This window comes from Amphibalanus amphitrite, unplaced genomic scaffold (assembly GCF_019059575.1).
Source record: "Amphibalanus amphitrite isolate SeventyFive unplaced genomic scaffold, NRLGWU_Aamphi_draft 000448F_arrow, whole genome shotgun sequence".
NCBI classification, from domain to species: domain Eukaryota; kingdom Metazoa; phylum Arthropoda; class Thecostraca; order Balanomorpha; family Balanidae; genus Amphibalanus; species Amphibalanus amphitrite.
The window spans coordinates 54,291-198,469 of NW_024881942.1; the positions used below are offsets into that span (position 1 = coordinate 54,291).

Genomic DNA, 144,179 nt, shown 5'->3' on the forward strand with positions numbered 1-144,179 from the left:
TGCCGTGTGCCATCTGCTAGCATCTGGCAGTGGTCTGGCCATGTGGCGCTGCGGCCACCGGCCCTCAGCACCGTGGTTTGCCATGCGCCAATGAAGACAATTTATTGCGGGGAGCTGGTGAAATATTTCGCATGACCTTGCAGGGTCAGGGGGTGCGTTGCCCTCGGTCAGATAGCTGAAGGTCTGGCATGGCATCCGGCATGTTCTCAACTTGGTGTTTGGAGTTTGCATTAATGATTCAGGTGGTGGCTGCATCATTCCCCGCACTTTGTATATTCTCTGCAAGGCGAAGAAGCGGTGTACATAATAACTTACAAACTGACCAGATTAGCTCAGTCTTCTGCCTTTGAGCAGATCCGACCGTTGCACAGCAGCGGCTGAGTTTATTCCGTGGGGATGGGAGTGCCCTGGTCCGACAGACCACCCAACCGCTCAAATGATCACCCCGAATGGGTGTGTTCCTGTAAATAGAAGCAGCCCTCGCCCCGCTTGTATGGGTGGGATGACCGCCAGTCCGGAGGGGGTAGATGAATTATCAATAGTGAGGATCGGCTAGCCCTCAGTAGGTATGAAAAGAGGATCGCGCCACTCGACTCGACTGCTTTTAGCGTTCAGAATCCACTTTATTTCTTTTATGTCAGGCAGCCCTTAGACGCTGTTTAATTCACTCAGCCTGCCTTTCCGATACCGATGTGTCTCCGTCGTCTGTTGACGTGCGCCCTTGGAGATCAAATCAGCCGCCTCGGACGTTTACAGCGGTGGCCAATGTTGTCACGGATAAACGTGATGTGACACGCTTGTTTATGGCCAGATGGTCGCTCGCGATCCAGTTGTGTTCGCCTGTATGGCAGCCCGGCCCAGCACGGACACGAGCGCGGAGCTGTAAAGGGACCCGATCCTGCAGCCTGTCCGTCGTTAACTTTAGGACGCTCAGGACGGCAGCTGAGGCACGGTGTTTGGTTAATTCGCACGCGCGAGGCGCCCAGTTTGTGTTATTTTATCGAGACGCTTATGTTGCCCAGTTTATATAGTTAGTTCACTGGAGCATCTTTGAACATCCGACATCAGTATGCAATAAGCAATGTGCATGAGATCTGGGTAGAAAAAGCCGACGATTGCCGCTTTGGCTTGTCTGACTTCATAGGTGGTCTCTGCGAGTGGCCATCGACGCTAAATTCTGCGCTATTTCCAGAGCTAATTTTCCAAATTAATTAAATGCTAGAACCAACGATACATTCACGGCTCAATATCTTCCGACTGGACTGTGAGCACTGAGCAGCTTTCCCCAATCACGCCGCATTAGCCACCTTAACCCGCGCCCCACTGGGGGGGGGGCTATTCATAGCCCCCCCTCCCGTTTTTCTGCAATAACTTCCAAACCACTTGACATATCGACGCCAAACTTTCAGTACCTTCGGCTGCATCAATTTGACACCTTGTGTCAAAATTTGAACTTCGTAGCTACCATAGGTCGGCCGGAAATGACGTCAGAGTGACGTCATGTTCGGCCGATTTCGACACAAAACATTGAACCACGGCAATCGCTCCCAAGAGCTCAGTTTTTGAGCTAGATCCAATTTCTTTGCATGAAAGCACTCAGAATTGACTGCGCTATCAAACTGCTATCTCGGATTTTCAAAATTTTGAAAATTTTGATTTAAAAAAGTAATAGGTATTCAAAATTTATGTTTTTATATTTTTTTCAAAATGTTTTTGACTTTTCGAAAAAAAACGGAATATATGTGACAGAACGCATGCTTACCTATGACTCTCGCTAGCAAGTTTTAGCTAAATATCTTCAAAAATGGCCAAGTTATGCGCATTATTGCAAAAAATCACAATTATTAATTTTTAAAATCAATTTTTCAGTACGAATTTGACATCGTACACCAATATAAATAGCACCATCGTGTTCCTGAGCTCAAACTGCATCCAATAGACACCTTTTTTGTTGAATTTTAACTTCAAAATTTGACCTTTTTTGACCTGAAAGTGACCTGACCTAAGCTAAATTCGACTCAAAATGACCTCAAATGACACAAACGACATCAAATTCGAAATCTATGGCCTAAATGGACCGTAAAACATGTGTCACGTGACCGACGCGTGATATACTATTTCCGTGACATGTGATGACCTGACCCTGACCTGAAAATCAAAGTACAAGTTTGGTACCCTCAAGGTATCTAGAGCATCTGTTCACGAGTGTGTAAACCAAAAATGAGCCCGGTCTGCCCGATTCAAAATTTATATTTTTTCCAAAATGTTTTTGACTTTTCGAAAAAACCGGAATATATGTGACCGAACGCATGCTTATGACTCTCGCTAGCAAGTTTTAGCTAAATATCTTCAAAAATGGCCAAGTTATACGCATTATTGCAAAAAATCACAATTATTAATTTTTCAAATCAATTTTTTCAGTACGAATTTGACATCGTACACCAATATAAATAGCACCATCGTGTTCCTGAGCTCAAACTGCATCCAATAGACACATTTTTTGTTGAAAAATTTAAACTTCAAAATTTGACCTTTTTTGACCTGAAAGTGACCTGACCTAAGCTAAATTCGACTCAAAATGACCTCGAATGACACAAACGACATCAAATTCGAAATCTATGGCCTAAATGGACCATAAAACATGTGTCACGTGACCGACGCATGATATAATATTTCCGTGACCTGTGATGACCTGACCCTGACCTGAAAATCAAAGTACAAGTTTGGTACCCTCAAGGTATCTAGAGCATCTCTTCACGAGTGTGTAAACCAAAAATGAGCCCGATCTGACTTGTAAGACGGCGGCCAGAGCCCAAAATGTGAACAAGCCGAAATGCTAATAATTTTTACTTTGACCTGACCTGTGACGTCATCGGTGACCTCGAGGTCAATGAAATTAGGTTTCGCTCGACAGTTTTTCCGGGGCTATCAGACGCCGTTTGAATTTTGACGATCGGCCTAGTAGTTTCGGAGTTAGGAGGGGGGCTATGGAGAGCCCCCCCCCCCCCCCAGTAGGGCGTGTTATACGCAGACCCCAGTGGGGCGCGGGTTAACGTCACAAAAGGAACATGAGGTGGTGCTTTGGCACCGGTAGTACCCCTATTACCGGTGAACAGAGAGCCTATGCGACGGTAACTCAATATACCCACCCGTCCGTCACAAGCACATCAGTTCTTGGAAGGACCGCACGCGCAGCCTGAGTCTCCCTGGGGATGTCTTCCTGGAAAAAGAAAACGTTGTTATGGTTCGTGTTCCTCATAAGTGGTAGGGCTAATAGGTATCATGAGGATGCCGTCGGTAATTTGCTCATTCGACCACGTTCATTGACTGGCGATAGACACCAGAACACGATCCTTACCAAGTCCTCCTTTTAGCAATGCAGAACTCGCGTGGCCCATCACCTCCATGAAAACCTCGAGTCGTTTCGCTCCTGTTGCGCTCGTGTCATTGTAATTCTGACGGACTGACGCACGATCTGCCACAGAGCCGATTGTTGCCATGAATTCCCGGCCGTTGTGATCGGAGCCGTATGACACAGGCTCACTTTACGACATTGGCTTCCATAACGTGTCGCCGGCGAAATGGGAGAGATCGGGAAAAGTCGACAGCTTCAGCCGGGTCCGCGGTTCGAAAGCCGGCCCGCTCGTGGCCAAGTTGACACGTCGGTCGTCGCACTGGTGTACAGAGGAGCCGAGGGAGCGCTCGACGAAATCGACACTGCCAGCCGGGTCGTCGGCGGCGACGAAGCCCCCTGACGGGTCCCCCCCCCCCCACGGGTCACGGGAGCGAGGCGACGTAGGACGATCCGCCAAAGACGGCCGTGTGGGCAGGATAAAGTCCTGTGCATTGATGCAAGGCTTCCGATGACGCAAGATGCGCTCAGCTTTTCATGGAAGCGTATCTGTTGTAAGGCGTCTAGCTATACGTGTTGAATTAGATTTGGAGCCGTGTGCGGTTGATGACGTTAGATGCATCATGGGCTGATGAAAGCAGCCATAATCTGCTGTCTATGCGCTGATGAGGGATTTCTGCCACTGTGAATGTATTTTTAAGCGTCGTGAGAAGCATCACGTGTTGGGCGGTTATAGCTATATAAGTGTGGAATCCAGGGCTTGAATACCATGTCAGACGGCGTATCATATTACGGTTTCCTAGAAACTCTGTCCATCATCATAATTCATGAGCACTGCGCAACGTGATTATTTAGAAACAAAAATGACAAACTGTGCTGACTAGTAGATACATACATTCAGTTTATTTACAAACACATCGTGCACATGGGGCAGCTCAATGTCTCGGCGCCAACATCGGTTATCACAGTTTGCACATCTATCAGTCCCCGGCCGGCCCGCGCAGAGTCGGTCACACTGAGTTGGACTGCCTGCCCGATGGCCCGTGGCCGCCAGAGGTCTTTGGCACGGGCACGGGTGCCCCAGGAACTCACGCACACGCGAGACGGCGACATCGAACAAAGATACCATATAAACACTGCACTGTAGCTACACATACACAGCGATTTCGGGCGACATGGTCCGCCCAGCATACACAACAGTATCCGGCTTGTACTGGTCAAATACGGGGCAGATAGAGGTAATCTGCAGACAATAGCGGGAGATTGTTTTCCTTTGCCCGCTGCCGCGCACAACACTGCGGCGCGCCGGTTCACGGTCATTGCACGTTACGATATAGAAGCTCGATTGGTCCGGTCGAACAGTAAACGAACCTGGGGAGTAAACCCAGTCACAATAAAGGCGGTCCATACCATCAGCAATATCCTCACCACTTTGAGGAACGGCCATTTACTGCTCTCTCGAAGCCATCACCGTCACTATTCCATAATTCCCACTCTAGTGGGAGGTGCGGGTCCGATCACTCCAAAAGGTCCTTCTTTCTTAGATGCTGCCTCAGCCGTTTTCAGTCCTCCTCGCGCTCTCCTGTGACACCTCTGTTGACGGGTGAGAGACACGTTCGAGGTCCACGCGGACCTTTTAGTTCGGCTCCCTCTGAGTTCAGAGATGCTGACTCTCCACACAGACGCACTCAGTTTCTAATTGATCGCTCGCCGATCGACCACCGCGCCCGGTCGGGTGACTGGTGAGAGCGTGTGTCCGAAGAGACCGGATAAAGACGGTACAGAACGACGCTGCAGACTTGATACTTTTGCGGAAGAGCGGAGATCTTTGCGTTTGTTCAGCCAACTGTTCGGAAATGAACTCCGCAATGCCATCACGGATAAATCAGGGAGCTGAAACACATTTTTTGAACCGCGCACTAGGTTCTTCACCAAGTCAAGTGCTCGGATAATGCCTCTCGGGGCCGCGCACAGCTTGCCACAAGCTCTTAGAATACAGCGAGCTGAGCCCCTTCTGGACGCACTGAAGAGGCAATAAATACGCGTATGCTCGCCGCGTGACACGCAGGCTCTCTGTTCCGATCGGTCCGCGGAAGGGCGCTGTGTCAAGAGTGCTCGAACGGCTGGAGTTCCTCCGGAAGTGGGTCTATTGTTTGAACTCCTGGAGAGCCGGTGGTGGGTGGTGGTGCTCTCGGGTCTCTGTTTCAGAACTGAGTCGAGAGGCGCGCTTCGGCCATATTGATGACCGTCTCCTGGCTGGCGGAGCAGGACGTTCGGCTCATAAAGGTCTCCATGTCCGAGGAGTCCTGGAACGGAACAGGTACCGGTCAGGTCAGCCACAGCCCTCAGGACACGGGTATCGTATCGCGAGGTTAAAACGGGTGACACCACAACTAAAAATTAATCTAACTAAATCCGGTATTATTTTTTAGGTAGGCTTCATATACCTAAGGGTAAAATGCTCAAGGAACTTAAATCGCTACATCGTAATCGTAAGCTGAAAGTCTTAAAGAGGCAAATCTAATTAGATGACCTCCTCCTTATGCTTACTTGGCCATACCGCCATGCTCGCTTTATATTTTCTGTATGATGTATCGCTATGAGAATTTAGAAAGCATATAAGGAACGCTGTATCAAATAAAATTTTATCTTATATAATTTAATACATATAATGTAGATATAAAAGCACAATACAGACAAGAAATACGGTGCAACGATTTCATTGAGAAAAAAGAAGCGCAATCATAAATATTTTGCATAAAATGTTAACTTGCTGCGATCTTGCATGAGTAAGAAGTAAGATCAAGCAGTAAGTCTCATCGCCCGGAAGGCGCACATACGCATTCAAGAGATGCACACACACAAACATACGCACACCACGCATTCCACTCAGAAAACAGCTCACTCATCGCCCGCTGACCGCTCATGAGATCTGTAGTGGGCATGAGAAACAGCTCATCCATCCCCATCTCACATTCATCACACTCAGACCACACGTCATGCAAATGAAACCCGTTACATTCCGGCCACCACGCAGTTTTGAGCGGGGCGTGAGGGCGCTCTACTCTACCTCCTAGCATGCTGGTGGCAGGCATCACTTATACCGAGCTCTCCCGGTGCTCCAGGTGGGGCAGAAACGGCGAGATTTCGTCGTGCGCCGGCATGGCCGGCAGCGCGCCGGGTTGGCCGCAGTTGGCCAGTTTCTGCGTCAGGCATGGCACAGATGTGTACTGCGCGTCTCCCCGTAGTTGCTGTAATGTTCGTATCAGCGAGTCAGTGGCAGCGAATAGTGTTAAAACGGACCGTTTCTCAGAGCATGGGACAGGCGTGGCGTAACGACCGTTCGGCGCAGCCGTCCGTGGCTTATGCGGCCGCGGGCTGCGCACTCGACGCAGTAGAGCGTTCAATGTTTATACCCAAAAGTGTCCATCTACCTCATCGTTTAGGTGATATCTCATGCGCCTCGGACACCTCAAGATCATTACCAGTGAAATTATCACCACGGTCAGCTCGAAACGTGCATGTCTGGTCAGCATAAACACCAATTTCACGGACACGCGCGGCGGAGCCTGCTGTGTGAAGACTTCACTCTCACAGCTCTCCTCAGAGCTTACCATTCTAATTTCACCACCCTTCTTACCACTTATCTCACAGTTCTACTCACCATATCATCTGGAGGCCGGCGAGTGTACTGCGGCTGGCTCTTTAGGCTGCCGAGGGTGCTGCACGGAGAGTGATAACCGCTGGAGTATCCACGAGACTGCGAGCGCAGCGTGCGAGGCGTCGGGTTACTAAGACGCTCGATCATGTGCTTCTCCTCGGGATCCATGAACTCTGAAAATAGCACACGGTCGTTGTCAGGTTAAATGGGCCCACAGGGATGCCGTTTAGTGTGTGTAGAACGCTTATTGCTGCCATTAAGAGTAACTTATGTTCGCAGTGAATTTGGTTTTAATCTAGTGGACTTCGAATGTAGATGAAAAGAACACAAAATAACTGTTCAAACGTGCCTCATTCTCGATGTCTAGGAGATTGCATTTTTTTCATTTTCTTTAAAGCATTTCATTTGCCGCGGGCCATTAGCCCGGCTCGTCTGGCCCACTGTAATTCCAGCGTGCGATTTCCGGCCGCGACCTCTCTCACCCAACTCAGGTTTCTCGGCCAGACAATTTCAGGAGCCGGCCACTCTGGGTCGCTCTGCATGCACGGGACTTCACGGCGCCGGAGGCTTTTCGGCCGGTCGGGTGGCTCCGCGCGCCGCACAATGGACCCAATCCCGTAAATCATGTCACAAAGTCGTAGAGCGCTCGCGGACGAGCGGCCCGAAATGCCGAGATCACGTCACGACCTCCGGATGGCGGCACGAGACTCGACCGATCGACGGAGCTGAGGATCTTGTTCTCCCCTCCCCCTCCGATTCTCCCGTGCCCGTGAACTCACCAGTAGGGACGATGTCGGGATTTTGCTGTTTCTCCTTGAGATCCAAACTCTGTGAGCCGCTCAGGCCGGTGTTGAGTTGAGTTACCGACGGGCAACTCTTCTGGAAAGATAGGGTATTTGTGAGCCACGTGGTGGAGCGATAGGGCTTCTTCCAAGACGCTGGACTCAGTAGGCTGAAGCATGATGAGCTGATGATAAGCCACTCAGGATGGGTGTCGGATATTTTGATCGCAAATTGCATTACACATCAGAGAAGGCAGAAGCTTTCAACAAAATCAGGCTTCTGGCTTTTCTCTATACCTATACCTATTGCATTTATAAACTCATAACCTGATTGTCGGACTTCACACTCTGATCTGGGAGCCTGATTCAGGGGCGTAGGCAGGGGGGGGCCACTGGGCCATGGCCCCCCCCTTGGGCGCCGAAGGCGCCCTTTGCGATTGGAGGGCGCCGAAGGCGCCCTCCAATCGCAAATGCAATTGTGATATAATCGAATCGAAAAACAATCGCGACTGGAGGGCGCCCTCCAATCGCGAATGTGTTTACAGGGAAAATACGGATGGAGGGCGCCCTCGGAGGACGCCCATTCCAAATACGCCCTCCAAATACGGTTGGAGGGCTCCCTCGGGCGCCCTCCAACCACATTTGTAGGCTGTAGCTCTCTAAGCGTAACGGTGGTCGCCTATGTAAGCCGCTGTCCCGTAAATAAGCGCCCTCTCACCCGAAGGCGCCCTCCTGTAGGTCGCCACCCTGCTACATATTGCCGCCCTTCTGCTGATCGGCGTCCTCATAATTATTGGCGCTCTCCTACCTATTGCGCCCTCATGTGAAATTTTCAAGGCCGCCTTTCTCCTTTTTGGCACCCTATTGTTCAGTGCCGCCCTCCTACCTATTGGTTCCCTAGTCCTTCCTGTTGAATGTTAATCGGGGCCCTTCTCTTATTGGCGCCCTCGTGTTGATCGCCGCCCTCCTAACCACTGGCACCCTCCTGTTGATCACCGCCCTCCTATCCACTGGTACCTTCCTGTTGACCAGCGCCCTCCGCACAGACGCCCTCCTGTTCGTGTCATCCTCTTGAGCAAAGGCGCCCTCCTCACCATTGCCACCCCCATTTTAATCGTCACCCTTCCACTCATTAACGACTTCCAGTTGATGACCGCCCTCCCACCTATTGGCGACCTCTTGTTGATCGCCACCCTCCTATTGGTGCTCTCCTGTTCCTCGCCACCCTCTTACCTGGTGGCGCCCTCCTGTTGATTGTTGATCGGGGCCCTCCTACCTATTGGTGCCCTCCTGTTGATCGCTGCCCTTCTATCCATTGGCGCCCTCCTGCTGCTCGCCAACTTCCTACCTATCGGTGCCCTACTATCGAAACTCGGGATGTTGATCGGGGCTCTCCTACCTATTAGCGCCCTCCTGTGGATCGCAGCCCTTCTACCTATTGGCAACATCCGTTGATCGCTGCCCTCTTATCATTTATTTACTCCTTTGGCATGTTTTTCAACTTAGTCGTTCTATTGCACATAGTTGATGTCTTGCCTGTGAAAACTGCCACAAATGAACGTGCATTCAGCACAATGAATGAAGTACCTATACCTACCAAAACTATCTACGCTCTACGATGCATAAAACACGTCTTTGGTCTTAACGGATTGATCCTACTTTACGTGCATCATGGCATCTATATGGATTACGATTAAGTATTGTCAACAGGTTCGGCCGCAACAGCAGGCATCTGAAGTTTCGGTGATTGAAACTGGTTATGTGGGTACACTGTATGCATCTGTGAGAAGGCTATGAAGGCTGGTCTGAGGTAATTTGGATGATGTTTACGCATCTCGCGCTCCGGTATCAATCCGATACGGTGATCTGGTGCGTAGATATGCCACCGCCAATAAACTTTTATACATCGACACCCATGAGCCAAGCTTTCTATACAGTTTGTGTGGCAGCGGCCCGACCAAACCTTTGGTATTTTTTACACCTTCAAATTTGGTAAAAGAGCGAGAGGAGCTTTGAACGGTGATCGTATAAAAGGCGTGCCTAAAAAGCGGAGGAAAAGGTTGTTTTCAAAAATTTCGCGCGCCTTCGGCGCAGCATTTCAAGAACACTTGACCTTTTGTGACCTGGAGTATAAAGAATACACACGATGCAAAATCAATGCAGCACGACCTATACGAGGTTACGCAAAAAAAAAAAAACTGGTGGCATGGTAAAAAACGCCTCCCAACCCCCTCCCCCTCCACCCCGCTGAGCGATTTTTTATCTCGCGACCGTATGGCGCCCTCCTTGGGTGAGGTGGCGCCCTCCAAACCCTTGGCCCCCCCCTTCGCGATTTTCTAAATACGCCGCTGGCCTGATTGTCGGAGCGCAAACCATCAGTAAAACAATACCTGCGTCCTACAGCATGCGCAACTCTCACAGGACTTTGTAATGCTCATGCTCTTGCAAACGTTCATGGATTTCAACTCTAGCGAGCAAGTTGATATAACGTTAACTTAGGCTGAAAATAGCCAACAGCTGCTCTTTTTTGGTCACCACGACCGTTTTCTATCCCCCACGAATTTAATGACACAGCTTCCACCAATCCACCATACCATGACCTGGGACAAACGAGCTCATCTCCCCCATTCTCCCAATCCGGTGACTATTACTCCAGCGCCCACGGCGGCTGCGGTCCCGCTCTGATGGCTCTCCGGAGACCCCAGCTCGGTGACCAATTTCGCACGGGGCCACGAAAGGGAGCTTCGTCAGCGGGCAGAAGGCGCACCTCCCAAACGAGGCCCCGGGGATGGGGAGGGGCGCGCGCCGACAGCAGAATCACGTTAGCTGATGAGGGCGGGCAGCGGTGGGGGTGAGGGGCAGTGCGGGGGGTGGGTCCATTCCGGCCGCAGTTGGGGGCTGGCCTAATTTACCCGGCTCCATGGGGAACGGCCGTACCGGGCCAGGCCGGCGCGGTGGTGTGCCAGCGAGAGACAATGGTGCAGAATGAACAGACACAGTGTGCTATGTGGCATACTTCCGTATACATATTTCCGTTTGTTTGCCTGCTATACATATTCTAGATCTCGTGACTGCAACGATCATATTGCCCCGTCGTAAATTCTCAGCTCATGCCTCAGCCGATTAAAGGATGAGCAAGACGGCATGTCCCAATGTTCACGAAAGCTTACTTTAACAGCCTGCTGTGCTCTAACCCGACCGCCTGTCTCTTCTGAATGTAGTGCACTCGCCGTCATCGTCATCCGTCACTCTCATCCTCACCTTTCGCCGGGAGCCGGTGCACGTGCGGATGACGACCACGATGACGATGGCACTGAGTACGAGCACACCGACGATGCCGATCAGGATGCCCAGGATGGGCGTCATCCGGAACCCGGACGGCTCCTCCGGGTCCGCTGAAACGGAGCGGAGGGCACAGGGTCAGAAAAATTGTAAAAGAATCAGAAATCAGAATGCTGTTTTGGAGGAGGTTAACTGAGGAATCTGATTTGCACTTGAATCCTTCGCATGTCGGAATACGGACCTCTCGCAGTTTATATGAACGAGCTGACCTCCTTGATTGGGTTTTTCGCATGTGTTTTCGGACCTTGAATCCTTTGGAGCTAAGCTCGGCTTCTTCGGATAAAAGCTCGGATTCGTTAGCTGTGTTGAAGGCGGCCGAGCTCATAGACTGAATTATTTTATTGGTTTACTCCTTGTCTGGTGATCGACGTCTTAGTATCGGCTATTTTGACGTGAATCACCACATCATTTACCACTGAAACCGATTGTGCTGCAATTGACAGCTCCCGATTGATTTAATGAACATACAGAAGTCACGCTATCGTCATCGCACCAGCAACAAACGGTTTAACGATGTCCATAACAAACCACCGCACGTATTGCACTGTTGGTGCCTGCACGTCTGGCGAGTGAATACCGATACCATCGTACGTATTATTCATCGTAACTAGTTCGTGATAGCTATTACTGGCAGTAATGGGTACTGCAGGTGTTGGCCGATGCTGAGCCATCACAGCGCCGTAAATGATGGCTCATGACTCCCATCTGGTTGGCGTTCGCAGACGATACGATGGGCAAAACATCCTGGTTCGGCAGCCAGTGCGGCGCCAACAGTAACACCTCTGACCCGGCTCTGAGAGTCTTGACGGGCCGGACCGGCTCTGACCCAGCCCTGAGAGTTTTAACAGGCCGGGCCGGCTCGGCCGACACCTCTGACCCAGCCCTGAAAGTCCTGATGGGCCGGTCGGTCCGCCCGAGCGGTCTCTTGGTGATCAACCCTCCCTTCGCTCTCCGCCCCCGCTCTCTGTGCCTTGGAACCCATCTCGGGACACCCCAGGTCCGACTCATACCTGTGTCGGGAGCAGTGATGCCCTGCGCCACTTCCTCCGGTGTCTGAGCGTAGGAGATGTACCGGTCCGAGCGGCCCTTGGCGTTAGACGCGAACACGGTAAGGCGGTACCGAGAGCCCGGCTTCAGTCCCGTCAGAGAGAAACTGAAACAAACAGCCCCCGTCAGAGACACGCGGAAATATAAAACGCCTTCAGCGAGGGGCGAGAAGTCAGTGGAAGTCGATTGATGCGTTGCGCACAGTCTGCCGTTGAAAAAATTGAAATGAGGTATAGCGTCGCGGAGAAGTGAAACGTAAGGCTTTTCCCGTCCTTCAGGAATCGTTGTGGCACCACGACGCATTGTTAGGGGGGGGGGGGATATACATTTCTGTGGAGACCTTACTTTGAATGATGAAAGACTAAGATTATTCTGTCAAACGATCGCACATTTTATCTTTCCTGAATTGTATGGCTGTAAGATGTAGGCATTGTGAGTGTAACCGTAACAAGACCTAATTATTTAGGCAATTATCGGTCACTCAATCAGTCTGACAATCAGGCTACTCCGAAGAGCTAACAGACAACAATAACGAGCCGGGCAATGAAGTGTGGACTAAGGTATGCTAAACATTTGTTTGTCTCCCCATATCTCACATATCTTGTATTCCCGGGTAAATAACAAGCGTTTCACTCGTACAAGCCATGTGTCGCTGAAAACGATGAAATAAAGACGCCATTAATCACCCCTGATTGCAGCCCCAGCGCGCCTCGTTATAGAGACAAAAGGCGTATGTCTGTTATGCATACCACAATAGCCACCTAACAAGCTACTGTTTGCGGGTGTTACACGGTAATTCTGCGCTGCCCACGCATTCCCAGACAAGGGAAGGGTGTATGAAGCTAGGAGAACACTAGGCGACACCGCCAGTCTATTCAGCTTCAGACAACGGCATGTGTGCCATTAATCTCGCCTTTGTAGTTGAAGCACACCGACACGCCATTATGGTCACTTAATCACTGCGTGGGCAACGTGGTTAAATGCCTTCTCAGATGTCAATGAACCAAGTACCTAGTCATGTTAACCAATAAATGAAAACAAGTGATAGATAGTGGACTCAGACCATCACCACAGTCTTGAGTCTGCCATGGAGCGACGCTCTATCCAATAACAACAACAGGAGCAGCAACAGCAGCAGCAGCAGCAACAACAACATAACCACATCCATACCTGGGCCGGTCGGAGTCGCTGACGCCGGTGACTCGCTCCTCCGTGACGGCATCCTGTACCTCCAGTGAGAAGGCCTGCCGCAGACCGCCGTCTTTGCCGGGCGCACAGTGGACCTGCAGGCTCTGAGAGGTGCTGTTCACCACCGAACAGTTGCTCAGACCCTCCGGACGCTCTGTGGGGAGAGGGGAGCGCAGGGAGGTTAGGGGAGGGTTGAGATGGGTTAGTGAGAACGGAGGAGATAGGTCAGGGACAGAGCTTTGAAGACGCAGTTCACTGTTCAGTGTTCGATGAGACAAGAGACAAGAGAAGTAGGCAAGTGAGCTTCGTAAAGACTGAAAAGCGACTCAAAATAAAAATGATCGTTACGTAGCAATGCTCAAATAGGAAGAAGTGTTAACATATCACAGCGAACAGCTCACCCTAGATATTTCACCATGTATGTATGTAAATGATAAAATAATTTAACAAGGAGGTGATGTAAATGTCGATGCAATAATTCCCATATTGTAGATGTTAATGTGCGAGATAGGTCAGATCGATTGTCGAACAACTCAGAACAATAACAAATGGCACTCCATTAACACATTGCACTGTTTTGTAGCACATTCACCTTGAATTAAACCATTTAGAGTTAGCGGCGCCAGCGTAACTCTGAATTCTCAACGGCACACGAATTTCACATATGCATAATGCGCACTTTGTTTGCGAATAATGGCGAGCACTCAGGACTAGGTCACGCATTCGCTCTTTCGATTGGAGTCTGCAGGTCGGGCCCCCGGTCGGCGGGTGAGGTCCATTTGTTTGGCCACTCGCCCGAGCGTGACAGCAGCGGTCACAGGGCGTGCCATCTGCGGGTACCGACCGGACTTCAATTAGAGCCCGGCCAGCTCCCCAGAGAAAGCAGCCAACCGCATTTCTCGGCTGAAAACTGCGCAGGAAAACGTACCCGGCGACCGCCATTACTGGGGAGAAGGGGTGATTGCATGCAATGCCATCGAAATGGAATTCTCATTGCTAGTTACGGTGTTTTGATCTCATGGTACAAGAAAGAATGAAATTTGGGAACTCTGATTCTGAAAAATTGATTGCATTAATAACTGCGGGATTGAACAGTCAGATCTACGGACTCGACCTCCATGACCCGCCGGTATTGCTGTCTTGTGGGCTATGACTCTGAACTAAGGTGGCCTTGGCGAGGTATATGTGACCTCTTTGACCTAGAACGTGACTGAACTACCTATACTTGACCTTTCTTACCACCTTATGCCTGAAACAGACTCTTTCCGCAGTCAGTAAATCGCATGCGAGAGCCTATTCAAATACATGGAAGCACGCTCGCATCAATCGCACGCACCTCCCGGATGCGATTGATGAATGATGCGGGAAGAATTATAATGTATTTGAGTAGGCTCTCGCATGCGATTTCCTGAACGCTGAAAGAGTCTGTTTCAGCCTTTACAGGTATGACCCAGATCTGCGGTTATGACCTCTGATCTGCGAGTGTGACCTCGCAGGTCGCAGGTCAACCTAGGATGTGACCCCTCTGACATCCAATGTGACCTCCCTGACCTGCGTATGTAACCTCTCTGACCTCTGTGACCTATTCGAGCTGCTTGACCACTCTGACCTCCGTGACCTCTCTGACATGTGATGTGATCTTCCTGACCTGCGTAAGTGACTTCTTTGATCTCTCTGACCCCTCTGAGCTGCATGACGACCTAACCTCTGGTTGCGACATCTCTGACCTCCGTGACCTCTCTGACCCCCATGACCTCTCTGACCTGCCGGTGTGATGTTGAAGACGCAGGGCCGACTCTGCATGGCCAGGTCGTTCTCCGCCCAGCACAGCAGCTGCCCGTAGTCCAGCCGCGTTCGAGGTGTGTAGCGACATACACTCCAGTGGCCGTCACTTGACCAGCTCGACTCCGGGATGTCAATCATGCTACCTGAGAGGGAAGAAAGGTCGTCAGAGGATGAATGTCATGGGTGGGTCGGAGTCTAACGGGAAACGGGCTGATATCCCGTCTTACGTAGGTGAGATGGGATGGGTCAGTGTGTGAAGGGGCAGGTCTTCGAGAGCAGGTAGGGGTTAGGTTGACCTTGAAGGGGGTTGTAAGGGGATCGTGGGTAGTCTGTTGTCACACCGGGTCTGCTGATGCAGATTGGCATCAAAAGGGCTGGGCTGGCCATCGTAAAAGGGCAGGGTTTTTGTCATTCATCTTGATAATAAGAAAATAGCGCTCTAGTTACTGCAGACATCTGAGCTAACTAACTACAACATAAAACAGCAGTGAAAGTGGGCGAGGTCTGTCCGCAGTCCGCACCGCGTCAGCTCCATAATAAACCCCAGCCCCCCTCTCTCCTCCCCGACCAATTCATTCCCCTCGTCTAGAGGCCGCCTCTAATTGCAATACACGAACTGGCTCATGTCCAATGGCCCATCTAGCAAATTACAGGGCCGGGAATTATCCGGGACCGACGGGTCGATCCCGCCTGGATCCCGCGTCCTTCGGCGGGCTGACTCATTCTTCTTCTGATCTGTCGCCCCATTCTGCCGGCTCTATCTCCACTCTCTTTGAGCGACCTTTCTCAAAACACTCGGCGGAGCGGAACGGGACGAGCGGAGAGGTCCAATAAAGACAGTGCCCCGACGGACCGAACCCACCTGTTGAGGTGTTGAACGCCCAAACGAACCGAAACGGGGCCGGTTCTGACGTCACACGACACGTGATATTGACCGTCTCGCCGCGGGAGACCGGGTAATGAGTCACGTGGTCCGGCTGACAGGCAGGGGCATCTGAGGGAGAGAAGTCACGTGGGGTTAGCTCATGTGCAATACAGTGCATTAGGGCTTTTTGATCGGACATGTATTGAGCGATGTGGCGGAGACGATTGTTGATTGCATTCTGCAATCGATAAATGACAACATTGGCTACATGTAAGAACAAATTTATGAGAACTGCACAGATCAGTACGTCTCAAGACGACCAGCTGATGACATTTATGATAAATGGACTTGCAGAGATAAATGACATCATCGTCCCTATCATTATTCATTTGTAGCTGATGTCATGTTCGAAAAGCACAAATGTTGCAGACAATAGGCTATGCAATAATTTTTCCGGGCACATTTGTCATTTTCAGCTTGTTGATTGATGTTTTTCTCCGTTCAAGCGAGAAGTTGTTAGTGCGAAGGTGGAATTAAGCATTATCGGATCGCCCACATCGGATCTGCTATACCCCGATGTTCTGGCTTCTCGGATCGTGGGAGGAAAAAAAACTTAAAAACAAGCCCAGTGGCAGAGCTGCTGCGATGTTGCGATGGATACTGGCTTTGCATAGAGATATACATAAGTTTTGCATAGAACAGACATGTTCGTAGAATGGTTAATAATAAAATGTGGAATTTTTGTTCGATAGGTTTGACGACATATATTTGAAGGCGCTTGCTTATTTGTAAGCTCTCTCTTATGTGGTCAAGTATCCAATACCTTATACCTAACCTATTCCAGATAGCATGATTGCGCTTATTCTTATGTAACCAAATACTTGCACCATGTGCAGTCCCTCTTTCAAATAAATATTGCACTCTCTAGTTTTACGACGTCTGCATTTTTTCTTGCAATGCCGCTTCCTAGCTATTGCCTGGCATCTGCTAAAGCAACATGCGGATGTACGAGTATGTAGGTGCCGTTATCATTTGCATAAAAATTCGCTGGGCCGGCAGCGTTTCGATGTCAATGCAATCCATTATCCATATCAACATCATCAGCTGCCTTCATTACAACATTAGTGCTAATAATTACCTCTTTAAACAAATAAGCATACAAAAACTCATGTCCGTTTGGGTAGAAGACACATCTCGCATCCACAGAACATGTCTTGACCGCGATCCACTGCAGCGTATTCTGAGCATCAATAACGGCGAGTTTTATTCCAAGAACAAACCACACTAATGCATAATCGCATAGAGATCAGCATCACTGTGATCGGATATTAGCCCTAAGCTGACGCGCCAAGTTTCCTCGATGACAGTCACATCCTGTCAGAACTCGACATAGCTGGCATGCGTCTTGACATATCAATTAGATTTTCTGTCGCCGTCCCATCGGCCAGTCGGTTTCAATTGCATTCTCTTGTCGACTGCGCCAGAGCCTTTCCTATTCAGCGTGGGGCACGGATACTAGCATGTCATCGCCAGAGAACCCTGGCGCATTCCGAATACTATACAATACAGATGGAGCGGCTAGACTTGATTGTTGTAGGTTAGGCAATAGACGGCATTTTCGATGACCCAGCTACGGGATAAGGGATCGCAAACTGCAGGTATCGAGCGACGACTCGACTGTCGACACTGCACATGGCTGGCATTGCACACGCTGTGCAGCAATTAGAGTTCCTCCTGTCCTTGTCTGCTTCCTTTTCAATCAGCGTCCTCCGTCCAACATCAAAGTTCGATACTAAACCAGACCCCAAAACCTTTATTGACCTTTGGGCTTATTCTGACCTCGACACGTCTGCCCTGCCCATGGACCATGGACCGAACAAATGTCCTTGAAGCACGCGTCGTAACTCGTGCGGGGCCCTCCGAATCAGGACTTGGAGCCACTCCGGGTCGACTGATTGCCTCAAATGGTCGCCGACGGCACATAATGTCCGCCGACCTGTTGGGGTGTGTCGGCGCCGCGGCGACCGGTGCCCCCCAGCTCAGTGGACCGCGCCGCGACCGGCGCAAAGTTGGGCACAAGTTGCGGCCGCTAAGTAGCCGACAGAGTTTGGTAGTGGGGCAGGAGGATGACAGACAGCAGCTGGGGTATTCCCGTGGGACTGGAACTCAGTTAAACAGGTCAACAGGGCGACAATTTCGGCCTGACAAGCGAAATCGGAAATGGGACTTCTGGTACGCTAAAGAGATTAACCTGGTGGATAAGCGTCTATCGTCACAAATAATTTATACCTAGCTTGTAAATTGTAAAAGCGTATCGAAAATTAATTGAATATCTCTCTCGATTAAACGTGTTGGTGTCATTTGATGGCGAGACGAACACGGATGCTGTTAGCGTTTCGTTTAACAGGTGCTCGTCGTAATATTCAACGCCTGGTGCTAACTCACTGCCTTTTGTGTGTGTGTTTATATGTCGACGAAAGACAAATCAGGATTGTCAGTACTCACATTGTACTCGGAGCGGCATCTGGACACTGGTGCCGGTACCCTCGTCGTTGAACGCCTCACACGAGTAGTTGCCCGACTCGGCTCGTGTGACGTCATACAACGTCAGAGAGCTGTTGTCCAGGTTGATGTTTCGACGGGGGTCGCTGACGAGCGCCAGACCCTGTGAGAAAGAAGGAGCGGTCAGGTCACAGGTCACGGGGTAGGATACATGAGGTCAGTTGAGCCTACAGAGGGTTATCGTGAGTTAGTCACGGCGATGTCAACAAAAGGCAAACCCGAGTTGAGCGTTTCGGTGACTTTAGGCTGGCTGTGCACTGTGTAGTGTGTAGCCAATCAGTAGCGGCGGAACACCTTCAATTAAGGGGGGGGGGGGAGGGGCACTGCCAACTTTTGGTCCCATTATTTCCATGCAACGCCCATAGGGCTAATATTAAAATGTCAAAATCAAAGGAGGGGGGGGGGGCACGGTGCCCCGGTGCCCTCCCCGTTCCGCCGCCTATGCAGCCAATTAGCTGACGAATAAGACATATAGCTCATGGGCCTAGGTATAGGTATGGAACAGTCCATGGGCTAGACATCACAAAGCCTGCTTCTATCATTTGGTACGCAGTCCACCCAGCCCCAGTCAGATGGTCTGGTCCCCGAGCCGTAACAATCGTCTCCGCTGTTTGGGTCATGTCAGCACCTCTGCTCGCTCAGAGCGCTGATCCAGACATCACGCTGAGCTGACAATCGTGACCGGACCGGTGTCACTGTCAGCGCCTGAGCCCCGTACAGACAACACCGCCGCATCGCTCGCCGGCCGCATTAGGGAATCGAGCCTGTCCAAGCCTCGTAAATGTTCGATCGCCGTGTCGAGTTGATCATTACAATCACAGACGATCTTTGGATGTTTGCTCGCGTCACAAAGGGCGCCATTGTGTAGTGTATTGTCGGCGGCATCGATCAGAAGAAGGCGTGGGTTTGGTCGAGCGTTACACCATCAAACATTGCAGAACAATGACAAAACAGGGTTCAAAGAAAACGGTTCTTGTACCAAAACGTGGAGCGTGCGGCAAGTGGCATCGCAAAAATAAAATGATGTAATCCCCAGCCAAGACATTGGATAACATTTGATGAACCTCAAGCAATGTCCCATTAGTAACACGTCGCAAGAGTCACAGAGTGTCATGGTGACAGAATTTCACTTACGTCGCGTTTCCAGACGACTCGAAGGGGTGGTGGGTTGGCCTTCACGCTGCACTCCATGGAGACCTGGTCACCCTCGCGGACACCCACGTCGTGAGGTCGTGAGGGCCGTACAGTTAGCTGTACCTGCGGCGCGTCTGGGGAGCGACAGAACGGGTCAGGTCAGGTCGTATCATATTGGGACCGTGAAGACCACGGACTTCACTTCACTTCACTCGGCTCATTAAGTTGCTTTGCACTTCAATACCTTATGCAACGATATTTTCAGAAACATAGCTAAACGCGAATCTAACATAACCCTCGCCGGCCGAGGGGGGGGGGGCGGGTGCCGCCCCCCCATAGGGTTTTTTCGCGATAGCTCCGAACACGCTGGCGATAGAGAGCTGAAACTTGGCATACCTGACCTTTGATCCAAGCCGGATCTTTTGACACCAACCGCATTTTTGGGTCAGGTCAGGTCACTGACCTATGACGTCATAAGTGAACCTCTGCACGGTCTTCAGATGTCGCAACTTCGCAACGCCCTCACTGCCAGAGGAGATGTCACAGGGAAATGAAACTTGCAGGATCTAGTATCCATTATGAGTCCCACAACTTGTATATCTCGGATTTTTCCTAAAGGTCATATGAGGTCAGGTCATTTTCGTGACCTCACCATTATAAGTCAATGGGGAAAAATTCAAACTGCTATTCTGGCGCCGGGAACGATCTCCAACTATCTTAAGCACACAGAATCGTGATTTGATGCACTCTTTGCAAGGTTTGATGCGTCACTTTTGCAATGTTGACCTTGCGTGACGTCATTTATGACGTCATCAAGGTCAAATTAGTTTTTCGTCAATAACTCTTGATCAAATTGAGCTAGCGAGTTGGGAAAGGCACCAATGGACTCAGGAAGGCCTGCCGAATCGAATGATATGCGACATGAACTCTTTCGACCAACTTCGTGACCTGGGGGTGCTAACCTGACCTTGACCTGAGGTCAACACCCCAAGTTGACCTGACCCGGACAAAAAGTATATCATTCGACGCGCCTGAGCGAGGCAAACACGATGCTGCCAAAATCGGCGCTCTGCGGCCGTTTTTTGCGAAGTTATTCACCAAAAACTGAACCGTACCCTGGGGCACTTGACCTGACCTCAGAGGTCACCGGTTGACCTAGGACCTTAAAATCGGGTACCAATCTCTGCGTCTCGTAACGGCGCACACGCTCGTTTTTTTCCGCGACGCGCTAGCTCCACCAGGGGCGAAACGGCGAGGGGGGGGGGTCGTACCCGCCCCCCCCCCCCTCGGCCGGCGCGTATGTAGAAAACCAATAGGTCCGGCGAGGGATAATTGCGGTACAACCAATGATTTTGGATAAGATATGCAATGTGCATCTTTTATGTCGTATGTTTTTCTTCTATTATTTGATGTGATTACAAGAATAAACTTTAGGTATTTTATTTACCGCATAAAAATGGAGAATAAAACTTTTATGAAGAATACCATTATATGACATTGTGCATTTATGGAAATGGGGTCACTGTGTTGTGCATCCCATAAACGACAGGTCATTGACCGGACGCCCTGACCCCATGCTCCCTCCCCAATCCGGGTCCGACCAGACGCAGTTCCATGAATACCGACCCCATGGGCACACACTTTCCTACATCTATTATCACCCGCAACCTCCTCAATACAGGATCCCTCCCTGAGCCCCGGGGGCGGGGGAGAACGGGCAGTGTTTGTACTCGCCCATTTGTGGGCCATGCCCGCTCTATCGGACTCCCCGTAATGACGGTTTAAACGCCCGTCAACTCCTGAGAATACACGCGTCTTATCGAGCCTCTATCGCGGCGGCGTCTACTCTGAGGCGTGTTTTCAGCGAGTCAACACAATGAAAACGTCCCCGTGTATGTTCCTCTGGTTGTAAATCTCCGCGGGCACACGCCCTGCCTAACGGCCTCCTCCCTCCCTCCCTCCCTCCCTCCCCTCCCCGGTCCGTCCGTCGCCCTCCCCGGCCCACTCGGCTCTATTCGCGCCCTGCGTCTGACGTATTTACGGCCGCGACGAGCAGCGGCGCGAGATTGTCATCTACAAAACGGCGCACGGCGCGACTGTCTCCGGCGCGGCGGCGCGGTGACAATGGTGGCGTAGGCCGTCTCACGCACTGGGCCAACGCGGCGTCTCCGGCACACCGGGGACAAAGCGTTTCACATGCCGGCAACCGACGCAGACCGTGTGCGACGCCGGTGAATGGCTGCAATTTGGCGACGGTCGACAGAACCGACGCTGTCGCGACAAAGAACGACGCGCCGCACCGGGCTCATCCGCTCCGCGAACGCCACCGGGCTTCAACGGCCGATGATATGATTTCTTATCCGGGGGTGGGACGAAACCGGGCTGCGATGGGACAGGATAGGATAGAATGGGGTTGGGTGGAACGGCGGAAATGGTCTCATCCGCGAGCCGGCATGGGACGGGCTCCATAGGTGTTCCATTAAAAGCGGTAATGAATGGAAATGAACGCCCACGCCAGATTTTTTTTCAGCGTGTTGAGAACCCTGAGTTTGTCTTTACATTCAACAGCTTTTTCGCTGTTTCATCCAACGCCGAACAAAATCGTGTTCCCTAAAGACACGTTTCTAGAATTCTGCAGCATGTTGTGGCAGACGGGATACCATTCTACGCATCCAACATTGCATGCATAGCGTCTTGCACTGGGAAGCGGCATGATCTCACTCCCATTGTGATATCGCCAATCAAGATCAACGGTCTCTCAAATGACGTCATTTGTAAATTCCCATAATCATTAACGACGTGAAACGCCTCCATCAAGCGTCAGGCTACGACAGACGCACTGGCGCCCGTGGTCGTTCGCGGGAGTATAAACCTCCACAGGCTAACAGATCACCCAAAACGGCCATCCCGGGGACATACTGCACCGCTAACGACAGTGCACACGGCGCACTGAACACTGTCGGCACTTACAGCGTATCTTCAATCTCCACAGGTCCTCGATGGAGTTCCTCAGCAGCGGGTTGCTCGCCTGGCAGCGGATCAGCTGTCCGCTGTCCTCGATGCGCGGGGTCAGGGTCACTTTAGAGGTCGTCACGTTGCCGTCGTGGCTGCTGGTCTGAAACGACACAGCCGCTTTCAGTATGACGTTACATAAAACCGGATGGAGCACATTTCCGACGGTTTGCCGTCAAAGCTTGCCGGAGCTGCTAAAATCTCGCTTACATTTTTAGCAGGATCACTCGCCGTATATGACGATGCCTTCTGAAGAACTGACGGCGAAATTCGTAATCTGTGAGACATTTTTGACAGCACTACTTTCAGCTAATTACATGATGCTCTCAACAAGGTCGGCTGTGGGGTATTACTGTACTTTTAATACCAGAAGAGCATTCCAATGATAACATTTTTTTGTGGTTTGTAGGTTCCTTAAACATTTCTCAAGGACATCTGAAAGCACATTGCCCGACTGCTCCCTAAATCCTCACATCGAGCTATACAACAAAAACGTTTAGCTCCTAACAATGGCTAACCAAACAAACCAGTGTCCACGAAAACAAAACATTATTTAACGTCTTCGTGGCTACAACAACGGCATTCTTAGACACCAGTCCGCCAACCCCATAACATCCAACTGCCCCAGCTCCACAAGCTTGTAAGTTCTACAAGTTTGAAGCTCCGCCATCTCGCAGCTCCGACAGCTCCTCGCTGGGTATCTGTGTCACTGACCTGGTTGGTGAGTCGGAGCTTCTGGCCTCCCATCCACCAGGTGATGGTCGCGGCGGGTCGGGAGCCGACGCTCTGACAGGTCAGCTGGTAGGTCACCCCCGCAGAGAGCGGGTTGTTGGTGCCCAGGAGGTTGACCGTCAGAGGCCGCACTGAAGACACAGCGGGAAAACGGGCGTCACGAGGGCATGCAAGGGTGAGACACATGCCAATACACGTACCGCACACTGCGGGAAAATGCTCAAGGACTGATGAAGTGTTGATGTGTTTGGATCATTTGAGCTTATCCCTAAACCATCATGCAGACGATGAGAAATCACAAACATGACATTAAAATAACAAAAACTTGTCATGACGCAAGCATACCCGATATTCCCTAAAACATTTAACATTTTTAACAAAATACGAAGTGTCACAAAGACAGACAGTGCTTTGTTGTGAAAGCGCATCTCTTCTTCCACGAAGCCTTATGAACACAGTCAACAATCTCAGTCAGCCGTCGCACGGCCTCTAAACTTCAGCGGCCGGGTGTATAAATGGCGCGTGCTCGGCGGCCCCACATCCGGGGACGGGGTGCTCCGGCACGGCCGCGGCCGTGCCGGCCGGCCGGCGGCGCTCAAACTCAGCCGGAGACTTAGCGACTCGGGAATTTACTGGCTCCACAAGCCCCGTCGGTAATGCTGGCCATTAGTGGTCGCCTAGAAGGAAGCGCTAGAACGGGTATTTTGAACGCTCTTCAGATTTTAGCTCACCAGGCTGCATCACCATTTCTCTCTTAATTGATTTCTCATTTATGTTTTCGTTGACTTCTTCATGTTTTTTCTTGAATGATGACTCATAGGTTCCATTAAAAATAAAAATAAAAACACCTGAAGCCTAAAAATACCCACTCCTCGAACGAACTTCGTCCTTCAATACAGCCGTCATTCCTGAGAAGAATCGCTACCAAAACTCCCTATACGTCAAAAGTCTGTTTCTGATTTATCGTGCTACTATACTCACGCAGCATGTCGATGGCGACTTTGGTGGCCTTGGGCAGGCTCCGTTTGTGATTGGCCGCCCAGCAGGTGTAGGAGGCGTCCAGGTCATCACGGGAGAGAGGGCCGGCGGTCAGCTGGTTCACCACCGTGCCGTTCCCCTCTTCCTCCCAGCTACTATCCACCAGGGTGCTGCCCCGCCACCAGGTCACGTTCGGCAACGGCGAGCCTGCCAGAGGTCAGAGGAGGTCAGATTTGGCAGTGGGGAGCATGAGGCAGGTCAGGCCAGGCCAGTTTCGGCCATTGCTTGAGGCAGGTCAGGTCTGATAATTGGGAGCTTGTTGCTGCTAAGGTTAGGTCAGGTCAGGTCATATCAGGTCGAGTAGGCTAGTAGAGAGTCGGGAGGCTAGGCTGGGTTGAGCTTGGTAATTAAATCAGAGCACGTGCCGAGGTAGGTCAGGTTAAGATTTGGTCTCAAATTTAGGGGTATAGCCTTAGAAGGTCAGGTCAGGTCAGGTCGGTCACATTCCACAAAGTTGGTGAAACCAGATAGATTGCATGAAGCGAAGAAACATCTCCAGTTTTCCTACGTGGTCCACCGAGCTGAGGACAAACTTTGGTGGCCGAAGTTTGTTCAGCATTGACCGGCAGTCCAGCTTTCGATAAGGTTTCTTGCTAGCGCTGCCGGCCCAGTCCGGCGGGCAGATCCGCCTCCGGGCCGGGCAGCTCGGCCGCCGACACGTGCAGTTTAATAAGTCAATATGGCGTCGTGTTTGAGCGCCACTCGGCTCTGTTGGCTCGTGGAGAGCATCCGAGCCAAAGGTTTAAACTTCCATTAGCGCAGGGCGCCATCAAACGTGTACCAGCAAATAATATGGCGATCGCCGATGGAAGGATATTACCGCGACATTTCCGTGACCTCTATGACCTGACAGTGACCTCTGTGACCTTTCAGTGATCCTGTAAACCCTCTTTGTGACTCTTGAGTAACATTCCTGTGACTTGTCATGACTTATGATGATTTCTTTAAGAATAGCTTTTCTGGAAGCGCACTCGAGCAAATGTTCTTATTGATTATGTGAACTGCGACGTATTCAACGTTTCTGCTGCGACGTATTTAACGTTTCTGCAAAGGCACTAGCCACCGAAGTCACTTTTTAGAATGAATCCTATGCATAATCAACAGACTCCCGAAAATAGCTCACCCGACTATCAGGATAGCCGATAGGCTCATCTCCAAGGGATAGCTCACATCTCATGGATAGCTCACCTCCATGAATAGCTCACCTCCCAAGGATAGTTCACATCACATGGATAACTCACCTCCCATGGATAGCTCACCTCCCAGGGATAGCTCACCTCCCATGGATAGCTCATCTCCCAGGAATAGCTCACCTTCCAGGAAAAGCTCACCTCCCGATACATAGCTCACTTACCTCCCGAAGAGCGGCAGGTGAGGTGAAGCATCTGGCCCTCTCGATGGCGACGACTCTGACCTCGCTCCACCACTTGCCCCTTATCATCGGTGACCACCGGTGTGCCAGGAGGAACTGTAATGAAAGGCAGACAATCAGACACAAAGAAAGGCAGGGAGGCACGCAGACAGGATATAGATAGACAGACGCATACAGACAGACAGTCAGTCACACGGGCTGCCTTTGACAGAGAGGGGCAAACAGGAGAGGCAGATCAAGAGAGAGAGAGAGAGAGAGAGAGAGAGAGAGAGAGAGAGAGAGAGAGAGAGAGAGAGAGAGAGAGAGAGAGAGAGAGAGAGAGAGAGAGAGAGAGAGAGAGAGAGAGAGAGAGAGAGAGAGAGAGAGAGAGAGAGAGAGACAGAGAGAGAGAGACAGAGAGAGACAGAGGAGAGAGAGAGAGAGAGAGAGAGAGAGAGAGAGAGAGAGAGAGAGAGAGAGAGAGAGAGAGAGAGAGAGAGAGAGAGAGAGAGAGAGAGAGAGAGAGAGAGAGACAGAGAGAGAGACAGAGAGAGAGAGAGAGAGAGAGAGGGATAGAGACTGAGGGATTCGAAAAGGCGCCACAGGAACTGCGTTGAGGATAATCTCTCTGTCGGATGCCGGGCGGTGTATGCAATTGTTACATACGTGAGTTTGGAGCGACAGCGTGCAAACATGACGGGCATTTGGCGGCATCCTCTTACACCAAGACCGCCGCCGTGCTGTTTAGGGATGATCGATGCCGGGGCTTCGTGCTGCTATTCGAGAAATACGCAGAACAATGCGCATCACCGCCCGCCTTGTCAGACAGAAAGACATATGAAGCCACTACAAAGCCTGCGCGCCGGCTGCGAATAAAAACGTCACGCATCTTTCATCTCGATGCAACAAGACACCACGCAAATGCATGGCCCAATGATTTGAAATTCAGATCTGAACATCTATCAACTATCCGCCCGCAGCAAAACACGAAAACAATGCTCTTCAAAGCCAGACTACCGCCAGGACATGTTCTGGGCCGGTGAGAGCGTACCAAAGCCGCGCGTCATCCGCCGTGATTCACGGCGCGACAAGAAACAACGCCCATCATTTGTCATATGCCCTCCGGCGGCATCGTCGCGTTATGGAATCCAATATCGGAATCGGGCCCGGGGGCGGTAAATTCAGCGGGGAAATTTCCATATTTGGAGGCGCATCGCCGCCGCCAAGCGTCTCTACGTCAAGGCAATCTATTCATAATGAAAGGCATCAGCTAGGCTGGCTGTGCGAAATGTCACCGTAAATATCGCTAGAATGTAAATTTCTGCATCGCTGAAGAATGGGCTGCCGGAGTGGCAGTCGACGGACGAAAGAGTTGGTCTCCACTCTAGCTCTTCAACGCCTAGAAGGGATCCAGTTCGACCTCCGTCGTTCCCTTCGAGCGCCACGGAGTTTGCCGGAGTCGGCTACCGTACCCGTGGGCGCTCTGTCGATAGACGCCCGCGCTATCGGGGCGCCCATAGCGTGGACATCGCGCGACGCCCATCGCCGTATCGGTCCGCTGTTTGTAAAAGGTTTATGGTCCTTCTCTAACCATTGTAAGTGCTCACCGGCCGCCCCCAGTAGCCGCTATAAGGAGTTATTCTGTGTTAGGAACTCATCGATAGTCATGTTGGCTTTACGACACGTTATAATGTTGGTACCTATACTACTACATCAATGACTGGCATAGACACTATCGTCTAATGTAAGTTCCTATCATACATTTTCATCACTACGAATCTCTAATAAATCGATCTTTACACCCTTATAACCTGCATCTGGACGGGTGCGGACAACTCATTCGTCTGTTTCGATCCGGTATCGGGGTCTCGCCCCTCCCTCGAGGCTCGTCATACGCGACCGCTTTGATTTCTCGCCGTGAAAATTGCGACGGGGAGACCAAGAGGGGAGACACAGCCAATCAATACTGGGCGACGCACGGCGACCAAAATCCCCTTTGGCGACCGAAATCCCCTTATTTGTCCTGCACAGGGAGCTGCGGTGTCCGACTGGACTGCAGGGGGCCATCGCCCGGCGTCCGTGTCGAGACTAGAGGCGGTGCATCACCCACGGACACCGCCAGCCTGCGGCCGAACATTACGCAAATGACCTCTTTGTTCCCCCATGACAAGGAATAAGCAGGCAAAATGTGGAACATAGTGAAAAATATTGGCCAAAATTGGACAACTTTAATGGCGGCGAGTGCACTTTAATGCCAACTCATCAGAGAATAATGTTCCTTCTGTCACACCCGACCGATTCGATTTGCTAATGAAGCGCAGTTTATATGGGCATCGGGTTTGCAGAAGAATAAAACTGGCTTTATTGCAAAGTGCCCAAGAAACGGGTCTGAATACGTTGTTTAGAATGCAGCGATGAGCCAAGTTTTAGCGTCAAAGATTGGTAGGGTAGGGCCATCAATGTAAACTTATTTAGCTGGAGTTTTAGGACCACTAATTCAATTATAATGCTCATTGGAACTCTTTTAATGGATAAATCAAATTGCAATAGATTGACGTTTGTTGCGAAAAATAATCCGCTGCCGCTAAATGAATTGGCTTATAGTGCATTTTGAATGAGAGCTCCACGCGTACAAATAAAATTTCGATTCATCAATATCAAACATCCTCAGCCACCGCAATTCTCGATCCAAATGGGTGCCTAATGACCCTTAGCAAAACGTCTAATCTCTATGCGCGGGAATAATTGAACAGGGTCCATTACGCCCGCCCAGTAGCCGGCGCAGGGGATTCTCACGCCAGCAGGGCGTCGCCTCTCGAGCGCTCCGCTCGGTTGCGGGGTGTAATCTGGCTCTCAGAGGAGTATGCAAACACTGGCGCACCAGGCCCTCAGGATAGGCGAGCTACGATAGCGGCATCAGAGCAGGACTGAGTGCGGTCTGTCTATGACGGCATTGTCTCAGCACCTCATGGCCCGGCGCAAATGGTGTACTGTATGATGCCAGCACACCGCACAGAAGGGTGTGACTGATTATGAGTTGCAGAGGAAAAATACACAAATGATGGGGTGTGCCACTCAATGATGTTTACCAATGTACAGAAATGTCTGCAGAAAGCTTCGATAAATCCACGGTGCATTGAAGAACACCAGAGACTACAGGGAACTGATGTGTGGGTGCGGCACATCACATATCCGTTATCCATCAAAAGTTTACGCCTGAATCTATCCCCGATATTACACTTCCGCACCTACAGCAACCATCATCAGCGGAGCGTATCGCGGTGCAAATTTCATCTGCCGATCACTGGGCGGACCGTTCGCGTTGCAGCGAGCCGCATGGCAGAATGACTGATGACTCCAGCAGCGTCTCGCGAGGGGCGGCGTGAAACACCGATCAGTGAGTCACCGGGATGACTCGGAGGCATGAGCGGCCGTCATCGGGTCTGTCCGACATTAATCGCGCGTCGGCAGATAAATGATCGGCCGAGGGCCGGCCGGCAGCTGCTTCTCAGTGCACGGGCCCGGCTGCCAACACCAGCCGCAGTTATGAATGTGATGCCGGGAACCGTCCGTGGCGCCGAGATTCATTCGGGCCTGGCTGTGACGGCTCCGATTGGCGGGCTGGGCCGTAGCTCCCGGGCCGAGCTGCACCCCTGGTCCCGGCACATCGCCCCAGGCACTCCTATAGGAGAGTTAGAACTCTGGTGAGAGTTGAGAGTCCGAGTGAGAGTTAGAAGGGCGCCATTGAGAATGCTTTACCCGATGGTTACGCCAAACAATTGACCGTGAGCTCAGCCAAACGGAAGCTTTTTGTCTGACGGTGAAATTTACGGTGTACTGTCGTCCGCGAAGCCCTGAAAGCATTGAAAGCGCTTGGTATGATATAATGAGCACTAGCTGTTGCAGAAAACAGAGTGCCTCAAATAATTTCAATAAAAATTGGCTTATTATGCGGTATGCCAAATGGGATGCACTTGAAACCAAACAATGCATTTCAGCCGAACCTACATTTCACAGGCAACAAACCGCTTACGGATGAAAATGGTTATAAATGAACCTTTTTCTTGCAAATGTCTTTCAAATGTTCAGTTGAGTAGAGCACCAATTTTAAAGCAAATGATTTTTAGAGAAACTAATTATAATTTCAAAATAGAGCGCCGACACTTTGTAAGAAAAACGTCATGATGTAAACGCCTATGCGAATAGCCAGAGTGCATTGTGCCCTCTTCACTGTTTGCGACACCATCGCATGCGTTGGCATCTCTTAGGTATTATCGCTGGTCCAGTTCTCTCCTACTTGAACTCCTCTACTCACCGATGACGGTGAGGTTGACCCGTGAGTTTCTGGTGGGGGAGTGGAGGAAGTCGACCCGACACCGGTAGAGGCGCTGGTCGGCCCGCTGGACACCGGTCACACGCAGGTGGGCAGGTCGGGCGTCCGGCTGGAACTGGATTCGGTTTCGGTCCAGAGTGGAGTCGACCCAGTGTTCGCCAAGAATCTGGTTCCGGTTCCGTGAGTCGTATCTGAAATCAAAGCGCGATAGTAAGATGGGGATTGCCGATCATGAGGAAGCATGAAACTTGTGGCAGCTGGCTTGAGTTCCACGATTTCCAACACCCTCTTCAGTGAAGGATCGCAGATCGGTGAGCTGATGCTGATTTTCGGCTTGAGTGAACTAGTTAGGTTAGGGAAAAGTGGCTTGAAATAGTAAAAGGTAAGTTAGTTTCATTTACATTCTGATATATGATATCACAATCGCGGAACGAACACATTACGCTGTAGAAAGTAGAAGCCATTGCGATGCAACTGATATGATGTAACCGCACATGTAAAGGAAAAAACCCTCATATATGAATAGATATATAAAAATACAATCCTAAGCACATCTTTATTCAGCTAGAGCCTTGTTAAGCTGCTATTATTGACACGAACAGTTGAAATAAAACACCATGGGAAGTTATGTCAAGGTCTTTACATTAGCGTCCGGGGAATAAAAGTCACTACCACAAGCTGCTGGCCACACCTGCTTTTTTGGTTTGTGGTGCAAGTATAGCTCGGCAGTGAGTTAGCCGGCATGGCGCTGGTCATACCATCCGGTTAACAAGCTTACATTGCTCCAGGTTCTTGCATTTAGGGAAACGGGGTTGAGCATGTTTGGAGGGTTGCGCCTACGTTGACTAAAATTGTTCCTTGTTCAATGTTCTGACATTTTTTCACATATTATCTGACTGAGCTACTTAGAGCATTGCGACTGCATTCGTAACACGTAGTCTTAAGTTGACATATACCTACATACATACGTCTTCATTCTGACGCTGAGTACATACATACAGCGGACCATACTAGCGCTGTGCATCTTAGAAGATGGCCGCTCGAGGGGTGGGGTGGTAGGGTGCTAAGAAATGTCTCAAATTAGAAACAAATCTAAATGGGCATACGTATTTATGCGCTGCCGAAGAAATCCAAACATCTCCTTTCGTGTTTTGTCGATTTCGACACTGCGGTGGCCCCGAAGATGTCTGGCCCCCGTTCACCAATGAAATGGGTATATTTGATGTTATACCTACCGCATTGAAAGCTGACGTATAAAATAATGTTTAAATCCTCGCTCCTGCCTGCCTTCCTACAGCGTCCAACTGCACCAAAACATGTCATACCGGCTTGTCATCTAACTAGGAAGTGTCATTTGTGAAGATACTCAGCTTCGAAGCACTTATTGTTGAGTCAAACAAATTCAATAGTCAATATCACAGGCCTAGTACTCGATATTGCTACTTGGATACTGTCAAGCGCGCTCCCTTTGCGGTTATAATACCACGCAATGGCAAATGAGTCACCACACTAAGTTACTCCGGCAGGATTGATGGCGACACAAATCATAGCACATTAGGCTAATGTGAGCACTGTCGCTTATATAGCCCGTGCTGCCTCCATGGCGTGGCCCAGCTACTCAATCGGCACGAGCGACACTAAACCACGCCTTATATGGCCCGGGCCTAGGGGTTACGATGGATCCACATCCTTCGAACCATCACGCATCGTAACTTAGAGCAGTTGGAATCGATAGAATTTTCTCCCCGATGCTTGAAGCGAGGGAGATTAATGGCCATGCATCTTAGATATGCATCTGGTGCCCAAGAAGATCCTCAAAATATGACTGCATTTGGGTATTGATCCGCTTAGCGATGTCAATGCATTTGCTGATATCTTGCCACTTTTTCGGTTTAGTCGAACTTGATTGTGAGTAAGACTAATAATTTACTTTTAAATGCTTGCATACGTGTACATCGCTTTCGAAAGATAAAAATAACAACCCCTCCCCGTCTCCCCATGATTTTTTTTTTCTAAGGTTCCGAATTTCTCTATGGAAAATTGCGTTCCAAGTAATGCAAATATAATGAGTTATTGTGCCTGTTATTGGGTTTGTAGGTAAAACGCAGAATAAATTTATCTGCAAGCCATTTAAATGGTTTGACCACATGATCAAGCCGGTCTTTTGATAACAATAAGATAAGGCCTTGACAAAAAGCTTCCATTTAAAGATTCCAATACTGATTTCCCGGAAACTGCAATCAGCCAACAAAGTTTGCTGTCAGAGCTGGAAAGGTTACACCATAAGAAATTGAATCAGCCGGGGTAACAACGATTCCTAGATGATCTTATCGCTAATGTGTTAGTGCATTTGCTCCATTACATAACAGTGCATTGCGGCAGCCGGACGTGGAAAGCCTCCTCTCCCGGCTTGGATCATCCTGCGCGACGAAGGAGTTGCGTCACTGGCTATTCCGATCACATCACTCGACGGGCCGACAGTCAATATGTCTGGGAAGGCATGGGCTACCATTCCGGTGACATTAAGGTCCATATCCGACCGTGAGCCCCCGCGGCTGCCGGCACATATTGCACTTCACGTCCATAGCGCTGCCCGGAGAGCGTCCCTCTGCTGCACAATACTGAGGCCGAGCATCGGTGTCGGGAGAACGGCGGCTTCGCGGTGCACTCTGGGTGGTTCAGAGTGCTGTCCCTGTCCATATCAGAGGCTCCCCTGGCCGTATTAAGCCTGTAGCCGGCAGACGGGCTTTGAAGCCCGTCTGCCCAACATACCTATAGTAACTACTGTTACGTAGCGCTTTTAGATATTTACGAACTGTTGTACGCACATTTTCAGGATAAGTAAGACATTACGCATTCAGCAACAATACTCGAAACCACGTAAAAATAATGCATTTCTTGTTTCTGTTCTTTTTCTCGCAGCTGTTTTTGAGCAAGCTCTTTGTGATTGAAGAGGCCATCACGGACACTTACGTAACAGAGAGAAGTATGCCTTTGCATATGCAATTTGAATTATGCATTCACTTGTCCTTTGGAGCTCGCTTCACTTAAAATTTTAAGATTACTATAGTAACATTCATTATTATCCTTCGCTGCTCAATGCTTTAGGCTGGCTCACCCAACAAACATATACGATTCCAAGATTATTCCACTTTCCTGTCACCAAGATAATTGCTGTTTCTGTGGCGACAGACTGCCTATTACCTACATCAGGATGTGGAGACCCTTTCCTTTCCTCTTTATTTCCTTCCGCGCACCAAGGCCTAGTACCCTATGACCTTGGCCATGTGCTCAGCATTGAAAATATAGTGCAATCTCATCCGGTCCAACGTGCGGCGACTACATAATGCCGTAGATCCCCACACTAACAAGAGGCTGCGCTACTGCATCGGTTCGAGTTTGTTGATAACCACACCTTCATAATGCAGAGATAGAGCAAGGAGTGCGGGATGTGGTCTTCACTCCATCATCGCATCTGATGAGCTCGTCCCATGCATCATACAGCGCGACGCGCCCAGCTTGTGCCCAAAATGACCTCATGACTTTTCTGTTCATGCCTATTGGGTAGGAACAATATTAGCAACGCAAAACATATGACGATTAAATATCTAACAGGGATATTTGATTCGCCCAATTGCTCATTTTCTCGCCAAGTTTAGTACACTGCCCTAAAACAAAGCTAACATGGAAATGCTAAAGTTATTGCATACATCCAACAGGGTTCGTGGAGAAGTCATAGCGAAACTGCAGGAAACAACAGCTCTTATTGCCATTGAAGTGGATTTTCTGTCTGACGCGACGCTCATTAACGATAACGAGTTGGGCGGCCCCGTCTGATGAGGTGTTTTATGATGAACTAAAGATAAATGGAGCCATGCTCAAGTTGGGACGGCGCACTATGATGGACGCTAATTTTATTCAGCTTTGACCTAGCCAGAGACTTGGATTTTATCGACCCAGTCACACATAACATAACTCAGCCTAGCATTGAAGCGTCTCAAAGAAATATATGATATGTATTATGTAACGACGCATCCCGGAATCTACACAGGGACAAGCTATTACTGGAGCATATTGGGCAAATGCTCACATTTGTTTCAAAATCTCAGCATAGTCTATGGAACAACGGACCTTTTTTATTGCATTTACGACGTCATTCGCGGTCACCGCCACATTCCCATGGGTGCGATTTGCAACGGATTGCAGCGACTCTGAGCCCGCTGGGCAGGATCAGTTGAATCGTTGCAAGCTAAACCAAACTGCCATTGTCTGAACCGTTTTCCTCAAGGGGACGAAAAGGGAGGCCCTTCTAAGATAAACCTCATGGGAAAGTTCCCTCGAAACAAGCGCAACATGGGCTTACTACAATCACCAAAGTCTTATATGGAATTTGTCATGCAGATACTTACGTGTATATAGGCGTTCCTCCGGTTCCATAGTACCAGAGTACCAATCGCAGTTCGTCGCCGGCGACGGGAGGTGTGACGTCACAGGGCAGCTCAGCTGTCTCACCCTCGACGGCCGTCACTCGCGTCAGCTGGCCTGGAAGCGAACGGCGCGCGATGAGCCCGATCCATCATACACACGATGCCATCAGATCAGAGAGGAGGCTGCGCTCGGGGCGGTGGTCGACGGGGGCGGTGGTCGACGGAACAGGGCGGGAGCCTGGGCGGGAGCAGGGCGAGAGCAGGGCGGGAGCGGAGCCGCGCGCACGGAGCCCCGGGCCGGCTCGAGCTGATGGATGGACAGGGAAAACGGTGATTGATAGATGTCTGGGAATTTGCACCGGGTCTTCTCGGAGCCGCCGAGCCCGTCAGAACGGCGGACGTGGCTGGGGCGGCGGCGAAATGTGTTACAAAAGATAGGCGCTGTTTGGAGCTGCCGCAAAGACGGCAAACACGGCAAGACAAGGTAACAGCTCCAGTGGAAATCGAACTCAGGAAATGACATCGCCCTGCTTACAGCGCTCTGTTTGTACCAGATGTCACTACGTGAAAGCTGAGACCTAAAATGTCCCTGAATTTGACCAACTGTGTAAATGTTTGGGGAGGACTCATCGATGAAGCAAGGATACGGTCGATAAAAACTAGTCGGCTATCATGCATCACACATCTGATTCGCCTGCAACTTACATGCTAAACAGCGTTATGCATCAAAGACGGCTATCATTCGTTTCGGACAGCTACGGTGCTGCATGTTTAGTCTCTGGCGCTAGTCGATCACCGGAATCCTGGATAAGCTCACGCTTATCGATCGTCATCGATAAGCATGACGGTGTAATAACGGAATTGCTCCAAGGTATATCGACCCGCACGATAACCAATTAGGCGAATTGGTTGGTATTTTGCTAAATTGCGCGCCGCCTACTGATCTTTTCGATCCAGTTCCGTGATGGTAAGATGGTGGGACGCATCCGGGAGAGCCTGTTCGCACGCCTTGCGCTGAACCCAGCTGCCCGAGCCACTTTTTAATTAATTCTTGGCAAAAATTATCGTCCGTCTCTTAAAATGCGTGACTAGCGTTGAAATTTACAACAGAAGAGTCACAAAATTATACAGGCCCGCCCTTTATGCTGACCCTAATGTTAACAAATGACTTGCGTGATCCCGAGCAGTAAGCATAACTCTTCGAGCGCCCCCAGCTGGGAACAATACACATGGTTTTTGCACGAGATTACACACAAAGAGTTCCCGTAACAAAAGGGCACGTACTACGGCAGGTCGTTAATACACAATGACGCCATAATGCACCTCTGACGAGCATCGTTAACATGTGGTCAGGCTATCCGTTCAACACGGAACCGCACGCGCTGTGCAAGACGGCGCTCAGTGTCGGCGCCAATTCCAGCTCTCCTGCGCTGATCGACAACATGTAACTAGCACACCGTTTAAAAGCGCTGCTTTCTGCCGTAATGCACAGAACAGCTGGTCTGTTCCACGCCCTCGCTGACGACTGAGCTCTTTCGGCTCCGGTGAAGCCGTCGCGCGTGCGACGCCCAGGTCTATGTCGGGCTCGACGGGGCGAGGGGGCGGGGGGAGGAGAGGGGGCGGAGCGGGTGCACCGGTCCCCTAATGAGGCACGGAGCTTTTGTCGACTGCGACGTTTACACAGGGCGGCCGTCGATGGCGCGACGGCGTCGTAACGAGGCACCCCCGCCGCGCCGACAGCAGTCGTCGGAGCCGACGAGTGGGCTGAGTCGGAGTCGGCAGACCGTCGCCGGCGCGGCCCGGATGTCGTGGCGGGCTCAGAGGATGGGTTCGACGTCCCACAGAGCCAGGAGCGGGTACAGGAGTCGGGGTACAGAGCAGAGGTGCACTGCGGTGTGCAGATGCACCGCTGCTCGTTTGGCAGGCTCGACGGATTGTTTCCGATCGACGGCCGGAAGCGGGACCGGAAGTGGTTCCCACGCCGCCGGAACCGGCCACCGGGAGGCTGGTGTTGGGTGATCAGCGAGACAGGAAACGATGAGTTTGTCCACAAACACTGACTTGTTTGCATCCTTGTGTCAATGGCTGATTTCGGTCGAAGAAGCTCTGCATGCGGCGGTAACAGGCTGGATTATACGGCAGCCAGCCAGTCGGCCATGACAGATTTGACACTTCAAGCATGCCATGCGTTTGAGCCATTGCAGGGCTTCATTCGTTTAAAGTCAGCAGTGGCTGAAAACATTTGCAACGCTTTAATCATGCTAACGTATGCAGCATGCAAGGGCTTGCGCAAGGGTTCACAAAGTATAATAGATTCATGCGTACCAGTTTCCCGAACGACGAATCCAAAGCTGTGATCTCGGTTTCTGTGCTACCAAATTTGTGCAAAAGTGTTCAGAAGAGTTTCACATTTAACAGGACTGAATTTGTAACAAGCAAACCAAACCGAAGAGAGAAGTTTCAACTGCTTTGTTAATCTGTCAGACGAGAAGAACCGTTTAAGACGTTTTATTCGTCTTACCTTTTTCCTCATTAGCTCCGTAAAGACCTAATTAGAGACAATTTGCTTCGTTATATCATTCGCCTTTATGCTTTGTCAATATGATGATCAATCAGTCAAGCAACTGGCATAGCTTCGCAGTTCAAATTCCGAAGATTGTACATAACATTTTTATTGTTCGGTATGCAGGAGCCAATTTGTGCGAGTCAAAAACTTATAATTGTATTCTTGCAAAGAGAACACAAATGAAGAGAACCTTGTGCCTAATAACTACTTTTCTTCCAGATATCGGACCGTTATGCTCTCTCCTTTGCGCCATGGCCGTGGCAAGCCTGATTCCAAAGCCCTAGCCACATGTCGGTCATGAACTTCCAAGTCTGTTCCCTAATGCAGGCAGGCTTGTGGAATGAGCACTACCACCCAAGGTGCGTACTGGGTCATATCATATGCATGGAAAAGATGTCTTGATGCTTAACGAAGAAACTACGTAAGCACCTCTCACGAGGTTGGAACATCTCCTTATGCCTGTAATTCAATTACGTTTTAACCGTTACATATCCCATTTTGTAAATGAAATGCATTACGGCAAAGTACCGCACGAGTAGTGATAGCTCATTATTTTTAATTATAAAATGCGCCTTTTCGTTGATGGCTGTTAGATACTCTGACAAGCTTTCAGCCTTACACATAAAATATACATGGCATGTGGGTAAGGAATAGGGATGAATTACTTACCTATAATCTCTCCATGCTTCGTTATAACAATATAGGTTTTGTTTTGGGTTTATGGTGCTGCTGCACCCCGATTCTTGGCAGTAACCCAGCCAACTTCACCTCTTCGGTGCCAAGTGACAGCCTTCACAGCCTATGCGTCTTAATCTATCATACCAGTCAACGAATGTCCATTTCTGATTTACGGCCACAAGGAAACTTACCGGCCGTTAGATCAAGATGCCGGATTAATGAGTGGGTGAGTGAGTGCGTAAATGAGTGAGTGAGTGAGTGAGTAAATGGTTGAGTGTGAGAGAAAGGTGAAACAGACGGAAAATGAAAGCCCTCTGACTACCAAACGGGGCCATAGGACCGTCTATTTTGGCACTGCCGGCGGCTATCATCCAAAACAGCATTTGACTAAAGGCGTTTCCGTCGCTGAACGGCTGAGATGAAATCTTGAGCCGTGCAGAAATCGGCTTGGTTCGGCCAACATTTGTCACGGAGTTCCATTATCGACGGGGAGCATTCCGTGACGAAGCCATCTATCAAAACAAATCTACGCCAGAGCTATCGGCGTCACATTTTTCAAATAGATGAGGCACGAATCCACCGCTCGCTGGCCGTCACTTTGACCCGTGTAAATGCCATCAGAGGCGCTCTTGGCATTCAGAAGCGTGCTAAATGTGGCCGAGAATTGCCCCCTTGTGCGTTAATCAGCACGGATCATGACCTCAGCGCAACTGGTCTGATTTACGACCTTAATGGAGACGCCCAGATGGTCGCAGGTGCACAAAATAGAGTGAACCCGACAAACAGCTGCGGAGATTTACAAAATGAACGAGTCGCCCATTGTGTGGCTGCTGCAGCCTCGTGCCAAGCGATGAAGCCTGGAGCGCCCCGCAGCGCTCTAAGTGTTCTCTCCCATAAACCACTGGCGTTGAGTTGTCTGCAGAGCGTTTGCACGCTGACGGGATGGGATGAGCTTAACTGAGCAGGGCCTTTGTGGCGTCGAGAACTGTCACATCAAGTTTTGATGGCCGCGCGATTTAAAGATCTCTGCAAAAGCCTAAGATGCAACTTTACAGAGTGAATGAAACAAAGGAAGTAAGTAAAGCCGTTTGCATTGCTTTTTTCAGAAGCTGCTGTGTAAAAATTGGATGCACGAGCAGCCGCAGAACAGCACAAAATATGTGCGATAACCAATGACGTACACAAACATTCTAAGCGGTTTTGGCGCTCAGCCTTACCGAAAAGCTAAAATATTCGACCGGGTTCGACATTAACGAGGCCGGTAGTGGATGCGACGCCAAGGCGTTTCGTTTGCAGAACGATATTGGGCCTCATGCCAATCGACCGCGTCCAACTGTTTCGCAGTGCGGCTCTCACGAGTCCACGACTGAACCAACTCTCTTACAGACGACACAACATTCGGCAGACTTCCTAACAGTGCAACACACCAGCGAGCTCGCAGCAAACGCAGCACTACGGTGCGTGCGATCGGTGCCGCACATAAAGACCACCATCTCCGATATCCCCGGGGCGTCTTGCGTCGGCCACGGCTCCCCGTCGACGGTCGTCATCACCGACGGGGAAGCTGTCGATGTCGATGTCGCGTCGCCGCCGTCACTGACCGACGGAGATAACGACGGCCGCGGACAGAATGGAAGGGGAGAACGAGAGAGAGAGAGAGAGAGAGAGAGAGAGAGAGAGAGAAAAAAAAAGAAAGAGGGAGGGAGGGAGGGAGGGAGCGAGAGGGAGAGGGCGGGAGAAAAAGGGGAAGGGAGAGACACAAGGGGGAGAGAGAGAGAGAGAGAGAGAGAGAGAGAGAGAGAGAGAGAGAGAGAGAGAGAGAGAGGGGGGGGGGAATGGTGGGAGAATGAGAGGAAAGGACGCAGAATAAATGCAAGCCAGGGCGTTGTCGGTCCCGCCACGCTGTGGTCAGCAAAAAGTCCGCACATCGATGGGTAAAGACGAGCAAGGAAGCGGTACAAGTCCCTCGAGAAGCCTCTGTTAGACGTAGGCCCTGGAAAGCACGATAATGCCATTGGAAGACGTCGGCGGCATCGCGACGGTGCTCTGCATCTTGACAAAATATTGTATGCATCTTCTATGATACGAGATTAGATTCAAAGACCGTTCTATTTCCCGTTGACGCTATGCCAAATATGCTCGTAGTAACACTATTGCTCCATAAATAGGGATGCCTTGCCCCGCCTTCATTCTCTAGAGATAGCCCGTTCATTTCCTAGTTTTCAGTCAGACTGTTTTGGCTTTATTGCCCGTATAAATCATCTTCAAACTCATCCGAGCTGAAATCACAAAGCCTTCTAAACAGCTACCGTAAATCCCAACTTCGCACGCAGCAGCATTTCAGTGATAAATCGCCATTTCTACCGCAACTGATGAGTTCGCCTTTCCGGCGTTAAACCATTAGCTATCCGGAGCCTCCGCATTCAACGCTAACTGGGCCGACGTACACAACCTGCCCCCTCCCCCAGCCCCTCCGTGTTCCGTTTTGGAGACACCGGAGCCGGTCTCCGGTCTCAGCGGTCGTCCGCCGATGGACCGACAGGTGACAGGTGACAGGTGACAGGTGACACATGACAGTGCAGACGACAGTGCGGATGACAGTGTGTGACAGCACCGGCGACAGGGTGTTTGCGTTCCGCCCGACGCCGGCCGCGGAACGGCAGCACACACAGCGCGACTCCGGGGGAGCTGTGTGACATTCCCGTGTCGGAGGGCTACCGGAGCGACTCCGACCGGGATTCCGCTCCGGAGAGAGGCGAGGGAGGGAGAGAGGAAGAGGAGAGTCCCACAAGGATAGTGCAGGACCAGGTAAACAGAGGTAAGAGATAACTGCAGCGACCGACGAATAAAGGTAAATCTTTGAAAAGAAGACGAAACATATGGAAAAATATCGCTCATCCAGCAATCGTTGTGAAGTGCCCGATGAAGAAGTCTAACAAACTCCTGCTTGCCTTGGGCGCTTAGTTCAGTAATGAAATTGTCTAGCTGCAGTTAATGAAGTCCTTCCGCTCAAATTCCATCAACGAGGAACTTCATATGAATCTACAATCTACATGTATGCAAAATTGAATGGAACCCCGCTGAATGCTGATGCGCTAACCTTGAGTGCACCTAATCTGTCACGGAATTGAACGGTGTTAACTTCTGAATCCACATGTGACTGCCAGGTAGCATTCATTGATTCCGTCTTACTGATAGATCGAGAGTGGCTCTACCGACAGCCAGCTCGGAATCTGACATCAGCTGTCGGGGTGCTTCGCACCAGTCATTCATTTGGTGAGGCGCCAAGGTGCGAATCTTGCCGGCTGAGTGTTGCGAACACACGTCAGGGGCGCCCGTAGGACTGCGAAGCTGCGAGGGGAAGCCCGCTTCAGAGCAATCAGTCGCCGTGGACAAAGGCGAGTGTCCCATCACGTCTGCCGCCGGAGAGGCCCGACGAGCTAGATTGGATGTGGACAGTGGCGGTCGCGCCGAGGTCGGAACACAGCCTCCTGTGTCCACACAGCACACTCCACAGTCCACAGTCCACAGTCCACAGTCCACAATCCACAATAAATGTCTCGACGAAGACGGATGCTGGTCTGTGGAGAACCTCCCTCAGCGTCTGCTGTTTTCTGTTGTGATTGTATGTAGTTATTATTGCATCGCATGCCTGGGGTGTTTACCTAGCAGGTAGGCCAGAGAGATAAACTTTCTGTTATTTACTCCCAGTTGACAGAAAGTCATCTTTTATTCACTCAGTTGACAGTAAGTGGTAAACTCGTTACAACTGCACGTTCTTCCGACCTCACGGAACGCCTATAAAAACGAGTAACGACCACGCGCAGTGTGACCGACCTCTCGGGTTTCCTCTCCGCGTGATCGTGTCGCCACCATCACCGCTGCCACCCACACCTGAGGAACGCCGCTCTCAGCTGCTACCCAGCTGGGCGCGCATTCAGCTCTCTGCAGCGGTATCACCGTGAAAAATTTATCACTGCGTCCCGGCCGGTCACGCATGTTTTCCTCGAGCGAGTGACTGCCGCGTAATGATCCACCATTGTGAAACGCCCCGGTCGGTGTGCAATTTGAGCATCATACATCACGGTATCCGCATGGGATCGTCGGACCGACGTCGCTCCCCGTCGGTTTGTGTCTTCCCACAGTCGTTATTCATCCCAAGTGTCGGAGGGCAGCGCGTGTGGCCCTCGGTGACGCATCACAAGTGGGCACGGACATACTCGTGAACGAGAAGGAAGTCGGGGGAAAAAGGATGTCCGGGGTGTAAAGTGGTTCTAGGAAGTGGTTCAGGAACGTCTTTCTAATACCAGTGAGGCTGGACCCAGAACGATGCAAAGTAGCCTAATTATTTTGCAGATAAGTGCGGACATAGACATACGAGGGACCCAAGGGCTGAAATGAAGCACAACGCTTTGAGTGGACAACTGATGTCTCGGAAGCTCCTGTAAATCGGCTCATTTTCTTATTTTCAATTGACCTGCAAAATCACATTTACTTTGAAAACCATTATAACTGTGCATATTTCGCAACAAAGATGTAGATGGTATTCAGGAAACATTTTAGCTCAGGTCCTACAACAAATTTTTCCGTATATATGTTCAGCATAGTAGTTGTTCTCATAATGCATTCGAGTTCCTTTGCAGCATATGAACATAAGGATCCGAGTTTCACATGCCGCGGCTCCCATACAGCCGTGGTCGGCCCGCTCCGGACATGTTTTCCGAGCACGGTCATCGTGAAACATCGCACTACCACGGCCGTACCGACTCATGGACGTGCTCAGAGCACGGCGTACGTCTCGGGAACGCCCGTCGGACAGATAGCACGGCCGTTCGGCAGCGTGGCGGCCCTCATCAACGTCGTGCAGCCGCCTGATGACGGCCGTCAGCCGGCGTCCTATCGCGGCGTCAAAGTGTCGACAACGCCTCGTCGCTAGCGGCGCCGGCGGCTCGACGGCTATTGGAGGGAGATGAGGGAGACCGGCCGGCGGTGAGGGGAGTTTTGTCGCCTCCCCACGCTGTGACTCAGAGCTATCGGTCGGTGGTGTGCTTCAGCGTCCTTAGTCACCCCTCGACGTGGCTAGTGTCACGCCGCCGCCGCCGCCGCCGCCGGCGCCGCCATCGCTCGGATGCCTCTGGCTTACTCCCCGTCCGGTCGGAATAATCAGATTCCGCCAGCCGCGCGGCCGCCGCGCAATCCCCGCCATTATCCGAGCTCCGGTCATAACGACACCCTTCGCGGACGGCCCGCGGCCTGGCGAGGGCCTTTGATAACGGACGGCGTGCGTGGAAACACGCACCAAGCGCGGATTACCTCAGGGAGGCGTTTTTCGACCGCGACAATTTGTCGACGCCGAGGGGAAAGAAAGGCGCCAGGAGGAACTCGGCCGTTTCTAGGTTTGGAGCGCGGTCGAGTGCTGTATCGGTGCTGGTGTTCGGTCGTTTTGGTTCACAGGATGAGTGACACAGTCGTGTGTCAGGGTGACACCGTCGTCTGACAGGCTGACACCGTCGCCTGACAGGGTGACACTGACTGCGGCGAGCCGATCACCACAATTATCGTTCGGCCCGCCGCTGTGGAGCGCCCGGCACGCGGAGGGCGCCCTGTTTGTGCGCCGCTGCCGGCGCCCCGGATGCCGCCCGGCGCCCGGGCGCACACAGCAGCCACCGAGGGACCGGCCCGGTCCGGTCCGTCCCCAGTCCCACCCCGCCTGACGGCCATTCTCCCACACAGAAAATGCTCCGAGGCGAGCTCACGACCACCGCCTTCCAATCACAACACAGTCTCGGCGAAAAAGCGGCGGTGAGCAGAAAGAAAAACCGGAAGCCGTCTTGTGTCTCACGACCGTTGACATCGGAGCATCACAGGTCTGGCCAGGTTCCCACGGACGGGAAGCTGGACACGGACAGACTACCGAGGGACACGGCTCTGTCACGGCGCCGGGAGGTCACGACTGGACGGCTCGCCTGGAGGGGACGGTCGCTCACGACTGGACGGCTGGACTCGACTGGATGCGAGTGGGCGCCTAGACAGACTCGATGCCCGGCGGCCCGGCTGGACATGGCAGCGACCCGTATCGATCGGTGAGGGCGGCGCCGGGGCTATCAGACGGGTCACTGCGCGGACCAGAGGACCCCTTACCCGTCTGGAGTCGAACGCTCCTCTTGTCAGGAAGGACAAGAATCCCACATACTCCAGGCTCCTCCAGTAGAGGACGGAGATTCCTACGAGCGATCTCTAGGAGTAGGAAGCTCTCTCCGCCCCGCCCCATGTCATGCGGACGGGGAGGGTGCGGTGCTCGACTGGCGGACCGCCGGCTGGGCTGCGGAGCCAGGACCGCCCCCGCCCCAGGATGCGATCCTAATTGGTTTGGCTACGCCCACCCGCGCGCTGGAATGTGCCGTACCATCCGCGACAGCAGACCGTTAAAGGGAGTGTAGCCGGCAGCAGACATGAGAGGTAACAACAACATATACGTCAGTACCACTACTTCACATGGGCACCTGCCGCCTACAGACAGCTCTAGTACAGCAGTAAGACTGAATATATGCTCATTTTACACCAAAAAGATGGTGCAGAAGAGCAATATTGTGGAGGTTCCTGGTTTATATAGCGCCTTCACCGTTTATTACCTTTTCGGGGCCAAAGCTTAGCTGTGAACGTCGACATTCAGAGTTCATTTCATGCCTTTAATGGCAGCGCGCTTTTCATGCGGACATTGCCATCTCATTTTATCCACACGAGTAATTTTTACATTTTGAATTGTTGTGCTATATATAATCCTCGGAGGCCATCAGCCGCACCCAGCGAGGCCAATGGAAGAGCGGCCATCTTTATGGTCTACACCCCGCTGCTCCGAGGGCGGGAAAGTGGCAGCTCTAGCGGCTGAGATGACAGCGATTGGATCCGTTTGGAACATGATGATCTCGGACGAGTCTAGCTCGATCGGAGCCGCTCAGGCGTGGCAGTGGCTGTCCAAAACGCGCCTGAAAAATGACGGCCACTCGGACGTCTTCACCTCATTTATCGTCCAAATTTGCATCTCCTTATCAGCAGAGAACACCCTCCCGAGTGAGTAGCATCCTTTGACGGCGCTGGAGGAGAAATCCCGCTATACGGTCATGCCTTTGTCTTCCCTTAGCCGAGGCTATTGACCGGGCGAAGAAGTGAGGCCTGCTGCTCCTAACTGCTGCTCCCTCATTTGTTTGCGTGTTGCGGGGGGTAATTAAATCCCGAAATCCATTCGGGTCGATCGCTCCCAAGAGATGCATACACAGATTGACCACATTTATCTATGCCGGCGTCAGGGAAGTCAGGGCAAAGTGAACGGAACACTTCTCTTCAAAGACACCGCACATGCCGCTTTAGGCTTCGCTGTCACGAAAATGACAACATGTGACAGCGCAGACGGCTCTCTGGTGCTCTGCTTTGACCTCCTTTATCCCTCTAATCTCCACACGGCAGTGACCTGAGCGCTCTCCCGGCCCGTGACCGTCTCTGACCCCGGGAGCACGAATCCCGTGACGAGCGCCCGGCGCAGTGACACGAGCTGTCGGCCCGTCAGAAGCTGAAGGTCCCTGCCGGCGGCCACGGATAATCACCTGTCCGGAGCGGCCGTCGGGCGGCGGTTATCGTCAGCTCGGCACATCACCGACAGCGACATCGGTCAGAGACGAACGTCCGACGATTATCGATACTGACGACCCCGGAGTCGGGAGGAGCCTCGGACGATAACGGGGCCCAGGGGCCTTTTACGGCATAATGAGTCCATCTATCGCTACCGATTCGCATCAAAGGCATACGACCTGATTTTATAGCGGGGAGATGATTTTAATTCGCCCGCTGATGAGGACTTGTTGATTTTTAGAGCTGATGGGAGGCCGGTCTGGACTAGTTTGCGTCGTTCGCTGAAGCGTGGGTTTTTCAACTACACGACTATTTATGACTGTTCCCGCGGACCGGCCAGTTTCGCTCACGACGTTGGGCGTGAGAGTAAAAATTTGCCCCTTCGTGACTGTAGGCACTCAAGAACAAAGCTCCTGGTCACGAACATAACTCAACGAAATTTCAGCGACTTACTTGTGGAAGAACTAAATATTCAAATGTGCAGTGGCACCAAACATGTTCGCTAATTTTACGGATTCTTACTAGGTAACTTAAAATTGCTTCCAATGGATTGTAGATAAGCGTCCTGGGAAGAATGCCTGTGTAAATATACAAAAAGGCAAAATGACGCCACAGAAATGAGGAAGCATAAGCAATGGCAGACGCACCGAGGGAGCAAATGTCACATCTTCCCTAAAAATTTATGTTTTACTATACGAGCACGGGCAGTGCATGAATAGAAACAAGCGAACAACTTCACCAGTTGCCCTCACTCTCAAACTTTCCGGGTAGTTCAGCTTATGAAAACTTTAATGATAAAAGTGATGACTTCAAAAGACGTCTTATTAATTCGTGTTACACGTAGCAGTCATGCAGTAATTAATAATGTTTTAGCTACACTACCGCACAACTTCACGAATAAAACTTAGGCGAATATTAACTCTGCCCTCACGCTTTCCGTGAAGTCGGGCCTGCCTTGGCTCGGTCACCTTACGAGAGCCGCGGCCGGCACCAGTTCAGCGCGGTTAAATGTCGCGTCGCCAACCCTCTCCTTATCATGCAGTCTGGTCCAAGTTCAGGCCGGCAGTTTGCTGATCTCCAGCAGGGCAGGGCGACGTTTCGCCGCGCCGCGTCGGCGCCAGGGCCAGAATAGACACCCGCGGGCAAACTGCCGCTCTGAAAGGGCGATGAGACGCCGCCCGGAGCGGACTCTCAGGTCACAGACGGCGCCGACAGAGCGGACGACGTCCTGACCTCCCCGGAAAGCGTCCACGTTTCAGACCAACGACGGTGTCTGTCGGCGGCGCTTGAGACCGACGGCCGTGTCTGGATTGACTCCAGGGCGTCACGGGAAGCTAACGACGACTTCTGGCGACACAAAGCCGGACAACGGTCGCTCAGAAGCTCCGGTGTCGTCGTTTGGTGGCTTTACATCAGATATGTATGGTGATGTCCTCTTACAGTAAAGAGCCGCAAAGACCTAAGCAGCCGAAGCCGCCGCACAAGTAGATGCAGCGAGTGGCTCAGGGCTAATATGGACATGAGAGAGCTGCTAAGTGACCACTCTTACGATATATGTGGATGCTTTCAAGATTGAATGTCATTTAGTAGAGTTTCCTAGTCAAATCCCTTGCTGAAATGTACGTTTAGGGCTTTTACGAGCCAACATGTTCTTCCTTGATGGAATATCAATAACAGCCTAATGGCTGTCTGCAGAGGTGCTGCATTGGTGCTGCCCCGCGCCCCTGCACGGATGTAGCCGACCGGGGACGCGCTGAATTGCAAATTTATACAAGAACCTGTCAATCACTCAGTCGTTGACGAGACACGATACACTCAATAGGCCACGATACAGGGTAGGACAGGGCTGTCCATGTGTTTTGAATCCCAATGATGTTGAATCTTGAATCCCGTTGGCCTGTACCGTCTCAGGTCAATCCCAGGTAACGCGGCCCGATCTAACGCGGCCCGATCTATCGGCAGCGCGACTCTTTGTCTTTCTGTGAAATTTATGGCGTGATATTACCTCGTACGAGCCCTATGTCGGCCCAGCGATTGATCCTGGTAAAATGTAACGCCACCATGGCGCGGTGGAACGACCACAGGCTCACCACCGCTTCACTCCAAGAATGGACTATCGACTGGGACGGAACATTCTGTACACATGTCCATGGCCTGCCCACATGCAGCGGTCAGGGTTTGATGTGCAGGAGCGCGTCGATCGGTTAAAGGTGGCCGACTTATATGACGAGCTCGTGCAGGCCGTACGTGACACATGCCGTCCATTAGACGCCACGTGTCCGTCAGACCACACCACACGCACGTGTCATCGTGCACGTCGCCACGTGTCATATTTGGACCGGTCACAGTGACACTGACACATTTCCGAGCCAGAAATACCCGGCCAGCCCACTCTCCCGCCTACACCTGGGTCGTTGCTGCCGCAACAGAAGTCAACACTGCAGCGGAGTCGTCACCACTGTCGGTCAAGATTACTTCACTAATACGGGCAGGCAGGTTCAACCTCAGGTGACATCTTCGAAAATATATAGTTTCAGCTTTTTATTGGCGGTGGGCAACAAGAGAATGATGGAACAACGGGTTTCCCGTTTTAGGCCATATAGGTCACGGGCTGGTGAACGGCTTGATGCCACGATCGCTAACGGCGACGGTGGAAGCGCATTAACGATGATGAGACGTTCGATCCAAGTTATGAGGGCCGATTGTATTTAAAATGATGGCCCTGCAATCAATCACCATTTATTAGTAGGCAGGCCGGCGGTGCTTATTGGAAGTCATGCAGCCACTAATAATTGTGAGTGATATGGCGGCGGCGCGTGCCACGAGGCAGCTACCCAAGTTGGCCGCGGTCCCCGGGGGATATTGGTAATTGATAATGCGCTGCGGGCCGCGGCCACCCGCTATTACGAATCCTCGGCTTCAGGCCTCCATGTTTACGATGTCACCCACCACGATCAAAGAGGCCGGTGCCTCGCGCTGGCACGAACCAGGCGTTATCAAATCAAACCGTAGCACCGAGATGTGATAGGTCTCCGAGCCATGGTTCCTCTCACAGAGCCGCCACAATCTATGTTTGTGTTTGGTGCAGCTTTAGCGGTACCAAAATGCGGCGTCGATTCGTCACAAACCTATCACTCTGTTGAGAATCAGTCCCTCCTGATATAGCGCCGAGTGGAACAGATTTTGGCATAAACAGGACACCATCCAATCTGCCCACAGGTCCTGGAAATAGCGTTCACCGAACTTCCACAGATTCAGCAACGGTCTCCGAGGGCGACCCCCAAGCCCGCAGCGCCGGGGGTGTATGTGTCGCGTGCAGGCGGCGGGCACGGTCGTGGTGACTCTGCCAACACACGGCAACCACCGAGTGACGCGCCACGGGTGCAGCGAGATGTTTGCAGGGTCACGAAGCCGGTCGATTGGATTGGAGACCGCCCTCACCCTCGCTCTCCGACCCAGTTTGGCGACTCCCCCGGTTCCACTTGCATGGGCCGGACGTGCGCTGGGACGGGGCTGGATGATCCTCGGACATATTTACACACACAGTTCGACGCGGCGACGAATGCAAGATGGAAAAAAGCTACTTAAGCTTCATTTGATTTGACCACGCCCAACGCATTTCATGTTATCTTAACAGAAACGGCCATTTCTCATGGTCCTCATATTTTTTATTTCTTTTCGCCTTTTTCTGGAATTGCTCTTAAAGACATCGTAATTTCAAGTTCGCTAGCTCCGTCATTCCCATCGCTTCATTACCGCCAACTAATCACCTTTTCCCGCCATATAGCACTTGATTGCCGGTTGTATCAACGGTTATGGCCCATCATGAGCGCAATCTCTGTCGCTGATGATTTCACAGCAGTCCTTTTCCATGAACATAAACTCTGAACTTCCGTGACATCCTACGAAGTGACCCGGTAAATTCAGAACTGTCCCCTTTCACGTTAAAGTGACAAGTTGCAAAGTCGCACGCCGCCGTTTGCGAAAGCGTGTAGGCTCGATCACACATAAAGGCGACCGGAAAAACATTTCTGGAGTTTGAGCGATTGGCCTGTTATTCTCTACGTCTGAGGAGAGGTAATAGGGAAACTTTGCTGCCGTCAAAAAAGTTGACGACTCTTGAGTGAAACTAGCTGTTTGGGATTTAAGCCGAAGCGATGCCTTGGGTCGTTCGAAGTCTGTGCTGATCGGTCCTGATCAGTTCAGAAGTGAGTGACGTCTTAGTCGGCAGTCATGTTGTGTGAATTAAAGCTTTTCTGCAGCCAAAGTGTAACTCCGGCAGTCACCTTTTTTAGTCTCAAGCCGTGAGCATTGAACATCAGCTGGTGTGATAACTGTCTGCCATTCATCGTTGAATTTGAGCATTGTAAGACAAATGTTAAATGTTTAAGAACCATTCTTTTTAATTCATTTCCCGTTTGAACCAGTGTAATTAATCTGCAGGCTAATAGGTGAAGCCTTGAGTAAGCATTGTAACACTGAAACGTAATATTTACAAAATATATACAATCAACCATTTAAAATTAAACAATCATGGCCCACTTAAACACTTTCTTAAAAACATGAAGCAAATGGCAGCAGGGCACACAAAGCGTTCCGCACGGCGGCGGGGGCCAACGATCAGCGGGGCGGTATGGTGTTTACAGGGAGGTGGGGTCATGCTCTTGGCGCGACGTTCAAAACATTAGCCGGCTTCGCCGCAAGCTAGAGGGCAGCCCACGGAGCTTTAGTGCGACCAGAGATCGGGATAATGAAGAGCAAAGAACTTACTTGTGGTGTCCAGATCTGCTGACGCGATGGAGATGAGAAACGTCACCAGCAGAGCTGGAGAGGTCATCAGCTTCGGAAGCATGATGAGGTCAGATGGCGGCCCAGCTGGGCTGCCGTGGATTTCTTATTCAAACCTCCGAGCGGTCTCGAAGTGGAAAACCACACTGAAAACAAATCGACACAGTGAGGGCATGTTCTGTACTGGTAACACATCAGTCATGTGTTAATCGCACACAAAACACAATAAGGCTGTGTATTTTCACTCTTGGCGGGACCTTCGACACGTTTGATAACACAGAAAACAGAATAATGGCACACTTTTCTCGTGCCAAGCACGCTGGACGAATGTAATGCATCAGTGTATCGAAATCATGTGTTGTCGGATATGGTAGACGTGTACCCTTACACAAATATACCGTGCCATCCACCAGTGAGCGACCTCTGAACCTTAACTTCAGATGGGGATAACAGAGGGCGTTTTTCGAGCACCGACTTTTATGCTGCGTTTTTGTAAAAATTTGCCAAAGTTTTTTTTAGAAAGGTCAAAATGCACAATACAGCCGAGGGAGTCGATACATGATAAATTGTCTAAAGCAATATGCGCTGATTACATCAAGTGCAAGCTGAAGCATAGCTAATTAACGTCTGCTTGGAGGAAGAAACTCCTCGGTCTATATAGGATATATTTGAAAAATCGGTGGCCGAAAATTTATCCCGGCTGTCTGGACAACAGTATTGTGCAATAGTCCTCCAATTTGGGGCATCGTCATTTGGTGCTCTGATTGAGCCGTCCACGTGACGCGTTCACCCTTCGGCTCTGAAGTGGCCGACCGGGCGCAACTCCAGCTCGTGTATGGGTCGGCGGCCTCGTATGGGTCGGCCGGCCGCGTGCTCAGCCCTGACCGCGCTCTGACCGTATGGGTCGGCCGGCCGGGTGCTCAGCCCTGACCGCACCCATGCGCCCGATTCCACTCGGGGCCCGGCTTTGGCAATCAGCCTGTCCAGCCAAAGCCAAAGTCCCTTCGACTGCGCCCCGGCAACAAACTACATAATAACCACGTGTTTCCTTCTTTCACTTGCGATTTGTGTTAAATTTAGTAACACATTTACCTTGTATTCTGCAAATGTATTCACACAAGCCTTATGTGTTGAAGACGCAATGATATTGTGTTTTAGGACACAGCACGACTGGGTTAACACATTTGTAAATTGACACGTCTGCGACGGGTCAAAAAATGCATGATGCAGGGTACACAAGAAAACCTAGTTAACACGCTCTGCCTGTGCGTTTTTAGTCGTTTTTTGTGTCATTTTGTTTTCAGTGCACGGTCCAGTCCAAGAAGCTGTTCAGCTTCCTCTCATTCGTCCTGTTACTTAGGCCTTCACTGTTTTCACAGTGAGCTGAGTGTCCTATGGATTCCTGCAGACAGGCGGCTAGCCCATGTCTGCTCTGACTGTGGCACAGATGACTCGGAGGCAGGTCCACACCTTCAGCTGGCTCTGCGAGCCCCCTGACCGCTGCACGGTCTGACAGATGGACCGGGGTGCACTCAGCGGCAGCCTGAAACAGAGACAAACCGGTCAGTGGGAGCCGAGGGGACGGCATTACAACTGCAGGTCTGCACAGTACATCGGCATTACGCCCTATATGGATGTCATCAGCGGCGAGCGTCACACAAAGTCGACCGGTTGGCTGCAGCCGCGCCACGGCAAGGAGTTCTCGGAGATGTGATTACACGGCGAGCGAAGTCACTTGTTGGATTCGATCCAGACGGTATTGTATGCCTTTGCATCCAAAATCGAAGGACTTCAGAACATGTGCTGTAGCAAGATGAACCCTTCCTGTGCTTGGGTTTAGGTCTAGCTCCAATCACACAAGGGATACGAACCAAAAGTAAACAGATCGCGTCTCACACATATCCACGTGGAGGGTCGCCCGGGAAGACGCACTGCCCGCCCGGTCGGCCGCCATTGTGCCCCTATTGTGGTGCAGGACTCTGTGGCGACATATTGCCGTGCCACTCCAGAGCCGATAGTGTCCTATCAGGTGTCACTCGCCGGCAGCTTATCGCCGCGTAATGACCCCCTGATCACATACACAGCCGGGCACACACAGACAGACACACACGGGGTGGCTATTCGCGGCGGTCGGCGCCGGTCAACAGCGGCGCTGAGATAGTATCGGACCCAGTTTCGGCCGGCCGGCAGGGCAGTTCGCTTGGCCGCACAGGTCGGCAGAGGAAAATATACGGGCCAGATAGGAAATGGTTGGCGAGCAAGGCTAGCGTTCTAATGCGGGAGCACATCCGGGATTGGAAAGTATCGTACACTTTGAGCAAGCGTGTGTAGATGACAGAGGCAGAAGTGAGAACTGAGAGATGAAAGGTTCTTTAAAGCGATATTTGAACATAGTAGGCTTCACATTGGCCGGCAACGCTGCACTGTCTGCAGCTCTGCCATCGCTTTGAACCATTCGGCAATCGACGCACGCGTCGTGCTTTGGAAGGATATTCGTCAATTTGAAGTGCATCTATCGATAAGCAAAACCATTTTACGTCAAACCGTTTAAATTAGCCTGAGAGATTAAAAATTTCAGCTTTGGAATAGATCGTCCGTTGATAAATTGTAAGCCGTTGTTGCATCATTGACAAAACTGTGCGTTTCTACCTTCCATTTCTGATGGATGTCATCCACAGCAGCTCCATCCATCACACCCGTCTCAGCTCTCCCAATTACGCGTCAGAACCATCTGCCGATTTGCCGGGCAGCTCCGACCGTGCCGGTAAAAACTCCGTCGGATGTTGCTGCTTGCAACACCTCGAACAAGGCCTGTGTCTCTCACTTCTCAGCCGACAGACCACCACCAGGAGGAACAGACGTGGCAGCCGCGCCGATCAAAGTCCGCTGCAGTCAGCGGGCGGGCAGCACGTGTTCGCTACGTTGCAAACTGTTGCTTACGTTCGCTCGTAGGCTGAGGTCACGGCCAGAGAGGCGCTCGCGCTCATGTTTGAATGGAACACGATGAACGGCCGCTGGCGGATGAATGGACGGTCAGGATGACACATCCATTCACGTGTGCTTTAAGCAGACAGTTGGGTTTTCCTGCGCTGTCTTTCTGGATTTGACTGACGCAATGCGTTAGCCTGCTTTGCTTCTAAATCCCAGAATTCCCTAGCTTGTTTTCGTTGTATTTAGACGATGTCTGCGCCGAAATCCCCTGGCTACAGCTCATGACACCTGAGACATCTATGTCTTGATCTTACAGCCTCGTAACAGAGCTTATTTATGCATTATTCGGGGAGCTCTGATGTTTCGTGGCTCGGCGCGGCGTGTCATGGGGCGTTGTCATGACAACTTGCATACGCTGCACAGCAGCAAGCAGGATTGCAGAGGGAGGCGGCACGCGCTGCGAGCTCTGTGGGAGGGGCTATTCTGGGCGGGTGCCGGCGTGGCACCATGTGTTCCGGTTGATGACTTTGATCTCAAGATAAGCTCGAATAAGTGGCAGCCGCCTCATGACTCCGACCGACGGCGCTCGGCCGCATAATGTCGACTATTCAAAGGCTGCACTCGCTCCGACATTTTCATGTGATCCATATATGTAGGGTGTACGCTGTGCAATAGAGGCCGCCTGTGTAGCTTTGGAGTATGAAGTGCCCTCCCGCGTTGGTGGCAGCGAAATACGGTCTGAAATAAGGCTTCGCCAACGGGCGGTGTTGACCGCTGAATTAGCAATGCGGTGACCGCGACTAGTGGCACACAAATAAGGCTGATATTTATCGATCTGCGGGATATTTATCCATTAGAAATGCAGCACGCATCCGGTCGTACTGTTTGACCTTAGCATGACATTTGACGGTTGAGTTCAATACAATGTACTATGTATGCATGTAATGTATGCATGCAGCATGCCAGCTTGCATAATTTTGTATGATACAAGATTAAGAAGACAGATGCCAGTTGGTTGACTGTCGCCATGCCTGCAACGATTTATCGTCAAGATGCGGCTGTTCCCAGATTTATGGTTCAGAAGTTCAATCGATATCAGCTTAGCTAAACATGATTTGGGTTTAACTGATTTTCCGATAGCGGTAAATTTACAGCCAAACCAGCTGGTTACTTTATGGAAGTCCAGTGCAGCTGTATACCTGCGGCACTATGCACTTACAGCCCATGGGAGCGTGGGCCAAGAACCCCGTGAGCAATAGGAGGCGGCTTCATGAAAGAGCACAGCTTGGATGGGGAGCTGCGCCTGCACGATGCACGCCGAACACTGCACAGTGCAGGGTGCAAAATTGCATAGTGAACACCCAAATTAGCTCCAAATAGCATTTTCTGTATTTCCTGACGAATGGACTATTGATAATTGTCTAACCAATAGCATTAAGTACGTTTTGACGAGGAAACTGTTAGTATTTAATTAAATCACTGTCAGTAGGGGAGAGTGGGGCACATTCGTGCAAAAAATGGATAAACCCATATATCTGTTCTTTGGTTAGTGCAATGGCAAAATTGTTGATTGTAGTATGGAAAGGAACTATTGCAGATAGTTTTCCTCTTTAAAAGTTATCCTCTAAAATTATTGCTTCCATTAGAAAAATTGACTTTTAATAACTCTGAACATTTGCACGAAACTGCCCCACCTATGGGGCACATTCGTTCAAGAGGTGGGGCACTTCCGTTCACCCTGCAAAGTTCGAGAAATTACCGGGCATTACCAGAAATTTACCAAAGGAAATTGGCAGGGGGTCATTTCACTTGATTCCTTTCGACAAGAATGCATTGCACAACATATGTAGAAAGAATGGGCTGCATAGGCGCGGGAGCCGGGGGGCAGTGGGGGCAGCTTGCCCCCCCCCCCCAACTCTGGGGCCGTGGGGGCGGTGCCCCCACAGCTTTGAGACGGAATACCACACTTTTTTTGCAAATGTTTTCTTTTTTTGTTGAAAAAGCAGAGGGGTGAAAAATAAGTGGCCTAAAACCGGTGAGAAAACTAGATTTGGGGGTACCCTAGGTTAATCTCTATTATGGTGTGCCCCCCCCCCCCCAGTCGGAAAGTAGTTCCCGCGCCCCTGATGGGCTGGCCAACAAGAATGTGCCAACTGCCGGCCTCCGTGACCTCGCCAAGTTCGCGTGAATTGCTCGTCACGACGTCGCAAGCAGTCGAGACTGAGTCAGGCGAGCGTCATTAGAGAAACCTACTACAGATAAAGTCATAAATCGCAAAAACTAAAAAAAAAAATATGCACGAATGTGCCCCCAGGCAGTGCGTACACGAACCTGCCCCACAACGTTATTAGTAATATATTTCAAAATTTCTTTTTGAAAAAATGACACTTTTTTCAACAAAGAAGTTTGCAGCAGTTCCGTGAATAGAGTGAGCTTCTTCACCCCCAATTTTGAAAAGCTGAACCACATTTCCGAGTCAGGATCTCGAAAATGGATAATATGAGAAAAGTTTGGAAAGCTCACGAATATTACAAATTTGCGTTTTTATCAAGCATGACAGCAGGTACAGTGTTGTCTTCTACGGTGAACGAAGGGCGGCAATGATAGACATATTTCCATAATTTACCTTGAGCTCGTGCAGTCACTCGTGTTCCCATAAACTGCTGAAAACGAATGTGCCCCATGCACGAATGTGCCCCACTCTCCCCTAATCAAAATCTATTCCACAAGTTGATGCAGCTGCCGAAAAATTGTTCCTACTGCACACTGCCATTTCGAAGTTCGCTAAGCCTCAATGTCTATTCAGGGCCATTCGTAACGGCACCAGCTGATCAAACGACCTTCGTCTAATTACAATACATACGAGTACAAGCTCACGAAGTTCTCTGACGTCACCGAACAGAACTGTCTCGGACACAGCATGCACCAGTGCGCTACCGTCGCGTTTCTAGTGATCTCATTATGTAGCGAGCCAGGTCACGGAGCGAGACGTGAGACCGACTAGCCTACTCTCCAAATCTCATTTCAAAAGTTAGCTGCACCATTGATGAATGACAGAGTAGTCGTTCAGCGATTGACCCGGGTTCTGAGACGTTTATTAACGACATTCGGAAGGCCACCTCCCTCCAGGGAGAGGAGCGACTCGGGTGGGCTCCCTCTCTCCGCCCCCGCCCGGTGCCGACTTCCGGCGCGTCGCGCACCATTTGTATCCATCGCGCCGGTTATGTCGATGGGCGAATTACGATGATTGGCGGAAGCGTCAGTCACCATCGGCTCTGTCAATTAAAATTAGCCACGCGTGGGCGTGTTGGCAGCTGGCTGGGCGGTGCCGTTCACTCCCACTCTGCCTGCTGAGAGTTCGGCGAGAGGGGTCATGCGAGGTCAGCCGAGGTCACGTCAGGCTCGCTCCTGCTCCGACTGAAAGCGCAGCGATACTGCATCTCGGATACAGTATCTGGCTGGACTATCACCGCACAAATCTCGGCCGCTCGGCGGCGAGCGATTGTGAGTCACCTGTCACGACCAGTTCCCACAGAGCTAGCATGTCCGGTGCTGAAGTTGAGCTCACTGACCATGTTTCGAGCCATTGTCGTCCCAGACAACGATCTGCGACTCCTGTTGCGGCGGCGGTGTCGCCTGCTTCCTGGCGCCGACCCGCCGTTCCGCCGTTGCCTCCGCGTTGTCGTGGCGGCGGCGGGCGATGGCAGTTCCACCGAGCTCTGTCGCTGCACGACACGGCGCCGTCAGCGGGCGCTGGAGGGAGGAGGCGCGGGCGAGCCGTGCCGAGTCGTCCGTCAGGCCGGTCAGGTGACATGGCTACTGTCCGGGTGACCCGAGCGGTCCTGGCCGCCGTCCAAACAGCCCCGGGTGGGAGCGTGCAGGCCAGGCCGCCCGGCCGGCCAACCGTCTGCCGTCGAGCGCCTACTGCATGGTGCAGAGTTGGTTCGTCCGACGGCCAACATGGATTGGGATGAGAACCGGAGATGGTGTGGTCCATGGTCCGTTGGTCCGGTGAAGAGTGGTCTGTGACCGTGACAAACTGCCCAGCTCTTTAATGCGTGGTCTGTGCTGGCCTAGAGGCGACGTGACTAGTGGCAAGTTCATTTGTCACTGAAACTGCGATAAATAGCATGTTTTCAGAGGCGATCCCTCACCAGTAGCTTATTTAGGGTGGCCGGGTGATTTCTGAGCCCGCGGTTTGATGGTCATTCCGCGACCACGAAAGGGATCCTCGCATTGACCGGTAATGACTTCACCGTGGTAATGAATGATATGATGAAGCTCATTTTTAAATAAATAAAAAAGCGTCAGTGCCTGTGAGGGAACAATTCAACATGATGAAAAGTGAAGGTGAATTAGGCTGATGCAAGAGCCTTAATAAAAAGCCTTAATAAAAATATATTTTGAAATATTAGTTCGCATGTTATGGCTTGGCCTGCATGGGTACCAGCTATTACAGCTTTTTTTTAGACCATCACAGCCTACAGATTCCACACACAGTGCAGTTTCTAACGTTTACTCGTTTTTTTCACGTTTGTCTCCAACACAGACATATGTTTGCCGTCCTCGCCGACACTGATTTACCTAATTTCCCGGTCTACCTTCCGCCCAGTGAGTGTCGCGCTCACTCGACACTGAGCCTGTTTTTAGAGCGGCGGCACCGGCTCTCGTTAGCACGCGCTACGTCCCTCCCAAGTGGCCCGTTATGCCGCTCACACAATACACAGCTCGTACACGCCAAAGGACAGCTGATCCGAAAATGGACCGGGCTCACCCGTTTTATAAAGTCCGAAACGTGTAAACACCTTGATGAATTCCCCACGCGCGTCCAGCGTCACGTCACGTCGCCAGGGTTTTAATGGCCTCAAAGCCAAGGACGGATAAAACTAAAAAGGTGAATCTGATTTACTGCACAAGGCTAAATCCAAAAGCACGGCAAATTTAATAAAATGAAAATATATGAGGTTTATTATTTTCCGTAGTGTGGTCGTATTTTTCGTTCCGTAATGGTCGAAGAAGCTTAGAAGCCCGGTGGTGGTATAATCAAATAAAATACTTGGTTGGACTTAAATTTGTATTCTTATGTTTAAACGTCTGCCATGTGGTCGGATTATCCATACATCCACGTAAATAGCATGACTCACATGAATGTGACGACATTCTATGCTTGTACTAAGACATACCTGAGCTCACAAAGCAATGCTCATGACAAGACAGATTAATTTCACTATACGTGATTTGACAACAAAGTTTGTTATACTCTGGGACACCACAAGATGACAATGAAATGGTCCTCGTCTCAGACACGAACAAATGTCGTCACGCGTACCTATTTCCTGCAATGGCTGTGATTCATCTGTTTCGTGACATTCTCGTGTTTTGCCATCAAGAGTCCCGCTCAAGATCGACCGTTCCATTATTCATCATAACAAGTGCACCTGACGGGCGTTTAAGCGCCACGATCTCATCTTTCTGGCTCAATGTAGTCCGAACACTGGTCGCGCATGGTCAAACACCCGCTCCGTCGCAGGTGAATTCGTTATCAAACCGCCTCGTGGTTGTCCCAACACGACAGGCGGCAGCGTCGGTACCGTTCATCGTTCGACGCGGTCGACGAAGCGACACGACTGGCGGCTCTGACATGTTCCAGATACAGCGTGGCGTGCATTAATTTGGGACTCGTGGCCCCCGCTGACCACAGCTGATCATTATCATTGGACGAGGCGCGCCGAACAGACCGCTGGTCCACGGAACACGCTCCATGAAAATATAGCTCAAACAAAGGAATATTTCTCTGATCGATATTTATGTTGATAGCAAAACGTTATTTAATGTGGCAACACGACACGATTTTCAAATGCAATCAGGTTAGATTAACAAAAATGAATGATTGAAAAATCGGGTTGAGCGACATTGATAAAAAATAAAATAAAACATTTCGAGCTAGGAACCAGCTATAGACTTCATTTAGTCTGCTCGATGATATAATCAGTGCTAAAACATTTTTTTTTCAGTCGGTGCAGACTGCACTTGACTGTGAAGTGTGAAGGCGCTGCCCCCATCCAGCGCCCAGCAATGACAGTCACCTGTAGTTTATAGTATTATCATCCGCGACGCACTGAGCCCCGCCACGATGGCAGATATTTGCGCTCAGACGCCACCTGCGGCCTAGTGAGAGTTTGAACAGCGACCATGGAGTGCACGAATCGTGCACAAATCGTGCACACGTCAGCGCGGCCCGCAGCTGGGTGCACCGGCGGTGACTGTCTGTCACCGATCACCGGTGGTCAACGAGCGAACGATGACGGTGACGAGATTAGCGGTGAACGCGAGAGCTGGTGGCACGGTGGTGAGAACCATACCTCCCACACCGGGTGAGCTGCAGTGGGATTATACAGCGAGACGGCCACGACCGCTGACCACCAGCACAGTCCACCGCCTCTGACGGTCCCTGCGCGCCCATCCAACAGATAAAACGACGAGAAAACTGACCACCGCGACCGGGTGACCGAGACGTTCTGGCACTGTTGGTCGGCAGTTCGGAACCGGGCGCCTCCGCGGCGGCAGGGGCCGGTAATTTCCCCACCTGAACGGCAATCGGTGTCGGATCGGGGCCCAGTTTCCTCCCGTCGCGCTCTCCTGCTGGTGTCTCGGGGGGGGGGGGGGAGAGGGGGGCACCACCAGAGGCTGGGAGTCACAGAGCAAACTGGCCACGCTGAGTCAGCCAGGAGCGGGGGGAATGCGCTTAATGAGCTGGCCCGGACGCAAGAAACACAGCCAGCCACCGTTCACACATCGCCGGCCAGATGTTTAAATATGAAATACGGCCGACGCGATAAGAGTAATTGACGATAAAGCGGCGCACAAAGTGGGCCATCGGCTAAATTTGGAGCTCCAGGTAGCATGCAATCAGCTGCTATTTAGGAAAACACGTGTGCTTCATAAAAATCGGTACAGCCATAATTATTCACAATTATGAATGCCTCGTTATTAATGCAAATACAAAAAAGTACGAAAAAAGTATGAAAAACGCTAGATGTCCGCGTTCTCTTGGCAGAAGGACCGGAGCATGCATCAAAGTGGGACATATTGACGTCGTCCTGGCATCACCTCAATATCGACAGATACCGAAGCGGTCTCTGATTGACGTAATCGCTCCATCTCCAGCGAGCACTAACAAGAAGCTGTGCGAAATATGTCCTGACATCGGTGTGACGGATGTGAAAACATCTCGGCCACATGAGACGCTCCAAAAACACGCCGCAGACATGAGAGGCTCGACACAGTCCGTCGGGGGGCCGGGGGAGGAAGTATAATTTGGCAGCTTTACAAACCGCCAGGATCCCAGTTCTGGCCTCTGAGCAGGATATAGAGACGGTGTACTAAATCCGATTAACCGAATTAATGTGTATATTAGCGCACTTACCTGACCGCTCAGCCGTGCAGCTCAAGTTAGTCCGTGCGCGACTCAAGATCGGCGAGACTGGTGGCTCTCTCTGGCTTCGCTCAGCTCAGCTCAGCTTAGCTCAGCTAAGTTCAGCTCGGGACCGGCTCGGATGTAACTGAGCTGGGTCAGTTCGGGTTTCTGACCGCCTGTCCTCTGCTCAGACAACCACCGCAGTAGTCCAGTAGGACTCTCCGTTCACCAACCACGCACACTCGCCGAGATCACTTCGACGACGCAGCGACTACGACGCCGCTCAGCTCAGTCAACTCCGGCAGAAAGTCCCCTCGCAAATACCGTCCAAACCACACAAAAGTCCTTCAACCAGTCCTTCGGTCTCCGTTTCAACACACTCAACTTAGCTCGCCGAGTGCGACTGAGCTCAGCTCGGGGCAGTGCCTCTCGCGCTCCAGCGACGACCACGACCCTCCTACACCACCGACGTCCGGCGGTACACTGAACCAGCGCCGAGCGCCGAGCTCAAAGCGCCGGGCGGCAAGCGGGCGGCGAGCGACGGGCGGCGAGCGGCGGGCGACGGGCGGCGGCGAGCGATGGGCGGCGGTAGCGGTGGGCAGTGGGCGGTGGGAGGGGCGGTAGATCCAGAGACAATCGGTTGATGGGTGGTGAGCCTAGCCACTTAGCCAGTATTGCGCGCATTGAATCTCAGTTGCGCGGCTGGGGCGATGTTAAGTTCAATCGTCCTACATGTTTTGTGCTGTGTGAAAGCAATGAATTGCTGCTTTCTGCGGAATGGCAAATATAGCAACCTTAAGTTTTTCATGAAAAATGTTTGTTGTGACAATAGTTCGTTGAGATAAGGACTGAGCTACCTAGGTCGGTTAAAAAATACTTACCCTTTTAGGAACAAGAAATACGAAGGGTAAAAAATACTGTTACGAATGTTCGGCGTAATTTTTCACTTTTGATGGTATTTGGCCTAAGCACGAACCGATGCATTGATAAAAACAGCTTTCTCCCGTACCTCGCTCTAGTCATTTTGCAATGACGCTAAAATGTACAACCTGAACCATTATGTACCAACTTATTTCACCTATAAGTGAAACGTTTCACAATCTAACATATACAAGCAAAAATTAAATTGTTGCAGCCAAGAAGTACAAATAACTATTATATTTTGGTGAATATATATCAAAATTCAATGCCCAAATAGCAAATACAATTTCATCCATTCATGTGTCGAGTTGTGCGTACTATATTGCTGACCATCTTCAACGAATTCTAAGATGGCGAATCCAAGTAGCAAATTTAAGCTCCAATAAGTTTCCTGTCAAGGCCCACTCATATTACCATCGGTCGTCCTTTATGAAACGACCAATGTCGTTGACTGCGGGTCAACTTACATATTGGTTAGGCACCCGTCGGCCGAGGAAATGTTAGCCGGGGACAAGAGGAGATAAATAGTGTAAGTTGAAACATGGATGGCAGGTCGGACGGAGGATTGAGTGAATTGTATTTTTTTTTTTAGATGCGGTCAGGATTTTGGAACATAGCAATGTCAACGTTTTTTCTCTACAAAGGTATTTTAATCAAAATAAATGATATATACAACATAAGTTTTCTGAGGATTTATGATGAGCCCTGTTTGTTTTTCATGACCGATATGGTGAAAATATACGTATTTTAATTAGCGCAATTCCTTCAGCTCTTAACTTTTCCCAGCTCACCAACGGATGCATGTATGCACATACATTCCCGTGTCACTTTTGTGTCAAGTGTTCTCACGTGTCAGCAGTGTCATTGCGCTGACGGAGAACGTCATTTAAGGACATGTCGGGAACCGAACACGGTACTAGCTCGTTATATCTCGCGCTGAGCTACCGCAATGAGTTGTGATCACCGGCAAAAATTGCAGTCTGACGCACTGTAATCCAACCGCGTGACATCAACCTGTCTGGATATCGGCGCAACTGCGCATAGTAATGCAGCGTGCGCCATCGCTTACACTCATTGGAACGACCCGGGTACTGAACCTTTCGCAGAAATGCAAATCAGCTGCCCTTCCATGCTGAGCTGAGAGACGACCAAACAAATGGCCAGTCAAGGTGGCATAAAAACGGCGCATGAAAGCCGGGCTCCACCCTCCCTCCGCCCCTTTCACAGGTGGGGATGGCCGATGGGCCTCCCCTGGGGAGACCGTCCAACGCGCGGCCCCGCGGACCGACGGGTCGAGGCGGTGCCGTAAACTGAATATCTCGTCTCCCGTGACGGTACCGGGGACGCCGGGCGTGCCGACAGTCACGGTGATGTTACGTGACAGTCCGGATACACCGTCATGAGACTGGGTCTCGAGTGACACCTCGGGAAAGTCTTGGGTGGTACAGTCACGAGGTGTGGATCGGATGTGTCTCTTTCACCTGAGCGGTGTTCAGGTGTCATATGAAGGGAAGCACTATCAGGGGGACCATCCTGGGTTTGTGTAGGTCACAACCGCTCTGTGGTAGCCGTGTAGCATTCCAAACAGCCATCGTGGCGAAGAAGTGCGCTGGCGCTGGCGCAGCAAGTTTACGGCTGACGCACACCACCCACGCCGGCAGAAACCTGCACCGCAAAACGCAACCTCCTACACTGGCAACAATAAATTAGCAGCAGCGAGTTAATTGCATTACTGCGACGGTAGGAATTTTACGGTCCTCCAGTGAAGACAGTCGTCTCAGGCAGTCGCCTCCGACCGCAGGTATACTGCGTCGCGCTAGTGTCCCGCCGATGGCGCATTATAGATTTACTGACCGGTCGAGTCAGCTGGTGTGCGGCCATTGCAACATGCTGCAGCCAATGGTCCACCGTTAATGTCATTCTAATTGCTGGGGTCCGAGTGAGCCATCAGTGCAGTGCCCTCAGGGGACACAACTGCCTACACAGAGCCATAACGTGCGTCTTTCTGTTGCTTGCGGATCCACCCACAGATGGTCATAAACCAGTGATGCCCGCGTGGTGATTTAGCAGGGAGCAAACAACAAAGAGCTGCACCGCCAAAGCCCCCGAAGATAACAAGACACGTCGCAATAGATTGTACGGAGAAGTAGTGTAGCAATAATGTATGAGTGCACCGAACTGCGTCCGGAAATGGACAAACTTATAGAGAGGCGTTGGCGGATAGGTGTGGAGGAGTGAGCCTTGTGAACGTTTGAACAGTGAGAGTGGAGAGTAGCCTGGAGGATTCATCTGCTGTCATGATCTGAAAGGAATGTAAACCTCGAAGCGGCAGCCGGCAGCCAAGTGGTCATTGGAGACACCAAGTGCACCGCGTATATTTGAGGTTTGTGTTTGCACACACTCAGCTGCATAACTTGACGGGAAGCTAACAGTTGAAATCATCAGAGGCCATATGCGAGGTCTGCTTACGCAATTATTTTCATATTAAATCAAACATTGTTTGCAAAATCAAAAAAATTGCCTGTGCCATGCGACTGTCGTAATTGTTGGTGTAGGCAAGCATTCCATTTTTATGCAACATTTGATTGATTAAAAAACGCAGCTTTATGTAGTGTGTCAATGTAACCTTGAAAGTCAGAAAAAAACTGTAAAAGGTTCATCAATAGAAACTGCGGCGCGTCTGTCACTAGTGCGCCAATTTCGCCGCAGGGTCGACGACGGACAGCTGCGCGGTGCGCCGCGGCGCCGCGCCGATGCCAGATTAAACACTCCATAAGTTGCGCTGTGGCTCGGGCATCTCCGGGCCGGCGGGCAGGCCGCGGCCTGCCCGCCGGCCCCCCGCGGGGCCGAGCCGACAGCCGGCGAACCTCATCACCAATGCATACTGAACGGAGCATTTGCATTGGATCCAGACGTATGGCCCGATCAGCGGCGGGAGAGGATTGGAACAGTGCCTCCGAGAGGGGAGGGCAGAGAGGGAGACGGGAGACCAGATGCCGTTCTGAGGATGGGAACTAAATGCTGATATTCTCAGCTCTCACCCAGCCCGGTCCGCACCAGACGCATAAACTGGCACGGCACTACACCCGCCGCTTAAATGGACTATCCCACCTTCTAAAATGTAGTTAAAACCAGTTAAAGGTATTATCAGGGTTTTTTCCAAAATTTCGGACTTACTCAGTGAAACGTGTAGAAGAAGGTGACTGAAGCCCCAATCCAAAGTCATTCGTCTCAAAATTGCCTAATTTTCCAATGGTGGGCCTCCAAAGTTTTCGCGGCTGCCAGCCGCGTAAACTTGCGAGTACTCGGTGGTCCATCTCTAAACGCCCATAGGGTTTACACTAGCGGAGACTTTTCTAAATATTTCTAGGGAAAATATAATGGATCTAGGGAAAATATAATGGATCTAGGGAAAATATAATGGATTACATGCTCCATTATATTTTCCCAAGACAAAATAGGGAAATATAGCATAGGTCCGTAACACAAAACACAACGAACACAACAAACAATATCTTGCCTGACTCAACACGTGGTTGGTTGTAACTTATAAATGTTAATGTTTTATGTACCTAAAAAGTGTCAGGTATCTTTGTGTGATGTGATGTGATCTCACTTTTCTACCTAAGAAAGAATTGTTCTTTCTTTTCATAATTTTGTTTTGTGGATTTCTTCAGTTTTAAAAGAGTGCAAAATAGGGAAATGACCATTGTTTACCTTCATCCTAGGTTGAGGTGTATATCAAGATACATGGAAACCAGGTAAGAACTACAGCCCCCCACGAACCTACAACCTACATGCTTACAACCTACAACCTACAACTCGGAGTTCATCTACACATATAACTAAAGTACTCAATGTACTATCTGTGGTTACTTCTTATCTGTTACTTGTACTGGAATAGCAAGCCTTGCAATTTTCCCAGACCTTTGATCACAAAGTCATGCTGTTTTTAGGAGACTTGCTTGGGTAGCTGACAGCTGTCCTAGAAGATGGCTTGGCGGACAAGCAGGTTGACGAAGCACTTGTGTGTAGCTGCCACTTCAACCCTCAAGATCTTTTGCTTGGAGAACGGGCTAGAACGTCACCACATGCCGCACCGTCAATAGCAGTCGTGGAAGGTGAGTTTGATTTCCTTTGTAATTGAACTGGTTTTTAGCACAACTTGTAAAAGTGGCACAAACATTGTTACATTGAACACTTGATGTGATGTAGAACCTGATAGCTGATGTTGAGTCTTGCAAATTGTATGAACAGCAGCTGGTGCATTGAGCCTGACAAGTGACGTTGGCACCCTAGTAGTCTCGTGTTTGAGTGTGGTCACCTAAAAAACTTGTGTGTAACCAACCAAAAAGTTTTTAAATATAATTTTGGGATAATATTGATGTGGTGTGTTTTGGTCATATGGCTTGGATGGTGACTAACACTAATTAAGGAATGCTTCTTCACGACACTCCTCAGTCTCCTGAAGCACCATCATCTATATTTTCTTCCCAGGGATTCATCCCTGAATCACAATCATTACCTAGGCCAGATAACTTTGCTGGGCCACATGGTCAAAACAGTTGCAGCTACAGGGTAGGTATATCAGCTGTACATGTATTTGACAGACTGAACATTCTTTCTGTACATCTGGACAGGTAAACTTGATAGGCGGCCGGCGCGCGCCCATCGGGCACCGTCGGCGGGCGCGCGTCCATCGGCACCGGCGGCGGGCGCGCGCCCATCGGCACCGGCGGCCGGTGCGCGCCCATCCCATCGGCACCGGCGGCGGGCGCGCGCACATCGGCACCGGCGGCCAGCGCGCGCCCATCGGGCACCGTCGGCGGGCGCGCGTCCATCGGCACCGGCGGCGGGCGCGCGCCCATCGGCACCGGCGGCCGGTGCGCGCCCATCCCATCGGCACCGGCGGCGGGCGCGCGCACATCGGCACCGGCGGCGGGCGCGCGCCCATCGGCACCGGCGGCCGGTGCGCGCCCATCCCATCGGCACCGGCGGCGGGCGCGCGCACATCGGCACCGGCGGCCAGCGCGCCCCCATCGGGCACTGTCGGCGGGCGCGCGACCATCCCATCGGCACCGGCGGCCAGCGCGACCATCCCATCGGCACCGGCGGCCAGCGCGCCCATCCCATCAGCACCGGCGGCGGGCGCGCGCCCATCGGCACCGGCGGCGGGCGCGCGCCCATCGGCACCGGCGGCCGGCGCGCGCCCATCCCATCGGCACCGGCGGCCGGCGCGCGCCCATCGGCACCGGCGGCCGGCGCGCGACCATCCCATCGGCACCGGCGGCGAGCGCGCGCCCATCCCATCGGCACCGGCGGCCAGCGCGCCCATCGCATTAGCACCGGCGGCGGGCGCGCGCCCATCGGCACCGGCGGCCGGCGCGCGCCCATCCCATCGGCACCGGCGGCCGGCGCGCGACCATTTCATCAGCACCGGCGGCGGGCGCGCGCCCATCGGCACCGGCGGCCGGTGCGCGCCCATCCCATCGGCACCGGCGGCCGGCGCGCGACCATCCCATCGGCACCGGCGGCGAGCGCGCGCCCATCCCATCGGCACCGGCGGCGGGCGGGCGCACATCGGCACCGGCGGCCAGCGCGCGCCCATCGGGCACCGTCGGCGGGCGCGCGTCCATCGACACCGGCGGCCGGTGCGCGCCCATCCCATCGGCACCGGCGGCGGGCGCGCGCACATCGGCACCGGCGGCCAGCGCGCCCCCATCGGGCACTGTCGGCGGGCGCGCGACCATCCCATCGGCACCGGCGGCCAGCGCGCCCATCCCATCAGCACCGGCGGCGGGCGCGCGCCCATCGGCACCGGCGGCGGGCGCGCGCCCATCGGCACCGGCGGCCGGCGCGCGCCCATCCCATCGGCACCGGCGGCCGGCGCGCGCCCATCGGCACCGGCGGCCGGCGCGCGACCATCCCATCGGCACCGGCGGCGAGCGCGCGCCCATCCCATCGGCACCGGCGGCCAGCGCGCCCATCGCATTAGCACCGGCGGCGGGCGCGCGCCCATCGGCACCGGCGGCTGGCGCGCGCCCATCCCATCGGCACCGGCGGCCGGCGCGCGACCATTTCATCAGCACCGGCGGCGGGCGCGCGCCCATCGGCACCGGCGGCCGGTGCGCGCCCATCCCATCGGCACCGGCGGCCGGCGCGCGACCATCCCATCGGCACCGGCGGCGAGCGCGCGCCCATCCCATCGGCACCGGCGGCGGGCGGGCGCACATCGGCACCGGCGGCCAGCGCGCGCCCATCGGGCACCGTCGGCGGGCGCGCGTCCATCGACACCGGCGGCCGGTGCGCGCCCATCCCATCGGCACCGGCGGCGGGCGGGCGCACATCGGCACCGGCGGCCAGCGCGCCCCCATCGGGCACTGTCGGCGGGCGCGCGACCATCCCATCGGCACCGGCGGCCAGCGCGCCCATCCCATCAGCACCGGCGGCGGGCGCGCGCCCATCGGCACCGGCGGCGGGCGCGCGCCCATCGGCACCGGCGGCCGGCGCGCGCCCATCCCATCGGCACCGGCGGCCGGCGCGCGCCCATCGGCACCGGCGGCCGGCGCGCGACCATCCCATCGGCACCGGCGGCGAGCGCGCGCCCATCCCATCGGCACCGGCGGCCAGCGCGCCCATCGCATTAGCACCGGCGGCGGGCGCGCGCCCATCGGCACCGGCGGCTGGCGCGCGCCCATCCCATCGGCACCGGCGGCCGGCGCGCGACCATTTCATCAGCACCGGCGGCGGGCGCGCGCCCATCGGCACCGGCGGCCGGTGCGCGCCCATCCCATCGGCACCGGCGGCCGGCGCGCGACCATCCCATCGGCACCGGCGGCGAGCGCGCGCCCATCCCATCGGCACCGGCGGCGGGCGGGCGCACATCGGCACCGGCGGCCAGCGCGCGCCCATCGGGCACCGTCGGCGGGCGCGCGTCCATCGACACCGGCGGCCAGCGCGCCCATCCCATCGGCACCGGCGGCGGGCGCGCGCACATCGGCACCGGCGGCCAGCGCGCCCCCATCGGGCACTGTCGGCGGGCGCGCGCCCATCGGCACCGGCGGCCGGCGCGCGCCCATCCCATCGGCACCGGCGGCCGGCGCGCGCCCATCGGCACCGGCGGCCGGCGCGCGACCATCCCATCGGCACCGGCGGCGAGCGCGCGCCCATCCCATCGGCACCGGCGGCCAGCGCGCCCATCCCATCAGCACCGGCGCCGTCAGTCGCCAGCTGGTGGTGGCGACCCGTGATCGCTCGCGTACGTTCGCCGGCACGCCCATTGCAGAGAAGGGGTTCGCGCATGCCCATTGTAGAGGGGCGCGCCCTCTGCGGAGGCGGTACGCGCTACGCTGTAGACACTACTGCTTGTACCTGGTTGGGTAGCCCCTTTGCACATTGTTTGTTCATGGATGTAAATACAAGTTACATCACTGATGAGTGTAATGCTTACATTTTTGAACTAAGAAATGCCACAGGACAGGATACCTCGGCGAGTTTCTGATATCAACATACTGAACATAAGGGCAGAATAATTATCCATAGAGCGTTAAGGATTTTTAGCCACCGAATTCGCCAGTCAGTAATTGCACATGGTGGCACCATGAGCATGAGTACCTCGCCTTGTCCGATCCTTTTCACAACTAGCAAGTAGAATGTGGCAAAAGGCAGGGAACTTGAAAGCATGCACATATGTAGATAGCTGATGATTCTCTCGGTTCAAGCACGATCTGGCACTCTGCAGCCTGTTCTGTTCCACATGAGTTGCCGGGACAGCATCACACAATTTCTGCATGTTTCAAACAGAAATGCCTTAATTTTCCTTAAAATATATTCATTTTTCACACAAAGACAACAAAAATGTACATGCAGGTGGGTACTGTGGCAAGAAATTACATACAAATGTATTTTGCCATGTGGGTACCCTCCTTTCACAGCACAATCATCAATCATAATTACGAGCACCAAGACGTTCTTTGCAACTTGCGAGCCCAACCGTGGCAGATCAGCTGATGCAGGGGCTCTGTCACAGGGGGCACAAGGCCCAGTGGTTATGTCACAGCACAATGTTGTACAACCTGCTATTCAAGAACACTTAAATCTTGAAAAACCTGTAGCTCTCTTGTCACCTCACTTTTCGCACTCTTGACAAATCACTTATCAGTCAGATCAAGACTGAAACTTGAAGAGGATAAGCTCTTTTGTGGGATGTACTTGCAGTTTCAATTTAATGACATAAATTACTCGAAATTACCATTGAAATTGTACTGTACCATGACGAATCTACCATTGAATGAAAAATGTATCATGACCCTGCTATAAAAAACTGAAACAAGCTCCAATTGCATATGATAAATTTGGTGATGTTTATAAATCTTGCTGCCTTAGACAAGCAAATCTTCAATTTGTTTCAATTTCAGTCGAGTTCTTCACAAAAAAATCCATCGTATATCGACAACCAATGCCTATCACCGAAATCTTGTAGAAATCCTCAGTCCCGCAAAATTTCGCTAGGCCGCTTTGTTTACATTATAGTGATGGGCCAATCTGACCGCTCAAGTACTTGTTTTGCGGGAATAAGTACATTTTTGTCGTTTTTCAAACGGCTATAACTTGCAAAGTACAGCATCAATAGGCATTTTATGTATATCGTTTAAATCGGCAGAGTCTGGAGACTTAACTGATAGGCAATACATTCCGATTCCTTTCAATTTTCAAACCCTGATAATCCCTTTAAATTGTGCCCGACGTTATAGATTGGATGACCAGGAACACGGTTCTGGCATTTATTTTTCATAAAACATCTTAGGCTTCCCATATTCCAAACACAAACTTTCAAATATGTGACGTCACAGCCCAAAATTAACTCCTTCCCCAGGCCACATTACTGTCATAAAGCTGATTCTTTTTTCTCTGTAGGCACCACAACAAAGTTCAGACAAGGTTTTAAGCGATTTTTCAACGAACAAACCCATTTAAATCAGAATGACTAAACGAGGTGACGTCACACTAACGGTCGCTCCATGTTGAAGATAGGGCCTTGTACAAGGCCCATTTTCAAATGAAGGGAACGAATTTCTTCAACACCAAGAGGCCGCGGGGGTTGCAACCTAGATAGATGATAGTGGTTTCTGAACCTCGCCGCAAACTTGGCTATCTCAACTCAAACCCCATGTTAAAGGTGGGATAGTCCCTTTAATGGCACCGTTAAACCGCAAACGCCACACTCGCCGTGGAGGAGGGGGACAAACGAAGTGAAAAGTAAACAGAGACGCGCTCGGAGACGATCTCCAGTAACACGCCGGCTGCGGAAACATTCGCTGATTTCTACGAACTACCAACGCCTCTCGATTCGTTTTGCATTTGTGACAGGTCATGCGCGTCCCACATAAACACAACCCAATCTCGGATGGTCATTTTGGAGCCGGCTCGTTGCAAGAAAACTCGCGAATGAAAGGTGGCTGGAAGCGGCTCGGTTTTTGCCGTCAGCTCAGCGCTTACAGAGCAGCTAATGGACGGGATAATAACCGGCTGCTGTTGAGTCTCGCCTTAAAACGGGACCTCTTGACGAACTGCTGACGGGACATGCTTACCGCCGGTGCTTCTTGTGGCATGTACGGCGATTAAACTGAAATGCGGTCACGAAAACAGTCCCCGGTAAGCGGATGTGATGAGTTGGTTAATGTTCTCATTTAAAGCTGTTATGAAAATATCAGAAACGGCTAGATTTATCAAAGAAACGGGCATTCCATTTCAGATATTTGCCACTTTTCATTTTCAGTTTTAATCTAGTTTTGATATCCGCAGCTTCCGTGCACTGCGTTCCACCACAAGAGCTCTGCTCTGTTTCCCGCCTGCGTTTGTGCGCATGCAACCAGCATTGGCCTGTCACGTTTGGCCCTAATTATGACACTGTCCGGACGCCGCCCAACTGTCAAAACATGCCACCACAATGCGGACGGAGCCGCCAACAGACGCCAGCGCTCTCCCTCCCCTTCCCCAGGGGTGTTACCTCCCCAGGGTCCGAGCCTAGGTCCCTCACTATTCCATCAGTGCGTAGGTCGCTCCTACGCCCGGCCGGGAGCCGAGTGATGACCCCAGGTCGGGACCGGCTGACTGATTTAGCGGCACTGAAACGGCGCACTGCGGCGAGAAGCGGCGCACCGCGGCGATTGAGACGTACCGCCCGCGCCGGTAACTGATTTCTCCCGTGGGGAGGTATGCCAGGCGGCTGGGGAGGACGCGGAGGTAAAAAGTAGGAAGCGGTGGCTGGTTGAAGAAGAATCGGGGCGAAAATGAAGTATGGATGAAATCGGTGGTGTTCATTTAGGAGAAGAGGGTAGTTTGAGATAGTCGTAGGTTCTGGGATTCTGGGTGAGCACAACTCCACGTGATATGAATTACCTCTAATCGCCAATGAAACATGTGATGGCCAACACCGTCGGAATCGAGAACGACGTTTGACTCTTTGGAATAAAACAGGACGAGTGATGTGCATGAAAACAAAATTAGGTCCACGAATGGGCCGCAATCATTATACCGATGCGCTCGAGCAAAGGCGACGACAAAATCCTAAAAGCAATATTTCATCGTAATCTGCGCTCGAATGCTTCAAGTCATGTCTGCTTCTTCACATATTACCGATGTACTCCCGTCAAACGAGCCATAGTATTCTTGTGATTCACGTGTGTATCATGCTACAGCCAATCAGTCGACTGCGAGACAAATAAGTCACATCACCCACCTTCGACAGGTCAGCCCTTTCTGAGAGTTACGATATCTCCGGTAATATCCTCTAAGGCGCTTTGATCTGGGACCCGACAGCCATCCGGAGACCGCCCGCAGTTCGCAAATGGAGCCCGCACCAGATCGGCGTCTCAAATCCGTCCGCGTGGGAGGTAAGAAATCACAAGGGTGGACTCGTAGCCACGCCACTGCGGGCTGGTAGGTGGGTATGTAACCGGTCAGCTGGAGGCGACAGTTATTGAACGATTCGGCAAATATAGCGCGCTGCTGCAATACAACGTCAGTAACACGTTCAAAGAAAGACTGGGCGTCAAGCGAGCTATCAAACGCAAGGAATTAGGGCTGCGTTGAAATGACTTGTATGACGGGGCTGCAAAAGAAAAATGACGTGACCAATTAAATAAGGTTGATGCTAGATTCCTTGTATAAGAGACCGTAATAATTATGAAGTATGAACCATCTTGACCTTTCCGGACCTTTTGATATGAACACAATAGAAACTCCTAACATTGTGTCTCATATCCCTCGAAGTGTAACAAATCGACCAAATTTGGCATCTAATGAAGCTTAACAACATAAGGCCCCGTAGCGCTATGGAGTTAGGGCGATCTATGCCATAAATTTGCCACTGCTGCTAATGCAGATACAAAACCAGGATACACTTTAATCTACTGATTTGTCACGAATACGTTTTGTCATGAATACGTTGCTGAAACGTTTATGCTAATCAAATTCAGTCTCCGTGCACGACTGCTAAGCTACACTATTCGTCTGATAATGCATCTGCCAACAGAAGTCTTCAGCGCTGTTTCTGCTAAGCAGTGGCTCTAATTAACCAGGCGCGACGATGTTTGCTATTGTGCCTAGCACAAAGTCTGAAGATTTTCAAGATTGACAGAATTCAGCTCTCTTGAAAGCACAAAAAAAATGTTTAAAGAAGAAATGGCTAATTATGGAGTAATAATTATGGAGTAATTGACACACATGCCTATCTAATAGGCATGCATTCATAAGAACTCATGTGCGATGCTATTTCTCCAGCGCAAAGGCCACGTGTGCTTTGCACAATGCACAAACTTCGGTATTCCAAGAGGTCATTAAGAAAATCCAGGTGACTGCCGGCAGCTGAACCTGTATTTTTCTGGAAACGAAAGCTCGTATCTCCTTCAGCAGTCACGAGCGGCTGCAGGAGCTCAGCGGCAGCTCGGCAATTGATCCAGTATTCATAGGCGTCGCCGCCGGTGTCGGCGGCCAGGGCGGGCTCCCCGATGACCCCGGAGGGCGCCAGGCGACTCACGGTCGGGCGTCGTTATGCAAATGTAGCCGGCGGGATGTCCGGTCGGCGGCCGGGGCACGCACTCTGCCCGAGTCGTGGGGCCGTGGGGCCAAGAAGTCATGGAGAAATGGAAATATAGAGGCGTGGAGTCACGGAGCTATAGAGATGTGGAACAGTGGAGCTATGAAGTCATAAAGCTATGAAATCATGGACCTACATAGAGTCGCAGGACCTAATGTTTTTTTTTTTCAAAATATATAGTCATGGAGCTATAGAGTCATGGAGGAGCCATAGAGCTATGAGGCCTTTGGAGCTATGGTCAATGGTGCTAATGACGCAGTCTCGGTTGTCTCATTGTCTCGTCGATGTGGCTGGACGGACCAGTAGGGGAAGTTGGGGCAATGCCGGAGTTGGGGCAAAGCCGAAATTCGAGATATTTCGAAAACCGTAAGACATGGATGCCACCTGTCAGTGATGCACTGAAGCTTAAGTGACTACAATTATCGCATGTTTGTTACGAGTCGTCATTCGAAATACTTCGGCTGTGAGGGCGCCAAGAGCGTTTTCAAGGTACGCGTTCCTTGTACTACATGCGCCTTTGAAGCTGCATTTCTTACTCATTATGCTACCGTTTGTCTGGCCAATTCGGTCAAGTAATCTTCAGCATGTCTTTGCATAAGTGTGCTGCCTATTTGAAATTTATACGGCACGTTGAAAAGTTATGGGCCTGCAAATGAAAGTATGGCTGGCTGGGGTAATGCCGAAAACGTGCAATTACGCACGTTAAAGCACGCTACGTGGACTTTACTGCTGTAGAATAGCAACGCGAATTTTTAGTCACACAAATTACACTTTCAACCGACATAACGGCCTGTTACCTATAAGGAATTATTTACCTGGCATTTTCTTATTATATCACACAATTATAACTTCCAGTGTGCACCAAGCGTCCTCAAGCTCTTAAAACGCGTGTCAGCTTTGATAAATTCTGGATAAAGTTTGAGATAAAGTGGCAAAACATCAATGTCGGCATTCCCCGTAGATCATTTCTCCCATTTTCGGCTTTCCCCGCAGTCCGGGGCAACGCCGAAAAAGTCACTTCTTTGATATTTTTAGTTTGTGCGCTTAACGGTATGCGAATTCATCAAATGCGGCTGGTATGTTTGAAAGGCAAAAGACTGGCCTCTTGAATGACGCCAACAAGAATAGCTTATGTTGTCTACCTTGTGTGCTACGGGCGTCAGAAAAAAAGTATTCGGCGTTCCCCCAACTTCCCCTACCAGAACTTACGACAAGAATCAAAGTTAAGATTATAGCGCAAGTTTGCACTCGCAAAGTTCGTACGAGTTGCGGTTGCTTGGCTTCACAGAGTTTTCAATTGGGAGTCAATATTGTTTCTTTGAAGCTTGAACAGTTTTGAAGTGGATAGGTTCTTGTTGGATTAATCCGATAATCACCTTTGCGTAGAATAGTAAAAAGAGAGGAGACGTATCTTCAGAGACTGAAATTGGTTTTCATCGTTATATAGAATATTTTCCCCTACAACTAGGAAGGAAAAATACATGTTTCCAGAACACTTAAAATTGTATGTTTTAACCCGCGCACCGACGGGGGGGGCGGATATCCGCCCCCCCTGAGGTTTTTCGCGGATAGCGGGAAAACCGCGGCGCGTAGCGCCGCGAAATTTGGTATGACTATTCTCTCATCAATTTTACACATGGTTTGCAAGTTTGAACCTCCTAACTTTTAAGGTCAGGTCACCAGGTCACTTTGAATGACCCAACCTCAAGTCACTTTTTTGCAACTTTGTCACCGTGCCAGAGCTACAGTAGATGTCGGAGGCCTTTGAAAGTCGCAGGATGTTATTAGGTCATTAGTAGCTACAATTTGTATATCTCGGAATTTTGATGTCGGTGACCTAAGGTCAGGTCAATTTCGCGACCTCCCCATTATAAGTCAATGGGGGAAAAATCAACTCCCTGTTTTTACCACTAAAACGGGTCGGAATGGCCCCATATACCATACATGACTTCACATACGATCAACCTTCACTACCTTGAGTTCTGTTTTGCTGTTGGGCAGCTGTAAGGTCATGTGACGTCATCAAAGGCCACCAAAGGTTTTTTGGCAATAACTCCTTACAGGAACAAGATACAGCCGCGCGGATGGTCTCATTGTGTTCAGCTCGTCAAGACGCATCGAATGATATACATGATGACCTCGAGGTCACGTGACCTGAGGTCAACCTTTGACCTTGACTTTTCGAGGTCAACCTATATATCATTCGATGCGGATTGACGAGAGGATCACGATGCTGCCCTTAGTTTGTTCCTATCTTGACTACTTCGAAAGTTATTCGAGAAAAACCCTCTCCATATCTAGCGCCGCCATTTTGACTTTTTCGACCCCTGTGACGTCATCTTTGACCTGACCTGAAAATGACCTTAGTAAAAATTGTAGACCTTGTCCGTGCGTATCCGATGCCGTTTACCGCTTGTCGCTATCTTGCTTCGTTCTCGAGATCTCAGGGGGGCGGTCATCCGCCCCCCCCCCCGTCGGTACTAAGTTGGCGCAGACCCCCGTCGGTGCGCGGGTTAATGTAAAAGCGCCTTACCTACATAGCGCAGAGGCTAAACACTTATTCTTAGTGTTCTTAGTGTGCATATTGCTTTTTTGTCTTTGAAAAGCCCACTAATCTCATTGTGCCTTTATACGAACTTCCCAGATCAGTTATCACTTGTCAAATCTATGAGTCTGTGTTTTTGTCTCATTCCACTGATTGAGTTAGATTTAACCGAGTTAGCGACCGACCAGTCGAATTCGGGCCCAAGGTCAAGCATCCAGGACCATTGCGGGACGCAAGGCTTTCAGCACATGTCGGAAGTCGGGCAACGCGATCCTCGCGAACCTCATGCGCTTGTCGCCTATGCAAAACGAGCGAGAATATTGGCTTGTGGTTAATCTGACCAATCACTCTGCATGCAGTAGCTTGCTTATGGTATTTCCACCAATCACCCAAAGTGCGGAAAAAAATGGGATCGTTGGTAAGTACCGTCTTCCATCAGCTCCTTACGGAATGGCACAATCTATCTGAATTCCTGATAATCCGACAAACGCATCACGCACAATCCAAAGATGGGAGAAGTTGGCTCAGGATAGCAAATTGATCCGCTAGGTATTTGATCGATGTCAAGAATAAGTCTCGTCACACTTGATACGATGCATTAGTCAATTTGATTTGAAGACCCGTCATCTTTTAGGAAAACTTCGCTTAGCGGTGGCTTTGTCCTTGTGAATCCCTCCTATCAAAAGGTTCAGACAAAATTTATAAAACAAACTCTAAAATTGCGGTGTGTATGCAATAAATCACTAAACGGAAACCTGCAAGGATATTCCATTATATCTTGTTTTGCAGGAATTTGACATTCTGCCATGGTAAAGCTCCGCGGACTGACTTGGTTTTCGTCCTCAGAGCCTTCGATTCACCACTGATATCAGTAAACGTTGTTGCAATCCCGTCGTCATCCATATCATCAACTGCATGCAGGCGGATCATCACTTATTTATTTTTACTTACCGGCGAATGGAACATGCCAAATCGACATAACTGCCGGAAGGAACTGGTTGGAAAAAAATCCGTCCAGGCGTTAAAGCTGCCTTAATGGCACTTCATTCACGCGTCTCAAAGCAGGGACTTTTCTAGGCGTTGCGTGTCTGTTCGTGATTTCTGATAAGGCGAAACACTGTCCGGTTCGCATGTCGAACACCGTTCTCGCATTTTTACCCTTCCCCGTGTTGAGCGTTCCCATTATCCACATTCCATGACAGGTTTTAGTTGGCGTTCACTCGACCAACTACCGGTCCAGCACTTCATCGTCGATGTTCTCTAAAAGTAGACATTCAAAGACGCTACAGGACCTATATCGGAATACACCGATACACACGCTCACACGCACATACACCGCACACCTTACGCTTCCACGTCCTTCTGCCCTGTCACGGTCAATCTCCATCGTCCCAATCCCATCCCGCTATCGCCAATGTGCCTTGCGTTGACGGTGACCCGCCCTAACCGCTTCCAGCTTAGCGCACGTGCATATGTGATGAGAAGGCCTGCTGCACGTCCAGAGATACGATCCGGTCACCCGGTCAGCCAGCAGTCCAACTCCAACATATGCTGGCATTGGCGATCGGCGGCGAGATATCGACTGCAGACGTCACGTGACCGACTTAATGCCCCGGGCAGTGGACACGTGACCGCCCACAGGGTGGTGGCCGATACCAGGATGGGGGTAGGGGGGCAGGGTATATGTATGTGCGTCCGAGCGTTGTGTCCGCCTCATTGGAGCTGCTGGCTTTGTCGCCCGTCTATGGGAAAACACGCGGGTGACGCAGCTGGAAAACACGACGGAAACGCAGATGGGAAACGGCCGACGGAAACGGGTGGCCAGGGCGAAACGAGGGCGCATTGGAAACGAAACAAAAATGGGACATGGACGAAAAGGAATGAAAACGGAGACAGAAGGGATATGAAATGAAAAGCGGGTGTGGAAATGAGTGAAGATGAAGCGGGCGACGTATACGCAATCGGAGAGTCAAGTTAAATCGAAAATTGGACAATATGATATAATCGGGAACGGAAACGGGGCGAAAGCGGACGAAATGGAACAGACCCGGAAACAAGGCGGAAAAGAAACGGAAACGAAACGATAACGGAACGAAAGGGAAAAACAGAAGCAAAACGGAACCGAAACCAAAACGAAACGGAAACGATGGAAACGAAACGGAAAAGAGTCGGAAACGAAACGGAAACGGAACGGAAACGGAACGGAAACGGGACAGAAACGGAAATGAAATATATATGAAACGAAAACGAAACAGAAACGAAGATGGATGCAGCACTTGGCACCTTCTCAAAGACTCATCGAGCCTCGATAAGACTCATGGACTCAACAGTCTGCACACTAAACTACGACCAATGTCTTGATGTTTATTTAGATCGATATTTGATGATGGTAATTAGCTGTTGTTAGTTTGTCTTTTATCTTCAAGCTCATGTCCGTCAGTGCCCCAATACATCACTGTCACATTTCAGCGTTCAGATGGATTAGTGACGCATGCTGCAATAGCCAACCAATGTATCACTGACACATTTCTGTCTCTGGCGATATTGCCGATGTATGCCGACACTCGGATGTGTAGCCGACATTTGTCAGATCTCGAATGCATCATTTACGTCCATCGATCCTCGGTCACATTGCGGACCAGCCATGATACCAGCTTAGGTCGCCTCATTTGTTTGAATATCTGTACGGTGAAGTGATTTCAAGCCAGCCTGTGGGTTCAGTGAGAAGCAATCGCCGTCCGATTCGTGCAGTATCGATGTCAGTGACACTGTCATGATCACAGGTTCCAGGGTCTCTCCCAAGACGGAGAAACCGTGGAAGCTGAGGTAAGCAAGACTTGCACGATCGCTGATATATAACAGTGCATGATGACCGTCTAATTTTTCGAATGCTCCTGCAACAAGTTAAAACGGAATACCGCTTCCTCGATATAAATTTGTGATCGTTGCCTTATCATGAAGTTTCTTGACATCTCTGTTTTTACCTCTTGTTTATTTTCATTCCTAAATTTCAAACCCAGTGCCATTTCTCGAGCTCCATTGAGAATTGAGCCTCGCTGAGCTGGCCCAAACGTGCGTTGATTTCCCAGCACAGATGCCATTTGGCCGCCCCCCCCCCGGGTTCGCCCCCCCCCCCGGCAATCGTTGGTGCTTGCCGGGCAATATTCGGCCGTCCGGACAGCGTTCACAGTCGATCTGCGCTCTGACAGCGTGAGACGGCATCTGAAAGCGGCACGCCGGGCTGCAACGATTCAGCGGACATTTCTGCAGTCTGACCGGGCGCCAGGCCGACGTCACAACTTTTCACGACGCCCATTGCTGGTTATTGCAGGCTGGGAGTCGGCATATTGAACGGCATACGGCCAGTGCCCCAAGTTCAGTTGGGATTATGACGACAAGGTCACTCCCAAATCGTGCTGCCGTCAGGAGAATGCTTTTCCTAACTTTGCTAAGAACTGTTGCCTGTCTTATAACCTTGACTGGATGGACACCGTATGTAGATGTAATTAACTATAATGTGTTGCAGTTTGGAGTTGCGTCCAGAATTTAAGGCTAATGGTGAGTTACGTGTCACACTGAAATCCGGCCAAATGGGCGAATTCGTGCAGCTGGTGTTCAACATATTGCAGCTAGTCTCATTGAAGTTCAGCTGGTGCTCCTTTTGGTGCAGCTGGTGTTCTCTATGTACAGTGAAACTGGTGGTGAGTGTGACCCAGTGCGGCTCATGCTTTTTCTACTGAAGCTGGTGCTCGTTTCAGTAAAGATCGTATTTATTCCAGTGCAGCACGTTATCCCAGTGCAGTCTCGATGTTGCTTTCTTCAGTAAAGGATGCTTTCTTCAGTAAAATAATTTCAGTGCAGCTGGTGCTCTCTGCAGCGAAACTAGTGCTCGCTCTGTGCAGCTGGTGCTTTTTCAGTAATAGCTGGTGGCGTAGTGGACTCTTAGCACAAATGAGGGCTCCAACGAATCTCTCACATTCAGCTTTGTCCCTTCTGGAGAAGCATATCCCGCGACAAGCATGACGTCTGATCCGAAGTCTGCTTGAATGGAACATTTACGGCACTGTCATCACGCAGAAAATACTTTTTGTTATCCCGCGCGGGGCTGGGGTCTCCAGCCGAACGCGCGGGGCTGGGGGGGGGGGTAAATTTTACCCCCCCCCCCCTGTTATCTCCCGAACTAATGGTCCGATTTGGAAAATTCAAACGCCAATCGAAAGCTCTCATCACGAACTACTAAAAACATGTACTTAATTTAAAGTTTGAGGTCAAGGTCAAGGTCAGGTCAAGGGTACAAATTGCAAGTTTCTACAGTATCGGCCTTGCACCGTAGTTGCCGAAGAATGGAGTCATGGTCTGAGACTGATCGCCCAAAACGTGTTCTTAGGCTACCAAGACAATATTCGTTGCATACAATATCATTCAGAGGTCAAGGTCAAGGTCAGGTCAGGTCAGGTCAGGTCACCAAAAAACAAAATATAGAAAAGGGCATGTGCGACACATGTTTTATGGGTCATTTTACTCATAGAATTCAATAGACACACTCAATAAGTGATATGGACCACCTTTGGATGAATTTCAGGTCGAGGTCAGGTCAAGGTCAGGTCAAGTGAGGTCAAATTTTGAAGTTGGTTGTTAAGACCTAAAAAGGTGTCTATCTGATGCGGTTTTTTACGGCGAATCGAATGGTGCTATTTTTGTTTCCGTACGAGGTCTAGAACTTCCAAAAAAGTCATTTTTCAAAAAAATTTGTGTGTCGTGACGTCATAAAATTTTGAATAACTCCCACATTTTTGAACCGATTCTTCTAAAATTTGGTATGTAGGTGCACATAGACCACTTCTCTGACATATATTCCGGTTTTTTCGATAGACTCAAAATTTTGGATTTTATAATGATTTTTCCAAAAAAGTCAGTTTTTTGAAAAAAATTTAGGCCAAAATCCAACATTTTCAAAAAACCGAGATAGCCATTTGATAGACAAAGTAAAATTACGTATAACTTTTTTTGTTACGTCTTGATTCCTTTAAAAATGAAGATGTAAGCGGCGTTTGAACTTTTGCCGTTTTAGAGGCGAAAATGGCGAACATGACGTCACTAAAACGTCAATTTCTCAAAAATTTTCCGACGGATTTCGCTCAAATTTTCAGGGAACGTGTCAAATTGATGTAAGAAAAGGTACTGAAAGTTTGGCGGCGCTGCGCGCCGCTGTTTTTGAGATATCGCAAAAATTCGCGAGGGGGGTAAAATTTACCCCCCCCCCAGCCCCGCGCGGGTTATGCTAAATTTGGAAATTCTTTTTTGACGACCGTCCGGAAAAACAGGTTTTAGCAGTTTCGAAAAGTGTGTGCTCACCCAAAATGAAACTTAATAACGTAACCACTTGCTTATTCAAAAACTGTAAATCCGCTTATAACATTTAAATCACACAAAATTTGAAAAAAAAACTGGCTTTCACTTTCAAATGCCGACAAGGCATGCAATATATCATACCAGTGGTCCCGCTGAATGTGATTGAATCCTGAATATGATCGGGTCGACTATTTGCCAGTTGCCACGCCACATTATTTGACATTTCGAACACCTTATACTTCGATACAGTAGGTACGAAACTATGCTTCTACACCTATACGCTTGCTTTTCCGGTTTCGACTCAACAATCCCATGTAACCCAGGTTTGCTCTCGCTCTGGGTTTGACTCGCGGCAGCTGTGAAGCATTCCATGTCGTTTGGTCTTGTGACGTCATCGGTCCTTGTTTCTCCACTGTCACTGAGTGACGATTGTCTCTGCGGGCGACGCCGGTGTCACGCTGCGTCCCCCCCCCTACCGGCTGTTTCTCCCCCCCCCCCCTGTTGCCCCAGTCTCGCCCTGCGGCATTGTGCGGGACAGACCACAGCTCAAAGGCGTTTTGTTGCTGTGGCTTCCCGTAGCATCCAACTCTCCATCAGCCGTCTATTTGAGCTCTGTTGTGGTGAGGATGGTGGGCGGCTTGGTTCCAGAGATGCGGGTCGAACAGCCATTGGGTGAGATTGAGGTGATGTGGAGGGGCTTTGAAGTGCTCCGTGGCAATGCTGAACGTTTATCTTATCACAATATCGTTCCAGCTATTCTCGAAATTATAATTAATACGTTTTCCTTTTTTACTGATATGATAATTTGTAGATTGGAGCTGGCTTCACGAATGAATAACGGAATTGCGAACCACAAATAAACAAAAGGAAGCTTATGAAAACTGTCTTGTATCAATCATTGATGAGCTTTTCTGAGTGATCTCGGATGTGCTGGAGCTAGGAAACAAATTGCAAAATTGTTATTGCGATCACGGGAATCGCTCCAGGGCAGAAGCTTTGTCGTTTAGAACAGCTAGGCTCTTGACCAGCGACTGATATAGCCTATTGCATATCAGGCAACGGAGCTTTTCGCTCCCAGTGGCCTGACCAGCCGAGGGACTAGGATCCGATTATTTATTTGCGTTAGGAATTACTAAGTGACAAACGGGGCATCACAATGCAGCTCGACCTTATAAGAGAAGTAAAATTTCAAGGCCCACTGTTTCAAATAGCAATGCACTTGAAGCAGTTAATTGCATCATTGAATTGCATAATTGACAAATGAAGTAATGCATGCACTGTATTTGAAGTAGACGAAAGCTAATTTAGGACTGCTGTAACCTTTGGGGGCCTCACTTGAGTTGTATCCACATAATCGAATCCCTTTATCTCGTTATTATTCGATAACTTGGTCAGAATTGCCAGTTCAAATTGCTCCTGGTATGCCCGCGAAGCCATCAAAAACAGCCCCTCACCCGAATTTCTGAAGCTACCCCTCAAACAATTAGACCGTTGTTCCGGTGCCGCGAGCGTGACACGTGGCTTTGGTGTCGTTTTTCGTGGCCCGGCCGGGTGTCGTCGCGTGCCGCCCTGTCGCCGTGCCCTTGAGGTGCTGACAGACGCCCCAAGGGACGAGGGCAGGTGACAGAAAACCCACCGCCGAGCTTACGTGCGTGACTTCTGGGGAATGATGGAGGGAATGGGGGAATTATATTTTGCCGAACAACTTGTAGCGATGTGTTTTTTTGGGCGGACCTGCAACTTTCTGGCATCCACGGCCTTTGAGTACAATAAAAACATTTCTACAATACCTTTTGATAGTTCATTACTTGACTAATGACTGAAGAAAGCCACATGCCGAAACTGTTACCTATTTGTTCTGCAATATACCGTTCTATTTCAGGGAAATCTGCATTCTCTACTGCGTCGCAAAAACCGCTGCTCAAGAAAACGAGTCATTGTTCAAACAGCCCAGAACCCAACGGGATCATAACAAAACAGGCAGGCCGCGAGTGGGTCAGGTCTGCAGAACCGATTTCGGCGGCGCTGACTGGTCGTGCGTTCCTGTCCACTCAGCTCACAGACGGTGAGTGATGGCTGGCCGGTGCTCAAAACATCGCCTCCCCTCTGAGAGTCATCGGCATTCGACTTTCAGCGGTCGAATTTCGGCGCGTTTTTGCTGGCAGCCGCCGGTCTGGCGCCGCCCCAAGAGCCGGCCGCTGCGGAGATGGCCTCTGGACTTATTAGAACTTCCTGGCCCCGGGCGGATGGGCTGCGCTCGCAGCCACTGACGCCGACTCTGAGCCCGGATCAGCCCGGGTGTAAACCTATTGAGCTCCGCCGCCCCCGCCCGCAGACTGTACCGTGCCGCCGACGTCGAGAGAGGTACGGGGCAGAGGACAGTTAGGGTCTAGGGATGCTGTGGTTGCTATGCGGACACTGATTATGCATCCGGGGATGTACCATTATTAAAGAGTCTATACCGATCAAGTCGAGTTATCGATATAATTAGTTCAGGCATGTTTTCACCTTAGGAAAATGCCCAACTGCAAAATATCAAATAAAACAATTTGGAGCACTATCTTCTGCAATTTCCAAACAATTAGCTCCTGTGCAATGCAAAATATTCGTTTCGGAAATAATGCTTTCAAATAGGGCAGGCTCTTCCAGGGAGATTTCATGTTACCAGGACATCAGTGTGCTGCACTCAATACAATTTCAACTTCACAGCTACAGTCAATCTTCATTCGGTTATATCATCCTCACTATTTACAAAATTTATCTCGTTGACCTTTTGCGCAATCACATCTCCACTGCCGGGTCGTCCAGCCCCCCTGCAACTGGCGAACTGTCTTGACAGGCTAGCAAGTAGCAATGTCATCTAGTTATGGCATGACCAGGGCAGAGGGGACATCAATAATTGGGGTGGGATCCGATTAAATAGTCAATCTGGTCCTAATGCTGCAGGCGTCGTTGGTGGGACGTGTAATCAGCGTGTAATTATAATATATCTCAGAGGTATTCACTTCAAGGGAACAGTCAATCGTGTTTGGTCATCCATGCGGGGAAATGACCCATAAGATATTCGAGGCAGATTGGTGTTGCTCTTATATTCTAAATGTTCGCCGGAGCTGCTTGCTGTGCTGTCTCATTTTACAGAATAAAAGGTTTGGAAATGTCTAACCACGATTATTTTCCATAAAGCTCATTTGAATAATGCATTACGTTTATGGTCTGATAAACAATAGTCGTTTTCACAAATGTGACCTGAGGTCGATGTCAACTGAAGGTCATTAGTCTCACTAAGACCATTCAACTACAATCAGCTGCAAGTCAACTGCCTATCCCAATGCAAAGGCCACGTTCAGAGATAAGGCCGAAGAAGACAAACATGTAGACAAATGTCTGCTGTCTGATCCTCCGACAGCGATGTCGACTAGCGCAGGGAACACGGCCGGGGAAGGGTGCTGCCGAGTGCCGAATAGACCGTCTGCCACACCGCCACCCCCAGCGGCCCAGCGGGACCGATTTAATTAGAAAACTCATTCATCTTCGAGCCTCAGCCGGCAATTTCGACCAAATCCTCGCGCAGTTATCAGAAGATTGAGGGAGACCCACTCTCATCTTCTCGAGCCGATTTTTTAGCCCAGAGACACTGAAAACTTTATTTGTTTGTGGTAGAAGGGAGCCAAGACAATTAAAACTGGAGTGCTTCCGCAGAAGTGTACAATGCCTGCGACGTCGACCATTCTCTTTCATTTGCTAATTTTGAGTGATTTAGAATCAACTTAGAACTACGAATGACAAACTGTTTTTAAAGCGACCGAGCGTCGCGGTGGATTTCGTTTCTGGGTCTGATTGAAACGATGCAACTGACATAACTGCAAACTTTGTCGACAGAAATCCAACTAGCTGCAGCAAATTAATTCATCCTCGACAAGCCTTCGCTGCAGGAACCTCAAACTATCATCTCGTCTTTTCAGCGTGGATCTTGAGCCCCAGCCACTCTCAGAGGGCTAAAAGACGACGCCACAATCGTCGGACGGTCTTCTTTTTTGACCGGCGATCCGCCGTACAAATAGGCTATTTTCAGTTATCTGCAGAGGCAAATGCGGCGCGAGTGGCGCTTTCTTCGCTGACTGAAAAACGCCCCCGGCGGTGGCCCGCTGGGCTGTTGTTCGGTAGTCGATCTCTGCCCGAGTCAAAACAGGGCGGCCGACCCGGCAATGCAGAGGGAGAGGGTGACAGCGGCACCAGCAGAGACGGAGGATTAAGGACTACTGCAGAAACTACAGAAGTCAGAACACTCTGCTGCTCAACAGCAAACAGCACGCATCCGAAACATAAGATCAAACAAAATTTGCAATCACGTAAAAACTTGTTTTATGATATTTTTCAACTCATTTACCGGTGAGGGAAAACGTTGCGCTATTATACTTCTGTTGCATACACGTCATTTTCCGACGCTAACTTGCTTATCTCTGTTTCTGCAACACTTGCTAAGAATGGCGGTCATGGCTTTAGCCGCGTCGACAAATGACTTTACTCCATCAACTGCAAGGGCTGTTGAGCCTCTGTGGAGTAACGTGGTCGGTAGTGAGGCTGATGAACAAATACATATCTCAGAAACGAACTGTTATTTCTGTGTGTTTTTTTTTAACAGCAGAGAAGAGAAAGTCGTCTTACCTATTAACTATTTTCGCAGTAAGATAATCCAATTCCTTGCAATATGGATGAATATTTTATCCATGTGCTCCGTGAATGCGTATAAACACTTCTCTCGTGTTCCGCTAGATTTTTCACCCCGAGTCAGTCGAGTGAGTGACGCATTAGTTGAAAAAGGTAGGCTTAGAATGGTCTTTTATCTATGTTTACATAAAATAAGTGGTTAGTCTGACAGACATAGTTGATGACACATCACCAATAAATCTGTTTCACTTCTACATAATTTGATCGCTGACATCCCAACTCATCCTGTCACACAGGGACATGTATGTGGCACCGCGCCGCGTCAATCCCCCAGTCCTCCGTCGAATCCACGTCCATCTGTCCGCCCTCCCCCTCACACAGCGACTTTGTCCGCGGCGATCGGTCGGGGACAGACGGAGACGGAGACGGAGACGGAGAGGACCACCCGTCCGTCCGTCAGACGTCCCCGCTAGTGACGGACGAGCGGCGCGTGCGACGTCCGCCCCGATCGGCCGTTCTTGTGTCGGTGGCGGCGGGGCTGAATGGCAGACGGACACGGCCGGGGCGGACGTGATGTCCTGAGGACGGCCTGCGGTCGGACAGAGCCGACACCGTCGTGGGTGGCGCGAGTGACGGACTGGGGCTCACAGGTGGTCCGTTGCAGGGCGGTGGTTCGGGAGGGTCAGTGCCACTTCGGGGCTGAATTCGGCTCACTTTTACCTACATGGTGGGATCGTGATTGCGGTGGAAGGGTTGTTGTTTATCACTCTTATAAAAATGTTCCGTTTACTTGTTCAGAGGTAAGAGGGTGATCAGTGAACTTAGACATAGTACCTATATTTGATCTGAACAACGTACTTAGCTTTTCTACTCTTTCCTTGAAGCGAATAATCATTGCCATTTGTAGGCAAAATCAATTCTGACAAATACCACTGCCATCGAATATACAAATTACATTAATATCTATAAACACCTACATCCATCTACATATGTCAGGCACCCTTTTAGCGTAGTTCTTGCGTCAGCTAAACACAGCTGATTGACATTTATCGGCTTATACCTACATAGGTAAAACATAGCCTTTGAAATAATAGTAATTACAATACATTTTCAGCACCAAAATACATCGACAGCCTAAAAGCCTGAACCTGGAGATTCAATATTTGATTTGCTGTCCAAATCAATGTGTTGTGTTTGTGTATAGGCCGCCCCGAGGCCCCCTACTTGGACCGCCTCTGCGACCCCACTGGGCCAGGTGCCTGTGAGCGCCCCTGCCGGCGCCAGCTGACCGTGCGCGCCAAGCGGCATGACTGGCGCATGGGACGTGGGCTGGCGCTCGCCATACTTGTTTACTTTTCGATCTCTCTCTCGGCCCATTCGCACCGGTCTAAAATAAATCGCGTTGATATTCATAAGCTCTTTCACTTCGAACCGATAAACGACAACTAAACATGGCGCGGTCGGTTTTGTAAATTACTACGTGATTGAGCATACCGCGATGACTATCATTCAAGAACTGACGGCACTGCTGGAGAGGCAAGTGAAGAGAGCCGCCGACGCCGACAAGCGCCTGGAGCGCTTGGAGAGGCTGCTCACCAGGGAGCCCTCCGCGGGGACGGACGCGACGACCGGAGTGTCAGAGTCGGGGGCTGAGCGAGGCGCTGATGGATCCGTTGGACCAGCTGCCGCCGCCCGCCGGACTGTCTGCCTGCCGGTGTCGGCGACCCCGACCGCGCAACCGAAGTCGGCGTCGACGTGCAACGACCGTGCCGAGTGCAGTGTTCACGACAGTGATTTAGGAGCGGTGAGCCGCAGGCTGGAGGACTTTGAGCTGACGCTCAAATACGCCGTGAACGTTTGTCGGGCGAGCGATGGTGCCCGTGTCACGTGCCCAGACCTCCGCGGCAACGAGGGACATTCCGTGGCGCGCCTGCCGGCCTACAAGAGGCGCAGGCGGCCGAGTGTCGCCCATTCCGCCACCGCTACAGATCGTCAGTTTCTTGTGCGTTGCCCTACCTGTGGCCGTCGCCAGCACGCCGGCGGAGACACGTGTCGCGCCGCTGGCGCCATCTGTCGTGCGTGTGGCGAACCGGGACATTTTGAGATTGTGTGCCACCAGGAGGCCAGCTCCACGGCGGTCGCTGGGAGCCGCGTCACCGCTGCTGCAGTGCCTGGAGACCCTGCCCGTGGTTCACCAGCTCGCAGTGGCCAGCGAGAGCAGCACGAGCGGGACGCACAGCGAGTGAAGAACGGACACCTCAACAGTATCGGCACCCGCCCGACGGCTGATCGTCCAGTGGCGACATCTGCAGCGACGAAAGTACGCGACTCACCGGTGGTGGCGCCAGTAACGGTAGCCGCCGGCACCGCCGTGTTGCCGCCGCCGGCGGACACGGGCCAAGCCGGGCACACGGCGCTTCAGCCCGCCGAGCTGAGTGACGCTGCTGACGTCCACGGAGCCTGCCCGCCGCCGGCGGGAGGCTGGCCAGCGCAGACCATGGACGGCGAGGCAGCCCCTGACAACGCCGTGTCATCGCCGCAGGCGGACACGGGCCGCACCGGCAGTACTGCAGCGCAGCCGACTGAGCCGGTCGGAGCTACCGCATCCTACGGAGCCTCACCGCCGCCGGCCGGAGGCATCCCAACTTGGAGCACGGACCGAGTGTACCGAGCCTCGCCGCCGCCGGCGGGAGGCCCATCGGTAGCCACCGGCGCCGCCGTGTCGTTGCCGCCGGCAGACACGGGCCGAGGAGCCGGCCGTACCGCGGCGCAGCCCACCGAGCCGGCTGGCGCGCGCGGAGCCTGCCCGCCGCCGGCGGGAGGCTGGCCGGCGCAGACCACGGACCGAGAGGCAGCCCCTGATAACGCCGTGTCACCGCCGCAGGCGGACACGGACCGAGCTGGGTGTACCGCGGCGCAGTCTACAGAGCCGGCTGGCGCCCATGAAGCTTCGCCGTCGCCGACGGGAAGCCTTCCAACGCGGACCAGCTACGGACACGGAACCGCCGACAACGCCGTGTCACAGCCGCCGGCGGACACGGGCCGAGTCGGGCGTACCGCGGCGCTGTCTACGGAGCCGGACGGAGCTACTGGAGCGTACAGAGCCTCGCCGCCGCCGGCGGGAGGTCTACAAACGCGGACCGGCAACGGAAACAAAACCGCTGGTGACGCCGTGTTGCCGCCGCCGGCGGACACGGGCCAGCCCGGGGCCACTGCGGTGCAGCCTGCAGGCCCGGCCGGTGCCGCTGAAGCCTACGGAGCCTCGCCGCCGCCGGTGGGGGGCATCCCAACGCCGAGCACGGGCCAAGGTGCAGCGGCCGGCCCCGCCGTGTCGTCGCCGCCGGCGGACACCGGCCAGATTGAGTCCACCGCAGGGCAGTCTAGCGGGCCAGCCGACACCCACGGGGCCTCGCCGCCGCCGGCGGGAGGCCTACAAACGCTGAGCACGGGCCCAGGTGCAGCTGCCGGCCCCGCCGTGTCACCGCCGCCGGCGGACACCGGCCAAACCGACTGTTCCGTGACACAGCCCACCGTACCCGGTGAGACTGATGGCGCCTACGGAGCCTCGCCGCCGCTGGTGGGAGGCCCGCCGACGCAAAGCAGGGACAGAGAAGAGGTCGTCAGTGACACCGTGTCGCCGCCGCAGGCGGACATGGGACAGACCGACTGTGCTGAGGATGACGCGTGTCTGGCGCCGCTCGTGGGCCCGGTTCAGGGGATGGCCGGAGACGCCGCTGGCTGTGATCCGTGGCCGCCACCCGACACCGGAGCGCCGCCTACCGGTGACCTCCCGGGCGACAACGGGCGCGCCCGCTGCGGACGCCGGAACAAGCGCCCGCCGCCATGGGTCGCAGCAGTCGTGTGTGCCAGCCCCGATCGTCTGTTCGTTCGTTGGGGTGCGACCTCGTATGAGGCGTGAGACAACGTCGTGCAGTGTTGTGTTTTTGGCGGTTTCACGACTGTTGTCTCGAGGGGGAGATGTTGTGTTTGTGTATAGGCCGCCCCGAGGCCCCCTACTTGGACCGCCTCTGCGACCCCACTGGGCCAGGTGCCTGTGAGCGCCCCTGCCGGCGCCAGCTGACCGTGCGCGCCAAGCGGCATGACTGGCGCATGGGACGTGGGCTGGCGCTCGCCATACTTGTTTACTTTTCGATCTCTCTCTCGGCCCATTCGCACCGGTCTAAAATAAATCGCGTTGACGCGTTGATATTCATAAGCTCTTTCACTTCGAACCGATAAACGACAACTAAACACAATGTAATGTAAGGAAAGAACGACAGTTCCCGAAATCGGCCACTCACATTAAAGGTATTGTGCCAGCTTTCTTGGACCATATGGAGTTAATGACACGGATAAGGAGAACCGGATTTTTAGAACTTATCCATACCTTCAAAACTCATGGAAACGTCTTAAATTCTTCAAATTTTGAGTACCCCAGTGCGAAATTCGCCCCGACGGGTTGTCGGTCGTACCCCAACCACATTTCACACCACTATGAACAATAAATGCACACACTAAAATCGCTATTACCGATAGGCTCATCCAATCAAGTTTCGATAAACCCGTTCATCATCATCTCCTGCGGTCTCGAACACGCCTGTTAGGTGGCTTCTGATGCTCGTCGAGGTCGGAATTTCCAAATACGCGTGGTGCGTCGGTCCGCGCGCTCTGACTTCGGCCAAGAAAAATGCGTCAGCTGATCATTGTCATTTCTGCCACTTGCGTGTGGTTAAATGGGGTCATAACTTAAGAGACGGCTGTTTCATATCAATTATTTTACATAAAATCATATTTTAAACCATAAATTAATGTTCGACAGCCAAATTAAAGAAACAATACCAATACAGGCTTACAGTTTAAGATCGACATTGTGTTGTCTACGATTAGACAGCTGATAACTCATTCCCGTACGTCGTAGCTCTATAATGACCTTTGCTTATTGTCACATGTGCGCCGCATTCGCGATTGTTGCCGACGCCTGTTTGCAGGTCAGCCCACTACAGTTGTTATACATATCGAAAAACCGATAAACTTTTAGGCAAAAAAGGCACTATCCAGACCCATTTTTGATTTTTTTTTTGCGATATTAGGCAAAAGCAGAAGCTTCTTACAATAGGAAAAATAAAATGGGAAATCATTGGAAGGTGGCACACTACCCTTAAAGATAAACCAGCTCGGTAATTAATGTGTATCCACTATTTGCGGTGTTCTTTTTATAACTGTCGCCGTCGATTCACCCTTTAAGCCAAATTAACTCAACAGCAGACAGCTGACCTTTGGCTGGCTTAGTCCTGACCACCATACTCCGGGCAAGCCTACTGAGTCCATACTCATGAGGCGGATGACTCTGGCCCCGTGACCTTGCAGAAACATACCTCCTCCTCTGCTCCACCGCCAAGGGCGGGGCGGTATCCGGACCCAGCGGATCCCAGGGCACCGTCAGACAGAGCCCGGTGTCCGCTCCGTACCGGCGGGCGCGCCTCCCAGAGTCATTTGTTTACCTGCCGATCGGGTACCTCCGAGCAAACAAACAGGACCCTCGTGCGTGGACCGCCACCACCGTGCCCCCCCCCCCCACCGTGGCTGACCGTGATACAACGCCAGGGAACCGGAGAGGAACGTGAGCTTCCCGTGAGCCGCCGACTTTCCCAGGAAGGTTTTTAATGGAGGGAAGATGAGTTATGCCAGTAAGCGCCTTGGGGTGTCAGTTTCTTTGGGAAAGGTATGCCCTTTATCTGGGGATGCCAAGACACGCGCTGGTTATCGTTTCGTGTGGGCGAGTTACTTATGGTATTTTGGCAATTCTTCTACTTTTATTTCTCGCGATGGCGTTGCATGGGTAACACACGCATTTTTATATTGAAGTACAATGATAGCATACGTGGGGTGAATGAAAAGTTTTGAGCCTAACACAGTTACAGGTGACGCAGGCTAATGAAAATTTGGCCACACATTTTGCCACTATTTTTAGGTGTGTACACCAAGTTTTGAAGTCCTAGTCCTTTTCGTTTCGTTTTTAGAGCCCGTTAAAGTGAAGAAGATTACGCGTTCGGTGAAAAGGGAGAAAATCGAGAACCGAACTTTTATAAAGTATTGCGATTTCAAAGCGATGCCTTCATCTGAAGTTAATAAGGACCTGAAATTAAACTTATTGGTTGTGGCCCATCATACGGCACTGTTAAGGTTTGAGCTGCTAATTTCAAGCAGGGCAAGAACAGCGTCCAAAATAAACAAATCTCAAAAAACGCCATAGAATGTGACAAAATCCGAAAACATTGACCCTGCTCTAGGGGTGTGGATGCTGGATCCAAGAATGTGAGATCATCAGATAGCGGTAAGAATGGACATCTTCCATGAGCAAGCTGGCGACATTCTTACCAATGGGCATGACATGAGAAAGGTCTCTGCTCATTGGGCCTCTCGGCTTTTTGCTGCAGAGCACGACGAGAGATGTGTAATGACATTTGGCGCTAGTTCAAGCAGATTCTGAGAATTCAAAGTCACTTTTCGCTACCGATGATAAACTGTGGATGTTTCACTTCAATCCAGCATGGGAAGAACAGTGGAGCCAGTGAAAGAACGTCTCTACTCTAATCTGAAAAATTAAATGTCAGAGTCACAACAAGGAGGAAAGTGTTCCGTAACTCGGAAAATAAATGAGAGGTCTTGCAAGTGCACTTTTTCAAAGGGTCTTACTGTAATTGGGCATTACTAGGATGAGCCGCTGATACATCTTTGTTAGAAAATCAGGAAGATCAGAAGGGCAATGCTGACAAAATTGGTCGTGTTTCACCAAGACAATAAATCAGGGTATTTTTCACTGGTTTCAATGTAAACAATCAATTACTGAGCCTTCCAATGTATCCCTAATTTAATCTTTTAACCAGCATTGGCATCCGTAGGGTGTCTATTTCTTTCTAAGCCTAAAGAAAAAACTGGCTGGATGACGCTTCACAAAAAATAATGACGTCATTTACACCGCGAGCACTTACCCAAACTAGCATGATTCAAGGCGCTAAAAAAGTGAGGAAAAAAGTGCTAGGACTTCACAATTTGGTGTCCATCCATATCAATAGTGGCAAAATATGTGACCAAAGTTTCATTTATCTGCGTCACCTGTAACTATGTTAGGCTCAAAACTTTTCATTCACCCTACGTACATTCCTGATTTTGTTTACAAATAGGTATGGTCTACGATGTCCTTGGAAGCAGCATAATTTTCGGTTTCCTCTTCTTGTTTCCTTCTCCTCCCTCTCTCTCTCCCTCCACCCCACACCCCTCCAGTTGCCACCCCTCAATCGCGGTGCGACCCGCCAGCTCGCAGTTTTTGTGCCTCTTGTTTAGCTAACCCGTCTCAAGGAGAACAACGGAGGCCAATTGGGAGGTGGCTCTTGTGGTTCACTGGCACTGTCTCGTACCCCGTCAGACCGCCTCAGAAAGCAAATGCACCTCTCGAAGGATTCACGATCCTGCATTCCTTCCCTTCGAATGGGCTCTTCCATATACATATGAAATGCGTTTGTACGAGCTTACTGTTTATTTTGGCTGATATAAGTACCTGCTGTATACATTTGTGAGATGTGCCGAGATTGGTGGTCGTAAGCATGCCTATTGCATGAAATCAGATGTGTTTGTATGCTGGAAGCGTCTGTAACGGTGTCTTCGTGACCCATCATTGGAAGCACAGTCGTAAATCGGCATAAAGTCGTCGGGATCGCCTGTAATAGGTCGCCTGGATCAGTAAAGGTGACAATTCAATGCGTTTGCACCCTGATGTCTTTCTTGATAAGGCCATAAATAAATCAAAATCTTACTTGGCAGCAATGCATCAATAAGCTATAACGCGTTTCTCCTAGATGTTGAAAAGACAAATACGCGTATTTTTACTTGAATTACACATCGCTACACCATAAGGATGAAATTCTTCCTAGAGCTCCTAAGCTTGCATCTTTTATATGTCATATCCCCCAGTATTCATCAGATCAGAACTGCCCCCTCCCCCAGCCCCGTCCCAGTCATCATGTATGCCCCGCAGGCGGCCATGAATGTCGGCCCATCGGTCATCATTTGACCCGAATGGGCGCGATCGAGCCGTCGGCATGCTGGTGTCCAACGGAGCTGCCGGCTCTCTGCCGCGAGAGGCCTGTGACAGAGCTGACAGAGCTGACAGCAGTGACAGACTTGACAGGATTGACAGGGATGACTGGGGTGGCAGGACTAATAGAGCTGGCAGGGCTGGCAGGACTGCCAGAGATATCATTAAAGTTATTACAGAGTTGAAGCTTGATAGAAGACGGTCAGCTTTTATATTATTTTTACAGCCAGCTAGGAGAAGCTGTAAGTTATGACCTAGACATCGGGGAAAGCGATATATAAAGCTGTTCAGAGAACGACATAGGACGGGCTGTCTGCCATAATTTTACATACGTTGTTTTATGGAAGTTGAAGGCTGTGAATATGAATAGTAGCGAGTAAGACGAATAAGCACAGCTTCGTGGCTTTCCTAAGTTTCAACAATGTCTCTTTCCTATCCAGTCCTGTTTCCTTTTACGAAGGTCATGCTGACTGACAACTGTTCAGAGAGGCGAGCTCACAGTCTCTGGCTGGCTGTTCCCCGATCCCATATCCGTTACCTAGTGGGCAATGGGGTCATCGACAATTGCCTGGGGCATGCATACGGTCCATAAGGACCCGAAAGCTGCATAAACGGGGTAGGTAGTTAGTGACGCAAGTGCTTTGAGCGGCGTGGGATGGTTGGAGAAAGGGGAAACGGTGGGCATCGTGCGCTGTGTTACAGTGGCCAAGGACACAACAAACCTTGGAGAACATAGAAGCTGGCCGCGATTGGCAGAAGGTGAGGAGTGAGCAGACATAAATGTTGCTGAAATTGGACGCAAAGGGACCAATTGGGCAGTGGAGAGGTCAATATTCACCAAATTGCTCGCGCCACTGTATACGGGCTGTCAACAAGACGACACTAACCCTGACAATGAAATCTGACGTGCTCCTCGCACTTTGGCGACAAAAAGCAAAAAGCCTGTCACCGTAAGTACTATTTCAGTGACGGCTGACGGCAGACATGTTGATAGGATCGTGCAAAAACACCTCCGTACTCCACAATTGACTTTATTTTTGCGTGTCGTCTTTGCGTGTGGTAGCCAAACTTCACAGACGATCCTAATGATAAAAGTATGATTGGTCTAACTAGTGGCCGTCTCGAAAACGTGTTATTTGGCGCCTTTTTTTGCAGCACCTGAGTGTCATCGCTCATTGTCTTTCCGGTCAAACGAGCCCTCTTCAGCTGACGATGGAAGTGGAGATCCAGAGAGCGAGAATCAATGCTGTCTGTCCAATCGCCGGGCAATCTCTGTCACTGCCGAGCTGAGAGCTTTTGCCAACCGGCAGCACTGCAAGACTCGGCACTTTTCCGAACATATCCCAGGGGCGGCTTCCAGCGTCTCTGCAGCTCTCCTGGCGCCGTCTTCCATTGCCTTCACCTCCCGGGCCCCACCGTCCACCGCCCACCCCAAACTCCCCTGGCCCACCCCCTACCCCCACCGGCGCCCCACCGTCCACCCAGCCCACACGGGAGGAGGTGCCACCCGTCAGAGTTGACGGACGCTCATTGTCCGACTGACACCGGCCTGCGCCGTCCGTCACATCAGCCGTCACACTGGCTGTCCATACCTGGCTGTGGAGATGTCTATTGCCACCAAATGGAGCACCTGACACGGCGACTTTGCTCCAAACATAGCGCCGGGACCGGCTATCGGTCATGTCACCAACGCTGAAGGCGCCGAGCGGTGGGCGACAGCCAGGTATACCCCGGGCTGCCTTCGTGTCGAATGGAGTTTGGTCTTCACTGGCCCATGTGGACCGCGCTCGGTGCAGCCATGATTTTTAAAGTTTCTTTCAAACTCGATGTTCGATGCAACAGGCCTGGCTTTAAAATACGCTTAGCTGTTTTTGCAATTTTAAAACGTCTTTTTCAACCATGCCTAAACAGGTCTAATTTTTTTCCTTAGCTCCTAGCTGCAGAACAAAGCATATTATATCTTTAGGAGCCGCAATTCCCAGCGCTGAAAATAGGCTTGACACACAAATCCTATCATCGATTGGCCGTATCAGATCCGACAGCCTGGGATGCGCGGCGGATCTAAATAATCGCACCCGTCCACGTAACCCACACCGTGTCGCCCCCGTTCCACCCTCGCCCGCACCGGGATCCGACCCGCATCCTTCTGCACGCGCGTCTTATTTCTCCCCTCTCCGGAACCAGACTGGGGTCTGGTCGGGTCGCGAGGGACGGGGTGGGGAGGGGAGGGGAGGGGAGGAAACAACACGACGGGGGAGTTGAGAATCGATCACGACGCCCGTCGAGTGGCATAATTGACACGCGACAGCAGCGCTCATTAAACGGGCTGCTCGCACGAATAACGGACGCGTATCGGACGAATAATTAAGCCACCGCACGGCTAATTGGTCAGCTATGAGCGATGGAGGGGAGGAGCGCGGGGGCGGGCCGGGGCGGGGTGGGGGTAACGGTCAGTGACGGTCATCAGTCCAGATTGATCTCGGCTTGGAAGGAGCTGAGTGATGGGATGGTTGTCCACGAACAGATGACCCGTCCATATGATAATCAGCAACTCTGTATGTCCTCATATGTTCATATATGACTGTCGACTTCCAAATTCAACTGCAAATATTTTGCACGTTTGTACATAAATGACTTACCTATATTGGCATACAATATGTCCATAAAAATATAGGCCTGCGCTTTTAGGCTGAAAAGGCAGGATGGTTGCTAGTTTCCATTAAGTTAAAAATGTTTGATACCATTAAGCTTCAAATGATGCTGTTCGAACTTCGAAAAGTGTTCTACATATAAATTTGCAACACCAGCGTCTCTAGAAATCAGCACGCTTTTCTAGTACATACATGACGATCACGTATACTCAAATGTAGGAACCTTCTACGTTCACAAAGGGAGAAGTGAACCTTTCACATGGGTATTCAGCCCCACCCACCAATCTTCCTCCAATTATAATCTATACAGACAAGGGAAAACGGGGAGAAAATGGAGGCCTTCCCAAGGTCTCTGAAACGCCCAATGCTACGTGTTCGCCTGCCCCTGTTATCAGGCACCCTATAAAGCGGCAACGCATACCGGTAACTAGCGGTCCTGGGTACAGCTTTAGACGTGATGCAGACAGTAGGGTTCAGGCGCAAAGATTTGTCAACTGAGAGGGCAAAGTGACACATCTTGTGGACGCAACAGAAATTGCACATGTATGTATGTGGCGTAGCAGTTGTTGTAGAACCCAGAAGCGACATGGAGCCTTATATGTAAAGGGCACTGACAATTACACAAACCGACTAAAAACACGGCTTCCAGCCTGCGTCTTAAGACCACTTCTTAGGCACACTTGCTTTATTCGATAGTCACCAACAAGCATTTAAAACCACAATAGAATATCTGATAATTATCTCTAAACGCCAAACAAAAACATCTCCAAAGCGCCGCCTAGTTGACAGTAGCTGCGACTGTTTGTCCGATAGACAGTCTGGCGGCCCCACTGATCCCCAATCGCTGTCCTAAGGGGCGGACAGTTCACAAGTCACATGGGGAATTAGTATTCCTCGCAGCAGAGAGGCGCCAGGTAGGAGCAGCTCTGTCCCGGTACCGGTAATTACGTGGGGCCCGGTGTTTGACAGTATCGGAGTCGGTAAAAACGAGGCCGGTTCAGTAAGATCCGAGCGCCGCGAGCGACAGGTGCACCGTCCTCTGAGGACAACAGAGGAGGTTGGGCTGTCCTCCGAGGGACACTGAGGGAGACGCATCCATCATCCGAGAACAGCGGAGAGGGAGAATAGAGACCCGTCTTCTGAGAACAGCAGCGGAGAGAGACAGAGCCGTCCTCCAAGAACACCAGAGGAGATGGAGATTCAAGGAGATGGAGCTCCAAGGAGAGGAGATGGAGCCGTCCTCCAAGAACACTAGAGGAGATGGAGATTCAAGGAGATGGAGCCGCCCTCCAAGGAGATGGAGCTCCAAGGAGAGGAGATGGAGCTGTCCTCAAAGGATGGCGGGAGCCGTCCTCCAAGGATAGTGGGAGCCGTCCTCTGAGAAAAGCAGAGGAAACGGAGCCGTCTTCAGAGGAGAATGGAGAGGACAGTGTCGTCCGAGAGGCAGAGGAGTCGGTCCTCGGAGGGACAGCGGAGGGACTGAGCTGAGGGACTGAGAGGGGGGGGGACCGAGGACCCGAGGACCCTTAACCCTCGCCGGCCGAGGGGGGGGGGGGGCGGGTGCCGCCCCCCCCCATAGGGTTTTTTCGCGATAGCTCCGAACACGCTGGCGATAGAGAGCTGAAACTTGGCATACCTGACCTTTGATCCAAGCCGGATCTTTTGACACCAACCGCATTTTTGGGTCAGGTCAGGTCACTGACCTATGACGTCATAAGTGAACCTCTGCACGGTCTTCAGATGTCGCAACTTCGCAACGCCCTCACTGCCAGAGGAGATGTCACAGGGAAATGAAACTTGCAGGATCTAGTATCCATTATGAGTCCCACAACTTGTATGTCTCGGATTTTTCCTAAAGGTCATATGAGGTCAGGTCATTTTCGTGACCTCACCATTATAAGTCAATGGGGAAAAATTCAAACTGCTATTCTGGCGCCGGGAACGATCTCAAACTATCTCAAGCACACAGAATCGTGATTTGATGCACTCCTTGCAAGGTTAGATGCGTCACTTTTGCAATGTTGACCTTGCGTGACGTCATTTATGACGTCATCAAGGTCAAATTAGTTTTTCGTCAATAACTCTTGATCAAATTAAGCTAGCGAGTCGGGAAAGGCACCAATGGACTCAGGAAGGCCTGCCGAATCGAATGATATGCGACATGACCTCTTTCGACCAACTTCGTGACCTGGGGGTGCTGACCTGACCTTGACCTGAGGTCAACACCCTAAGTTGACCTGACCCGGACAAAAAGTATATCGTTCGACGCGCCTGAGCGAGGCGAACACGATGCTGCCAAAATCGGCGCTCTGCGGCCGTTTTTTGCGAAGTTATTCACCAAAAACTGAACCGTACCCTGGGGCACTTGACCTGACCTCAGAGGTCACCGGTTGACCTAGGACCTTAAAATCGGGTACCAATCTCTGCGTCTCGTAACGGCGCACACGCTCGTTTTTTCCGCGACGCGCTAGCTCCACCAGGGGCGAAACGGCGAGGGGGGGTCGTACCCGCCCCCCCCCCCCTCGGCCGGCGCGTAATGTAGAAAACCAATAGGTCCGGCGAGGGTTAAGCAGACAGAGCCGCCATCCGAAGGATAGTGGGGGAGATGGACAGGGGCGCGGGAACTACTTTCCAACTGGGGGGGGGGGGGGGCACACCATAATAGAGATTAACCTAGGGTACCCCCAAATCTAGTTTTCTCACCGGTTTTAGGCCACTTATTTTTCACCCCTCGGCTTTTTCAACAAAAAAGAAAACATTTGCAAAAAAAGTGTGGTATTCCGTCTCAAAGCTGTGGGGGCACCGCCCCCACGGCCCCAGAGTTGGAAGGGCAACCCCACTGCCCCCCCGGCTCCCGCGCCTATGGAGATGGATCCGTCCTCTGTGGACAACGGATCAGACGGAGGAATCTATCAGAGGGAACGGAAGGAGGACGAGGAGCAGACAGGCTAGGATGAAGAAGATGTTCAGAACGAATAGAGGCATCAACCTAGGCAGCATGTTTATTTTATTGATAGTTTGGGTGATGTTCCTGCTCTTAAAAACATACAATTTGTCATATTTGCCACCATTATTGTTATGCTTCATCGATCATCCTGCTACTTTCCTTGTCTTCTGAAAACTGGGCATAGATAACGACGACTGCATCGAGCTAGAGAGGATCTTACAGCACTGGAACAAGTGGCTGATAATGGTCTCCGAAGCTCCATTTCTCGTCAAAAGTCAAAAGAACATCTTAATGCTGGCATTGCTGCCCATTGGCAGTTTCTAGCGCTTGGTATTTTTTTTTTCAAGTAAGAGCATGCTTCATTAGGAAACTTCCTGTAAGACCACGATGAGGCCATCAGCCAAGCGCTGTTTTTATCTAGGGATGATATTAATGTGCCTCGTTATTTGATTTGATGTGCGGTAGATTTGATTGTAATGCAAAAGCGAGAGGAGTTTTCCGACTCATGTACATACGTAAGTTTTAATTGAATTGGATGTTCGTAGGTGATAAAAATGAGCGCGTGAGTTATGGAAGGTTTCAAAGTGACACAGAAACTTGTTCTGAAGTGAAGACTTTAATTAAGCAGATTGAAATGCATCAAAGAACTAACCCAAATAGAGACTAAGGTTTAACTTAAACGTGGGTGAGGACCCCTACAAGACTAAAGGGCAACACCTTGTACATGTAGTCATGTAGGTACATGAATGAAGGCGTAGTAAGCACGTTTTGGCTTTCCCCGTATGACATAGGCTACTTCCCATGTCAATGAGTTATTTTACGGCCTAATAAAACGGTATCATACCTCTTTCGCGTTGAAATACAGCACTGTCACTGTTATAAAGGCTCATTGCTTGGCGCTGATGTCGAGATTTTGATATTCTCAGGTGACACGGTTCCCATTTACATTCATAATCCCTCACCCTAACAACGGAAAGATGTAATGTAATGTCATATCGGCGGCCCAAGCATGCATATTGCATAGCGAGTGCCGTTGCAGTTTTGGGCATTCGAGTTTTGGGCGTAACGTCACAAGTGCGACAGCTTTACTGCTTTATAACGAGGTATAGAGCCTGTGTGGTCGCAATAAAGTCGCGTGCATGTTTCATTTAGGCAGACATGTCGATTTCGTAATGAGGCCAATGCATTAACCTTGCTAGGGCCATTTACAGGGCAGCTTGCAAAGCGAATGTTGGTAATGAGGATTTTAATGCCTCATTGAATGGCTATCAATGGAATAACCGGGAGTTCGTATACAAGGTACATAGGTACATTCTGAATATTCTTCGAGACGGCACATATCGTTTCCTCGAAATGAGATGTTCATTGGTTAATGAGGTACTTAACTTTTTGAGCTACAAGGCAGCTCGATGTGATCTTGCATATGCATGCAGCTTGCTATGACGGGGTAATACATATATGAACGAATAACCTTTATGCACGATGCCACTGACGAGCTTCAAATGAAAAATTATAAAACATGGAAACCCAGCGTACATACCTATTGCCTACATAAACTCACGGCGCGCTTCAGCTGGCGAGCGTCCTCGGGCACACACTTTGTCATTGGTTCTCCACGGACTGGGACGGTGTGAACCGTTCGTAATCGGGAATGTAGGATTGTCGGAGGGCTGCATACCGCACAACTTTCCTGGCGTCATCCGTTAGAGAGATATGGTGAGCAGCATGCCCACAGCGGACCTGATGACGCACCGTACTGTATCTGTCGTACCCCCGTCGTGACGCCTTTCCCATGCCTACCACGTCTTTCAGCCCTGTAGGCTGCATGCATGCATGTACCCCGATCGCTGGATATGCACTACCTATGTACAGTCTGTCTTAAAAGTACCGCGCAAAGTGACGGTGGATCCATCAAGCCTGACCGATGAAGGACTGCCAAATTTGAGTCACCGAAGCAATGGACATCCTCGTCCATTCCCCAGCTCCATTGGTTCGGTGACTTTCAAATTATAGCAGGCCCTTCCTCGGTCAGGCTTGATGGATCCACCGTCACTTTGCGCGGTACTTTTAAGACAGACTGTACTGTACCCTGCTGGCATGCTTCATATACCGTCGATCCCATATCTCCGTTTGCTGGAACCGTATACCGTTAATGTGGTCCATAACCATGTCGTTTGTTCCCCCGGAAGCTGGATTCTGGAACCGTAGCTTTTTTGAATCTATTCGCCTTTTTCCTTTCGATCTGACTGGCTTGAAGTCAGCGTTCGATGGCATCAAATGTGGCTGCAGAGGAACAGTTACTCGACTGTGCTGACTGCTGATTGACATTGTGCATTGAGTTTTTTCACGTCATGCTCGCAGCATCATGTTTATCTTCACCTAGCGCTATGCAAGTTGGATTGCTTTCTGCTTATACGCTGGTGAGATAATGGTTCTGAGAAGTTTGGCTCCATTCTCTGTGTCAGGATGTGTTTTGTTTCAATGCAAATTGCAATATATCTTACCGATGCTCACCATGCGCGGACATATATTGTTCGGAATATCGGGCAAGCTATCTTTTCTGCATAATTTCATGACCACTTTGCGCACACCGATCTCTTTCAAAAACGTCGGTGGTGAATAATACCTTTTTGCGTGAATACAGATGGAAAATACATGTTAGAAAGGGTATAAATGTCAATCCGTGGTGCGCATTCGGGCTATCGTTTTGCTGATCTTCCATAGTGATTTGCAATGGTGCTTCACAGCCTGGGTAATGGGTGCTTGACATAAGAACTCATGGCACGTGCCAGGGATATAGATTAAAGGATGACTGGACGAGAGAGATTATCGATCTGGCGTGACTGAGCGTACAGATGATAACACCATGCACATAATCACATTAGGACAAACCATTAGTTCTGCGCGCGGCCCGAGAGCTGGCTGCCTTTGTTACATTGGTCCAATGGTGGCGGCGTGGTAGTGCCCTGCGCAACACCTATTGTCCCCGTCTGGACCCTTTTGAAACCACAACGTGGAACCATCAACCACCAGCTGCCTCACCGGCATATAGCTCCCGTGTAATGCGGCGTGGTGCTTGTTGTTGGACGTCAAATATGTTAACTGAGCCAAACAGCTAGTGACGGTCATCGGCTTCACCTCTCCGTCAGTGCGTCCGTCCCAATGGACGGTTTATTCCGCAGGGCTGGTAACCAGTCGGATAACCGGAAGGCTTATCACGTGCGCTGCACCTGAATGCCACGTTACGTTGGTCATAACAGTCAAATACCGCGAATGAATAGGTAACGTGCAATGAAATCATCTGTTACATATCTCGCACAAGTATAAAAGCTGCATACGCAACTCTACCTCTAAAATTTTCATCTAGATTGGCTTCCCACCAGAAAATAATGAAGAATACAGAGACTATCATAAAAAATCCTTCATAAGCGTTCGCCTTGCTTTATATTGGCAAAACTCTTAGAAAGCAATCTATTGAGCAAAATCATGTTCTGCTTGAACATATAAAAGGCTTTCTATTGCCTTACGAGATGAGGAGATATCCCTTTGAAGTGCAGGATACCGCAAGTCGACGGCGCTGTTTCCGACCTCAACAAAACAATTTCTTGAACCACACACAGCAATGAATAACATAAGAAAACTCCTTAACTTTTGGTTTTAAGATATTATCCTTTTTGACGACCACCGAAGTCCTAACGCCGCTTTTAAATAAATTTAGCTTTATCAGAGTATAAGATGGTCTGTTGCCCTATCTATTTGCCCTACCAAAGGAGGAACGTTTCAACGGAGATGAAGCGAATATGACAAGGTAGCCAGTAGCCACGCCAACTGAACCCTGGGCAATGCGCAAACCCGCAGGGTGAATGGTCTCTATTACAAAGCATGTTGAACATGATTGGCATGGATGCTGTAGATATTATGAGCATGCAATAAAGCCAGGGTGTGTCCTCTGGTGTGCGTTCTTTTGCGAATGAATACGAGCGTCCACCCGATGTTTGAACAGGGTTACAAGCAGCCGGTTTTCGCTGACCGCGCTACACAGCCTTCCTGGGGCGGACGGAGTACGGGGACCCGCAGTTGCTACTGTACAGCGACCCTGATTAAATTGTCCCAGCACCCTCACAGGGAACAACGATAAGCTGTCAGAGGGCACGCACAGAAAACCTCAGCTGCTCTTGTACACGGACCGACAGTCGATATCAATGTTATCGGTTGTTACTGGACAGGACAGACGGCTAGAGTTGGGGTTCGTGTACAGAAGCAACTGCGGGTCCCCGTACCAGCGGACACAATGGACTCGCGAGGGGACCACACGACCACCCTCGAGCTGCCATTATCAAAGGACGGCCAGCCCCTCTGGTCTGTCCAGCACACAGGGCCTGCTCAGGCCACCCTAATGCGTCATCAGCAAGTCGCTGTCTGCTGGGCCATCTGGTTCCTCCCTCTCCAACAATCCTCCGCCCCGCCCTGAGGAAGCCAGCGTAGATACCGTGCACCGCCAGTTAATGCAGCCATAATGCTATCTGGATTCGGTGCAGGGGATCTCAGGGCGGCGGCACACTGGATCGGCTGCACGTGGCACGTGCCAGAGGCACCTAGCGGGACATTAAGTATTGATGCTATTAATGCAACAGAGGGACTTACTCCTGGTAACAAACTGGGGCAATTTGTGCAGAGTTCGTGGGTGCAATGAGAGAGTATCTCACTGACTTCAATTTAGAACGCTCCATTTTCCAGGGGCGTTGTCTTCGAACCCTGAAGGCCACATGAGTGTCCCTGAGGTTCGTCTCTCTCCCTCTCTCCGCAACCAATCTGTCCTGACTCCTGACACCACCCTGGCGATCCACTGGTGCTTCTCCGCTGGCACCCCGCTGGGTCCGCACACCCCTCACCCCTAACTGGACCGTCGCGACATTCCCGATCCTGCGCGGCTGACCACCGTGCGGTACCGTGGAGGATCTGTGACCGATGCCGACAAATGATGAACCGCCTTCTCAGGGCGTCGGTCGCGGCAGCCGCAGCGGCCGCGGTGGTCACTTACCATTGCAGATCGCCACTTACGCAAGCGGTCGGGTGGCGTATGACACTTGCAAAGTGGGCGATCACTGGTCACGCTACCAACAGCGGGTGTGCGTGAGTGTTAAGTGGTTGCTCTCTAATATGGCCTCGTTTCGGGTCAGTAAATCAGTATTTGCTGGATACGTGCTTGCGTTGGAGTGGGAACAACAGCGCGATGCTCTTGCTTTAGTGGGAACATTATAGCCATCTGACTTAGCCCAACTGTCCAGGTTTGAACCATTGGCCGGGACTACGTATATAAAATACCTCCCGGGGCCGGTATATAGTTTTTCAAGTCCGAGGTCAGCCTGACAATTTTTTTTTGCACGAGCCTGAAGGGCGAGGGCTAAAAATTGTCAGGCTGACTGAAGACTTGAAAACAACTGTCCGGCCTTAGGGAGGTATTTATTTTACCATATGCCGTTGCATGTGAGTGTGACCGCGGGGCAACGGAAGTGTCGATAGTCAATCAAATAAAGCTTGACATGTTTAGTCCTATCTGAACAAAAAGGCTATACACATATAATTTTGTGTGGTAGCAATTGCTTAAATTGGCATGCCCGACATTTACAGTTTTTGCTAAGGCAAAACTAAATATAGACAACACTGCAGAACTCGCAGAACTCACCAATTTTCCCACAGAAGACGTCACCAGATCCTACTTCTTCTGACGTCATCCCTCGGACACGTGCCCCCACCGGCTCCCGGCGCCGTGACTGAGCAGACGCCAGTGAGCGGCCTGGTTAATTTGGTCGAGTCAGCGCGGACAGCGGTACCGACAGCGGTAATGGAGTGCCGTGCAGACAGAGACATCAGTCAGCCTCAGATGAGTGATTCCCGGCCCCCGGGAGCGGCATCGGTACCGGCAGGGAGCAGGGGGAGGGGTACTGGATTAGGGGCTCGGCACGTGCGGGAACGGGGCTCAGAGACACTGGTAAACGTCACACTGAAAACAGCTTGATGGCAGATTTGACACCCCACGCATCCTCGCTGGACTTTTAGGGCGCATTCCTGCAAATAGTTAGTAACTACCTTACATGCAACATTGCCATCCCATGCATATATCACGCTCCTGCGCACCATCATAGCCTGCCCATGTTCGAAAACATAATTTGATTGATTGATTGATCCCGCTGGTCTGTTGGACATGTCTCGCTCGTGACCCGACTGTCTTATGCAGCTGGTGAGCTGGCGATGGTCAAAGCAAACAAAGGACGGCAGCTGCGGCGCTGATAATTGATGGAATTAAATCAGCACACTGTCTGGTCATGCCTTATTGAACGTCGTCTCACACATGGTGGGGTTCAGCACATGCTTAACCCGGCAGGCGGTGGGCCTACCAGCCACCTTCCGCGCGGTGGGGGGGGGGGGGCACTTTTTTGCCCCCCCCCCCGTATCTCCGAAACTACTGGACGGATCCGGAAAATTCAAACGGCGTTCGATAGCCCTGTCAAATTTGTCGAGGGAAACCAAATTTCATTGACCTCGGGGTCACCGATGACGTCACAGGTCAGGTCAAAGATAAAATGTTTCACCGTTCACGGGGCTTCTAGGGAAAGCGCTATAACACCGAGTAAAACGCATTTTGTCGAAAATCAGCGATAAGGCGTCAGTTGTCTAGTACATATGTTGCTATTAGAGGTCACTGGTCATACCAGGTCAGGTCACAGGTCAGGTCACCAAAGGTCACCAAGGGTCACCACATGAGCCCAACTTTACTAAGGTTATGCGATGCATGTTTTATGGCCAGTTTTTCATTTCCAACTCAATGGTGTTGGTTATAAGACCATCAGGTACGGTTTAGGTCACTTTCTGGTGGAGGTCAGGTCAAGGTCAGGTCAAAAAAGGTCAAATTTCAAAGTTGATATTTTTGCATAAAATGGGTATCGATTCGATGCAGCTCGTCACGGGGAGTCTAATGGTGGTCTTTGTTTTGCGCTACGATGTCTAGAATTACTTAAAATTGAGTTTGAAAATTTGACGTCATCAATTTTGAACAGTTTTTTCGCTATAACTTGGCCAAAAAAAGAGGTATCGATCTCAAATTTGGTATGTAGATAGAAGGCGGTAGGGGCTATCACATATATTCCGGTTTTTTCGAAATTCAAAAACTTTTTGGATTTTTTGGCTATTATATTAAAAAATTCTATTTTTTGATTTTTGGGGGTCAAAATCCAAAAAAATTCGAAAAACCGAAATAGCAGTTTTGTAGCCCTTTAAATTCCACACCTTTTATGTCTGAAATATTTTTCTGTATCTCTAAAGTTGTAGGCCTGACAGCTCTTCCCGCGAAACCTTTTTTTGGGTCGAAAATGGCAAAAATGACGTCACTCTGACGTCATTAGCGGCCAACTTATCATAGCCTTTGGAAAAAATTTTTGGTCACCATGTGCGCTAGCTGCTCCCGGGAGTGTACTGAAAGTTTGGTGACGATCGGCGCAGCGGTTCTCGAGATATATCGAAAAAACTAAAGGGGGGGGGGGCAAAAAATTGCCCCCCCCACCGCCTGGAAGGTTAAACGTGAGAATCTGTCCGAGTAAATATTTAAATAAATGCGTAAATAAAGACTGTCATTCACGCTACTTAGTGGTAATTGCTTTTAAACTATTAAACACATAATAAAACTGTTTTTCTATGGTTTGATAGGTTACGAATCTCGCACAACCTACATCTTTGCATCAACTACAGAGAAGTCTGCATGTGCAATAAGTGCATCAACGTGTGGCCTGTAAACCATGACGTCGAACAGGATCAAGCCATCACGCCATAACTGATACAGCACACCACCCAAGTTGTTAACTCTGACCACCCATCCCGACCAGGCCTTCATCGGCGGTAACTGCCGCGTAGCCTCACATACAGGCCATAAATCGGCCGAAATCAAACAGGGCATTATTTCACATCGTAACTCATCGGCCAACAGCTTATGCTGTGATTTATGTAACGTACCTGGTGGGATCAATAAACGTCGTCCATCGATATAGACATATCACCCTTGGGAGTGAGTTGTAGGTAGCAGTGTTTCAAGGTACCAAGAAGTCTGCCGTTATTGGGTTGGGCCTAGGACCTTGGGGCAAGGGCTTTGGAAGGCGGATGCGAAATGTCCAAAGATAGCACTGTATGTGTTTGGAATCAAAAGCTGGCAAGCACAATGTCCCAGCGAACAGAGGTTACCGTTATACACAACCTTGTCACGCGACAGGAGCTAAAAAATGACGGACATTCTGTTCAAGACACGCGCCTAGGTACTCTATCCAGCTTGACTAGCTAGAACTCGGCGCCGTCGGCGAACCATAGCACTCGACACTCAAAAACAGGGTGATTGCTGCTGGTCGAAGTCGTTGCACGCAGATGTCACTGACACTGTAGTGCTCCAGCGCTACAGCCGACAGCGACAGTGACCGATTTGGCGTCACGCGAATTACCGTCAGTTGAGGAGGTCGTTTGTCGAACACAGATTCGTCATCGAGTGAGGATTGGGTCTGACGGCCGACACCAAACGGGATTGACTAAACGCGCCGGGTTACCACGCGGAGTGCGTCGCTCGATCAGAGTTGCACGACCTTTGCAATCGTTCCGCCTAAAAAGTACTCGAAATATGCGTCTGAAAACGGCGAACGCAAGACACGGACCCAGCTGTGGCAGCCCCAGCCTTGGCAGCGAACCTTGCAGACAACCAGAGCGGAGCTGTGCAGAAGTGCAGATTGGTGCACGCATTGTTGCTCAGCACTGCGCCGGGGGTGGGCCGAGCGTCCCATTCATCCCGAGCTCACTGGCAATGTCCGATGTTCGTCACGGTACGAACAGCTGAACAGCGATGTGTTTTCCTCTCAGCTGCCAGCAGCACAACAGCAGAGCGAGTCTCACCCGTTCTGTGTGCACCTGGCGACAGAATGCAGCGCGCGCCGATTCATCCACCGCCGCCCGTCCGCCCGTCAGTCTGTCTGTGAGGTGTGTCTGTGTGCCTGTATGTATGTGCGTCTGTCTGTGTGTCTGTCTGTCGCTGTCCGTCAGCCCGCCTCTCTGTAAGTGGGCGTGCCCCTTCATCTGTAGCCGTTTCGTGTGGGCTACTGCCCGGGGTTGGTGAGCTACCCCCTGTACCCGCGTGTGGGGCAGTCGCGTGTCGCAGGGGCGCCTCCCCGCCCGGGGCATTGTTAGTCACCTTTGACTGTAGGCGGGTCCCTGGACCATCCCTCAGCGCAGTTAATCGGCCACGGGAGGACGTGCTAATTGTATTCGGCGTGTCGGACGGAGGTCATCAGCAGGGGGGGGGGGGGGGGTCGCAGGGGGGGGGGTGATGGATGAGAGGCGGTATGACACGCCCTGCAGCCTGACCAGAGGTCATTCTCGACGGCCATTCGCCAATAGAAGTATGGCCCGTCTGAAAATAATTAGTGAAAGTAGTGTTGGTTTAGTATAGGCAAAGGGCTAGTAAAAAAGGTAAATTCGCAAAAAAATCTTGGTTGCCAAATATGTATCATTTGCCTTTCATTTTAGAGCATTCCATTTCCTATTTTTGATGTAGAATATGGATGAATGATATATTTGGATGATGGATGCCTTTGTTGATGGTAATATTTCAATGGCTTATTCAACAACCCTCCACTATATTTTGTTAAGTCTCAAGTTCTTTTTATTTTGCATGCGTAGGCCATTTCGTATGACGTCTTGCGCTCGTGATAAATGCGTTTTATCGGTAACAGTGCATTCCATGCAGCCTCCACGCTAGGTCAAACTAATAACATATAAACGCCCAAACTAATGACTTATGACCCCTATATAACTTATGATTCAATCCTAGCATGGTTGCAGACCTCAGCATTCTCCTGCACTAAATCTAAAGCAGTCATGCGGGGAATCATCTTCACACATCACTTGCATCGGCTCGGGTGCCATGTTCAAAGCCCCATGAAGCCAGATTTTCGAAATCATATTACTCTCGCCCTCGGTCTTTTTGATGCGGGTCTGTTTGAGTGTGGTACTGAGCCTAGTTGATTTCCGCACTGGCAGATAGCTTTTCCTTTGTCGTGACCCAGACCTCTGGCGTAGCCTGATCACTAATTTATTCACATACCGCTAATTGCTCCTATAAGATAAGCCAGATAAGTACTCGCCGTAAATCGGCTTTACCGTCGACCTTCGGCTCCGATGGTCCAGGCGTGATGGTAACATGAAAATTACCCGCTGTTAAATGGAGTGCAAAGTATCGATGGAGCTATCCTCAGCCGTCCAATAGGCTCATACGTCACTTATGCATGTGGGGATGGTCAGAATTCGCGGCGCCTCTGGCGTGTGCCAGTCTGGGACCGTATTGGCGCATACCTCGGCGAACGTAACGCACGCCGAGGCTCGGCTTTGAACATTCAGCCAAAGGATACTGCTGACCGTCTTACAACAAAATAAAATGAAATGATAAGATGGTATGCGATAAGCTGCATCCTTGATGTTATCACTCCTATGCCCAGCTTAAAATGGCGCTCGCCAAAACAAGACCTAAAACGCTATGCGTGCACTGACCTCTAAATTATTGCCCCAAGAAACAATTAACAGGAGCAGAGAATTTAGTGTTCATTCGGCGAGACCATAACAAAGCTGTTATTCGCCGGTAAAAATCAAGAGCTCGGTGCCTTATGGGCTGGTTCGCATGTGCAGGGGATGTACTTACATAGGTAGCCTGGGGAGAACAAAAGGTGACGGCTGAAGGTAACACGCCGCTCGCTGTTTACTACCAAACATTAGCGAGCACCGCTGCACCTTACATGCAAGATGAGGCTCCCTTCGCGCCGCACCCAGACGTGGATAGGAGGCTGTCGAGGGAGCCATGGTTCTCCACCCTACCCCACCCTGCTACCAGCATAGGTACATATTCGTCCATAATAGCATCTCAGTGTGGACCACTGCCTGCCCATCGGACCCCCCTCCCCCCAGCCCCCCAGGAGCTCGACCATCGGCTATCGTCGGCCACAGCCGCCGACCACCGACCGACAATTAACGAGCTGCTCCCGAGCACGCAACCCCGAATCAAAACAATGATGCACAGCACAAACACGGCGTGTTATCAGGCGAAACAAGCCACGGTCGCTGAGTCACGCAGTCCTGTCAAATCGGCCAGCAGAGCCTGGAGCGCTTTCACAAGCGGCGGCCCTTCTTCAGCTGCTGTTTTGTCAACATTGGTCAGCAGCCGTTATTACAAGAACGAAAATATTTATGTGGATTCCTGCCTAAAGCATCAAAAGGTATTAAGATCTGGCTTGAGAATGGCATGCAATCGAATTGTAGCAAATTCCAACTCAAATCAAATACGCCTGGTTATTTGATCTTCATGCAGCTTGAACGCCGCATTGCAATGCGGTGGGATGGGTGTATTGTCTGTGGCTGAGCATGCTTGTTTAGATGGACAACGGCGATCGATCGACAAAACTCTTGTCTTGCTCCCTTCTGCCTTGCCCTTCTCCTCCTTTCTAGCCCCTCTCCGACACCTATCATCTTTCTCCTTCCCCTCTCTTATTCTCCTTCCTTCATTTCTCGTCTGTTCGTGCGCCAGCCGGCCCCTTCTGCCGAATTCAGCCCTGCCTGATTTATGACCCAATCTTATCGATTTATATGAAAATCAGGTGCCGGTGGTGGGCCATGGTTTCCACCGCCAAGGGCTCGGTGCCAGATGAAAAAGTGCGACACTGATGATGTGAGAGAAGGGGAAGGGATGAAAGGGAAAGGGTGTCGAAGGTGGCGAGGCAGACAGAAATAACGGGCATACATGAACGTGTGAGGAGGGTACTAGCATAGATGACAGCATCGGAACAGATACGAAACAGAGTACATATGTGTCCGTTTATTGCACCACAGGTACTCCTACAAGTCCTATATTGTAGTGTTGCTGACTTTGTGAGCATGTTAAAGTGTTTGACATGATGCATGCAACATCACGTGGTATCGCAGGTCCATTGTTCCGGAGTTCGGGGAGACAGCACCTGACTGTCTAGTCTACATAGCTTGCCCAACTTCCCCGGAACAAATTCAATGTCTTGCATGAGTGGTTACTTTCCGAGAACGTCTAAGTTCCACCAGACCAAAACGTGGTGACTTGGCAACCTTGCGCCAACTGAAGTTATGCCACGTTGCCGCAGATTCACATGATAAAATACACGGAAGGTTTCAGTTGAAACCCATGGACAGCCTCCGCCAACAAGACCAGCTAATGACACTCATAACTGACGAATGGCAACGGTTTCTGCGGATTTGTTTATGCCACAGGAGGAGAGCTATTTTTAAGATTCCACGGGCAGCCGCAGTTTTAAGCACAAAGCTCCGTCCTAAATTAGTTCAAAGAGCAGACAGACGTCTAGTTGACATTGTGATGCAAGTGGGAGTCTCGCCGCCACACAGCTCCGAATGGAGGACAAACAAGAATAAAGCGAGCGCCATTCATCAACTTTAGACCCGGCGCCGCTTTTGTATTTTATTTTTCCGGACTTGGGCGGACGCGGCGGCACTTTTCACGTCGTCTTAGCGCCTGCATGCTGATCAGCGGCGCTGATTTCTTGCACCGCTAAGCCGACCTCTGAGTGTCAGCGCCAGCCAAAACAGCGGGATCAGCGCGCGCGCTCGCGACCCTGGGACCCTCCGCGCCAGACTGGCCGGCACGATGAAAAGCCAACAAGATCGTTGGCCAGCCGAGCTTCAGAGAAGCAGAAGATTGTTCCAACTCCGCGCGTCCATAAGTCACTATTGTTCCCTCCAGATGGGTTGGCCAAACAAGCTGGACAAAAACCACAGCGCAAAGGCAGAGACGCATGGGGGTCGGTAGTGGAGAGGGCAGTTGGAAAAGGGTAGGAGAGAGAAAGAGAGAGAGAGAGAGAGAGAGAGAGAGAGAGAGAGAGAGAGAGAGAGAGAGAGAGAGAGAGAGAGAGAGAGAGAGAGAGAGAGAGAGAGAGAGAGAGAGAGAGAGAGAGAGAGAGAGAGAGAGAGAGAAAGAGGAGAGATTGAGGGAAGGAGCTGGAGAGTACAAGGAAGGTTCTGTATGCTTCTGTTACCTGAAGAGAGCGATCACCAAGGCTGTGCGAGTCATGCCAGAGGACATGTGTCATCGGGCCATCGCGTCAGTAGCCAGACGGGCCGCTCTTTGCCTGTCTCGCAAAGGTGGTCTCTCCGAACATTTGCTGTGAGAGACTGAAAACGAGAGAAAACAGATGAAAGTGATGTAATCATGAATTTCCACGAAATATTCTCTCGTTTGGTATCATTTTCAGTCACCAGTATGAAATAATAGATGTTTTATGCGAGTTCAAAATGTTTCCATCCTTTTTGGTCCACCATATAGAAATAATGTAGAGCGAAAAAGTCAAACAAGGCATCATGTAAAAAAGTAAACATGCATTTACTGAATCGTTAAGGCTTTCGCTTCATGAATAAGATAAGTTTAGCCACTTCATTGGTATCACGTGATAACATCGGCGCAAAACAAGGAACAGCAAGCCTTCAGTTAGCCTATTGTCCTACTAAAAAACGTCCAGCACGAATTCCTTCAGCCCTCCCGAAATTAACAGCTAGCCTCGCACACATATTATTCTTTTCAATTCATCTGCTCAACCAAATAAACCGCCGAAATCCAGCACCCGCCCAATGCATAATCCATCTATAATTACATCAGCACCCAGCCACCAATGTATATTTGTTCTGTCAACAGCGCCGACGCATCAGTCCGTTACCCAATCTTCCCGAGACTCTCTGTATCTCTCCTTCCGAGCGCAATCTCCGGCGCCACAGTGGCGCGTGTTTGTTTACTTTTCGGCTTTCGACGCCTTCCGTACGCAAACATATCTCTCTGGTGGTGGGCGCATGCCGACTGGACGCGCCGCGGCGGGCGATCCCTGTTGAGATTCATCGGGAACGGGGTGTAAACATCCCTCGAACGCTGTTTGTGGCGAGCTCACATTGCTTCTGGGGTTACTGGACATGGTGATGGGAGTGACCGAGACAGGGAGGGAATATGGGTCAGAGGTAACATGGGACGTCTGCAAGTTCTAATATCCTGTAACGTATACAGCAAGCCAATAGTGACATGACCAAGAGGGCTTGAAATCGAATTTCAAATGAATCTAAGCATTTATATTTTATACAATAACAGACACTGCGATTTCCACTATTGCAAGCGAAGGCTCAATGGATCTGAAAGTAAATAGATCAGATATCACCCTCACTCTCAGTTAACTTTCATGCCGTTTTAACTGATCACTTTGTCTCCAATAATACGGATTTTCACGGGGCAAGGGCCAGTCAGATGTTGTGCAACAGAACGCTCTTTCGATTCCTTGGCAACCGCCACTTGCCAGCTCCTCGGCTGCGACGGTGAAACGATCGATCGAAACGATCGATAGGGTCGATGGAGAACAACGGCGCTGAAGAGAGGTCCGGTTACGTCTTCACACCTCAGGGAGGCACGTAATTACTTGAGGTTCAACTGAGGCAGCTCTATAGGCTGCGAAATGGCGTGAGGAGCTCGAGACGTAGGAGACAACTTCATACCTCCACGACTCTTTAGCTTGGCGACTGTGAGAATTTAGTTCACAAGTGAAAACCTGAAAATCGGAGCAGCGGGCAGCCGTCGTGGCCAAATGGAACTCCTCCCAGCGGAGCCTCTGACGTCCTTCTGTCGAAGATCACATTTCCGACGCTTTTTGCCAACTGTCAGCACGCGTCCGTCCGTCTGTCCCCCCTCCACCCCGTCCCCCTCCCACCCACTCCAGCCCACTCCACCCTCAGTCCCACCCCCATTACACTGAAAACAATTTAACCCAAGGCCGGCGAGTAAACCGGTGTTTCACGGGTACCCCTATCCGCAACCATTTTTAACCACCCTCCCAGGAGTAGGGCTAGGTCCCATTGCGGTGTAGTCGTACTTGCTCTGAGGGGATATAACCGCTGTCAGCGAACATGTCCGCTGAGAGCAGGGACGACTACACTGCAATCGGACCTTACTGTACTCTTGGGAGGGTGGTTAAAAATGGTTGCGGATAGGGGTACCCGCGAAACACCGGTTTACTCGCCGGCCTTGGGTTAAATTGTTTTCAGTGTACCCACTCGCGTTCACTTCCCATTCTGCTCAATAGAACCTACTCAACTTATTGGCACTTCCTGGCGGCCGCAGAGGCTCTCCATACGGCCAACTGCAGCGCTCTGCGCTGGTCTGATTCACGATCGCTGCTAACTGATGTGAGGGCCATCGCGGCCGGCAGTGAGAGGTCCGGCCGGCTCAGTTAGGCTCGGAGGCTGAGTGCGTTTCCGGGCCGCCCCGCAGCCAAGTTGGCCTAATATGACGGCGGCTTCCGGACGCGGGGCGTTTGGAGGCGGCTGCTGCACTGACGGCAGCCAGTTGCCTGTTCGTGCCTGAAGCTGCCAGCGGGCTGAATGGCCACCCGCTGAAAGCACAGCTCCATTTGGATGACGTGCGCTCGACGGCACCGCTTTATCCTCGCTACACGGCGAAATCAGTGGCAGATTATTTTAAAATCATTGCCAGTAAACGTGTCTCCTGCAAAGCAATGTCACATTTTAAATGAAAAATGTGTCGGAAGGAAACTAGAAAATAGGTTTACAATGCCGCCGTAAAGTCCCAACTATAAACCAAAATTTCAAATTCATTTTTGCATATTTTCTTTTTCTTTATGCGTACTGAATGAATGACAGGTGCAAGTAACAGTTTTGTGTGCCAAAAAAGATTAGACACTAAAATAGCTGAGTTCCTTCGGTCCAATTTAGACGTAGGTGTGTAACTCGATACCAACCGATATTCACACCACTAGAACCAAGTCTTCTGCCAGCGGACCAACATGATTGCTACCTTCTCGAGCCGCGACACATGTCATCTGTCGAGTCCGGACTCTGCCGACCGAACCAGAGGGTCATCGGTTCGATGTCCGTCCAACAAAGCCAGGTCTTCACGGACGTCGTTTTTGTGGTGCGCGTCAGCTCTCGGGGGGACACTTGACTGGCCGAGGCAGGTATCCAACACGAGTACACTGGCTGGTGAACCAATATAAACACCGGCAGGTGTCCCGCAGCAGTTCAAAGAACCTGGTTTGCGTAACGGCAGCCGCAGACATCCATATCGCTGGACGATGACGGCATGTCGTACAAATATCTATACCCACAAAGACAGCATTTACAATTCTTACCTCATTATCGACAATTACCACCGGCTTCTTGGGGCAGCCAGAATAGGTAAAGACGCTTTGACCCATATTCTCATACAATTGGTATGCCTGCCAAGGTTTGAGTTGCTTTTTCAGATGTGAGATGCATGGCCGTAAAACTTCAGCGCAGGTAAGCAGCGATTCTGATATGGGAAGCTATTCACATAATACATTTTCCTTAATGGTAAAAGTGAGCCATAGGACATGTTACCAAATTACGTTTCTACTTCATTCGGAGCTCCGTGCTTCCGTGTCAGGCAGACACAGTCGAGAATGTTGCACACACATTCCAGCCGGCTTCCCAATTAGCACGCACACCAGACCACCTCTGCAACTGCTTTCATGCAGGCAGCGATGCATGGCAAACCGGGTCCGACATTCTCAATGAAGGGCCGCCGCTAAAACCCACCCACGTCACTGGAAGGGCCGAGATGAGGCAATTCTGCCGGTTGGTAGCGGCACACGTTAGGAATCCAGTGTGCACAGGCAATTCAGTGGCTTCTGGATATAGTGGAGCGTTCAGAAGGATTCCATTGCCTAGCAGCAGCCCGCGGAGCGAATCCAAGCACAGCCGCCCGCAGTCATCCACAAAGCTCGCACTCTCTGTTCGAGACAGCGAGCTGGCGGATCATCCCCACCCCTGCCGTGTGCCGCTGCTGGGGTCAGATGGCGTCCACCAGATAGCTGCAGTGACCAGCGGCAAAAACACGCCCCACGCCGCGCTGACCCGCGACCCGCAGTCAGCGTGTTTGCTGTTGCGGGTGGTCGACATGGGGCGTGAAATTCATTCGCCACTGTGGCCTGGGTCGGCGGTGTGGCCTCATGGGACGGGGAGGCCCGGGAGGGTGGGGTGGACGGGTGGTTAGCTAAACCGACTGCCTTGTTTGGCATGTTGGGTCAGGAGGTCAAAGGTGCCACGTCCACGACCGTCTCTCCCAGGGCTTTTTGGAGATATTGGGTGACGCACTGAGCTGGCTTGTGAGTTGTGAGTTGTGGCAATCATTTGCATTTGAGAGCTTGTATATGCATTCCAGTCGAGGTATGATTAAAGGGACTATCCCACCTTCTAAAATGTTGTTAAAACCAATTAAATTGTGCCCGACTTTATAGATTGGATGACCAGGAACACGGTTCTGGCATTTATTTTTCATTAAACATCTTAGGCTTCCCATATTCCAAACACAAACTTTCAAATATGTGACGTCACAGCCCAAAATTACCTCCTTCCCCAGGCCACATTACTGCCATAAAGCTGATTCTTTTTACTCTGTAGGCACCACAACAAAGTTCAGACCAAGTTTTAAGCGATTTTTCAACGAACAAACCCATTTAAATCAGAATGACTAAACGAGGTGACGTCACACTAACGGTCGCTCCATGTTGAAGATAGGGCCTTGTACAAGGCCCATTTTCAAATGAAGGGAACGAATTTCTTCAACACCAAGAGGCCGCGGGGGTTGTAACCTAGATAGATAGTGGTTTCTGAACCTCGCCGCAAACTTGGCTAATGGCTATCTCAACTCAAACCCCATGTTAAAGGTGGGATAGTCCCTTTAAGAAATTACGATTTTGAGGAGGACATACCGTGCGCAATACATGAAGCTGTCTGGCTCGGGACCCGCCCACTCCTCGCCACATACAAACTGACTTATTGCAGTTGTTACAGAGCCAATTAAAAAAAAAAAAAAACATCAGTCAGATAACGTCACAGGCTCAGCGGGTCACCCAAGCTTGAGATGTGTCTACAGTCCCAACTTTCGCCCCTAAATCCACTCAGTGACCTGAAATCACATGACCTCCCTCAGTCTCGGAGACAGTAGCCCTGGCGACAAGACGCCACCGATAATGGCGACTCAATTTCCAACTACCCGGAACTAGCAACAAAGTAGCATAGAAACCATTGATGTGGCTTCGAAGAATTTACCAGGAGTGCAGGGGTGATGACCTTTTCAGACGGTTGCTGGGGTGAGGTATTGACGAGGAAGTATACCATCAAATTATACAGATTCTTGAAGACTTTCAACTGCAATGCTCGATCGGATTGGGTTTCGATAACTAAAGGCGTGTGCAACATGTTTCAGACGAAGCTTTTGACGCTTGCTTTTAGAATACCTAAGGAGATAATGTTTTCATGGAAACGTATTGCATTGCATTGCTTGTCATGATATGTATCTCCTTGAAGGTTTTTCAGAGTTCCAACTTGTGATCACGCCTAAGATCTTCAATCTCTAGGCAATAAATAATCTGAGTGCAGGTGAAAGCCAAAAACTCCAAATGTTACCTCCTCCTTAGCCTGGTATATGCCGGCGCGGTGTGAGGCAGACCTTAGAGCGGGCTGACGGCTGTGCTCTGACCCCCTCCCCCTCTGCCCAGTTCCGTGACCTCGGCTGTCCAGTGTCCCGTCCACTGATGCTGTCACGTCCCAGCCATTCACACAGAAAAATATTAACACCGTTAGCGGTGTAATTGCACAGTACATATCTGAGCACTTGAGGAAAGTTAATTTAGTCCCTTCCCCGCTTTAATTACTCGCGCTTCTAAATGAACACCAGGAAGAAGGTAATAGAACACTGTTAGGAGGGTTGGGTGTTTTACTACATGTTGTAAAACACCCAACCCTCCTAACAGTGTTCTATTACCCTCTTCCTGGTGTTCATTTAGAAGCGCGAGTAATTTAAGCGGGGAAGGGACTAAATTAACTTTCCTCAAGTGCTCAGATATGTACTGTGCAATTACACCGCTAACGGTGTTAATATTTTTCTGTGTGTTGAGGCGGCTGACGGCGTTCAGTGCAGGCGCGTCCGGCGCCAGAGTAAAGTTAACGGCGTCACTCAGCGGGGCAGCTGGCCGGTCAGAGCTGTAGGATTCGGATACACACCCAAACGGGAGGAAAAATGCCAAATGTACGAACAGATGCATTCAAACTGAGGAAGACCGTCCTGTGCAGGTGAACCGATACAGACAGAACGAAAAATAGAGGCACTAAAAACTAATCAAGAATGTTGAGGAAAAATCACACTGGGCTGTGAGGAGGTCTGTGCCTACATAACAGATCTGCAGATCCACTTTGTTATATTGCTTATAACATACGCTAACGCATCCAAGTGACATATTATAGCCGTCGCCCGTCAGCAACAGTATAAAATATTTTCATATAACCAATAAGGCATGAACAGCTGAATATATTGAACAGTTCTTGTGTTGAGTTCAGCTCTAGCCATATAAAAAACATGCACTAAGAATAGACCATGGGACCACTGCTAAAAATCACTGCCATCATTTGTATTGCATTCGTGCTGCGATCTGGGCCTAGAAAAGACGCCCCCTAACGTGATTCTCGCGCTTCTCTCTGTGTCGTGTCGAGCGAATGCGCCATTTATCACGGGTCCAAATAGCATTCCGCTCCCCTTCGCATTCTCACTGAAGAGGAAAATTAATTTACGCCACTTGTATGTTCGCTGATATTGCCCGAAATGAGCGCGCATCAATCGCCCTTCAGTCAGAGGCCGCTGAGCACCCTAGTGGAATCGTTTCTCACTCTGGAAGAATCTGAGCGCATTTTGGCAGAGCTGGCCGGGCAATGGGTATAATGCGCATGTTAATGCACTTATATGAGATGGTTTGGGATGTGCTCATGGCTCTCCGAGTTTTAATAGTCCCTCGCTAATGATGCTTAACGTCACTGGCCGCTCTCTGACTCACCCTTTGGAAGCCAGCTGGGTGACGGAGAGGATTGGATATGAAGCTCGCCGGGTGTCAGGGCAGGCACCGGCTCTTTGTTATCGCTCCAGAGACAGGTGGTCGGCTTTTCATGAAAGGTAGCTACCAGGCTAATCGAATTTTCACAAGTGGTCATAAAGTGTGATTAATACCCCGACTGGCGGTCGCCGACTGGTCTAAGGAGCCCTCTGGTTATGCCGCGGGGAGGGCTGCTTCATACCGAACACCTTGGATAATAAGGCCGGACGATGGCCCCCGGTCAGTGTGAGCCATTCCTCACTCTTCCAATATTGTTTTTCATCCAAGTGACTGACTAATTTCTGGTTTGGTGCAACCAGGAATTTCACTCTCGGCATCGGTGGGCTTCAACGTTGGCAACAGTACGATGTGGTGCACCATCGCCCCTTCGGTCTTGACTATTAGTCAATCACTGCTCCGATACACCATATATTAGGCAACGAATCCTCTCCCCAATTCGTACCCAATCCCTGGTACGTCCACCCTCCACATGTCCCCAGCTCTGTGACAGCCAGCGCCGTTTGTCTTTGTTGGGACCTGCTTCCCCTCATCAGACGGACAATGATGGACGCCTCTTCTAATGGCGCTTCCCGGCCGCCTCAGAAGACGGGAACACTCCGGTCCATAAACACAGCTCCCCTCTTCTCCAACCACAATTATAGTCGCTCCAAACGGCTTCCGACACGACTTCCTCTCACACGTTGAGTGAGCGCTATCGCCACTTTATTGCCTTGCTCACCTCCCGTCTCCCTCACTCATCTCTCTGTCTCTCTCTCTCTGTCTCTCTGTCTCTCTGTCTCTCTGTCTCTGTCTCTGTCTCTGTCTCTCTCTCTCTCTCTCTCACTCTCGCAATCTCTCTCTCTCACTCTCTCTCTCTCTCTCTCTCTCTCTCTCTCTCTCTCTTTCTCTCCCTCTATCGCTCTCACTATCACTCTCTTTCTATCTCTCTCTCCCCTTCTCTCTCCCCTTCTCTCTCTCTCTCTTTCTCTCTCTCTCTCTCTCTCTCTCTCTCTCTCTCTCTCTCTCTCTCTCTCTCTCTCTCTCTCTCTCTCTCTCTTATCTTTCCTCGTTAAGTCTATTAAAATATGAATGTTTGTGACTATAATTCTGTTCAGATAAGAACTTTGATCATCACTTACTTTTGAAACACAATCATACCAATAAAAACCCTGCTGTCGAAGTTCCCAAAGTTTCTTCACTTGAAAACTTTCCCAATCATACCAATTAATGTTTGTCACCGTAATATTTCACTAACGTTCAAAACAAATTAAACATTTGGCATAAACGAGTTCTCTTATGCCCGATCCGTCGGTCTGTCTGTCTGTCCGTCTGTCCTGTCCGTCTGTCCATCCGTCGATCTGTCGTTCCGTCGGCCGATTTTCTGTCAATGTATGGGCTCCATTCATCCATCGTCAGGCCGGCCCAGTGGCGATCTCCTCCCGTAAGACCCCGCGGGCAAAAACCCCAGCTCGCCGCCAGGAACACGCGTGCGGCCGTCGATGTCTACCGTGCGCCGCATCTGTCGGCCTCAATCAGCGCCACTCCTTGCCGCCAACGCGTCACTATTTGCCGCAGATGCGCCGTCGCTCGCCGAGGGATCTGCAGGCAGCGAGGGATAAAAAGAAGCGGACACACCGCACCGTTTGCGACTGACGGGGCGAGGAGCGGGGAGGAGACGGAAGGAGACAGCGGGAGACTGGAGAGACAGACGGAGACAGGAGAGACAGACGTAGGCAGGCGGAGAGTGGAGACAGCCAAACATGACGCCAGGCTGGTGTTTCGTACACGCAGCATGTTCATAATTGGCAAATGAGAAGTACACAAATTGAGGACCACTTGTCTCCTAATTCCTGAAGTATTATGGTCGAAATGCTGTCATTGAGTTACTTCAGAGCCGATCCCCAAACTATCAAGGTGAAATTACATCAATTACATTTGATTGTGTTATAAAGCGAGCCAAATCCTATTGCTAGCATACCGTCCTTACCTGTCCTTGTCCAAGGCCGACTGGTTGTTTGCCTTCAATTGATCTTCACGAATTCCTGTAACACAGCTCGGTGCGGTTAGCGGTGCAACAAAGAGATCTCCCAGATGCCTGCGCGCACCTGTTCTGTCGTCCGGCCCTGGCTACAGCTCGCTCTGCACCAGTTCTTGGCTCGTGGCCGGCTCAAACACGCTGCTTCGTATGCCGAGTGTGCCCGAGTAATAGCGCATTGTTCCCCCTTTAGCGCCGGCACTAATTTAGTGGCCGTGTCCGCCTGCAAATGATACAGCTTGGTATGCAGCAGGTGAGGCGGCATATGCTGCCCCCGGTGAGCTCCCGGGCGACCGCCGCGCCGCCACACCGGACCCCGTGGCTATTCTTCGGAGGGGCGGCGCCGGCCGGTGACGCGCTCCGAGGAGGTCATTGCTGCTCCCCAGACGTCATGAGAGGTAGACGCCATCGGAGGTCTCTGACGCAGCTGGAGGCAGACACTGATGGGAGAGGCCGGCAGTGGCAATTTCGGCACATGTAAACCAACTTGTCCTTCAAATGACGCTAAATTGTGGTCACACGCGGTGACTTGAAGGTTTTAGGTCACGATATCAGGGGCGTCGCCACGGCTCCCCAACTTGTACGGACACATTATGTCGGTCGTGTCATTCGTCAGAATTGTTAACCCCATGAACAATACTGTTATCTCACTACAGTGTACCAAACGTTATGCGTTTTGCATGGTGTGTTCAACGAGAGATCAAATTTGAATTTGAACAGCCTAAATCAAATTTGAATCATGAATGGGACACTTTTAACGTAACGAGTAAATTGTCTTATCGAAATGCAGTAGAATGAGGAAATGCTTGAGCAGGTAGATAAGCACTCCTGTTTATCTCGTATAATAGGGTACAGGATGTGTTCTAGCATCCCAATCCAGAATACCTGAGCATCAAACATATCTTTTTGCAGACACCTCCTACGTCTACATAACCTCCTACATCCACATATCGGCAAACAAATATGCAAGCGCTCCTTGAACCATGGACCCATCAAAAAGAAAAAGAAAAACGTCCATTTCTTGATGACTGGGTGTTTTAAATGACTTCAGGCCCTTACATTCAGCGTTAGCTCCTGCTAGTCTTTGTTGGCCTCTGAGGGTCCTCCCTGGACCGCTACACAGATATCTCGAGCTTCCAGGCGACCTTTAAGAGCCCACGCCGACTTTTAGGGGTCCAAAGCAGCTGAGCTCTCTAACTCCCATGCAGTTCTTGATGCCCCATTCCAGCTCACGGGAGCCCAAACCTGCCTCGAAAGGACCCATTCATTGCTTATGAGTGCCTAGCCTTGCATGTGCCTCTGAGGGCCTCAGTCCGGCCTCTAAGGGTCCCTAGTAGAATTTTGAGGGCCCCACCTGACCCTGAGAGCCTGCGTCGACCTCTGAGGGCTCCAGGACATGCCTTGGAGAATGTCGGCCAGCGATCGCTGAGCCCAGTCAGTTGACAGCTCTAACTCGATGTTTCAAACTTTGTGCTCATCATGAACAACAACACGAACAACATTTTCACTAACGTTAGTAGCACTTTCGGTTTTTTCTTCAACTTTTCCGATCACGGTTTCCCCGTATTAGAATATCGCCCCACGTCGCTTGGGCCCGCTCGATGGGAAACACTTGTGTTCTCCAAATAATGATGCCTAGGTACTTGTTTCTGATTAGCATGAATGACGATTGTGACATTTGTGGAACCCACATTAGAGCGATATTTGATCTCTTCACATGGCCATATTGAAGGACATAGTCTTCTTTCTCACAGGCCCTTGTATTACTGAGGCCCTGCCTATCTGAGCTCTGTCCTTCCCTGTGTAGGTGTCCTTCCTGTGCTCTGTTCCATGTGCCCCGCGCTGTCCCCTGTCCTGTTGTCCATGGCAAAGGCGTGCTCTGTCTCGTACTTAATATGTACCTACCGTCATTTCCTGTGCCCAGTGTTTGACATTTCTGCATCTGCTCTATCCTGTGCATTATCTTACCTGTGCCTGGTTTTGTCTGCTTCCTGTCCTGCATATGCCATGTCCTATGTCCCCTGCATATCTCCTACCCTACTCTACCATCTCTACCTGATCTTTGTCCTGTCCTTCGCCCTGTCGATTCCCGTGCCCCGGCCTGACCCAGTGCCTTCTCTGTCTGATGCCCCAGCTAGGTAGTCCCTCCCCATTCGTCAATGCCCTTGCATGTCGTGCCCTTCTTTTCCTGACGAGTGAGCGGTCCATGATCTTCAAAACCATTCTTATATGCCCTTCATTCTCTTTTCTCCCTAGCAACCCCGGCCTGTCTTTTTACAGGCAGGCCTATTTTTATTTTTACATCCCTGCCCTTTACCCTCACCCTACTCTGTTCAGTTCGGTTCGACCCGGTCTAGTCAGTTTCAGTCTGCTCATTTTGCCCTTCCGTATTTCTTGCTGATCAACAAGGAGAGTGTCAGGGCTGGGGGGAGGTCCCCTGCCTACTGCTCCGCAGTGTTAGGCGAATTCTTTCAAGCTTGTGCGATCATCTGGAATCGATCGGCACCTAATCTACAAATGCATTTGAAAGAGAACAAGTCATTGAGCTAGTAGATGTGTACGAAAAAAATGTGATAAAGACCTTGTCAAAACTAAAACATTCTGAATACTTTCAAGAAAAATAGCAATATTGATAATGCTTTTACGGCATTTGTAATTTGAATTGAATAGGTATGATGCAAAAAGCTCACTTTCGGTCGTCGAAACTTGTACGGACATTCCGTACAAGTTTTGGGACCTTCCAAAACTTGTACGGACACTGTCCGTAGTGTCCGTAGTGGTGGCGACGCCCATGCACGATATCTACACAGCTCATAAGTAGTTTTCCTAAGAAAAGCGGAAGGGAAAAGAGAAGATCCAGTGCATGGCGAATTAAATCAAGTGAGAGACGGCTGTTTCTCGTAAGCACTAAGCAGGTAGCAACAATTCCTGTGCTTCTTGCAGCGTGCACTTTATTACATCCCTTGAAGTCTGTTCAAATATTACCGGCAAACACAAAGGAATTTCAACACGGGTATCAGGCAGCCATAACGCAGCAGTCATTAAGTTTGTTCTTGTTTTGCCCGTCATCACGGTTGGGTGCACTGTAATTAGGCTACCATATAGGAGGGATACTTTTTTGGGCTTTTAATCACCAAGCAATTGAAACTGATCGATGTTGGAATACGAAGCTCAGCAGACATATTGCGATGCCTGTTAGTTTGTGCCGAACGTTTGCATAGGAAGCAGTGCGGTTTAGTTTCCTTTGCTACGACAGAGTTCAACACCGCATGTCTCACAGAAATGCTGAGTTTTACATAGCAATCTCAGCGTACTGCAAGTTCCGCGGATGGTAAGACTGGATTGCTCGAGCTGACATTTGCCACCGCAAATAGATGTACAACCATTCATAATAAAATTGTTTTCATATGGACCAAAGATAGCTTCTAATGGCGATTAAGAAGTGTTCAGGATCCCGGGTGTGGCGAGTCGCAGCCATCGTTCTGCGTGTTGTCTGCTTCATTCTCTTACTGGTGATGTTCTCCTTCAAGCTGGCCGACTTCATGCACCGTCCGGTGGTCTGGGAGACGAGGGTGGTGGACGCCGCCCCACCTTCCATCACCATCTGCCCATCCAGGTTGAACGTCTCCAGCTTGGAGGACGCTCGGTCCGGCTGGGAGCGGGGCAGCTTCACCACGGAGGAGGTTCTCCAACGGGCTGCCACGCCAGTCGAGGCTATCGTCATCGCGTGCTCCACTGCTAACGGCGAGGTCTGCACACCTGGAGGAAAGCAGCAGAATGTCCCAGCTATTTGCAGTGCTGGGACTTTTCCATGGGACTCGTCCACAGCGCATTACTGCAACGCTTCTCGAGAAAATAGTGACAGCGGCGGCAGCAGGAGTGGCTTCAAGGCCCGCTGGCTGACTCGACGCCTTCCTCCGGGGTTCACATGTCACACTCTTCATCTTCAGCAGGACGATGATGCTCCGGTGGTGGAGATTCTTCTCACACTCGCCCTTCATCCCGACTTATTCCACACCGTGGAGGGCTTCTACCGTCTGTTCTTCCACCATGGGCGCTCCCCGAAGGTCTGGAACGGCGGGGCGCAGATCAGCCCCTACCATCTGGTGCAGGGAGGCCTGTTCCAGGAGGTGCTTCTGACGCAGATCGGGATGACCATGGTGGACCGACCTCGGCAGCACTGCCGCCCAGAGGAGGACTACGACGTCAACCAGGTGGGTATTTTGTTGACGATGAAGGAGGTGCAGCTTGAAAAAGAAGGCTCCTGAGGAAATCGCAGCCTTTTCGAATGCTGATTCTTGCAATATAAGTTTTAATTAATCTGGTGTGTAATGTGCATGATCAACGTCCGACTAACCTCCTATAGCTCTCAGTGCTCCATTTATAGAAATGTGATCGGTATGACTCTGGAGCATGGACCGTCGGTGTCAGGTAAATCCATGTTCCTGTCTCCCACCCAGTGCCTGCTGGACTGCCGGTCGCTGGCTGCCTTCACCGAGTCTAACTGCAGCGTCCAGTGGGGGGCGACCAGCGGCGGCGGTCTGCCGGCCTGCGTCTCCCGGGCCGAGTACGAGGCGGCTGTCCGAGCCTGGCAGCGGGCGCGGCCCGACTGTGATCACTGCCTGCGGCCCTGCCAGACCCAGCTGATTGAAGTGAAGTCGCCTCCCGCCATTCAGGGAAATGGTGAGTGACCTAGCTGAGGTCATATCTTAAGTTCGATAAAAGGAAAGTATCACAAGGAACAGCCAGACGCTGCCAAAGGTTTAAGCGTTTGCTAATATAATCAGTCTTAAACAAATTATGCTATTTTGGCTCACTTGATTGGAACAGTGAGCCACAAACATCAATCATCACAGGTGAGCCTCGACTCGTTCCACTGTCCCTTGGCAGCTTCGCCAGCAATCGACATCCAGACTAATCAGCATCATGAGTGAGTCGCGACTTGTTCTGCTTCACTGTCCTTTCGCAGCTTCGTCAGCGATCGACATCAAGCTGCGCTTCAGCCCGGAGCGTCTGTCGGTGCGGCAGCGGCTGGCCTACGAGCTGGTGGACCTGCTGTCCGACCTGGGCGGCGCCTTCGGCCTCCTGCTCGGCTACTCGCTCATGAGTCTGGTGGACCTGCTGGACGCGGCTGTCGGCTGGAACGAGCGGCGCAGGCGGCGGAGGGCGGCGCCAGAAGGGTGGCGCTGAGACTGTGCAGCTGTGGACCCCGAAGCGCTAGCCTTTCGGATGAACCGGTCAGTGATTAAATCTCCTGCTTGCTTTGTTTGAAGCAATCGCAGAGGTATATAACATCTGTATGTAAGGTTTTTTGATGCATTTATATGCATTGCATATCATTATCAATCCGCCAGTCGATTACAAAGTTAAGACCTCGAGGCGCCTTCTCCCTGCCAACAATTCATCGTATATTTTTTCCGTTTTCTGTTCTTTATCCTTTGTCTTAACTCTTAGCCATGAGCATGTAAATTTACCATCACTTGTTTCAGGAAGACATTATTATCAATGATATCTTTCTATGGGTGTTGCAGTCTCGTATTCTGACATTAATAAACGATTGTTCCGAAGCATGCCAACCCTCGCTAGCATGACCATCATCGTGACGATCGAAGTGCAGCAGAAATGCAAATAGCGTGCTCCATGCTGAGAATGTAAACTATTACGGATGTTAAGAATATCGAAACACATCCACAAAGGCCCTCAGCGTGTAATTGTCGTAAAACACATATTCTCATGAGCAGCCTAGGATTTCACTCGGTTGTCTGCATTATTTTCAGCATCTCGGAATATATGTAGCCTTCCTCTCCGCGCTCAGCTGCTGAACATTGACAGGCGCGTCGGACTCGCCGCCGTCGCGTCATGCTGGCCGCGCTGACAGCCAGCATTTGCATGCAAATTACTGTGGTCCAGCTGTCAGTGGTCGGACAGAGCCGTGTCCGCAGACCGTCAGCCTGTCCTCCAGCGCGACACGTCGCCGCCTGACCTCCGTCAACAAACTCGTCGGCGTAATTCGAAACAATCTAAGGCCCGTCGTTTGCGGCGGCAGCGCTGACGTGCGCCATGTCCGTCGCACGTGACGTCCCACGCGCGCCACAAGTGTAAACAGGCCGCTTGGTGAGCCGGGTTGGCTTACGCCGGCGGCCCCGAAACACGGTGTAAAAACGAGCCGGTACGTGATGAGGAGCGCCACAGGTTTACGAGCGCGCTGGGACAGCTGAGCTGCCCGACTTCCTGGTGTTTACTGTCGCTTCGGCCTTCGAATGGATTATCTCAGATTACCAGCGGTGTTGAGTGACTCACTGACCATTTATGTCAACAGATGTGCACCCAGCGCTTGGAATCGTGGAGAACCAACCGCTTAGTACTTACAATCTGGTGAGCATAATGCCGCCTAGCCCGTTTTGAGTCTAACAGCGCCTACCGCTTCAGCGAGCCGATCTCGCGTCGACTCAATCGACGCCTCGATGCAGGGACAGGCAGCGCGCCGGCGACGGCATATTTCGTCGGCACGAGGGGAGACGTCAGATCGTTAGCCAAGATGAGGGAGAGACAAAGAGCCCCGCAATGGGAGCTTAAAGACACGTTTTTATTGGATTACGCCCTCCAATGCGGTGGGGACAAGACGGGGAACAAAATCGATCCCCATCGGTGGGGAAAGACGAGAGTTTGGGGAGCCCCTTCTCAGTTCTGACGCCAAGAGTCGTAGAAGACGTTCCCTAGCCGCGCGAGCCGCAGCCTCCTTGTGGCGTGCCGTATCTCACGCACAGGATGGCCGTCCCGCTGCGACCAGTGGGGTTTCAATCGGCCGATGCATGCCAATGTGACTTCCTCTCGACACGCTTCAGCCATAACTCGGAGTTAGAGTGGTGAGACAAACGCATCGGCACAGCAGCCTCGCAACTTCTCTACTCTCGCTCTCACTCACTCTCTCTCTCTCTCTCTCTCTCTCTCTCTCTCTCTCTCTCTCTCTCTCTCTCTCTCTCTCTCTCTCTCTTTCTCTTTCTCTCTCTCTCTCTCTTTCTCTCTTTCTCTCTCTCTCTCTCTCTGTCTCTCTCTCTCTCTCTCTCTCTCTCTCTCTCTCTCTCTCTCTCTCTCTCTCTCTCTCTCTCTCTCTCTCTCTCTCTCTCTCTCTCTCTCTCTTTCTTTCTCTCCTGTCAGGCATGACTATTCCGATACAATTTAGAACGACTAGAGTAAACAGCTTGCAGACGGCACGGCATGATCGTTGACTGCACTATATACCGATCATATTTTTACCGCTACATATTTGTTGCATTAAACTTTTCTCATAGCTGACTGCAGGGCTTGAGCTGTTTTCGACGGTTCGGTGAGGCAATGTAGGCTTGGTATTCACTTTAGCAATGCTGAGAAGGCGAGTCAAAAATACCCACAAAGTTGAACTGCTTTGCGGTATCGAGTCGTACCTATAGTTGTCGGATTGAACTTCAACGCCCAAGTGTATTTATATTTCAGCGTAGGTAAACTGAATTTGCGAATAACACTGTAACCGGTAACTGTGCGAAAACTGAAAAACAGAACTGTGAAATAAACTGAATCTAGCTTTATCGAGAAGACTTATAACTTTTAATCTCTGGTGATCAGGACTGCCTGTTCAATTGGAAACAGCGTGTTCCCGTCTTTGTTGCAGTATTCTACTCCCTATTGGCGCATTGTTAAGGAATGCAGATGGTTACGCACTGTTCTCTAACACAGTGATCAGCACACAATGCACGTTGCACAGTTTCCACGCTATCAACAACTCAGTCCATTTACAGAAGTGCAGTGTGCACCGGACTCGCAGAACAGCACTCATGCGCCGTTCTGCTAACTAGGCACATCCCATCCCGTATTCTTGCATCCTTCGCGTCCCCTCCGTTCCAGAGGGATGAACCATAGACTACCGACGCCTGTCCGCGCCCCGTTCAGGCACCTGAGTAGTGGCCCGCCGCCCCCACCCATATCACCCATCCCCGCCCCGCTGACCCCTCAGATCAGGGGTCGGCCGGCAGGACTGCGATGCTAATGCAATTAACTCGTCGCCGCTAATTTATTGGTTCGGGGGAGCGCACCGGTGGCATTCCATCGGGGAGTTTATGATGCCTGCTGCGGCTGCGGACGTCTGCCGGTGGGGGACGGGGGTGGAGGGGGGCGGGGGACGGGGGGGGGGGTCATTTATATGCGCGTGCCGCCGGCAGAGGAAGCGCTATAACGCCGCTCCGGTCGGCCGAATGGGCGGCCGGACGGCGGCACGGTTGGACCATGAGAAGGACGACCGCAAGGAATGATACCGTCCGGACGACCGTCATTCCAGATCGGCCGCTAAGGAGCCCAGATGAGCCCAGATTTGGACGGTGGAGGCCAATTTCAGGATGTCAGAACAGCCCCAGAAGCGAACGCCTGAGCCGTGGAGATATAGAAAGGCGCCGATGTGTCGTGGCGTCACTTGAGAGGATTTCGGTGAAAATTGGTGACGCCATTTACGACAGCACTCAGCAGTGAGTGCAGAGATATGATTTGAAATATGATTTCCTAGAATAACATTTGTTTACGCTCGCTTCCATTGAAAGCATGGTTCCGCATGCCTTGAAAAATGTTATAGCTACAAAAGTTGTTCACATACCTATCTTTACTTCATTCCAGTGTTACAATTTTTAATCGATAAGTATAGGTAAGAACTAAGATCAAATACTCCCGCGTGTAGGTATTTTGTAGAAAATTCATCGACGTACCTATCGTGCAGTCAATGCCATGAAGAGGTTAAATTAGTGTTAGGTGAAGAAAAAAGATTTAGTTTTTTAAATCCGAACACAAATTCATAGCCCACAGTCATTGCAGGCTTATCATCAATTATTTCCTCCATCGTTGAGACCGTATAACATGTTTGTACACACATAGGATTTCGGCTCAAACAAGTTCCCTTGAGATCATGCTCTAAAATATCGCTATTTTCTCTTGATCATTTCACTTGAAATTGCAACAGTGCACCAGCCACATTATCCGTGGAAACAAACGTGAGACGAATATAAGGTCAACACCGGCCCACAGCTGTAAACTAACATCGAATATCACTTAACCATTCGCTGCAAACTATAAACAACGTCCTGTGAAATCTGCTACGGAACACAACACTTATCCAGTGCAGGGTACCAGAAACAGCAAACTATCGAGCTTTAGGGGGAGAGGTTCAATAGGTATAATGCTATACACTCTGCTTTTTCCCGAACGATTGGATAGGTCACGCAAGCAGAAACCTATATTTTGATATGTGCATTGCATTGCACTATGTAGAGCAGATACCTGGGAAGATGTACAGGGACTGCACTATTATAGAATACCGTGAAGAGTCGGAGTCGGAGACAGTCCCGAATCCGATCCAAAGCGTTCGTGGTGGTGGTTGCAGACCCGCGCGACATCTATTGGGGACGGCCAGAACTACGATGCAGAGCTGCCCGCCGGCAAACCGTGCCTGGAGTGAATGAGCGCTGTCGTCTGGCAGGGCCATACCGTACGTTTTCAATGCATCCGTTTTCCATAGGTTACCGGTGATCAGGCATCGGTAAAATCCTTTTTGAAAGGATTGCATTCCCAATCCACATTCCTAGTGCCGAAGTGGATTGCATTCCTACCCGCAATCCCCCTTTTTCACTTGGATTGTGATCAAATCCGCAATCCTTTTTTGCAATCCTGTTGTATTATTATGTGCACTAGTGGATCTGGGGGAGGGAGGGGGGCATAGGGCCGTGCCTCCATCCCCAAATCACCCATTTCTAATGCCTAGTATTGCGAGTAATTCCTATCTAAGGCACAGGTATTTTATGGGAAATATTTTTTGCCTCAAACACCCCTACATTTAAACCTCTACCCAACCAGTGTTTTATATTTTCAAAACTCGCCCTCAAATACGTAATTTTGCCCTTCCTATGTAGTTTATGAGCGTATATTATTTTGAGCGTTTAAATTAAAAGCGTTTAAATTATTTCAAGTTTCGATGTAATAAAGCCCTTGATAGCAAAGTACATTAACCCTCGCCCGCACATGCCATTTTCCCATCCTACATTTTCCCATGTAGAACGCACATGGGGGGGGGGGGGGGTGGTGGTTACCACCCCCCCCCCGCGCCATTTCGTTCCTGTTGGAGATAGAGATTAGCGGTAAAGACCAAAAAGATTCTTTGGGAAGAGACGAATCCAATGATACCCAGTTTTACCTTCTCAGGTCAGTCATTGACCTTCCAGGTCAGGTCAAACTAAAAAAATGTTGCTGTTTTGGGTCACCGTTGGATATCAAGTGCGCTGCTTATCATATATCGATGACGATGCCGTTTTCTGGTGCCAAGCCAGCTAGAACCTCTTTGTCACACTACCCGACCAGGTTTTTGCTGCTTATGAGTAAAAAACCTGAGTTTTTTTACTTGCTTTTTTGCTGTCAAAAAAGCTGCTGAGGTCATTTCAGGTCAAGTTAGGTCAAGGTCAATTATATGTGTTTGTATGTCTGTGTGTGTCTGTGTGTATACTGATGTGGGCACCGATTGTTTATGTGTCCATATTACATGAAATCATGATCTGAGAAGCTTTTACCAAAAATGCAGTCAAAAAATTTCACAAAAAGTAAATTCCGCTTGCCTAAAACGCAATTATCTTAGATGACCTAGGTTGACCTTGACCCTGACCTTGACCTCTGTACATCGTCGAATAACATGTTCCATGATAAGTGGGAGGTAATACTGGCAAAAAAGGCCGAAATCAAGGTGTCAAAAGCTCACAAGGCCCATAGCCAACGCAAGATGTTGAGAATTGGCTATTTGGGTCATGACATGACCTGAAAAACAAGGTCATATCTCCGAAACCAAAAACCACAGAAACTTGAAATTTTCAGTGGATATCAAGAAAGGATAGAGGAGCAGCTATACGAAAAATCAGCCTTCTAGCTCTAAAAATGTTGAGTGCAGAGCACAAAGACTACCTGGGGGTGGCAACCCCCCCCCCCATGTGCGGGCGAGGGTTAAGCCGATGAAGCCGATCTCATAATTTTCAATCACAACAAACCATTTCAAAGCACTAATCAAACACAATCCGGATTGGATTGCAAAAATTGGAAGTATGATGCAATCCAATCCGCAATCAAATCCTGTTTTTTTTTTAATGGATTTCAAATCCAGGTGCAATCCACCAAAAAGGAATGCAATCAGGATTTTGCAATCCTGCAATCACAATCCTACCGATGCCTGCCGGTGATAACCCTTGGTTAGGGCTGTGTGGTGGGTGACGTGCAAAAGGATGTGTAAAAAAGATTGCAGAGATTGCAAGATTTTGATAATGTTTCTAATATATTTATAGGGGACATCACAGGTAGCTGTATCATTAACCCATTAATGCCGCTTGGGTCATATATGACCCAAAAGCAAAACCTTAATGATTTTTCTCAATGGAGGCAAGTGGCACTTTGAGGAACTTGTGCGTATGTTTTGTTGGATTTGTGAGTTCAGTGGCGAGCGTCGGAGCCGCATAAAACTTGTGTGAGCTCGTCCACTGAAGTTTCTGGAGCCAAAGACGACGGGACTGCACAGTCGCCGGTCACTAGCAATGGCGCGCCGCCCCAAAAAGCAATATTATATTATGTTTGCACCTTACTATCTGTTGAATGATCGTCCACCTGGCATTTAAATTTGTCTGAAAAAGGTATGATGTATATTTTTGCCCTTCTTGTCGCCATCGGATAACTTTTTTTCCTCGATAAATATCATTGGGTCATAAATGACCCAGCCGGCAATAGTGTTGTCAATTTTCTCGTATGTTGAATACAAGGGAAGCAACTGATGATTATACGATTACTTATTTCTGGGGGTTGTGATCAGATCCCAGTGGCGGATCCAAGGGAGGGGGGTCATATGGGTCACTTATGACCTCCCTTGGGGCCCGGGGGCACCACCGACCTATCAGGGGCACCACAGGCCTGACAGGGGCACCACAGACCTAGTGTTGCGATGTTGGGATATCATGAGCGGACTGGTCGTGCGGGGCCGTGACGAGGGGCGGGCCGGCGACTCGGCCGGCCGAGCGGTACCACGGGCCTGTCAGGGGTACCAAAGGCTTGTTAGGGGCACCACAGGCCTGCAGGAGCACCATCGGCCTAGCAAGAGCACCACAGGTCTGCCAGGGGGCACCACAGACCTGCCAGGGGCACCAGAGACCTGCCAGGGGCACCAGAGACCTGCCAGGGGCACCAGAGACCTCACAGGGGCACCACCAGCCTCGCACGTGCACCTTGGGCCTGTAAGGGCTCCACGGGCCTGTCGGGAGCACTTCAGGCTTGTCAGGGGCACCACAGTCCTGCCAGGACCCAGGGGCACCAGCGGCCTAGCAGGGGCACCACAGGCCTCCAGGGGCACCACAGCCCTAGCAATGGCACCGCAGGCCTGTCAGGGGCTCCACAAGCCTGTCAGGGGCACCTCAGGCTTGTCAGGGCCCAGGGACACCACAGGCCTCTCAGGCCTATGGTGCCCCTGACAGTGTCAAGAGCGCCAGAGGCCCAGCAGGGGCACCACAGGCCTGCCACCGGCACCAACGGCCTCGCCAATTTGACGTTGCAAAGCATTGCAATGCAGTGCCTCTTAATATTGTTTGGCTGAAACCGCTATACAGTATACACAAGAAGGTATCTAGCTAATCGGTGGAGCCAACAAATAACTAAATGTACTTACTTTTATTGACGTTTCGGTTTCAAACAACCTTCGTCAGAATAGAATTACAAGTTACGTCTCATATTTCAAAAATGCACATATTTCAAACACACTGAGAATGATTGTTCTCTGCCACCGGCAGAGAACAATCGTGTGAGGTTCTCAGTGTGTTTGAAATATGTGCATTTTTGAAATATGAGACGTAACTTGTAATTCTATTCTGACGAAGGTTGTTTGAAACCGAAACGTCAATAAAAGTAAGTACATTTAGTTATTTGTTGGCTCCACCGATAACCTCATAACACAAATATGTCCCTAAATAATCAGTATCTAGCTAAATCGGTTTTCGTGATAACTCCTTATTTGTGACTATACTAATGCCGGTTGGGTCATTTATGACCCATGCTTATAACTTGAGAACCGATGGAATATTTTTTTAAGCTTGCACAGTTTTCTTACTGGGACCCGTGTGGCTAACATTTGTTAAGGGCAACTTAAGAATCAAAAAATAAAAATTCCGGCATTAATGGGTTAATCCGTTTAGAGGTAAGTTTCGACTTCGAGTGTAACGTCTCACTACCATTGATACACCTCTGAGGGTGAAGAGGGATATGGGCATTGACGTGAGACGTCTGGAGTTACAAGATTCAGAATGCCTGTGCTGGTCCCCGCGGCTAAATAACACGCGCAGATGAATATGTAGTCAGCGATGGCTTGAGCAGTGCCTTTTTTGCCTGTCTGTCAGTTCTGTCAAGCTTCTGACAGCGTTCGGATAATCGTATTTACCTTTGGATAGCTTTTACAAAATGTAGAATATCTGTAAGCTTACGGACTTATGCATGTCTGGTAAATGCGCTGGTTTGATCACTGATCTGTTTCGGTCAAGCCCTCAGTTTTATGAAGATGCACTTACACAATGCAATAAGTAGGTATAGCTGTCACACAGACGATAAGTGATCGCACACTGTAAACCAGTTGCTGTATAATGGGGACGGACTCAAACAATGAAGACATTAGACAAGCGACCAAACAATGAAGGGAAGTGACAAACGCACTGCTGAGAAAGGTTACCTTCCGTTTGTTACATCATAAGTTACTTTGCTACGAAGCAAGGATCATATATTACGATATCTAAAAAAGGCACGTCGCCGCTCGATTGAATTGAAAAGGTTGGGCTCTCGTGGGAATCGTGAGAAACACAGAAACTTACAACACATCCACAAAACTGTGTTGGGTTTTTGGAAAGTAGGCATGGGTTGCGTCTGGCGGAAGCGGCAACTGAACATGCCGCCACTAATGAGTTCGACGAAGATGGAAGCCTAACTTGATGGCTAGAACTGGCACCAAGACAAATTGCGTTAACTTTTTACAGCCCTGTTATTTGGGATGCAGTGCGGCTCCTTGCCCTCGTTTTTGCCGTGATCAGCCACCAAAAACCAAACGCGTCACAAATGAATTCGTAGCGCGTCGAACGGGTGTGGCCCGGCCGTCCCTCTTTGGTCGCCGCTCCCTAATTTCACCGCTGCAGCAGCATCGCTAGGTCAAGTAGGCATAGGCGCGGGAGCCGGGGGGGGGGGGGGCAGTGGGGGCAGCTTGCCCCCAACTCTGGGGCCGTGGGGGCGGTGCCCCCACAGCTTTGAGACGGAATACCACACTTTTTTCAAATGTTTTCTTTTTGTTGAAAAAGCCGAGGGGTGAAAAATAAGTGGCCTAAAACCGGTGAGAAAACTAGATTTAGGGGTACCCTAGGTTGATCTCTATTATGGTGTGCCCCCCAGTCGGAAAGTAGTTCCCGCGCCCCTGCAAGTAGGGGTCAGTTCCATGGTTATACGAAGTGGTGTACACTGATTTCTGACGCAATGGGCCATCTCACGTAACTATTGCAATCAAGCCGGGTAACAAGCAAAATTGTATCAAATCATTCCATCAATACCAGGTTTAGTGAAAAGGAATTTGAAAATGCTACAGGCTCTGACCAAAACCATTTTAAATTTATCACCAACCACACATGCAAACAAAGCTTTCAACTATAGAAGTCTGCACTGATGAATCTGATTAAATTAGGATGCGATGTCAGCGATTGAATACATTTATTTTGGCTTATCAGAAAGACATGGGTTTGACGGGTTTCTTGTCTCAGGCACGGGAGCTTGAATTAACGAATGGCAGCGCAATGTTCCAACGTTAATCAGCAAGCGATAATTGCCCCAGTCCCTTGTGTTTACCTCTTCATGCTCAGGGTGCCGGTGAATAACTCTCAGACTCATTGGATCTGTTAATTAACAGATCGCGTTTGAGTGACATGTCCGGCTATCTTTATAATTACCTGGGTAGCGTAATGCATGAAATTAATGCAGATGACTTGTCAGTCTTTGCTGGAACCTGCTCAACGGGGCAAACACCGAAAAGCCTGGATGCAAGTACACCTGAAGCTGGTGTACGGTGAGCTACATCATCTCATCCAAGCCAAAACACATGCGTGTGCTGTAACTGACCTGCCTATCGCTCAGATGAGTGCCAGAGTTAGCTTGTAAGCTGTCACGATATGAGTTTATCGCTGCTGGGCGGACATACGTCAGCCGTTAGAGTGATCAGACAGCCACCTTTGTTACACATAATTGAGGTGACGGCCGGCCCAGCGCTGGCGCCGGTGCGTGTGTTGTGCGTCGCTGTATGTCGATGGATGCAACCTTGGAGGGCGGATACCTGTCGGGAGAGTGACCCGATACAACAACCTCAGACCCTCGTCCCGTCGATGCGCCGTGTCCGACGCGGGCCCGTCGGCCTGGCACGCACCACACCGTCCTTGGCCTCAGCTGTGTTTGTGCGAGCCTGACGCACTCTCACTGTTGTGATAGCCGCGAATAAAACTGGCCTGCACTACTGTGGCAGTAATGGCGTGAAAACGACGCACGTCTCGCTGTTTACGACCTCCCAAGCCGAGAGATCTGTCAGCAGCGCTAGACGTGAGCCGAGGTAGTTAATATCGAAATGGACATGCCAATCCGCGTCGAAATCTGCTGCGGGGGACATTGCTCCACACAAAACACATTGCGTATTCTGGCAGACTTCGAACTCTAATAATGCTGAAAGGTCACTTGAAAGTGAAGGTTCATACAAGTGAAGGTTCATACATCACTCGGTGCACGTGCGAGACATGTTTGGGGCGGTCCAATTGTGAAAAAGGCGCCTTTCACAGGTCATCACACGGGTAGTGAAGCGGAACTAATCGCAAAAGCCGAGTTCGATTCGGACTGTAAATGGGTGTTTGGACAGAAGACGCAACAGTTGAAAGGTGAAAAGGCATCGCCTGGATGACCGGTAAGGTTATTGATGTGAGAGTAGACGTTTCTTAAGGAATTGAATGCTGTAACTGAGCATGATTAACCCTCGCCCGCACATGCCATTTTCCCATCCTAGAACGCACATGGGGGGGGGGTGGTGGTTGCCACCCCCCCCGCGCCATTTCGTTCCTGTTGGAGATAGAGCTTAGCAGTAAAGACCAAAAAGATTCTTTGGGAAGAGACGAATCCAATGATACCCAGTTTTACCTTCTCAGGTCAGTCATTGACCTTCCAGGTCAGGTCAAACTAAAAAATGTTGCTGTTTTGGGTCACCGTTGGATATCAAGTGCGCTGCTTATCAAATACCGATGACGATGCTGTTTTCTGGTGCCAAGCCAGCTAGAACCTCTTTGTCACACTATCCGACCAGAATTTTGCTGCTGAGGTCATTTCAGGTCAAGTTAGGTCAAGGTCAATTATATGTGTTTGTATGTCTGTGTGTGTCTGTGTGTATACTGATGTGTGCACCGATTGTTTTTGGGTCCATATCACATGAAATCATGATCTGAGAAGCTTTTACCAAAAATGCAGTCAAAAAAACTTCACAAAAAGTAAATTCAGCTTGCCTAAAACGCAATTATCTTAGATGACCTAGGTTGACCTTGACCCTGACCTTGACCCCTATACATCGTCGAACAACATGTGTCATGTTCCATGATAGGTGGGAGGTAAGACTGGCAAAAAAGGCCGAAATCAGGGTGTCAGAAGCTCACAAGGCCCATGGCAAACGCAAGATGTTGAGAATTGGCCATTTGGGTCATGACATGACCTGAAAAACAAGGTCATATCTCCGAAACCAAAAATCACAGAAACTTGAAATTTTCAGTGGACATCGAGAAAGGATAGACGAGCAGCTATACAAAAAATCAGCCTTCTAGCTCTAAAAATGTTGAGTGCAGAGCAGAAAGACTGCCTGGGGGGGGGGGTGGCAACCACCCCCCCATGTGCGGGCGAGGGTTAAGATTATGGTGAAGTTAGATAAATATAGTAGTCTGATGCTCATGAGTAAGCTATATGAAATGTATATTTTAGAGAAGAGTTGTATAATATTTCGAGCACGGCTCGTCTTCAGATACATAGGCCGAATCATACATAGGCCGAATCATAGGCCGATTCGGCCTATGTATCTGAAGACGAGCCGTGCTCGAAATATTATACAACTCTTCTCTAAAATATACATTTCATATAGCTTACTCATGAGCATCAGACTACTATATTTATCTAACTTCACCAGTAGACGTTTCTGCTCTTTTTGCTTGCCTGCAAAAGATCAATGCATGTTATCATAATTTTGTTTAGAGTGGGTTCTTACATACCTATAATATAATAATATAATATATATTATAGTAAACTGCTTATTTCCACATCTTCGTCTCCGGTCCTTATTCTGACAGATTCAGTGTGATTCACATATCTTCGATGGAATATTTGTTCTTATCTCAGCTTTCAGCAGCAAAAAACAAAAAAAAAACATTATAATAAAATGTTTCCAAGCAAATGATTTATAACACTTCGAGTATAATAATCGCCAGCGTAAAAAGGACTTATGGAGATAAGAAACGAACAGATTGTAGCTGGAGGCATGGACTTATTTCATTCAAACATTCGTCCAAATCTGTCATAAATCAGTAAACCGTTCCTGGTCACTTTACAGCCGATTTGTTGGACATTCTTCAGTGCGGTACTGTATTATGCTGCACGCGCTCAACATTCCACATACTCAACACGCTCTCAATAAATACTGCCAACAATAATTATCAGCTCCCTAAGTAACATCATGAGACCATTGTAACAGCAGGTGATGAGAGAGCTGGCGCTATTTATGGGCAAACCTGTCAATAAAACTGCATGGTAATGAGTACATTAGTCGGTGATCATTCTTGGCGATTAATTACCGTCAGTTTCGCCGGCAGCGGTAGGCAATCACGGCAGTCCTGGCTCGTCCCTGACTGCCGGTACCGCATTCTTCACTGGTCCGTAATTACACCATTCGGCCTCCCTGAGCTGCTGCTCCGTGCCCAGCCTGGTGAGAGGACCGGTATCTCACCCGGGAGAACAAGTGTGACCCCGCGTCTGAAGAAGCCGGAGTGACGCCTTTCCCAGCTGCCTGTCTCTGTCGGTTTGAGGAAACACATCAAACGCGCGCATTAACACTCAACCGGCGTCCAATCCCATCTCACACTGATGAAAAGATAACGCGCTGTGCCTCGTCAGTCCTTTGCTTCACTGCAGCTGCAGAGGTGGGCACGTGCCGCACTGATCCGTATCGGCATAGCGTCCACTGACAGAAGCGGACCCTGTTTGGTGTCCGGAGCCGCCGTACCGATAGATGAATGTCCCAAATCCCCACTGAGCCCGTCACAGAGCCAGATGAGTCGTGGCGCTCTGTCCGGCGCTGCGCCAGCTCCTAGTGGGCTTTGGCAGCTTTCAGTCGGAGCCGTGTGTCGGCACTCGATACCAGTTCGAGCGGGATTACCATTCATCGCGGAGCCCTCCGGATCGGTGCGTCACTGGAGGATCTCAACATGTATCACGGCCGTCGATTGAGTCGATTTTTCAGGAATTAGTCGAGAGAATATCACAGAGGACGTCTCTGATTGGCTCCCTCCCGGGGCCGGGCGGGACTGAGAGGCTCTCACTTCAGTCCTGGAATGTGCGCAGCTGGCACGCGCCGCCTACCATCTTTTTCACACGCTGGTGAGTGGTTTTACACTCTGCGGCTGAAGTGTGCAAGCGATCGTTGTTAGCGTGCGTCCGCTAAAATGGTTAGGACCGACTGTTTGGCTGTTGCAGAGCGTCGTAAACAAGTGACCTGTAAGGTGACTGAGATGACCGCGAGCTGTTGCAACGGAGTGGCGAAGCTGGGTCGGGCGCATAAAAGGGATATAAGAGGAACGATGACTATTTGATGCCTGCCAAAGGATAAAGCAAACAACTGCAGCTCTACTATATTCTGAATTGTGTTGAAAAACTAAGAAATAGAAAATCATAAGAATAATTAGGTTTTAAAAGGCATAATTAAGTCATTTACCTACATCGAATGAATATATCAAACTTCTCCGCATTCGACGACATTAAGAAGGCCTCCAAAAAGTGTGGGGCCTGACCGACTTCCCAATCGACCCGCTAACGGTGCTAAGATTCGACATAAAAAAATCATATGTCATCGAACCTCAGTTTCCAGAAGTTGTTGCCACCGTTTGCAATTATGACCACTAAGTCATCAACACTTTTCCAGGTGGACCATTGTGTGCGACACACCGAGCCTCCCGATTCCATTACGTCATCCGTGTATCGCCACCGCACTTCGCTCGGTAGTGGGCGCAATTTTATTTCACGTCTCCACTGACCGGACCTCTCTCATTAGGAATGCCGGCTGTACATCATCATCCCGCAGTTTTATTCGTCATTTTTACGCCTTTGCTGCAAGTGTGTCGCTCCGGATATCCCGTAGTACCAGCCGTGACGTCATGTGGGTCAGTTGAGAGCAGTGAAGTCAGCGCCCCAGTGACATGTCAGTGACCTCAACAATCGACATGGGATATGAGGTGTCTGGCTCGTTTGTCTGGTGATACAGGAACTGCGGACAGTTATGCGCTTTCTGACTGTTTGCGGAAGTACCGTGCAATGATAAGGAAGTGACAATACGTGCTGCTGCTCATCAAATATTTCAATTGTCGGATATTTTCCTAATTAATAGTATTTAGTATGAAATAAAATGTATTGATTTAGCTTTTCAAAGTGTCTTTTTGAGAATTATTCCGCGCTCAAAATTTGTACTACATACGTGGTACACACGTGATACACAGGTGGACGTGTACTTACCTCACGATACATGTCCACGCCTCTCACCTGCCTCGCTCTTTGATGCGCCTCTCTCCATCTATCTCTCACTCTCTCCCTCCCTCTCTCCCATTCTCATCCCTCGCCTAGACGCCTCTCTCCGCTCGCCCAGACGCCTCTCTCCGCTCGTCTAGACGCCTCTCTCCGCTCGCCCAGACGCCTCTCTCCCTCTCTCTCTCTATCTCTCTCTCTCTCTCTCTCTCTCTCTCTCTCTCTCTCTCTCTCTCTCTCTCTCTCTCTCTCTCTCTCTCTCTCTCTCTCTCTCTCTCGCCTAGACGCCTCTCTCCGCTCGCCCGGCCACCTCTCTCCTCTCGCTCCGTCGCTTCGATCACCGCTGACACTCGTGCGCCATCATCTGATATGCGCCGCCGCCGCCGCAGATTCCGGCTACTTATAGGTGACGTTCGCGACGATAATGGCGCTGATTGGCGCCGAGAACGTCACCGACGGTCGACAGGCGCCTCACATTACACTGACAGTGTACATACACGAGACCAGCCGCTGGGAGGTCTAAAAGAGTGTGAGAAACCATTCCGGGGATGTTTGGCCCTGGACAGCTACGTCAAAGCACAGCTACGTCAAGCTGTGCTTTGTGTTTTAGTTTGTGTAAGTTGATTTCATCTGAAACTTGCGTTGGAACGAGGAAGTGAAGTTGTTAAACGATCGAAAAAAATGAGTTCTATCGATTAAACTTCCACGTTAAACCGGACTGCTTTACAAAAGCGTTGATGAGACTGATGAGAGAGCCCGAGCGTCTGCAGCGACTGTTTCCAAGACCCCTCCCCAAGCATTGCTAAATTACCGGGGAAAGGGTGCGATCTCTGGGGGACTTCTGGGATACAGGATGCAAGACGGGTCATTGACCAACTCCTGTGAGTCACGGCTGGAAGTTGGGAGCATCCAACCGAGATATTGGCAGAGAAGCAGCATCCTAAACGGGCACCCCAGAACCAACAGCAGTGCTCGGCAATTTACAGTGACGGTGGATGTTTTTACGCCGTTGAGCACGCTCATTTCAGATAGATCACGATTTAATGCGAATGAGAAATGCTACGCCGAATGATCTTGGTACCTTTTCCTGGTGGCGAAAGCAGTCGTGGAAACGATACCATAAATTTCGCGATAGCTGGCGATAATCCAAACTGCCAACAAATTCAGCAACGGTGAGCAGACTTCCGAAACGAAACATGCCACCGAAGACACACTGGGAAGGTATGTACGACAATGGAGCCTCATTACGCGGCAGTTAGTCGGCCGTGGAAAAAATAAGTGACCGGCCGGGACGCAGTGATAAATTCTTCACGGTGATACCGCTGCAGAGAGCTGAATGCGCGCCCAGCTGGGTAGCAGGCAGCAGCTGAGAGCGGCGTTCCTCAGGTGTGGGTGGCAGCGGCGATTGTGGCGACACGATCATTGGTCAAACAGGGACGAGTTGGAGATCGGAGTTCTCATCATGAGAACAATGAGAAGAAACAGAAATAGGTAAACAGCTGATGTTCGACCATGTATTCACTTTAAGTTTACTTATGTTGGTAGCAATCTTGCATTACAAGTTAACTGCAATACGATTGTGCTTGATGCATAGCACACCATTGCAATGCGGTATTCTGTCCTCCATTGAACCTGCATGAGCCTGGCCGGTCAGCTCGGAGCGCAGTCGCAGATCACTTCACTGTGTTCAGGGGGCCGATATTGCAACATGCGTTTCACATTCCACTGTGTCGAAGAAATGAAATAAGCTGGTATGGGAGGCGGGCTATCAACGCACACAATACTACCAATTAATGTCTTCTAATAAAAATACTGTTAATTGGTGGTTGTGGCGCGTCGCCTCGTGAGAAAATAGAGATGGTGATTTGTGAGAGAATTCAGTTAGACGCAACTGCACAATGCTCACATTTTCGTCTTCACTATATCGGTTCTGAGAACTAATAAAACGGCTTTTTATCGTCGACTTTTCCGAAACATCAACGCAACACCAAGTATACCACCACGACATCTGAAGGCTCTGCCACCTCAGCGGTAACCACTGGAGCAGACAGTAACCCGGCGGGGGACTGGTCGGCACCACAAGGAGCCCAGCGGGTCTCCAGGAGCAGCCTCTACTGGGGCCCTCACTGGGGTTTCCAGTTCCTACTGAGGTCACCAGACAGGTGAGCAAGACAGGAGGTCACTTGGATGTTCCCAGAACCGCCGCAATGAGGAATAAGCCCTGAAACTTACATTAGACGGAGATAAGTGCATGCAATGCATGGCCCACTAGTTGCAGTGGCAGGGTCCTTTAGTGGCATGATTTTGATTTCAATCGGGCGAGGTTATAGTTTTACCCGAATAGAATTATTAACTTTGCTTTCCTATAGCAACGTCTATCTCTAGATGTGTTTCATCTGAACC

The 144,179-nt window shown here is 50.6% G+C and overlaps 2 protein-coding genes and 1 long non-coding RNA gene across 4 annotated transcripts; 2 read left to right on the forward strand and 1 right to left on the reverse strand.

The window, feature by feature from the left end:
- Positions 1 to 4,233: 4,233 nt before the first annotated feature.
- On the reverse strand, positions 4,234 to 61,102 carry LOC122391665 (nephrin-like). 2 transcript variants are annotated; one of them, XM_043385798.1, is made up of 20 exons: positions 60,627 to 61,102; positions 51,740 to 51,812; positions 50,252 to 50,415; positions 34,594 to 34,726; positions 30,167 to 30,375; positions 25,855 to 25,968; positions 24,444 to 24,647; positions 23,445 to 23,593; positions 22,689 to 22,833; positions 19,719 to 19,852; positions 18,528 to 18,687; positions 16,020 to 16,151; positions 15,136 to 15,300; positions 13,355 to 13,526; positions 12,148 to 12,290; positions 11,057 to 11,190; positions 7,793 to 7,892; positions 7,017 to 7,186; positions 6,457 to 6,603; positions 4,234 to 5,658 (listed from the first exon to the last, which is right to left on the reverse strand). In XM_043385798.1, the coding sequence occupies exons 3-20, from the start codon at positions 50,331 to 50,333 to the stop codon at positions 5,557 to 5,559; spliced, it is 2,595 nt and encodes an 864-aa protein (XP_043241733.1). In that variant the 5' UTR covers positions 50,334 to 50,415; positions 51,740 to 51,812; positions 60,627 to 61,102; the 3' UTR covers positions 4,234 to 5,556. The 2 variants fall into 2 exon arrangements, with proteins under 2 accessions (XP_043241733.1, XP_043241734.1); XM_043385799.1 differs by having other exon boundaries at positions 6,423 to 6,603.
- Positions 61,103 to 65,053: 3,951 nt separating this feature from the next.
- On the forward strand, positions 65,054 to 66,212 carry LOC122391666. The gene is made up of 4 exons (XR_006258394.1): positions 65,054 to 65,073; positions 65,267 to 65,299; positions 65,495 to 65,659; positions 66,179 to 66,212. It is a non-coding gene; the product is annotated as an uncharacterized LOC122391666 (long non-coding RNA).
- Positions 66,213 to 125,434: 59,222 nt separating this feature from the next.
- LOC122391660 lies at positions 125,435 to 127,481 on the forward strand. The gene is made up of 4 exons (XM_043385791.1): positions 125,435 to 125,668; positions 125,870 to 126,133; positions 126,380 to 126,602; positions 126,889 to 127,481. The coding sequence occupies exons 1-4, from the start codon at positions 125,435 to 125,437 to the stop codon at positions 127,107 to 127,109; spliced, it is 942 nt and encodes a 313-aa protein (XP_043241726.1). The 3' UTR covers positions 127,110 to 127,481.
- Positions 127,482 to 144,179: the final 16,698 nt, after the last annotated feature.

Bases quoted from the DNA above. Each gene is read 5' to 3' on its own strand.
- LOC122391665 (XM_043385798.1), bottom strand. From the start codon at position 50,333: ATGCTTCCGAAGCTGATGACCTCTCCAGCTCTGCTGGTGACGTTTCTC. The intron at 24,648-25,854 runs GTAAGTGAGCTA...GACCTCTGGCAG, and splicing joins CACCTGCCGCTCTTCGGGAG to GCTCGCCGTTGCCGAACGTG. The intron at 7,187-7,792 runs GTGAGTTCACGG...TGCTATTTTCAG, and splicing joins TCCCGACATCGTCCCTACTG to AGTTCATGGATCCCGAGGAG.
- LOC122391660 (XM_043385791.1), top strand. From the start codon at position 125,435: ATGTTCTCCTTCAAGCTGGCCGACTTCATGCACCGTCCGGTGGTCTGG. The intron at 125,669-125,869 runs GTCTGCACACCT...CTTCATCTTCAG, and splicing joins GCTCCACTGCTAACGGCGAG to CAGGACGATGATGCTCCGGT. The intron at 126,134-126,379 runs GTGGGTATTTTG...TCTCCCACCCAG, and splicing joins AGGACTACGACGTCAACCAG to TGCCTGCTGGACTGCCGGTC.